The following is a 122,101-nucleotide window of genomic DNA, read 5'->3' on the forward strand; positions in this document are numbered from 1 at the left end:
AGGTAAAAAGTTTTCCGGAAGGGAGAGGGTGCTGGAGGGGGGGGGGGGAGTCAAGCAAGCGGAGAGCGTGTTGGAATATAAATAGAACCCCATTATGTTGTGTTTGTCAATGTTAGCAGCTGCGAGGTAAGAGTCAGGGAATCAGTTGGTAGGAGAGGGACTGCTCCTACGGGAAATAAAGCCATCTCCAAGTTGAACTCATTTGGCTGTAGCTGTGAACTGATAGATAATTATATTAGCAGCTTTAAGTGCTCTTCTACGATACAAGTATTACTACAATCTCTAGAGGCACAGGACAAAGTGGGGAGGAGAGGACTCTCCTGTGCTGTAACCAGGAGAGTCTTTGCTCTGTATTCCAACATGTGGATGTTTTAGTTTCCAACACAAGGGGACACATTTGGAGTCTTTATTGTGGTACAGCGCAACTAGTATTAGATAAAAGAAACCCAAAAATTGGATTTCATGATTTACAGTATTAGCCTACTCAGACAGTGGACGGCCCATAGATCTCCACATGCTGGCATGGCCTCTGCTATTGTCATGAAGTGTCTCTGTGTGTGTGCATGAATTGTGCAAAAATATGGAAGTACCGATTCACAATCATGCTGTATATGGGCCAGATTCAGGTGGTGGAACTGGGAGTACACTTGCCCAGAAGAGAACAGGCGTTGTGGCCCCTCTGTATGCCAGATTGTCTGCTATCTGGGAAGAAATCTTCAGATCCTTAAGTAAGTAAAAGAATTGCAAACATCACCAAAGAATAAGTAAGCAGAAAGTATTACCAGAATGTACCATAAGTATTCCATGCAGCAAAACGGCACATGTGAATGTTGAACTATTATATATTACAGTTTGATTTGCTGCTTGCTCAGATAAAATTCAAGGACCAGAAATTTGTATCTAAAAGTACATTTGAATAAATGTATTTTCTGCTTTACGTTAAGTTAATATACTGTATAAACAGGATATGCAAAACTTGCACATCCTGTTTTCCACATCCTTTTATGTTTGATGTTTTCTTGTTTTTGTTGGGTCTCTTTAACAATTACATAAAGAGTTTGGTCTAGACTCATTCTATATGTAAAATGCCTTGATGCAATTTTGTAACTACAATTTGCCACTATACAAATGAATTAGACTTTCCAGACAGAGATATTGATTTTCCGAAATACTCAAAATGAATAACATGATGAAAAAAGAAATTCGCTTCAGTGTCCAGTTAGAGGCTGTTCTGAAGATTTTATCACATTTTAACCTCAACAGCTGAATGAGTTGGCTCAGTTTGATTTGTTAAACTGTGTTTCTGTTATGTTGCTTGGTTCATTCTTGTCCCAGGAAACTGTGGTTGATGAAATATTCCCTGGCCAAGGTTCATTGAGTAGTTTCATGTTTGCAGCGTCATCAGCTTCTAAGCTCAATGCTTAAATCCTCCCTTAGGCTGCAAACACAATGAATAAAAATAAATTACTGAGCCAAAGACAATAATTAAATGTAAATGGAAATACTTTATTTCACTATTACACAATAACAAGCTTGGAAAGAAAAATTACAAAAGAGAGAAATGGAACAAATGCTACAAAGCACCACATAATATAGACGACTCATAAATGTGGCAACGAAACCTTATGCTAACTGCCTGAACTCTATCTAAGTTATCTTCATCATCATCATCATTGAGAATTTAGAAATCAGCAAAAATGTTTGGACATCAAGCACAGTCATGCCAGTAATAGCAATATCTTACAGATTCATGTAGCGATGACTCAGAGTGGGGAATGGTGATCCTTAAAGGTTCACAATTAGTGGTGAGAGAACAAAGAGAGTGGGTTTGAGGAAACTGTAGTCCATCTTCTGTTTGGTATGACGTAGGCTTGCATTTGGTATAAACAGGAGTCGAGGAGGCAGACGGAGGTCACAGAGTATTTGCAAAAAACACTTTTGATGAGGTACCAAATGGGTGGAGTTCACCAGGTAGAATACAGCATAAGGGCGAGGAATCAGTAGGAAGTACCTGAAGGTTGAATTTATACAATTGTCTTAATCTGACAATGTAAAATATCAGTAAGCCCCACCCATCTGGTTGAGCAGACAAAAGTCACATCGCCATAATGCAAACACTATTTGACCCACACCTGTGAGGAGGAAGGTGAATAGACATAGGTTAGGTTGGTGTTGCTTTTTTTTTTTTTTTTTTTTTTTTTTTTTTTTTTTTACATGGAGAATATTGTACAGGTGCCTTCAGATCTGCCAGGACTAAAGGCACATGGGGTCCACTGAGCAACAGATGTGTCCATTCTGGAAAAGAGAGGAAAGAGAAAGCAAAGACCAGATGTGAGTGCATTATTGCCACAGTTTAACCCCAGGTGAAACCTTTGTGAAGCTGGGGCAGATCATATTTTCAGGTGAAGGTGTTGCTGCAGAATACAGAGTTTGGAATTTAGGATTACTCTGGGAATTGACACCTACTGAGCTTTTTCTACTGAGAATACAAATGTGAATTTAAAGCTATTCTGCTTTAAATTTAGGTGTGTGATAAACTGTCTGGAACCCTAAAGATTTGCAGGAAAATCTCTGTGTAAACTAAATCACCACACAGACCTAATGAGAATGCTATGAAAACAGACCACAGTGGAAAAAGCAGTGTTCCAAAACACTAAGTCTGTATTTGTGCATTTAAGTTCAGTGTACATTTTTGACATTTTTGAATTTATCAGTTTGCTTCTTGAGAATGGCAACAGTCTAAGATGTGGACATCACTGCCAGGCAGGCAGGGGGGCAGGCTCCAGAATGTGTTATCCTAAAAACTCTGCAAAGCCACTCAGCCTTGGTTGGTGGATTAGTCCTAAAGCTGGAGCAAACAATTTACACTCACAGCTGGTAATGAAGGGGATATTCATCTGCATCGTTCCTCTCTCCATGACTGTGCCACAGCTCCACAACTCTGCAATGTGCAGGGGCTGTATTTCTCTCCTGATTTACCAGAACCAATTCTACCTGTTCACCTCAGTTGTCTGGCTCGATTATCTATATAACTCTATCCTTGTAAGTACTGTGTGTGCAAACATGTCTGCTTGTATAACACAGTGTAGAGGAAAGAGCAGACTGTGACTCCCTGCTGTACCTGAACCAGAAGCCAAGAGACGAGGGGCTGACAGATGTTTTCTCAGTGCAGGTTACTCTCAGTCCAAGGTTTCATTTCTTTTTTCATTTTAAGGAATAATTCAGCATTCTGTCGAAACTGCTTATTTAAGAATAAGGTGTGACGCTTATATATCATTTATATCCATCAAATAGGAAGTTACAGCCGGCAGCCAGCCAACACAGCCTAGTGTAGCACTTAGAAACACACAACAGTAAGTGTGTGGTTGCCTGGCAACAATGGGAGAACTCATACATCTGACATAGTTGTTACACTTAGGACTTTGTATGGATAAAATGAGAGACATAATGAGCTACACCATGAGATTTAGAGGTTCCATTGTTGCCTTTGAATGCAGTCAGGCTCGATGTCTCTGGTCTTTACACTGAGCTAATCGGTAGCGTTTGTCAAAATGAAGTGCCTTTAGTATGTAGTCGGCAATCCGACATGGCAGAACAGCTTCAGTCCTTCCTGATATAGATTCTACAAGTCTGCTGGTGGCAAGACCTCCATTTGTCCAGAAGATATTCCCTCATTTGGACAATGGTCCAAAATGTCCAATTGGTGCTCAGTTGGGCAAAGATCAGTTCAGTTCCCCTCGTGCTCTGTGGTTGGACACCCCTTCCTTTTGAAGAGAAATGGCTCATCTGATGAAATGAATGAAACAGGGAAACTCTCCACACATCTTCGTACTGATTGAGATAGACCCCATCCCCAACGGGGGATAGGTGGAGCCAAACCAAAAAGCCAGGCTTGAACTGGTTGGCGCACTTCAACTTGAAGTAAATCTATAATACTCACATCACAACATCACTTTTGTGTACATCTCTGTGGACCACTGCTGATGGCCTGAGCACCGCCGAACCACCATCTCTTTTTCAGGGCAATCACTATCATGTGGGGCTCTTTGTTTTACTTTGGTAAAGATATCCGGGGTTACTTTCTATCTCTGTTCCTTTAGATTTGATGGAACGTGTCATTACTGTGAGCATAAGGTTTGTGTGCAGAGCAGTAGCAGCAAACAAACAGCTGCATAGCCACCTCCAGACATATTCATCACCATGTGTAATAAATACAGCCATGAGGTGTTAAAAGATGCACAAATAGCCTCTACATTGCAAAGTCTGGACCACAATGTACAGGTTTTTTTTTTGGGGGGGGTTCTCAATAGGTTGAACTATAATTGGCTGGCTGAAGGCAGCTCACGGGGGCTGGCGCCTTACCTTGCACTGGCACAGGGTGCACTCGGTGCCATGTTTAATCCAGGAGGAGCCGCTGAAGCGTGAGATGCTGTGTTCGTCCATGCACGTCTTGGTGATATCATTGCGGATGGTGTCCGCCTGGCAGGGGTCAGTGACACAGCGGGGACAGCACTCGCCCTCAGGCACCATGGTAAACTCACAGTCCACGGGCGGGCATGGCAGGGGCCAACAGTCCACCTGCCCCTGCTGCAAAGGTTTGAAGGCGAAGAGGAAGACAGGGATGGTGATGGACAGAGGGAGAGACAGCGACAGAGAGCAGAAAGTTAAGAATGAGCTTGCATTTTCCATGCCACGACAAATTACACATGTAAATACACATATTTCTCCTGACACTTTGCATTTTCATGCTGGAGGGAGCATCCCCGCTTGATAAAAAAAAAAAAAAGAAAAAAAAAGAAAAAAGTTACCAAGAAAATATAGATGAGCTCGTGCAGTCTTCCGACACTGTCAGCATTTTTTTTTCACACTGTGGAGGTAAATGCTCCAGCTTTTTAATTGACTTGTTCTAGTCTCTCTCGCTCTTATTGTTGCTCCAATATTAATCTCAGCAAACTTTCAGCATAGAAAGCCTTATTGGATTTCTCCCGCTGCCGTCTTCTTGTGAGAAAACAGTCGTATATATTTTGGCCCACTTGATGCGTCCTGCCCATTGTATGTTGCAAATTTCTGGCCTGACCTGCTTCTCCTGACATCGTCATCCCTGAGCACTTCACGCTTTACTGGGAAATGAAATATGAGCTCAGATTTTATACGTTTAAACACACGCGGAAGTACACATGGCTCCGCACACACACACACACACACACACACACACAGGGGGCTTGTTGATATTTAATAATACTGAAAATTGTGTGCTTCAGCAGTTCAGAAATGTTGCAAAGTACACACAGGCACGACATGCAAACTCCATACAGAAAGGCCCCAGGCCCAGGAACTGCACCCGCAACCTTCTTATTGTGGGGCAACAGCACTAACACAATCAGCTTTTATTTGCCTTTCACCCTAACAGTGTGGCTCTTTCATTTCTTTGTGATATTTCAGAAGGTTACTATTTCAATCTGAATTCTCACTGGGTGTTCATGGTATCGCTTTGCCTTTTAATCTCTTTGCCTTTACACAGACAGATGTAAGGATTGGTTGTAACTAAATGCCTCCAGGATACTAAAAAGTGGTGACATTTATCTTTACCCAGGAATTAGTCAGGGCCAATCACGCTCCTTTTTTATGTGCCTCAACCTAGAGTGCAACCTAAGGAACTTATTGTGGGGATTTTTTTCTTCTGCTTCTTTTTGATCTTTGATTGAAAAACATAGAAAATCACATGCTGCCTGTGTGCGCGCAGGTCCACAAGGGCCATAGTCTTGATTTCAAATGACTGCACGGCCGGCAGAAAAAGATTCACATCTTGGTCTTGAGAGAATGTTTTGCCCATCTGCCTGCTGTCACTGTGTATTTTAAGGCACCCACTGAGCCTGGACAGCCAAGGCTCTGTTAAGTGCAGACACATTCAAGGTTCATTTCACGTCCCTGTCACGCCACTGGAGTCCCTGTGTGGTATTGCGCAGCAGCCCCCTCCCTTACCATTTCAAGTGCTCGTTCTTTACACGCTGGTGGCGCTTTGCTTGGCGTGTCTTCTCGTCTCTATGCATCTTTAATCAAAACTATTTCATGTCTGTTTGTGCGAATGCATAGATGTATGAAAGGATGTTGCCACAGTGACAGGTGTGCCAACATTTTTAAAACGTGAGGACATGCATGTGTACATATGTATGCTATGTCCATACCCATGTTTGTACACCGTGTATGTATGCATTTGCCTATTGCCTATTGCTTGTGTTTGTGTCTACTGTTTGTCAACATATGGAAGTGCCTATAGTAATGTGGAGTCTCAGGGAGAGTGAAACAGAGCAAACCCATTTTCACTTGACCGTTCGTCCCCACTGTCTCACGACCGAGCAGTGATTTTCAAGCTCTCCTATAATGGCTCGCTGAAAGCAATCCAAAAGACCAGACCTCAGGTCCAAGCATAGGGATGGCATTACAGTGGCAGGAGGGCAGGAAGGAAATGGCATTGCTGTTCCTGCTCAGACCGTAAATCTGCCAAACCAGAGTTAACTTATATTGGCTACAAGTATGAGTGATCTTTAAATGCAACAAAAAGCAAAAGGGGTAAAAAAAGAAAAGAAAAAAAAAAAAGAAAAAGAAACAGGAGTTGTAAAGTGCTTGTCTGAGATCCACAGTCAGGATGATTTGTGAGTCACTTGAACAGAAGGGGTGACACTGGCGTGGGTGTGTGTTGCAGCTGAGTTGCGAGCGAGAAAAGACGGTAGAATGTAAAGCATGATATTTGCATTTGATGTGCATATAGTAAGGAAAGATGGGATGCACTGTTTTCGTTGAGCTGATTGCGAAACACTTGTGAAAGGCTTGCAGAGCAGCACAGTGCAAACCTTGGAAAAAAAGATGTCAACACGAAAGAAATGGTACATATGTCTCACTGTGAAATATTCATGTGGGAAACGCAATGTTATTTTGTTTTAGCATGAGAAATAGGATTACATGAAGAAGACACTCCAAGCCGTGGAAACAGCAAATAACTCATCAATCAAGAAAAAGCACACAATTTGGACAAGCTTTTCAAAGCACACACAGATGGCACACACGCTGTCACACCCTCCCACTCGTCAGACAGGCAACCATCATTTTCTCCTGTTCTCCTAACCTTGGAAGTATCCTTCAAAAAGGAAAAGAAAAAAAAAAAAGAAGAAAGAAACACTTAATTCCATCATAGTGTACAGAGTCCTTTTGAATTTTTAAAAATATCATTAATCACTCATTCTACTTTTCTGCTTCTTGAAGAAAAATCAATCTTCATTTTCTCCTCTCTGCAGCCCCCCCCCCCTTCACCTCTTAATCACTCCATGTCTCTGGCCACGAAACTTCACTCCTTGACTTTCTTGACACAGCACATCTCTCACTGATGAGTATTTCCACAGAAAAGTTTGCTAATTTCCACTGTGTGGAAAAGAAGTGAACACTTGTGTTTTCGCTCTCACACTAAATGGCTCCGGATTAAAGTGCTAAATAAATTCCTGTCATGTAAATTTCACAAACCTGAGGATGTGGGAGACAGGGGGAGGTGGGAGATGGGACCGAGGGGGCTGCTTAATGTATGCATGTGTCCTTACTCACCAGGCACTGGCACTGCTGGCAGTTCTCTACCCAAGTGTCCCCACTGCCGTAGGTGAGCAGGCCGTTCTGGTGGAGACACTGGCTGCTCAAGCGGGGGTCGCACTCTGGGCAGCAGAACAGGTCGGCGTTGGGGTTGTCGCAGTCGCACACCATCCTGCGGCACATGACTTGGCCAGCCTGTAGCGCAGAGCACACAACGCACATGAGCACAGTTAAACATTGAACACGGGGCATGAGCAGACAGTTATGTACCAGCATGCTTAGACAAGGCCATTTGTTTAATGGGGCCATTAAACATGTATGTTGATCGTAAATATTGTACTAAAGGCTCTACAGCTCAGCCCTACCAACTGTCTGGAGGATGTGCTTCATGGCTGATCTCTCTTGGCTCTCGCTATAGACACAACAGCAAAACTGAGATGCATTTTGTGAATCTTGAACAACGGCGGTTCCTTGGGGGTTCCTGTTTATCAGCGTGGTGTTTGAAGAAGTGAAATTTTGCTGCCTTGTTGTCTCAATGATTTAAAGTGCTTTCCCCAAATGAGAGCTGCTCTGTGTCTGAATTCAGTTTTTGTCACATATATCTCTCCTGCTCACTGCAGTTTTCTACTTCTATGAGTAACTCTGTGAGCCATCAAGGAAATAACTGCAGAAAAGTTCATTTCAGGCACAATGCTGAGACACATAATAACAATAAGACCGTGCATTGATAGTTGATTGAAGTCATTCATTAAAAGAAACTATACCCAACATTTTTCACTTGTGAATAGTTACTTATATGATCATTTATATATATTTGTATCTTTGTATATCATTAAAGTCTTGTAACGTTTTGTGGGATAAGCATACTTTTCAATTATGTCAGAAGGCATGACACTCAAATAAACATTAATGGATTTTTGACCGAAATCTCTTTGGATTTTGGAGCCATCATCAGATATTTTCAATATGAATAAAGAATTAGTTAGTAATTAAGATAATCAGTTTCAAGCCCAAAGACTCTGGATCCTATATATATATATATATATATATGCATATAGCAGGCAGAAACGCTGAGCAAGTATATGTTTTATTCATAACAATTCACTTTTTTAATTATACTGGCAGTGAGAGGGATTGGAAAGTTGGGGAGTTTGCTATTTCTTTGCCATGCAGGTTGCAGTTAATGAAGCAACAAAAATGTCTCAGTAGTTTAAAGATCTTCTTTAGTTTTTACTTTAGGTTGTTTGGGATCCAATTATTTCAAGTAGAGGGATGTGAGATGGCAAGTTACAAATTCTTCCGCTGGAGACCAATTGGTATATGTTAGTTACAATGTGTTTGGTACCTTAAACCAGAAGCCAAGGTGTCCTCGAGGTTTTATGTTTTTTTAATGGTAATATTCATTTTGATGTTGCTCTCATCACTGTTCACCTCTGGCTTTCCGAGTGTCATCTCTTCTCTCACTGTTGTCAACATTTTTTACTGCCGATTTTAGCAAAGGCGCATTTGAAAAAGAGACTTTTAATCTGAATGAGGTTTTGAATAATTTCAAGGTTATCGAGCAGCACACATCAAAATAAGTGTTCAACAGCAAAAAATATTTACAGAATGTGAATCGATTTAAATCTGCAGGTTGCTCAATGTGCAGAGTTAATTTATTGCCTTGTCATTTGGGATTCTAGACCATTTTTCTCATGTACAGCAACAATACCTAAAGATCCTGCAAATAGATCTTTTTTTCTTTCATGCCAACTAATTAAAAGTATTTTAATTTTGGAAACGTTTTAGAAATTAGCGACCCCACTGGCAAAGGCACTGATGCGATCAACCCCACCGGTCTGCTGCTCTAAGGAGAATCAAACAATTAAGAATTTGCATATTGCGCGACCTCAGTCTGGACATCATGCAGTCTTTGTCTCTTCGGAGGCGTTTGACCTTGGTTTACCCCCTCCCACTCCCCTCTGTCTCCAAGTTTCGGCTCTCCATCTAATATCCAGCTGTGTCCGCCTATCTCCAAAACAATAACATGTTTACCCCTCTGCTCCTTCATCCGCTCAAATATGACTAATATTGACAGGCAGCTCTTCCATCACTCAAATCAATTAATATGATTCATTTAATTTGGGAGCCATTTCTGCCGTAGTCCTTTGTAATCAAATGAATAATTTGCTGCTTGATCATTCAACACCGACACTAATCCACTGTAATCACCTTCCACTACTGCCAGACGATTGGCATTAGGTTGAATGAAAAGCTGAAATGCAAAGTATGACCTGATGATCTTGCAGGAAAAATGTTTTTTGTATGATGGAATGAGCTCCCAGGTACCTTGTCACTTTGCTGTCAGAAATCAATCAGAGCAACAAGACGAAAAGCCAGAGTCACTGTTAGACCTTTAAGAATCACCATGTATAGCTCCTGCACTTTAATTAAATTGCTCATCACCGTGGCATCACTGTCATTGTCAACAGCACTATCACATTCAGCTTGAATTGAAAATCATAATTATCCTGCAGGTCTCATTTACTTAGGAATGATCAGGGGTGAAAACTGCCACAGGTTTTATTTTGAGTAGAAATGGACCACATATGTGGTAGCTACACCCCCCTTCTGTTTTCTTTTGTATATTCGCCGGTGACATTCTGCGTTACAGTAGATTCTCTCATTTCTCATCTCATTATCTATACTGCTTATCCATCAGGGTCACAGGGTCAGTGTTGATTTTTAGGGCCCAAATTAGATACATGACTGACATTATTGGATATATATGCAGCAGCAGGAGCTGGGTATATAGTTTGAAAAAAGCAATGAGAAAGCCAGTAATTAGAAATGCAGATGAGTCTAATAAATTGTAACACGACATAACATAATAGTGTTTAACTGAACATATTATGACCTACACAAGTTTATATGAAGAACCTGACAACACTTTACTATTTGCAGACACGGTTAATATGCAACAATGTTAGTTTTCATTTAGAGATGTTGAATAGCCACTTATTCATTCCTTATACCAATGCTCCAGTATGTTCTTTATATAGGGCATGCTTTGTCTATCTGCTGGGTGTAGGTTGCAGCTGTAAACTTGATAATAATAAAGAAAATTTAAATTGATAGAATTGATAGCACCCATTTCCTGGGTGCACTCCCACCCTTGCCCAGAGTCAGCTGGGATTGGCGCCCATAAACCTGCATGGATGAATGGTGGAGATAATAGGTGGATTTTCTTTAGGATTTTCACTGCCTGTCGCTCATTTCAGACCTCGGACCAGTGATTTGCGCAGTTTTAAAAACACCATTCAACTTAGTCATGTGTCATGTGTGTGAGTGCACGACGCAATTTTCACAGAGAAGTAGTGAATGAAACAACAATCACTGAAGGAAGTTTGGATTTTGGACTCCACATTTCTTAATGTCAAAATGGCCAAATTTGACCAACAATTGGTGGTTGTTACTTTACAGAATCACCTACTGCAGCACTATGCTTCAGTTTTCTCCAAAACGTCAGTGGTTGGTTGAAGTGTGGCATTGTGTTCACAGGACAAGGTGACATTTGTTGCTGATTGGCCCCGTGGGAGATCACTCATGGGGAAGAAAAGGTGTACGGTTTCTTTGTTCCATTTGTCTGTCACTGTCTCTTGGAATGAGCCCATGTACTTGCGCTTTGTTACCCTTTGTCAATATTAGCATTTTCCTCTCTCGCTCTTTGTCTCAATATTCTCCATGTCCATCCTCCTCTCTGTTCCTTACCTGACAGGAGCACACCGAGCACCTATCACTGTCCAGCACCCAGATCTGCCCGCTGTGCTTGACCTTGTTGTCATGGATACAGTCGCCGGTGCAGTTGTGCCCGTGGGGGCACCGGCAGTCATAGCCTCCCTCCAGGTTGAAGCACACCGTGTCGTTGGCACAGGTGTTCCTCCCCGTCTTGCATTCATTAATGTCTACGCAGAGCACAAGAAAGATGACATCACACATATGCTCTGATAACACAGTTTCCTGCATGACCTTTTTTCTATTTTATTACAAGCCTGGTTATGTTGTCTTTGGTAACATGAAGACAAGGTAAAAGAACCTGTCCTGCCACAATACGCCCGTCAGTGAACAGACATGCAGCTTTCCGTCTTGACAAAACCACTGACCTGCTCTTTGCATCTGTCAGCTGCCTAACACGACAGTTTCAGAGCCTCTAATGAAACTGTTAAATGCAGCAACAGACCGTTTTCTGGATAAATGTTTTATAACCCAGAAACACACGTATATGTTATAACAAACTCAAACCTTTCTTCGTTAGTCGCAGACAGGCTGTTTTTTTTTTTTTGTTTTTTTTTTAAGTGCCTTTAATGTGGTTTTTTTCCTTCCTGCTTCTTCCAACTCAAACTGACAGCCTCGATGGGGTCAACAAGTGGAGCAGCGCTAGCACTATTGTTGAGGTAAGTCTTTGGTGTTACAGTAGATTGAGGGTTTCCATTTTGACAGCTGACACTTCTCCTGACAGACTGCATCAGTGAGACTGTTCCGGAAAATGAGCAGGCTGCAAAAAATAAAACTGATGTTTTTGCAGAAAAACACACCGGTAATGACATACCTATCCCATCATACAATCCCTTACACATGAGAAACAAAACACCCCAGAAAACTGAGGTTTCGATTGTTTTTCGTGGTGCCTGACTCACGTATTCCAACAAACCTGTGATTAATTAAAAGCCAATTTTTTCTCTGTTTGTTTTTGTAACTTTCATTTCGCAACTCTGAAGCCAGAAATCAAAGGGCAGAGAACATGTGCAGTTAAAAGTCATTCAATAGAAAATTAGCTGGGCGTTTTTCATGAATGATTGAGCTATAAGATGCAATTAAAAATTTAAATGAAATAATAATAATAATAAAAAAATACCTTCAAAGGTATGAACCAGAGTTTCAGTTTCGAAATGTAATAAGTTGTTTCATGGGTAAAATATTTTTGAGGCGAGAACACGTCGCCTCAGAGGAAGATGGTTCCGGGTTTGAACCCCAGACGTGTTGCCTGTTCCTCCTGCGTCTGTGTTGATTACACAGGGATCATTTTTAGGAGGGACGCAACAGGGACTTCCTCCGTCAGTCCAAAGAACTGCACATTAGGAGAAATGGTGACTATAAACTACCCAAAGGTGTGAATGTGGTATCTTGACAATAGCAAAAATTACCTGCCTGTGTGTTTGTAGTCCTCCCTCACCCAGTGTCAGCCCTAACCCTTGACCCTAAGCAGTATGGATAATGGAGGGATGGATGCGTTCACTTCACATTCTGCATAACCTCCATTTTCGAAATGTGCTTTATCATTTTATATCTGTGTTTTGTTTTTTTCTTTTCAGGATTTTGTTAAATGTCAAAAAAAAAAAGCTTCTCCTCAAAGCTGCAATTTGTAAAACTGGAGGAAAATTCAGACTATTCTTCCTCATGTTTTATGTGTAGAGAGCAAAGGTGATCCACTCACCTACACACGATTCCCCATTGGCAGAAAACAAGCCGTTGTCATGGTAGCCATCGCGGCACTCACAGTGGTACCAGCCGGGCAAGTTGACACAACTGGATTTACTATCACACTCAACAAAGCCATCAGCGCACTCATCGATATCTGAAGGGAAAAAAAGAGAAGAGAAAGAAAAAGAAAAGTCATGCGCAGTAGTAAGCACCATGTTGATTTCCAAATATGCTCCTTACGGTGAATGGGCTATTGAACTCCATTCTTCGCCTTGTGGGCATGTTCAACACTGACTGATTCATAATTGATAAAACAACGTGTCCAGCATTTTAGTAAATCATGTCCATGGGATTTATTGATCGAGCACTGTTCCACAGCCAGAGAAGGACATCTGCATCAATAAAACACAGCAGGAATGGAGGAATCTAATATTAAAAGATAACTTATTCTGAGATGCCCGGGACATTGAAATGACAGAGGCGAGCTGACGCTTCTTTGAACTTTGCCTGGCCATAAAGAATTTCTATGAGGTGTCACGAAGAAGCTCAGCGAAAGGTTCTGACACGTCTTCACAGAGTGTGGGTGGTTTATCAATAGACTGCTAGCATAGCTGATGTTTGTTTTCACAGAGATCAAATTCGAAATATTCCTGCTTCTGCCCCCTTCTTAAGCTCTTGTGTTTAATAAAAGACATATTTTTTTTCTTTTGTTAAACCCGCCATTCTTCCCTATTTAACTTTTTTTGTGCGTTAGCTTTCAGTTCACAACAGGCCAACGTTCAACCTTGCAACTTTCCTGCAAAGTCCAACCAAAAGTAATTCAATATAAATTTCAACAATGAGCCTAATACACACAGAGAAACAGATCACTGTGATGTTTCAGATTATATTTAATTAAACTAAGGGCCAAGCCCACACCAGAGAGGAAATAAAGCCTGTTATTACACAGTAGGGCTAAATATGTTAGGTCCAGACATGCACCATGATTAAATGCGTCTGCATAGCTATTGATGGCTTTTTTTATGATTGCGCATGATGCGTGATGCTCCGCTCTCATTATGAAAATGGCAGTGTGCCGTGTCTGACCTTCTCTATGACTGCCTGCAACAGTATCCCCCACAGAGCAACAGACAGACGGGCTCATGCCTTCCCTCCTACCACCACCCAGGCAGTAATGGGATTAAGATCTATTGGCTAATGAGCCCTCAGCCTTTTAATAGAATTTCTGCAGCAGATTAACCGTTGATCAAATGTCCCGCAGATTAAGGCCTTATCTATTTAAAAATGATCGGCATTTATCTGAGTCAGCTGCAGGTTTGTTAAAAACAAACAAAAAAACAACAAATCTACAGAATATACTTTTTGTCTGTTTTCCACAATGATCCGTTTGAGCCAAGCGCATTTTCTTTTGCTGTAGCAGACTTTAAAGATCTCGTTTCACTAATTGCATTAGTTTGGTAAAAGCAGAGCACCTCATTTTACCCCCTCAGGACAGCAAAGCTGAGTCGACAGCAAACGCTGTAGCCAGCACATCTTTGAAAATTAATATACATTCTCCCCACTGCTGAAGAGAAATATCCAATGCTCTTTGTTGCCTGTGAATTTCAGGGTGATAAAAAGGAGGCTTTTAGGGGGGAAAGCTGCATGAGGTGCCTTTCTAATACATGGGAGAAAAAAATTGACTGAATTAGTTTGAATCATCAATTTCTCCCAATAAAGCTGTATGAAATTGTTCAAAGTACAACTGAGTGGTTAGATACTATTAATAACAGACACTGATGGAGAAGTGAGTCTAAAAATATGCAAATGGGTTATTTTCAGCCAGTTCCATTCAGGCTTTTTAAAAGCTCAACTGTCTCCCTATAATAACGGTGGGTTACACCCTCAACAAAAGATCTGTCATCCTCTTCTTTTATCTGAGCCAAAACTGTCAGCTGCGATTATGGCACGACGCTTCTCAGCCCACTGTCAAATTAACTATTAAAGTGCTGCTGTGTTTCGGGACGGTGAAAGTCACTGATGTCACAACTCGGACTGGACGAGATTGAATGTGTGAAGTACAGAAAAGCTACGACACGTTCACAAGTCCCACCTCTTCTTTTATCACTGTGCTTAAATGATAATGGAAGATCATTGTGATTAAATTATCAGACAATGGCTCTGCTTGAAAGCTCTGTCTCAACTGAATCATGCTTTTTTTTTTGTTGTTGTTGTTGTTGAATCAGAGATGTGGATAGTGCAGTATTTTCTCTTGGTTCTTCGTGTTTTTTCCTTCCTCTGCCCACAAAATAAACACGTCTTTGTGTGCTCATCTCTTGGAGAGGTCAAGGCCACAGGATAACAGTTATCTTGGAGTTACCTCTGTGAATGAAACAGAGAGAAGTGCCTACGCAAGGAGAAGAAGATGGGGATAGGCTCGAGGAGGACAGCTCGGGGTAAGAACAGCATTTGAAAAGAGGTGTAAAAAGAGGGAGCTGACATGGGGCAAGAAATGGGCAAAGGAGGAAAGAGAAAAGAAACGAGGAGAGAGAGACAGAGAGATGGACAATGTGCTCACACCCTGAGGGGCAGCCTGGAAACAAGACTTCTACTAAGGCGACAAAGTAAAGAGCAAGCAGACAGTCTTTCCTCCGCAACCTCTCTGGCTTATTACAGCACTCTGCCATGAACTCTCCCTCCCCTCTTTCCTTGATCCTCTGTCTTCACCTTTACGTGTATTCCTCATTCACTTCACCTGTCTATCTGTACCTCAAAGCTGAGGCAAAAAGAGAGTTGCCCTGCTCCTTGCTCTCCTTCTAGCTAAAAAAAAAAAAAAGGCTGAATTTAGAGTTTAGTCTCCTCTGATTTCAGCCCTCCTATTCATTGTTCTTGCTTTCTCCTTCCTCTTCACATTGCTGCAGCCTCTGACCCGTTCCTCCTCTCTTCCCTTCCCTCCTTCCTTCACATCCTTTCCCATTCCTATTCTCTCCTTTGACTGACAGATAGCCCCAGGGGCTGGGATACAGTTCTGCAGCGTTGCATCGGGCAGTGCAGAATTAACCGTTGCTGCCACATGTACATTCACACATTTATCTCCTTCAGACCAGTTTCCATTTCCACAGAGATCGACCTGGTAATCCCAGTAGGCTGTGGGAGAAATTATTCAGAAACATCTCTGGATCCCAACTGAACCATTCCTCCTCCCGCTCACAAGTCAGATGCTGAACTGTATAAGTGAATCTTAAAACGAACTGAATGTGCCATGTCAGATCACATTTACAATGACGTCTCAGAAATAACTACACAAACTTTGGGTTGATGTGTATACTGAGCTTCTATTGCTATGCACACTACACACGATAAGGCAAGAAATGAATTGTAGGATGCCTGATCTTTTATGGACAGTGAAATGTAATTGAGCGATTGTCAGAGGTCCTCAGTCTTCATTAAGAAAAAGAGCTAACTCCGAAAATCAATCAATCATCATGGAACCCGAGGCAAATCGAGTTACATCCTGGGTTCCTGACGGTGAATCAGACACTGAAACGCAAATCCATAACTGTGAGCACTTGAGTGAGAGAGTGGATGAGTAATCATGGAAAATTGGAAACAAGCCTTGTGAACAATCGGTTGCTGCGAATGCATACAAAATGCAATCACTTTGCATCATTTCCCTATATAAAATCCATCTTCCCCTCAGGGCACAAGTGAAACAGAGGTCTGTCTTCGCTACCTTATGATCAAAACACCTATAGAAGTGAATTTCAGTGAATGATTTTGTAGTAAGTGAAAAAGCCTGAGAATGTGGCTCTGGCTTCAGAGTGAGAGGACAGATGGCCACGAGGGACCAGAATGCAATACAATCAGTCTCGTGCTGGTATCTGCTACCCTGTAGCTTAAATGTTGCAAGAGTTGTGTTGTGCAGCAGGTGTCAGCTCACCGTGATGCCACCCATTGGTCTGTGAGCTGCCATTTTGAAGCCTTGAGTTTATAAACTAGCTGCTGGCATGTTGGTCTTTTCGAAACCATATTTTGAAGAAGGTGGAGCTGGGGAGGAGAGGGGTGTGACCTGCTCTGTCCCTAACCCTAACCTGCTCTGCGCTTTCTCCCATCAGGTCACCTTGTGTGGTACAATCCGTCAATCACACCGTTGTCGCGGCTTTTTGCTTATCCTTTGTTATGCTCAATGTTCCTCTAAATGGAACCGTAATTTAAAAAAATATACTGAAGAAGAGCTGAGCCAAATGACGATAATGTCATAAAGTCATTAGGAAGAGCTGAGCTGATAAATCAACCAAGAGGTAGGGTCATTTTCCCATAGATTTCATTATAAACTCATTTATTATTACAAGGATGCACTTTAAGGCACTTATCTTTGGCTCCAGTCCTGACACCAACATACATTTTTCTTCAAATGCCTTTGCATTTGAAGCTGTGCTGGTCACTATATATAGATTTTTTTAGCGATTATGACAGATGATGTGAGAGAAGTTGCTCAGTTGGACAAACCTACAGGAAATCACAGTTTTTTCACAGCTCCACAAAATAAGTCATCGTCCATCAGCAGCTTCTTGCTTTTCCAGCAGACAATTTTACTGATTTGATTAACTATCCCTCTTATCAACCTCTTTTCCAGCCAGAGCAGATGCAGCAAAGCTGAGATGTATTTCTGATGGGGTGCAAGAAACCAAAACAGTGTTAAAAACAGAGTAATATCTGAAATTGCAATCACCAGAAACACGGATGCTGGTACTGCCCAACGTTGGACTTCAATTGAAGATTGCTGTTAATTTTATATTGTCTTTAATGTGCTACCACTGAGAAGCTAATAAGCTATTTTTGATTGTTGGTAATGGCTGCTCATTCACCAAGCCGAGGTTGTGATTCAAGTTATGTATCCGAGACATTAGCCCGACAGTTCATGTCACTTTTTTTTTTTTTTTTGATGTTGTGTGTAATACAGTTAGAGTAGATGGTCCCATCGTGAAACCACCATTTCTCACCTGAAGTTTCCCCCACATACGGCAGAGGACATGTGCTGTGACTTGTGCTGCAGCAGAGGAGAAATACGCAGTTTAATTTCTGCTGGTGTCTAAAGCGATATAGCTGACCAGCAGAGAGCCATCCCTGGGAGATGTGTCATTTGAGTTGAAGCAGCAAGTTGAGCTCCAGCCATTAGCAGGGCCTAATTAAGACACACTAATTATGGGTGATGGAGTGAGTGCTTTGTAAGGCCGTCTCTAAATAAATAATGAATACATAATCATTGTGCTTAAACAAGCCGCTTGAGCTTAAACAGTCACAGCCCTCCAGGCCTTGTGGGTAACTCATGGAGCAAAGCAGGGAGAGTGGGAGCGCTGTACTGATGCATCATGGGAGCTGTCAAGAGGTGAAAAAATTAATATGGTTTTAAATATTCACTACCTGTGCCTGAGTGTCGGTGGGAGGCGCCCTGGGGAGATTTCAACTGTGCGGAGGTTGGGATGTTTTTTTTTTTTTTTTCTTTCCTTGCCAACTATTATAAAAGTCACAGTCTAAAATGACAGAAGTGCAAAGTAAGAAATACTAGTGGCCCCAGTTTAACCTGGACAAGCCTGTCTTTACGGCACCTTTTGGATCTGTTAACATTTCTCTAATTGCCATCCATCTTCTGGCCTGTGTGACTCTGTCTATCTGTTTATTGGTCTATCGGTGGTTTTGTCTGTTTTTCTGTCTTGTGAGTTTTTTTCTGACTAGTGTGTCATTCTGTCTAAAACTGCCAATTTTCCTGGAGCCTGACATCAATGTAAATAAGGTCTGACGGCAACAAATATTCTTCTGCTTTCTGTCCTAGTCAATATGCCAGCGTGACCTCAGGGCTTAAAACTCCTCCTCTCGTTGCCTTCAAAGTTTCCTTGTGAACTCCCAGGCCATCCACTTGTGTCCTCCAATCCTCCTCCTCTTCTTCATTTTCAGTTTTTCCCTGTTCATTTTTACACTGGTTTATAAATCATCACCTTTTAGTTTCCTACTTTCCATCCTTTTATTTCTTTTCATCTGCGTCTACCAAATATTTAAAAAACCCATAATTTCTTTATTTCTGAACTCGCTTTTCCATAAGCTGTATGTACTTTTCTTCCTTCCAGTAAAAAAACTAAGAAGAGTTGAAGGCATAACTTCACTCACATAAACATAAAATTCTCCTCTTTAGATCACATCTCTTTATGAGAGTATCAATTCAGAAGACGAAGTGTGCCGGTAAATGATTATCACTTGAAAAAACGAGACTTTTGCCTACTGATAAAACATCAATTTGCTGTGTAGGTGTAATGCACAAGGACTCCCTGATGGCGCTCTTGAACATAACCCTCCAGGAGTGTGTAGGAGTCACAAATCTGAATTGCATCATTAAAACCAAACATAAAAATCTTTTATCTCATTCTCCTTGTCCTTAAAGAACATCGTTGATACTAAACTATCCTCAGTTTGGTTCTTGGCCTGCTGATTAAAAGGGCTGGACAGGACTTAACCCTGCAGATGAAATAAAAGATGAAAGGGTGAGGTGTCCATCCACAACATATGATCAAATGCACCTCACCCTCCAGCAGCCCACGGCAGCCTTTGAGAAGCTAGCAAGAAGCCAGCCAAGGACAGCAGTGATGGCCATTAGTTACAGAACTGACAGCATAGTGACAGAAGATTGTAACTAGTGCCCAGGCATCCTAATAAGCTTATAGAGGCTTGAAAGGAGAAGATAATGAGCTGGAAATAAAGGCTAAAATACAAAGGCTACATCCCCATTCATCTCAAAAGATCAGTTTGGCCATTCAGTCAATAAACATTCATCTGAGACCCAACGTTGAAGAGTCTGTTCACAGAGGCTATGTCCAATTATTTTACGCTGGTAAAAAAATCTTTACTGTCCCAGGCTGCGTTTCCTCAAAGCTTCTCAGAGTTAAGAGAAGCATAATACCCTTGTTATGAATCTTCTTGGATATTTACAAAAGGAATCATCAGTAAGCTTTTGTCAGCGTTGTTAATTCAAATGTACGTATTTGTTTATTTTACTAAATGAGGCAGCATTTTATCAGGACTACTCTGATATTACACACAACAGTAGGAGAAGCATTTTAAGTAAGAACAATAAAATAGTATGCAGTCCTATAGGCTACGACAGTTTAAATGGTAAATACTGTGGGTAAGATGAATCCCTTGAACCTCCTCTTCAGGTCAATATGCATAAAAACATTGATTTGCATTAAATGGGTGTGAGGCGTGCGTGACCTCATCTGTTAATTTCCACTGCCCTTCTCTTACTCATCAGCTATGCAAAGTTGTCCAGAGAAATCAAATTTAACCTTAACAATTAGGACTGGACGTTGATGGATAGAGGCATATTGAAAGCTGCTGGATTGGGGCTTTAACTTCACATATTATAACTGCTATGATTCTCTCCTTATGTTTCAGCACAATCTTGAAATAAAGGGCTTTTTAGCTCACATATGCCTAAACAATTTTTTCAGTATGGTATTAATCCCATTTTACAGAAATAACCTAGTTTGTTTTTCTTTTTTAAAACGATTCCTTTCATCCCCTCATTTTTTAATTAACCATAACATTTGTAGTAAATAACATTTCTCATATAAAATGCTTGGAGCTGACTGCCAACATTAAACTTGCAATTTTTATATTATTTACTGAATGATTGTTGTCTCATGTATCTTTTATTGCTCCTTTTCTCCTTGTTTCTCCTTTTGGTTTGTGTTAAATGAATCTTTAGTGTCTGTTATTGTCGAAGTGAAGACGGGAACGTTTAGATACAAATACCAAGGCCATTATTACCACTGGAAAGTGTGTGAGTCTTGTTATCAATTTGATAACGTGTAAATAACGATAAAACTTTACACTTTCACATCTTAGAAATCTCTTTTTATTTGCTGATAGAGGAAGTTGCGTTGTGCAGCCACTGGCAACATCTGATTTAGAGCAACTTAGAAAAATTGATTTCTGGTAGGCAGTGCAACGTTAGCTGTTAGCAAAATGTCAGCAGATTTCTGTGGAAAGTCGTGAAAAGCATGCAAGGATCTAAGTGAAATGGTGGCAGTTAGGACAGTTTTATTTAGTCAGGCATTATTTATTTTTTGTGACTGGCATTCACATTCACATTAAATAATGAAAAAAAAAACAAAAACAAACAAATCTATGAGATAGAGCATGTGCAGTGTTTAAATGAAAGAGTGTAGTCAGAGCCAAGTCATATGTCAATAATAGCAATCATATCAGATCCAAACAGGATTACATGTATATGGCTGCTATAATGTTTCTTAATGTAATGAGATCAGATTGGTCAATGGTATTGGCTGATACACTAAGTCAGGTATTGGAATAGGCATCTCTGAAAGGTAGTCAAAGGTAAAGTGTGTTTGTCCTTAAGTCATGCTTTTACAGGCACTTGTAAAAATGTATCCGATGTCTATAGGAAACAGCCTTAAACGCAATTCAGATCAATTTGAATTGGAATCCAGGATTCACTTTGGTCTGAGGGTCAGGTTGTGTTTCTCTGCATTTCACAGATGTGATGAGAAATCAAATACTCTGCAACATAAAATGAACGAAGAGTAAAGCTAAATGGAGTCAGAGCCAAAAAGTGCTGTAGCTGAGTTATGTTTCATGGACCTCAACAGGACACGATGTACCATGTGTCAGTTTTACCACATCAGAAATCAGCTACAGTACGGTGATCAATCACATGATAGTGACCTCCCTGTTCTTTAAAGTGAGCTCAATTTCTGCATCAGACCTCCTCTGTCCGGTATTTAAGCGCTGCACGTCAAAACATCAGATGCTTCAACAGGACTTTAGTTTCAGTTGTGAAACATCCTCAAGGCTATGTATGCACATTTTTCCTCTCAGTTTCCGTGAGTGAGAAACTGGATAATAAACGTAATATTCCAACAGTTGCTCATCTTTCACCTGGGCCATTTACAGAATAGTGTGCGCCTGGGGCTACGACACTGACTGTGCTGCATGTTCAGGGCACACTTACACGGCTGGCCCTACGTACATTTATACCCATGACTGAAGTGTATGCGCCCTGCCGCAGCTGTATCCTGCATAATTCATGATGTGTCAGAGTTCTCTTCTAGCTGGTGTCTGTCTGTCAGCGCTGCATGTCCCCTGTCCCTCCCCATCCATTCCCCCTGAATGGTAATGACAAGTAAGCAAGCGCACACGCAGCCACAAAAAGATCATAAAACAAACAGTCACAGATGCACAAGAGTGCACATCACATTAACACACAGCCACATGCTTGTCCAATTACAGATGGTCAGAGGCAAATGTACACAAAATATAATATGCAGGTATGCCGCGACACCCTGCAAAACAACTACTTGAAACTTGGAGTCAGGCTGAAAATCCACATTTTCCCTTACGCCAATGTGTTTGTCAGTGTGTGTGTGTGTGTGTGTACTGTATTCACACTGCCTTGAAGAGCTCCTGTTTGGTGTCTTATGACAGGCCGTCAGTCTGCCGCTGCAGCAGCAGAAGTGGTGGAGTCCCCGGGGGGGCCTCTAAAAGCTCACAGGGTTCTGGGGGTGGAGAGCCCAGACTTAGTGAAAGCTTTTCCATGTTCATCCAGCCAGCTCTGTTTCTCCTCCCTCTGCAGCAGCGACTCCACCAACCTCATTCCGCATCCAAATGCAGAAAAAACTCGCCAACCCCAACCCTGTAACCACTCGTCACTCTCACCTTCCATTTCCCATTCCATCGCTGCATCTGTCAGTTGTTCCCAACATCTCTGTATCTTCCTTTCCACTTCACCTCCCCTCACCCCGTCCTTCCCAGTCTTTATCGCTCTTTCCTCTCTCTTTGAATCTTGGATCTGTCAGTCACCCAATACATCTCCATCTTTTCTCCACAAACCATTGTCCCCGAACTCCTCCATGCCAGAGCACCATATCCAACAGAACATTAACCTCCTTACATCTTTGTGAGCTTCTTCAGGAGATAGGAGCTCCTCTCCCACTAAGGAAACAGTAAGAAGGGACTGAATGGTTACTGAAGTCTCTAAACAGCCAGAGGCCTTAGCCCCGTAGCAAGGAACCCTGACAGTCGTTCTGGAAAAAAACCACAAGGACGCAAAAAAAAAAAAAAAAACAAGAGGATGCTTGCTGTCACAGAGCTGACTAGGATCAGATTGGGAGGGATTGTAGGAGGAAGGAGTTGCGGTGACAAGCATCGTGTCGCCTGAGGCATGAATAGCGTGCAAGGTTTGTTGTCGTGGATGCGAGCGCCTGCTCATGGTTTGCGTCCCTCGGATTCTAATCAGACTGAACAAAGAATGGAGAGGGCTTAAAAAAGCAGATGGATCCCAGACTATTGTGCTCTGTATATATGCTACTGGTTGTCAGTCACATCTTAAAGTTTCACTTGATCCAAAATATAACAAAACAGGTTTCCTACCCATGTAAATAGTTTCAGTTCATTTGCCTCCATCCCACTAAAATGGAGATAGATCACATTTCCTTTTTTGGTCCTCACAACAATGGTAACACTTGAATGAATACTGTGGTTAAATTCCTTTTTGAAGCCGCTCTCATATGTCTGTTAAAAATGCAATTACAGCTGGGAGACATTTTACAGACAAATGAATCGGGGGAAAATCGAGCAGATCTTTTAAAAATCCGTCTATTAGCACTGCTACACCTTATCAATAAATAACTGTATCCTCTGTGTTTGAGCCAGTTATGAAGAGACAACATATAAAAGCTTTCATACTTTTGAATAAGCTCCATTAAATTGTGCTGAAAGCAAAAACCTCAAACAAAGAAACGTCTGGACAAATAAAAGCAAGGAGAAACATTCTTGGGATACATTCACCGATTTATAGATTATATGCAGATTGAAGTAAATCTGTCTCTCTTTATCAGATGAAGTTGTTATTTGTGGTTATATGTTAGTTTTGAGATCAGGTGAATGAGAGTCTGCGTGCGGCTGTGAACATCCTTATGTGTGCAATTGAGGCTTGTACTAAATTCACTTTTCAAACTCTGTGTCACTCATACTCACGTTTTAATCCTGGCCCCAATATAACTAAAGCTTTTAAAAGCCTTTACAGGCAGCTGTTCACAGAAATCAAATTTTTTATTTATTATATTCTCATTAGTTTATAATTACATGAAAGTCAGAATAGTTGTTTCTTTTTGTTTTGAGTTTTTTACATCTTGATAAAAACCTATAAACTCTGGTGTTATCACTACTGTAGAAATTAAGAATTTTTTTTTAACAAATTTTATCACTCTCACACTCCCTTTCTGATTAAGAAATTCGTCTATGATGTGTTTTCACTCTTCCCAAAGCATAAGAGATCTGACTCTCTGAGCTTATCTATGTGTGCGTGCACGTATGAGTGTGTGTGTGTGTGTTGCACTGGGCTGTAGCCCTCACACAGTCTACACACACACACGTGCGCGCACATACTGACCCTGCTCTTTGAGGACAGATCTATACTGACCTCGGAAAACATGTAGTGAACGTCCATCACATACAGAAAGAGAGAGCTGCAGCTTTTGAGCAAGTTCATTCATTGTAGTGTGACTTGTGTATGTCACACTCTGGAGCAAACATGCACACGTAGACACAAGACTCGCATACACTTGCTACACACAGACACTCACACACATGCGCATATGTGGTCTTAACTGAACTACACTAAACATAGGCCACTGATGAAAAGTAAACATTTCCCAACTGGTTGTTATGGGTGTGTTCTCAAACTAAATCTGAACTGCAGCATCGTACGGGCATAAAGAAATGGAGTTTCAGTTTCGGGTCACTCGGGCTTGGTTTAGGGATATGGGGGCTGCTGGTAAACTACTGTGCAGTAAAAATACTGTCAAATAAAAAGCCTTGAAGTAAATCACATATCTTACATTAATATCGTTACTAAATCAGCCTATAACAATGTGCATGAAAGTGCATGAAACAATGTTCGTCCTGTTCTTCATTTTTTTTTTTTTTTTTTGCTTACATAATAATAAAAGACACCAATAAGAGAACCTTTTAAGAACAGAGCAGACTATAGAGTAGAATAAAAGTCATATCATTCAAAGTAGCAGCGATGTTAAAATCTGAGCAATGCCTGACTGTGTGCTGCACACTTGTAAACAGAGGGAGCGTTTTTGCAATCTGCTACCTCACCAATAGATGCCACTAGTTCCTACACACGTGCTTTTTTTTTATATGGATTTTTTTGAGTGAGCTTTGATATCAACCATCTCCCTCAAATGTAAGCATAATGTCTTGGGGGAAAAACCCCAATATGTGAACAAAACAAATGTATTTGTGTTTGATCTTTGCTTTTGAGGCACTGGGTGATGATAGTAATATCCTGGACTAAAACTGGTTTTTACGCGAGGGAACATCCACAAAAGAAAGTATTGTGAGATCGGGAGACAGCAAGAAGAAGGTAAGGATCTAAAACACTACAGAGGGTAATGAAATGTGTGATTGCCTCGAACGTGGCATCAATAAAGGACAAGGTCCTCAGAACCCTTTCTCCTGCAAAATGGGGAGGAGGAGATGTCATTACGGTTTAGGTGTGTTAACGCGTGTCTGTAGCTCTCTCTCTTGCTCTCTTCCTCACATACACACACAATCTTTCTCTTTTCCTTCAGCATCTCAGAGCAGTGCCATGAGGAAATTCATTTACTTTAAGACAGGCAGTAAAAAGGACGCCTTGTAAAAAAAAAAAAAAAAAAAAAAGACCCTTTATGTGCAATCAATACAGCAGCAGCAGAGAGGGCTCAGTTCGCTTCACTCAAACACAAGCACACATACTGAGAGAACTGTGATGACTTGACTTTCTATTAGCTTGGCCGCTCGTCTCCTGAAGGACACACTGCGGAGGGTTGAAAGGGGTTATAGGGAATGTGTTGTTGTAATAGATTAGATTAGCAATATAGGCTCTCTTGGATACCTTAAATCATCAGCACTGTAGGGGTAAACACACTGAGTCTTATCATAATGTTGTGTTTGATATATTTCCATGCATGAGTGTAAGCAGTAATACAGTCTTTGCTATAAACACAAGCCGGTTTAATCGTTGGATAAGCTCCCATGCCATATCGGATGTTGTGCATCAAGAGTTTGCACAGTCATAATTCGGATATGGCACGGAGCCTATGAGCAGCAATGGCACGCTGATTAATTTGGGCTGTGGTACGGTGTAATTCCCATTCTGCTGCAACTGCAGTTCAAGTCCTCCATCGGGCCATTGGAAGAGGTACAAACTCATTATTCACCACAAAGCTAAGGACTACGCAGTCTCACACACTCACGGACACACACCAAATATTGCAGTGTGAGCAACGAAAGCATCTCAGTGATCAGCTGTTTTGTTGAGGTCAGGGCAAATACCTCCCTGCAGAGTAAGAATAAGCACTGCCTTTTTAAAACACCAGTCAAGATAACTAAAGACAACTATGATCTCTCCCCCTCTTTCCCTTGCATCCTGTTGAATCTGACGAACATAAAACACCCCCTCGCTAGACCTCAACCCTTCTGCCTGCTTCTCGTCCCCTTCTTAAACATTCAGTCCAAAGTGCTCCTTGAGCTATTTCTGAGGAGAGAAACGTAGGAGGGGAACTAAAATTAACTCTTACCTGTCTCACATCTCTTCCCAGTAAATCCCTGCTGGCAAACACAGTTGTTAGGTGAGACGCAGGTCCCCCCATTCTGGCACAATCCGTCACACATAGCTAGAGGGAGACCAGAAGAGAAGAGCCATTTCTCACTAAGATTAATGAACATTAACTATGTAATTAGACCAGCAGCAGCATATGTATTTGCATACAGAATAAGAGCTAATTTTGTGATGTGATTCATTACAGGCTCACACAAAATTATTATGCGTGATTAATGTACCTCACCAAGGTTAATTCAAAAATGTTCATTATCCATAGGCAGACTGTTAGTTAATGTGTCCCCGAAACACACAGACGCCACTGACGTTGACAGAATGAAATGGAAATAAATGTAATTGAGCAGAGGCCAAGTATTGTGAAAAAACAAAATGACAGCCCACTAAATGGAGAATCGCACACTGGTATACATTTTGTTAAAGAAGCGTGTCCGCAATGATGGCGTCAGATTTAAAAGAGTAAAAATGTAAGTGAAAAAAAAAAAAAAAGATACCCGACTTTTACTGACTAATTTAAGTCGACTAATTTGACTTTACAGCTGGCTAGCCAGTTAACGAATATTTCTCATTTCAATTTATATATAAATTATATATGTATTTCCCTTTTTATTTTTTATTTCTTCTGTCTTCTCTTTGGCCAAGATAGAAACACCTGAGCCACATAGTTTACACATAGTTGGCAATAAAACTATTTATGATTCTGAAATCATTAATCAGCTGACAGGACAGTAATTAGCAGCAATTTTGGTGCTCAATAAATAATTTAAGGGCATATTTGTTTACAATTGAAATTTTTCTTTATCTTCGATTAAAAAGTGATTAATTTCAGGTTTTAGCCCAGTGATTAGGGAAAAAACGAAATTTGGTGACATCATGTTAAGCTTTATGAAATTATCATGGGGATTTTGAGCTATTTTAAGAATTAGAAGATGAATTGATAATGGAAATATTACTGAGCTCAACCCTAGTTGATTTAATTTTAGAAAGCTCCTCCAGAGCCACAGGAGACATTGTAAAACTGCTTCCAGGATTTGTTGTAGTCCCTGTAATAAGTAAACTTATCTTTATGCATACAACCAGTGCCATCCCCCTTCAAATAGATTTCTAATCAAGGGATTAATTACAAGTAGAAAGCCAACCCAAGAGAAGAATTGCTAAAGCCAAAAATTGCATTTAATTTAAACATTAAGCTATTAATTCATTAGTCACTGCCATGCACGTATGCTTCAACAAATGTATCAATTTGTACACCACCAAGAACAGGCAACAATAAACGAAACCACACCACATGATACATGCTTCAGGGCAAATCAAAAAGAAATTCAAGTCAAATACAGTCATTTGTTGAGAAATGATTTTGGATGACACCTGATGCCACGGGCCAACGGTAAAAATGTAAATATGAAAAAGAAAAGAAGACTATCTGTGAACTTGCCTGCGAGAAAAATTTTCATGCTTGCATTCATGATCTATTCTCTATTTGGGAGATATACATAAAATATATATATATGTGTTTAATTTTTCAAAACAGATTGCAAGCCGATGCTCAATGCAAACTTCTCCCCATCTATAAGAGAGGGTGGTTTGTTCATGTTTTGTACAAAAGGAACGTCTTTTGGGGAAAGGAACCTTAATTTTTGTCAGATTTTATTTGTAGAACTTGACACAGGAAACAAAGGTCTTTGTTTCTAACAGAATGTATTGTAGGTTTATGTCCGACAAGTGTTTCACCACTGCTCCGGTACATCTGGTGTCTTGAGTCCCTGTGCACTGAGCCCTTTGAATAAACAGCAGCGCTGTCACGTCGTCACTTACCTTTGCACACTGTTCCATTGCCAGTGTAGCCGGGCTTACAGGAGCAGCTATGTCCGCCAACCATGTTGAAGCACAGGGCATTTTCGTCGCAGTTGTGGAGCCCACTGAGACACTCATCATGCTCTGAGGATGAGATGGTACATTTATTTATAACGGGCATTTCGAGACAAGAGTGGCAAACTGCTCTACAATAACAACAGAGGAGAAAACTGGATTTAAAACGGGAATATTGCAGGGTAAAACAAGGCAAACATATTACAAAACATTATAAAAGTTCCTTCCATAGACTGGCTAAAGCAAAACGGTCCCAGAGAGTGGGACCGTTTTGGATTAGTGTGAGGGAAACATTTGCCCAGAAGCTCTGACTGACCTCATTGTTCTCATTGATCTCACCACCTGTGCACAGTGTTTACACGTCAAGCTGGAAAGAGTTATCTGGCATTGAGGCCTTGATAGCCGTTCATGTTTGAATTTAGCTGAGTATCATCTGCAAAAACCAGACAATACGAGAAATACACTTAATCTACCAACTCAGGAACCAAGCAGGAAGAAGGGGATCAGGACAGAGGACTAAACCCTGGGGCACACCACAACTGAATGGAGCTGAAGAGCTACTACTGTCAAAATCTGCACACGCAGCAACAAAACTGAAGTTGCTCAGACCAGCTCTTTGGTCCTATATTCATTTGAATTTAACGTCTTTCTGCGAGATTGTAAAAAAATAAATAAATAAAATAAGCGGCAGCAACATTTCACACAGCATCCTCACATTTGCAAATCACTACAGTTATCAAGAAACTGACACGACTGGAGACTGAATGCTTATTTTTCTTTTAATTATAAAACACGATGGCTGCCAGCCGGTAACCTGGTTTACTGTACACTGCTGAAATAAGATTCCACACTCAGATAGTTGGTAGTTAAGCTCCAGGGAATCAAGTCATATGACATAAGTGACATTTTGTAATCGCCTATCATGACACTGCTCTAATTTGGTTGGCATAAAATGAGGGCGAGGGCAGCTTCATATCAACTGGAAATGATTTTTCATTTGTATTTTTACAGTACTGAAGGAACATTGCAATTATGAAACACTGGCCTTTAGTTTGAATGTTGTAAAATGGCACATTTCACTAATTTCCGCTGCACGTTTTCATACAAACATGAACAAAATGTTTCTTTAGAACATGGACTCCCAAACTCTCATTGCTGGCACTTTGGAGTTAGTGATACGGTGTGTTATGAATCACGACAAGCCTGACTAATGGCTGCAGCCCCTGATGACGCACCGTGTCCAACTGGCAAACAAACCTCTTCCCCTCTGTGTGGAGACACCCCAGAATGGGAAACTTAGACTGAAGCGGCACAATGCAATGCCATGAAAGGCTGGAGGACACGGCACTACACAAATCAAGCAGTGCAAGTAACAAACGCTGAAAGAATGTTTACTTTTAAAATAAAGAAAGAAATCAGAAATACCACAGCGCCATTATATATAATTAGACGAAAAGTGAGATAGATTTTTCACACATACAGTAAAATCCACAATTAGGAACAGAGAAACTGTCACTATAAGGAAAATTGAAAATATTATGTTTGTGGCATACCTATAGAAATATAATTGATGTCACTGATAAGTTACTATATCAGCTCCTATGAACTACAAACCCCTCTAGGTATTATTATTGTCTTTATTTAATTACTGAAACGTTGCAGGACAAATAATGTATATTAGATTGCAGCTACTACAATTATAGCTAAATAAAAATCTATTTTAAACTGTTTATTTATCATACAATGAGCTAACTCCTGTAATAAACATAAAGATATAAAATATAAATATAATTTAACCTGATGAGAAATTTTATGCATCATTAGCCAATTTGGAGTTGCAGAGAAGTTTCCTCATCTTCATATTGAAATCACATCCTGTGTCGCTACTTCATATTTTATTCTCTGGATGCTATAAGCTCAGATCTGTCTGGGGGCCACTGCATCTCACTTTACTCACCGAAAATAGCATTATTTTTTAGCTCTCGTGAAGGTGTGTGTTACCTGTGTTTATAGTCTGAAACTCTTCCTCGGTTACTTTAGCGAACCACATAAATAGTATTGCTTTCTAATAAGCGCTTGCTTGCTGGGCACAACAAGAGCTGCAGAGTGAAAAACCTTTTGGACTAGTTTGAACTTTCTGAAATGTTAATCTCTCTGTGTGAAAGATCTGCATCCATAAATGTTGCAAGTTACTTATGGCCAGACTGATCTTCCTGCAACTGCAGTATTTTAAGAAAAATTTAGCCAGGCAACTTTTTTTGTTTCCTAATTACTTTATATTGTCATATATTTAAAGTGTAGGGAAAACTTTTTGGGACAGCTTAATCTAGGTTCAAAACAGTGATAAAGATTTTTGTGTGACTCTGAGGGCAACAGTTTGGACTTTCTATCACATTTTTTGTGAATTTCTGGGCCACACTGCTCCTGGTGGGGAATAGAAATACATTTATTTCTCTCCGCTGTTGAGATGCTAAGCAGCTCTCCGGAGTCTCCCTCAAAACCAGAGACAGAATATTTTTGCATATTACCTCATCTGTACTTTTCCCATGAGCTTTTTAAATGACTGCAGTTGAGAAAGACAGTGAGATGTGAGGACTGAATGGCAGCACCTGAAGACTCAGAGGATGAGAAATCTGAATGCTTGTTGCAAGAGACCTGAGTTGTATCATCCATTTCCCTACTATCATCCAATCCATTATATCTGCTGAACAGACCGTGGGCTCATCCAAATTGAAAGTGACATTGTGATGAGCTCCTCCATCGAGAGTACGATGTACTCAGGCACATGTGTGTGTGAGAGACAGGTTGAAGGGCATTTAGGAGTGCCTGCTGCTGTGTTCTTATTGCTGCATCACACACACACATGCCTGCTGTTGGGCAGTATTAAAGTCTTTTCATAGACATATAAAACCAGTAGAAGAAACACAGGAGAGAGGCGTAAAGAGTCCCCCCCCAAAGATCACATCTGACAGAGCAGGAAACAGTCAGCCGTCAGTCTGAACAGACAAGACAGCTAAGCCACCAGGTGCTGTGCCTGCGTGTGTGTGTGTGTGTATTATGATTAAGACCCCTGAGTTCAGCATTGGCTACTTGTCATTTTGGTTATTTAGGAATCAAGACAGATTACACTCCTGCACTGAGTGTAAGCAACTCGAAATTTAATAACCAAGTAAATAACCAAGTGTGTGCGAAAGAGGGAGAGAGAGAGAAAAAGAGAGGTGCTTCCTTGCTGACTGCTGCTACTCAGGCTGCAGACAGATAAGCAATCAATTATGTACAGCCTGTCACTGGGATCTCTCTCTCTCTCTATCTGTCTCTGGTTGTCTGTTTCTCCTCTTGCTCGACCCCCATCTTCAAAAACAGCAGCCTCATGCAGGTCTGACTTCTTTCCTTTAAGAGGACGTGATTTTTTTATAACATGAATGTCAGGGGGAAATAAATCACTCTTTTGCCTGTTGGTTTTTAGACTTGTTCAGGAAAGAATAATAATAAAAAAAAAAAAAACACTGAAAAGCAAGCTAAATAGGAGCGCATTATGTCACAACTAGTTTAATTATATTTTATAATCTGATTTGAACTTTAAATAGATTTAAACGCATGTGGTGAACTAATTTGGCTTTATTCAATTTATGTAACAAACAAGCTGTACTTGTACAGATTAATATCTTATCATATTTAAGAACAGTCTTTTTCTTAATCAACAGAAATAATATTAGATTTTCCAAATTTTTTTAAAATAATCTTTGAAAAGTGTTTCGTTGTTTTCCCCTCAGACTTTCCATCAGACTTACAATAATATGGCCGGAAAAACAGGAAAAAGTTGCCTTCACTCCTTCAAGTTATCAGACCCTTTGAGCTGTCACAGTGAAAGTCATCTTTTCTGATCTCAGTTGCTGACGAAGCCCCATGCTCCACCTCTGGTCCCTGTCCATCGCAGCTTTGCCTGCTCTGCCCAGCCCTCCTTCATTCCTCTGCCTCAGGGGTCCAAGTCTGGTTATCACAGGATTAGAACCAGGACACACACCCAGCACATGCACCTCAAGCACAGGCGCAGGCATGCACATGTACATCTGGCACACACACACACACACACACCTCAGGACAACCTTCTTTAATAACATTCAAAGGGAGAGCGCAACCAATCCGCTACCTTTCATGGATTAGCTGCTAATCTCAAAGAGCGAGGAGCACCTCAGGCACTTTGGGGAAAAGACGAACAGAGGAAGAGTAGAAGGGAATAAAAGAGCAGGAATCTTGACCGTCAAGATCATGGAAAAAAATCTGCGTCAAAGGAAGGGGCAAAAGAAAGTTGTGGATTTCTTTTGCCGAAGGCTCTGCTGGACAGGGAGACAGGGTTGAGTCGAGACATTTGGCCGCATATATTTCCTTTAAAAAAGTACACAAAGTCCACATGGTCCAGTCTACCACCAGCTGCGATCTGAACCTGCAGACCTCCATCTTTGTGGGTGGGCTCGATGTAAAATATGGACTTCTGTTTGAGCTTGCTGACCCTGAGACAAGCTGTGTAGACATACAACCAGAGCGTCATGCTGTTCTACCCTGACTTAAATCTGCAGATCAGTCCTTTAATCCACTATCCTTCACATAAACACTGAGCCATGAAATGAACTACAGTCAACTTAATCCTCTTTACCGGGCAGACCGATTCACATACAACACAGTAATACATGTGGAAATATGGCAGTCATCAATACCAGGACAGTGCTTCTGCTGAGTTTGCAATTTGCTAATTGGTGAAAGCCATTGAGGATGATAAAAACACTCGTATATCATGCAAATGTAGAACGTCAATGGGTACTGAAGGGGGGTGGGGAAGGGGAGGGGAAGGGGGTGGCTGTTTAATGTTTCCTTCCACTGGTGTAATATTTCTTCTGTGGGCAACCTAGAAGACTCAGCGCTCCCCATGGACTCTTTTTAAACACAAGCAGATGTTCAATTGCTATTAATAAGAAATAGATTCCTGCAGCTGGTAGGTTGGGGAGCATCCTCAATTACTGCCAATTCCAGGACTACAAAGGCGACAGCCAACTCATAATGTCAGCATGTATAAGGAGAAACACCCTGTTTGCACTCGGGTGCTTATTATATTTTTCACACTAAGACTTTGACTTTTATCATCAACATGTAATCTAGCAATAATTCCGCTTTCTCGGATCGCCTGCTGTAGGAGGTGCCACCTGCCTTTAGTTGTTGTTGTGTTCTGTGCCGAGTTCTTTGTGATGGTGACTGTCTCAGAGCTGATAGTCCAGTAACTCTGCAGGGAGATTATGGCAGTAATTTGACTGGAGCAGGGGGAAGAGCCATTACATTGAGCCTCTGCATAAGCCTTGGTTTAATCACACAAATTGACTTTTATAACAAGACACATAGCTGTGTATTTCACTACAGTGACTTGGAGGCATTTTAATGAGAAGCCACATAAAATATAGTGACACAATTTAATCCACTGGGTTTTTTCTGTGTATTAATCTTCATTGTGGATCTGGGGAATGAGCTCACAGTGAAAGAAAGACAAATGAGTAAAACAATGAAACTCGCCCCTCAGCTCAGAAGATTAGAGAAAACACACTGACTAAAATCACATAAGTTGCAGTGGCAGTCTAAAGACAATATAGAAAAGGACTGTGTAAGTAGTGAGATCTCTTTCTCTACATAAATCAGAGGAACCCAGAGAAACAGAGGAATCTGCATTTGTTACTCCTTGAAACACCAAACATCACTATTCTATCAAGTTATGCATTTCAGCAGCGTGTTTATGAGAAAGTCATAAAATCATGAAATCTCAACTTTGAGCCATTATTTCATGATTTCCTTTGACAAATGTAAAGAGAAACTCCACTGGGGGGCCCAGCTGGAGCAGGAAATGGGAGTTTTCAGCAGGTGCTCCATGTATTGTTGAGCCTGACAGCTTTAATTTGAGTTCCGATGGCACTGCAGGAAGGCTGCGAGCCTCAATCATCTGGCGTTCTGCGCAGCAAGCAGCCAGCTCCTTCACTCCGCTGCCACTGAGTTAGTTTGCATTGGTGCAAATTGCTTTTTTAATTACAGACATGGAGGAAATGCAGCACGTTGTTGCCTCTTCGGAGATGATGCACACAGGGAGCTACTCAACATCATGTTTCACAAACTGCAAACAACTTGTGAGGAACGATCTGTTCTTCATCACTGCTGAGTGACATTGTGTTATTTTTGACAAAGGGCAGAGTTTTTTTTATTATGGAGAAAGTCTGACTCAGCTTTTACTTATGTTTTACTGTACGTATAGTTCTGCTTTTGGCAGAGAGCGAGAATTTTAAATAGACACACAGTTGGGCTCACAACAGTCCATCTGTGTCTCTGCAATATCCTTACTCCTGACATTGATTTTAGTTTCTCCTTTTGACACATAAATCAGATTGTCAGAGAGATTTCTGCTTGAAATGAAATGCTTAAAATTTCTGTGCAAACGTTTATTTTTGTTCAGACAGATAGATTGAGCCTGGACGGTGTGAAAAAAAATCTGATCAGTTTGTATTTCTGTTGAGCTTCAAGGGTGGGCCCAGCTTTGGCTGAGTAAACCAAGAAATCCAACATACTGTAAACATTCAGATAAAGGTCTGAAGACTGATACATAAATAAAGTGAGCACAAATCAGTTTTAGATCACAGGTGCCTTTTAATAGGGCTCGTGGTGATCAATGGCTTTTTTTTTTTTCTTTTTCTGCACAGATGGGGGACAGTGCCCCGATTTCGCTGCACTGTTGTACATTGTATGACAAAGATTTATCATATCCTAACTTATCTTATCACGTAGAACCTGATTCCTTCAAGTAATAAAATTCCTAAGCACAACATTCAGATTGTGAAACATACATTTACTTTTGATTCTAAGAACTAAAACATTAGGGCTGCTCCAGTAAGTAAGTTTAACATGTTATTATCTGGTTGACTTTAAGCAGCCTCAGCTCCTCCGGGCTGGTGGATTGCAGACTTGTAAACTCCTCGTGTTATTCTCTATTGATGTTGATTGTAGCTGTTGGTTTCATCTTGGTGACAGCCTGCTGGGACATCACCCATTGTGTCATTGTGAAATGCTGTGTTAAAGTCTGCACTTTGGCTGTGAAGGGTGACTCTGACCTCCTCTGCACTGCACATTTCAAGATTTGTGGACTATTTTCCTCTTAATGAAACCATCAAGTTGTATTGAAACTTGAAGCAATGTTCAAGACCATAAACCCATTGGAAAATGTTCACTGAGGTAATAAATGAAGTGAAAAAGGACCAATTTCACATAGACTTCAATACAATCTGACTACTTTTTGCTACCAGCTACCCCCCGATGGCCATTCAATAGAAAGTGTGTTTTTCTTCACTTCGCAGTTCCAGTGTCTGCGTTCAGTTTCATGTTGAGTCTATGGCTTCATCATTTCCAGGTTAAGGTGGCTCTGAAGCAGCGTTCATCCATCCAGTTTTACATCAAACAACAACATTTTGTTGGATGGCTGTCTGTTTCTAAAAGTCTGCTATCTGATTAGTTAGAAACAGCTATGTTTGTCTTTTTACCATACAAGATAAATGGTGCTTTTACAACATGTGTGTTTGCATGTGGTCTGCTCAGTCCTGATGATATAGCAGAGCTCTATTTCTCTCCTGCATGTGAATGTTTGTCTTATCTACTGACAAACTATTGTGGAAGAATCCGTTAAGAACCTCTAAGGCTACAGCCACAATCACCTAAAAAACAGACAGAGAAGAAAGAGAGTGAATCACCCACGCAATCTCTTTCTCTCAGATTGATTTGGTTTGCTTTTGAAATTGACTTTGGTTTCAACTTTGATCAGGAACAAATGGATCTGCTGCCTCCACTCACATTCTCTCTGTTTCTCAAGTTCTCAGCCACTTTCTTCCTCCTTATCACACACACACATACACACTCACGCACAAAAAAAAAAAGCAGAGTCCACAGACATTCTGACACTTCCAAAGAGGCCGTAAGTTAATCTATGTTCCTCTTTTTGTTCAAAGTGACATTTTCAAAGGATAAAAGTCTTCACATGATCTATGGGAATCTCTTTAAAAAACAGCTCTGAGGTTTCACATGTGCCACGTAACAAACAACTGACTTGTCTTCTACCAATATAATAGAGTTCAGGGACGTTTATTCATTAAATGTGGGCAGTTAGGAGTTTGTGCTTTAACAAAACGCAGGCAGATATGCTTCGTCATCTACATAAGGCAACCCCAATCCAAAATTGATTGGACAGCTAACTGCTAGCTTAACTGATTCACAAGACAGATATTGATTTGTGTGTGTGTGTTATATTTTAATTTGTTGCTCCTAATCAGAGAAAAACCAATGACAGTGAATCAAACTCATTCCTCTCCATGCATATTAAATGAATAGACCAAGTAATTGTAGGGTGAAAAACTCAAAGGTAAGCATGTTTACTGTGTGCAAGTGCTGTCTGGAAAAAAACATGAAAAACAAACACAGGGGACTGTACCGAAGAGGACTAAGGCCGCTGTGGAAAAAAAAGTGAGTTCTGAATTTAGACTTTAGTAGACTTTGAGTTGAAAGTCAGATTTCTGAGAAAAAAGTCAGGACTCACTTTTTACAACAGGGGAAACGTTTTAGTGGTGTAAAGGTTTGAGGATCATGCTTCATCACACCCCTCTATATGTCTCCCTCTAATGCCACAGTTTTCTGCAACACTGCTTCCGTATTCTGTCTCACACTCAACTCTGACACTGATAACTCTCAATATTTATATCTGAATGTCTGGCTGCCTCTTGTCTCCATCTCTGGGAGTCTGAACGTCTCCTGGCAGTAGAATTTATCATCATGAAATCAAATATCATCCTCCAGCGTATGACTAAAGATACAAATTAAATCCTTTCTAACTGCCAATAACTTGTTGCTGTTATATAAGATGCTTCTCTTACAAAGCCCTGGCAGTTGATGCCTACAGTGAAGACATATCCCCCCATCCCATAGGGCTCTCCACTCAAACAACTGCAATAAATAATGTTGTCTAATTTGGACCACTTGGAGTCAGTTATCAAACTCGACCACAAAATGGCTGCTGTGGAAGACGAAGCTCACAGAGCCTTCTCTACTTGACTCCAGGCTTTCAAAAGGCAGAGCAGAGCCAGAGCTCACCTGTGCAGGAATAGTCATCGATCCTGATGTAACCAGTATGGCAGATGCACATGAAGGAGCCGGGGGTGTTAACGCACATGGTGTTCTCCCTGCAGTAGTGCTTCCCTTCAGCGCACTCATCAATATCTGAGGAGGAAGGAGGGAGAGGGGGAGAGAGAGGGGGCGGTGGGGGAGGCAAAGCATTGTTACTGTACATGTGAGTTGCTGTCACGCAGTTTTTTGTCAAGTGGCATCAACTTATCTGCAAATAAATCTGTAAATTAACAGTTTTGCTGATTTATTTAAGTCCCTCTCATTAAAAAGCTCAATTTGTCCCTGAGATTAATAGGGCTTCACAGAAAAATTACAAAAACATTTGTTGAGAGACTATTGACACCCTCTTGTGGCGCTGATCAAACATAATCGTGATTTTTTTACATCTATTTTCTGCATGGGTAGCTCAAGCATCAGACCTCAAGTTCGAGCCAAATGATCAATTTTGATTTACTATTTGATTTCCGTGGCCAATGTTGCCAATTGAAGTTCAATGGCTGCATCAGTTTCCTCCTTAAAATCTGTGTTATTTGTTTCTGAGGGTATTTTTTTGAATAACTCAACTTGAATAACTTTTGAATAGGAAAGTTTGTCCCATGAAATACTGTATGGTGCTTCCTAGTTCCATAGAGTGAGTGTGAGCAGAGACGCAGTGGCAGAAGAGTCTGGATTTCAGGAACAAAGAGAAAAGGTGCAACAGACAGGAAAATTGAAGTTAATTATATGTGCCAAAAGAGCTATAATTTGTTTATGCTTGTTGAGTGTATTCGCAAATATTAAAGTGATTTATCACATTTGTTCATGCACATAATCAGTGTTGCATCATCTCAGCTTTTTATTATACAAATAAATGTCCTGACTGCACCGTCTCGTCATCTGGTCTCGTTCTATAAAGTTGGTGCAGCACTTCAGAGATGTCAGAGCCGTAATTGACTTTGGCTTTCATTAATTTCTAATTATGGATAAGACAACATAAATACTGGATGCAGTAACTGCTCTGCTGATCTCTGCTGAAATAGAAAATTATCCAGTTTTGTTTGACAGATTTCAGCTGAGCCGAAAGATATTGTTTATGTTGTTTGCCTGTGGCGTCTAAAATGACACACAGGAGCTTTTTTTTGTTGTTGTTGTTGTTTTATCTAACGACTCAATTTTATGACCCAACGGACTGTATTTAAGGTTTAGATGCAAAAATAATTGGCATTGGGTGAACAGGTTCAACCTAAATTAAGGAGAATGCACTTTCCCAACACTGTTATAGTGACATATCTAATATTATACTGCGGCCTATTTGGGGTATCTGCCCTGTTAGAGGAAGCACCTCATACAGCTACAGAAGGTTCCTTGAGGTTCCAGCGCAGCCAGAGGGAGAGGACCATTTGTCTTCATCAGTGAAAGACAGAGGTTGAAATGCAGGAGGTCCATGAGAGGTGGGCACTGAAGCACTTAAGGCTACACCACTCGATTTTCAATCTATTTAGAGTAAAGCACTCCACATAGTGGAGCTTAGCTGCTTTTCTCCAGACTTCAACTGGCCATTCAGTTAATCTCTGTACTTACTTTGAATGTTGAATGCTAGGAACAGATAGCGAAGGTTGAGAATTATGTCAGGAGGAGAGTTTATTTAAAAGCCTTTGAGCACAACCAAGTGTGTTTTTAATCATTCTGCAACAGGGTAGTGAAGACACAGCCTGCACATATCCACACAGTCCGGACACAGGACGTGTGATCAGGAACCTGTGTGAGTATCCATCCAATATGATTTGTGTGTACTGACTTTGTGAAGGGCACATATACAGTATTTAGTGCACTAACAGCCTTTTCATGTATGGTTTCTGATACTTGATGGAAGCTTCTTTCTGTGTTAGGGTTAGGGTTAAAAAAAAATTGCAGCTTGAGCATGGGGACTTCTTTTATTCTCATGCTGCGTGCTTTGCTATAAACACACTTTCTTATCTCTGTGGAAAAGGCTGAAAGTTTGATGTTCGTCTCTGGGAAAAAAACAAGCATCCCTTCATTTCTATTCACAATCTCCTGCAAAGGCTGCCACAGTATATCACTTCTCGCCTCAAACTTAAAACCTCTGCTCACTGGACCAGATCTCAGTCCTGTTTAACTCTACCTTCCCTTCAAGGGGAGACTGAAGTCAGAAAGACCGGCTTCAAATGCACTTTTAAAAAGTGGAGAAAAGCAGAAGATTTCAATATATGGCTGTCTCATTCTAATGGATAACTTTTTCACTTTAAAGCTATCTTTAAAGCTATTTAAAATCTATTTCTCTTGTTTTTATATCACTCTCTCTGAAGTGCCACTGTTATACTGTCTAGCTGTGTTTTTCCCCTCTACTGTGCTCAGGTACCTGTGCTACAAAGCAGGATTTGGGCGTTTCACAGGTAACTTCAGGTTTAACCCTACGTGTTCAAGGTTACTACAATGGCGGTCCACTTCTTACAGGGCTATATCCCCATGGTAACTTGTGCTAACATCCTAACACCCTCCAAAGCAGGTTAACTTCAGCAGATCATATCAACACCTGTCAAAAGCCCAACTGATTGCTGACCAATCAGATTTCTGTCTTCTGTCAAGCAGTTTTTGCTGTTTGGAACTTTCACATATCGACTGTATCTCTTCTTTGATTTCACACAGGATTCCCGAAAGTGTTGATGCTTTTGCTCTTCTTCGATCACTGTAGCTCAGAATAACATGAGGAGATGTGTAACAGCTAGAAATAAACCAAACCCTCTGATGTCTTTTATTAGAAAAAATATACCTATGGATACACATAACATCTGATGATGTTTCTTGTAATTGATAACTCAGCAAGCCTTTTTCATGTAAACATGGCCATAACCTGACAGGAAAACCTTTGGTTGACTGATAACCTGGTTTGTAATACAGCGTATTAGAACTTTTGCCAATCAATACTTCAATGTCAGCTTGTCTGCTAATGATGCTTTTGTGTCATCTCCCAGCCCAGGCCCAGACTCTTCCGTCTCCTATTAATAACACAATAGTCCTGGATGCAGTAGAAATCTAGTAGATGGTTTTCTCCGCCTCCAGCAGTGACTTTGACCATTCCTGCCATTAAAATTTCAAATGGCAGCCATAGTACTCCCACTGCTTAGCAAAAGAGTATAATTAAATATTCATATGCAACACTTGATTCAAAAGTTAAAAGTCAAACTAGATTTGTAGAGAATTAAAGGTTGTCTTTCCAGCTGTAAAACTGTTGTAAGGGTGACTTTTATGTCTGTCCTTGGCAATGGAGATATTGAAAAGCCTCTGTATCATAGTGACCTTTCTTTCATCACACCACCATACATTCTCTTTGCTCTCTGTATCGCACTGTGTGCTGGACCTTCCTTTGCAGTCATCAGGAAATGGGTCTCTCATGTCATTCATTTATAAAGCTTCCTAAATGCCTCAGTCCCCTGCTGTCATTTAATTTTGGTATCTGCCTTACACAATCCAATAACTGCTTAAACCTCAATATCTCTGTTGTCCAACCTAATATTGACACAAATGGTTTCAGGTACTATGCATAATTTAAATGCAATGAGCAGGAAACACCCCTCAGACTATATCAGTATTACTTTGCTGGAAAATTTTAAAGTGTTATTATTCACTGTATTTCAATATTTCTATTCTTTGTTTCTCAGTTTTCAGGATTGTGCATTCATCTTGTCTTTATTGAATTCGTGTTGTTCTCAGATCTTTGGATGTCAGTGAGACTGCCTGATTAAATGGGGATAAAGAGGAATATTTTACAGTCACTCTGGCTGTGTGACATATATACAGTCCTTTACGGGTATAATAAAAGACTGATAATACCTGTGTAGGTTTGCAGAGCCACATTGCACATTGGTTGCCAAACGTATGCACAAGAGCCATTAGTGGCATCAGCTCTTCAGCTTTATGTCCACTTAGCCACTTTAAGCTTCCTGTTGTGCTTATTTTTCCAGCACGTACTGTAAAAGGATGAATCTTACCATTCCCATATAAAACTTCAGGCGGCCGTTTCCAGCAAACGAGCTTGGACAAGGAGAGTGAACCCTAACTGCCTAACATTAAACACCAGAGAGGTAAAAGGGTGATGAAACGCCGCAGTTCTCTGGGGCAAGCACATTATCGAATGCCTAAAACTTTGATTCTAGGGGGACATTTAGAAAGAACTGCTGTTTTGCTGGCCTCATTCAGACACTTTGTTCATACCAGGTGATAACCTGCTTTGCTCGAACTAATCAGTTGATAAAACTGGCATATTTATCCCACCCATGTCATCTCCCGTTGCCATGGAAGCTGCAGCAGCAGTTTCTAAGAAATAGAAATTTTTTACAATGGTCAAGGAAATATGTTGAGGTTGGAGTTGCTATTTCTATAAGCAGACTATGGCCAGCGTGACTGCTTTTCAGCTTTTATTTTTCATAATTGTAGCAAATTAGATGGCTGGCATGGTGGGAAGATGTTGTGAGGCAGCCGTCTGGAAGGGGGTTAACATCCATGTTGCCCTGCTCCACTGTAAGTACATGGGCTTTTTGCTAACATGTCAGCACAATAACTTGATAACCAAACAGTATGTCAGGCCTGTGTTCATATGACTCTGATTTGGAGCACTTCTGGTCCCTCGCAATTAAAACTGAGTTAGTGCAGCTTTAAGAATATCATTTATTAGATTGTCCTTTGTTTTTCCTTCTCACTCTCGTGATTCCATATTTGGATCCATATTAGCTGTTGCCTTAGCAACAGCTATTCCTGGGGTCTAACTGGATGCCAACCCATCAGACAGAAGATGCACAACACTGCCAGGGTAAACAAAATAATCTTGATAATGTGATGCAACCAAACGCAATTCGATGCAAATCCAAGTTGTCCCAAACAAACCCGGCTGTGTTATGTGCTTCAGGGCCTCGTTCCTGTTGATAGTACGGGTGAAATGTAGGCACTTTTTGAAAGACACGAAACGTAGTCCTTGACATTATCAGTTTATTATTCATTCACTGTATTCAGTGTCTGTGGGTGCACAACAAGACATTCACCCTGAATATGTTCTATGCCAGATGCCTTTGCGAAGAGCACTTGAAATTGAATTTCACTAGATTTGCATTGGCATTCACTCTGCTAGCATTTCCTTGGGTAGAGCACCGCCCACCACCGTGCAAACTAAGAGCACCTACCTACAACTGTGGCATTCGCATTTCCTTGGCCTTCTTCCTTTCACAGTTTCATCAATACCTACTGCCTCCAGCTATTCAAAAGCTGCACAGATAAGTGAAGCGGGCAGACAATCGCCCCACCATCTCTGAAAGTACATGTGTCCTTCACTAAATGAATAGAGGCTAATTAAACTGACTGGCTTTGAGACAAAGAGAAAATAAAGCCGACATTTAGAGCGGCTGGAAGGAAAATGGGAACTTAAGGAAAGGACAGATAGCCACACAGGTAAAGGGAAGAAGAACATTAGAGACAATGACAGAGTCAAGACAAAAAGTACTGTAGCTAGCCAGAAAGAAGTCATGTGACAGCTGCAGTGAATGACTGAGATAGTGAAGTAGTTTAAGCAGTAGTAAGTAGTAGTATCCAGTGTGTGTATATCAATACATATGTATATACATATACATATATACACACATATGCCTAGATGTGTGTATGAAATATACAAATCTATGTACATGCATGTGCATATGAATGTATGTATATATACGTGTATGTATGTGAGTACATGCATATGTGAACATTGCACATGCAACATGGCTGCTATCATATTCTGTGCTATTTTGCTGCTAAGCGGATATTCTGCTGCTCTGCAGATAATACTGTTTAAATTTTAAATTTAACTTAATGTTTGTTTTAAAGACATTTTATCTTTTCAGAGAGATTCCAGCCAAAAAAAGATTATTCTGATTTTGACAGGCCGCCTTTGTCCAATGCCAACTGGGACTGGCCACAGATCCCCCCTAACCACCTTAACAGATACGTTTTATAAATAATGAACGGATGGAGTTTAGAAAGAAAAACAGATTTTATATGGCAGAGGAATATAAGTGAGAAGAAAGCAAAAGGCATTAAATATCACGAAGACAAAGAAAGTACGAGAGAAAATTCAATCTCTGCTGCCATAATGGTAACCTTGAGCAGAGGTCTTAGGTGACTGCCTCCCTGCTCTGTGATTGGCTACTCGTGGGCTGCTTTGATTTAGAGCCCATTAACTGTAAGACACCATCCATCGCACCCTCAGTGACAGCAGTTACGTTCGCTAAAACAATATGTTAGGAAGTGAGATGATGAGGGGCTACACATGCACGTGTGGGGAGGGAGTGACCATCTCCATCTCCATTAACGCACTCCATTTTCTTGATTGGCCTGTCACATGAATACACGTGATGCAGCAAGTAAAGATGGCTGGCCTGAAGTAAGTGGTGGCTCTTATCGCTGAATGGAGTGACTGTGGGTCAAGCTGTTGCCACACCATGACGGATGGCTACAAAACGACTGCGTTCTTTTTTTTTTTGCCACCTTTATGCATTCCTGCATGGTAAATCCATCATAGTTGTACAGGAGGAGGGTGGGTATCCTTGAATATTAGTTCCACACCTTAACACCTTTTATCTTTAAATATGCTACTGTAGCATGCACAAAGTAAACCAAAAACTAGTTTAGATATTTAACTCTCTTCTGACGCTCTTCTAACTTTCTCTCTGAGTGACAGCTAAATGTAAGCCTAGCTGAAACCACAGGACACTGGACATTGAGATGACTTTCTCTTTAATTTATGTGTTTGATGACTTTTCCAGATCGCACAGCTGGTAGAAAACCAGGATTTAACCATATATGGTCCACCTATGTACCAGGCTTGGACCCATCTTGACCCATAGTCTTGTTTAGACAAGCTTGTAGAAGAAACCTCTAAAAAAAGTTACAGCAGCTTTTACTGAGGTTCCATCTGCTACTGCTGTTTACTGTGAAGCCAAAACTGTTTGTGTACCCTGATCTAGTAAGTAATGCGTAGTAGTGATATCTATACATGGAAACCTTTAACGTTACTACAGATGCAATGCATAAGTGTTCGTATAATTTTGGATGTGCATATTTGTTCTGGGATTTTTCATATTCCAAATATTGCTTTTACCACAACTATACACATGTGGACTGACAGTTTATTCCTCTGTGCCCATACAGCAGGCAGTTTCTAATAGGGAGCATTCCCGCTATCTGTGTTTCATACCGCAGTACACAAAGGTCTGTGAGTAGAGCGATAACACTGCCATTGCCTTTGGATATCCCACAAAGACGCGCAAATCTGTGCCATTCCACCAGCGGACTTGCTCTTTATCTCTCCTTCTTTCTGTCTGTTTCTCATCTGTCCATCCCTTTCCCCAACCAGTTCACTCACTCAAGCAGATGGTTTTCAATAAATGGCAGAGGGATGAGGCACGCCAAAATATTGTCTGATATTACTCAGTAGCAAGTTCCCCTGCGGCCAGATATATAGCAGCCTGAGCGAAGAGCAGAGAGGCAGAGCTGTCCCTGTCGGCCCAACAGTGTCTCACTCAGCAAATTATCTCCACAGCTGGCCTTGGTTCCTCATGGCTGGAGAAAGGTGTCAGAGAATGTTACATGATGCCTCTTTTGCTTTATGGCAGCTGTGATTAGGTCAAATATCGAATTTCCATCAGTGGGTTCAGCCTGTGTGAAAAATAATTCTTTGATTGTGAAAAATTTGAATCAGTTTAAAAGCTGTATGTGATACATTTTTATGCGATCATCAAGTTTTTGAAATTAAGTTTTCATTTTCTGAAAAATAAAACAATCTTGCAGTCCATGTGGTGGGAGCAGGATCATATTTTAATGCGACAGCTGCAGGGAACGAAAGCTGACGGTGCACATTGGGGCTTTAATGGCACCGGATCAATGAAAGCAAACCGGTACAGCAAGAAACAGTGGACAGCAAGAAACATCATGACGGAATCAACATCCTCACACCTCACAATAACTGTCCCTTTACTTGTCACTATGTCGTACTGCCGGATAGTAGGGCTTCAACAAACCAAATTACTACTTTAAAGGAAATAACAGTGAACAAAAAAAAAAAAAACAACAACAAAAAAAACCTCTGGAAAATGAATTTCCTTGAAGTGAAAGCAAGCAGCTATCGGTTTCTTTTTTGGGTCATTACCTGAACAGGAAGCACGGATACACTTTATTAAGAGAAAACTCTTTTCATCCATCCAAGATGAACAGTCCTAAATAAACTGGCTCTAAAAAACCCAAAACAAATATGCAAAACGTCACTGCCAATTTGGGCAAGAGCAGGAGCCAATTAAAATGAGTGAGTGGAAAGAAACCCATTAGGACACAACAAGAGTGAAAATCTGTATTCTGAGAGCACAGTCTTTGTATAAATACCAGACGCTCACACTGTGATCAATCACTGTAAAAACTACCTGACTTAGAACAATGAACGTCAAATGATAAAAAGATGGGGGAGGAGGTGTGCGTAGGTGTGTGTGACAAGTCGCTGTGTCTGATTCTCGCTGTTTGCACATGATCCCTGCATATTCAACAAATCACAGCCTTACTATTTCCACATGGGAATGAAATTCCATCCAATTTAACAACACTCAAGGATCCTTTCACACAAACATCCACCAGGCCTTCGATTGTGGCATCAAGCGTGTGTGTGTCTCTGTCTCACATTAGACACGCACTTAGCATGCTTCGATTTAGCAAGAATTTAATGAAGGGCAGCGCGTTTTTTCAACCAAACAGCCTTGTTTACGTGGCGTGAGCGCGATTGGGGTTCTGCTCTATGCTGTGGCCCTCATTAATCTGGGATACGATTTTCCACCACGTGTAAATCGATGGAGCATCATCATTCATCACTCTTCACTCTGTGACCAAGTGCAGCATGTAGGGCCAGAGGTCTGAACAATGAGTAACAAGGAGCAGGAACAGCAATCAGAGCTCAAAGAAAGGCTGACAACAAATCAAACACATGTTCTGTAATAATTTAATTTAATTCTTGTGTATGTTAGCTGTAAAGGACACACTTACTACAGTTTTTAATGGAAGGATGCATGCTAATGGAGCTTAGAGGTCCATTAAGGAGCTTGAAATCTATCTGTATTTTGGATGTAAATTAATGAGATGCTAATAATATTAAAAGCTGCACAGTAACCAAAACAACAAAGTTCTTGTGAGGGAATAATTTTGAACCCCTGAATGAAGTGAATCAAAGAAGTAAATGTGCATATTCCTGGGGGATTGAACTGAGATGAAATATCTTATAGCAATCAATATCCAAAATGATCTTTAATTGAGCATTATAAATCATATGCGATATCAATATTTAATTACACTGATTATTGCAACCAGTACATTACCAGTAGATACCATTTGAACCTGGAGCCAATAGTTGGGCAATTTTAAATTGGGACTGACACTTTTTGAGATCACATGTATGTAAAACAGTAATGCAGAATCACAAAATCTCTCTGAAACGTAACAATGTAACAAACGTAACAAGCCATAAATGGAAACACTTCACCTGAGCATAAAGCAGTGAATGATTTAGGAGAGATCTGATCTAAAAATGCAAAGAAAGGAAACGTTTCCCATGTGGCATTTGAAGGATAGTGGTTGAGCATTACTGAGATACTGTTATTTACACTGAAGAGAGAGTGTCTGGATGATGGCGGCACTGTCTGCTTTGGGTGACATTTCCGTGGGGTCACAGAGGTGAGATGTGTGTTAACAAACACAGCCGGTCATTATATGCATGTGTTTCCATGTGTGCATTTGATTCATCTGTGTGTGTACGTGAGAGGGGATGGGGGAGTGGAGGGGGGTCAGGACCCTAACAGGTGGGGAGCTCAGAGGCCCGGGTCTCATCCCGTCAGTGATTGTGTTTTGGAGCAGGCCATGCTCTTCAGTCAGTGCCAATTAGCCTGCTGCTACCTTATGACATTCAAAAAATAGCAGCGGGTATCAGTTCACGTTCACACGAGATTTTCTTATATGCAAACACACACATACTCTGTCGTGGCTTAAAGGTGATGAAATCCCTTTCTGCGCTCAAACGGCACTGACCTTTTTAATCATTTATACTACATACATTAAACCTGACTATTGCAGAAACTATCATCATGCCATCATGATATTTAGCCCACCCATTCAGTCATTTTCACTTACGTGCACAAACTGAGCTTTATAGACATCAACACTATTTCAAAACAAAATATTAATGCAACATTGAAAGCTTTATGCAATTTCCATCACTATTTGTGCTACATTGGCATTTCCCAATTTCTCTCTGGATAGATATTGCAAGTCCACAAGTTCCTTGTTTGGTTCAAGCCATGCTTCCTCCAAAAAGGAAGCACGGGAAACAGAAATCTGAATGCTGCGTGTTCTTTTGTATTATTTGGTTGGATGATGTGTCCCCAGTCTCTTCACTGCACATCCTTTTTCCTCCAAACACATCAAAGAAAATGGGAAACAAAGTAAATAATCCACTCGTTTCATGCTAACAGCGGCCATCACTGCACTCGCTCTCTCTCTATTCTCTTGCAGGAGCTAGAGACGCTTTGTACCATCCATCATTGGTCAAAAGTTGGTGCCCTGTGGGCTCCATGAGTTTAGCCAGAATGATTGGTAAATCCAGGGGACACTCAGACACTATGACAGCGAATTGAGTTTGATGTCACTCTGTTTGGGATGTAAAAAATAAACCTGATGAAATACACCCAGTGTTTTACTTGTTACTGTTTGATGCTGTTGCTGATCTAGTTTCAACCAAAATAGTACAAAAATATGTTTTTTTGAAATTAATTTTCTCATCTATTTGAAAAAGATAAGTTAAGATGGAGCCCTGTTCACCCTTGTACATCAGCCATCCCTGCTCTTAATGGTTCATAGAGTTTGATGACATCATTTCCAGCATAGGTTTGACTTTCTTCTTCCTGATAAAAGGTCTCCTCCGTTTGTATCATTGAAAACACCTCTGTGGGTCTGGAGAGCCCTTAACAATATTTCTGGTAAATCTGTGTGCTGGTTTGTCCAGTGAGTTTTCTCTTTAATCCCTTAATAAAGCCTTTTATTCATGCAACTTTATTTTCTTATTTTTTAATGCATTTAATATATTTAATATTTATAAGATAATACAGCCCAAAACCAGCATTGCAGCAACACAGTCGAGAAACAATTCCAGCAAAAGCACAATTTGCTCCACTTATTGTTTGTTAAAAGCTACAGTGTCCAGTTGTGCTGGGAGGTTAATATATTTCTGACCAATTTAAAAAAAAAAAAAAATTCAGACTGCCACCAATAGGTCAGGAATTCAGCGAGTAAAGGGAGACAGATTTTGGAAGTTGTTGTCTTTTTAGGGATCGGCTGTGGGGAGATCCCATGCTCACAGCTTTTTCTAACTACATGCCAACCAATGTAACTGCAATATAATATGTAAGAGTGTTGCACACAGTCGACAATATGCACTGCCCCTGATAAATAAAGCAAGTTTGTATTATAGCAATATCTTGGATTGGCCTGACATAAAAATAGAATCCTGTTTCACACTTTGTCTCTTTCTATTTTCTCTATTTTACAGAATATCATTTGGTATTTCACATCTCCTATATGGATGCCACAAAAAAAAAGAAAAAAACAACAAAAAACAAAAAACACCCAAGCTCTCTGAGCAATCCTGACAGAATTTCTGAAGTAGGGCATTTCAAAAACCAGACAACAATGGGAAATGTCTTTCTGCCTGCAGTCCCCCATATTGGTGAGATGAATAATGGTATTATCTCTACACGTTGAACTATACTGATTGTTCAATTTAGAGACAATCACACAGTCTGTCACTTCTCCACTGTTCGCCCCTCTGTCTAATTCTTTCCTAAACACATGCACACATGTAGCAAAATAGGCCTTTAGCCTGAGTGAGCTCTGAGGATGGAGAAAAAAAAAAAACTGGGCTCTTTTTCTGTTGGAGAACTCAGCGTTCAAACACCACACATACACAGATATGCACGTGCACACGCAGACACGCACACACACACACTGAGACTTACACAAAGACAGGGCTAGTATCCCCCTGAGTTTTCCCTACTGCTGCTTCTATGAAAAATTTACACAGGAGTGATCTCATCGGCTATTTTCAGCCCATCTCTGACCTAGGAATGTTTTAAAGAGCTGGTACCTGTCTCTGCTTTCTGTAATGGATGCCTTTACGTTTGACAACACCCAAAAAATGTTGTGCATGTGCAAGTGTCTACATAAAAACCAATGTGTGTGTGTGTGTGTGGGGTGGGGGGGGGGTTTGTTTGTCTGCGTGTTTTTGTGTCTTTCCGTTTCATGATCTCCCCGCTGTGTTCAATAAACAAAATTTCCTCCAACTTCGACTTCACATCTCATCTTGCAGGCATGCGTTGAAACTCATCTAGAAGTGAAAGCAGGCGACTTCACAGATTTTTCTGTACATCTCCTCCCAGCCACAAAAAGGCATATCCATTAAATGAACACAAGCAATCTCATCCATCCACAGGATCTCAAATGATTTGGCAAAACGGACCTATTTTCCACACAGGACACACACATTCATGTGTAGTAAATGAGTTACAGAGTCACACAGAAAATCAATTTCTTTTGAGAGAAGTCCATCACCAAATGGAGTCAATTTCAGGTTTCTCTGGTGTCTCTGATGCAAACACTCACCACAAACACTGCCATTCAATTTCATAGTGAGAGCAAGGCCACTTTTGAGTGGAATAGTCTGGGTCTGAAGTGTTAGTGTTGGAGGTTCAAGTCTGTCTGCTTGTGCTTACTTTCACACAGTAGTCATGGGGTGGGCTGCTCTATCCTGTTCTTCATAATATAATGCTGATAGTGTTTCAGCAGCTCTGGTGTTGCACATGTTGCACATAGTGATGACAAAAAAAAAACCATCAAACTGTAAAAAAAAAAAAAAAGTTTCTCTGTCAGGCATGAAAAAAAGGTTAATGTGTGTGGAACAAATTTAGGTTTGACTCCAGACCAATTAGGGGTCAAACATTCTCCATAATTTTTTACCCTCCTCTTTGGCAGTAGTATTAAATAGGTGTTTAAAAACTATTTTCAAAGAAGTACATTTAGCTTCCACCTTCATGAAACTGGGGCATAAAACCTCCCAAACCTCCTGTTTAGACCTCAGCCTGTAAAAGCAGATGTAGACTCTGCTGAAGTCTGTGCCTTTAACCTGCATTTTGTCTAACAACCATCAGGGGGGAACTCCAGTGGATGCTCTAACACATCTATATCTATATATATTAAAAAAAATGATTCAAAATCAAAAAGATGGTGACAACCAAATTACTATCCTGAGCCTTCAAAATGAAAGCTCACAAACCAATGGGTGACGTCACAGAGGGCTGCCAAGAGAGGCATTATTGATTTTTTTATTTGGACATTTAGGAGGTGCAACGTGATCTATACAAACACTGACTTGTTACTACTTAGAAAACACAGGCAGGAGACTCCTTTCATCTCTTTTTGTTTTCCTCCAATTCATGTTATCTATCTCTTTAGCTATGAGATTAAAGACATTTTTCAGAATTTTAATATATATCTACAAATCTGAAATGAAATCGACCAAATTATTTCTAATATACTGAAAACCTGAGAACATGCAAAGTCCACACAAAAAGATCCCACAACCTTTTTGCTGTGAGGCAACAGCTCGAACCAATATCCCGTCATGCTGCCCGACCTAAGAAAATTATTAATTAAAAAAGCATACATTAATGAAACTGTCCAAAACCAAAAGATATTCCATTTACTATTACAGACACGTAATTATTAATATAAGAGCAGGTTTGTGCTATCAACTGCATAGAATATAGTTTTATATTACACATTTTGCTTGAATGTGAGATTTCAAAATGCCAAGTTGAGTGAGGGTTGTGGTGTATGAAAAGAAAGCCGCATCAGACAAAAACACTTTAGTGCTGCTGAACTGTACTTCAGCACTGCTTGAGTAAATGTTAATCACTTTCCAGTAGAGCCTGAATTATGTTTTTAAAGAGACCACAGTTACACACTGTTATTTGTCCACTAGTCCACCTACAACCCATCTCATCCCAGCCCATTAATTTAAGACAGATTACATCTTTAATTATACAGATTCCCTCGGACTAATTACTTGGGCAACTGCTGACGTGTAAATTAATGTCAGATGTGAGAAGTTGTGAACTACTGTATCACTCTTTAGTTTAGCAAAGTGGTTACTGTGACAAAAAGCTTTGTGGCTGCACTGACCCTTTAGCTTCATCTCGATGAAGGTGAGAGGAATTTTATTACATGCAGTGTATGAACTGTGGATATATATATATATATATATATATATATCAGCCAAGGCATTTGCTCACAAATTGCAAGTGCACACACACAATGAAACGGGGAAGATCAAGAAGGCCGCATATTGACAGAGCAGCTGTCAAGGTCATATACAGAAGAATCTGAATAACTTTGATGCCATGTTTGCTTATTAATACCAGGTCTGCACGGGCGTGGCAGTTGCAACATGATGTTTACTACATATTTTACTACTGGGTAGCATTGGAGATGATAAAGTCATTACTTTTTAATGATGCATCTGGTAGAATTCAGTCAAGATGTGAGATGAAAAATGCAGCTGAAGAATCATCAGTTAAGTGAGTTTGAACTCTGAGATTGCTTTTCAGTGACCCACTCAGTGGGATACGGAGCTTCTTCTTTTTTTCTTCTTTTTGAGCATGCAATGTGAGCCATTCAGAGGGCAATCAAGTAAAGCATTGTCTGGTTTTATAGGACAGCAGTGTTGATGTTATAAACTGCAGGTTTGCTTGTGAGTGTATCATCGCTGGATGCATCTGAGCTTTTGAATGCAATCAGTAAGGAATGACCTCATCGATGGATAGATGGCATGGATTTAATCACTGCTGTAGCAAAGTGACACTGAATACATGCAACCATAAAGACCCTAAGCATGTTTTTATGTCACAAAGAGATCATCTGACTAAGAGAAACATTATTCTCTGAAAATACATTCATAAATTCAGTTATATATCGTGGGCCAAAATCATGAGAGGATTACAGTCTACCATCACAAAAGGATTATGTGATAAAAGGAGGAATCCAACAAAGTGTTGTCAAGGTTATTCAGAAAAATGTCGACATTATTTTGCGTGGTCCATTTATTTAAAAAATTCAGTCAAACGGACAAAATCACTCCAAATATGTATTTTTTAAAAACAACACCACTGTGACAAACAAGCCAAAATTTTGAAGGAAATTCCTCATGTCAGGTGAGCGGAGAGCAACATGGTGCCTTCATCAAACATTAAAAGGAAATGTAGGAACAAAGACATACAGCTTGAATTTTGAAACGCTTATCTAATGTTTTGTGTTTCATGCAGCCAATATTTAGTGGTTATTTCTATGTTGTTCTGGAACAAAAATAAGTAAATGGTGTATTTTGAAAAGTGGAAAAGAATCAACAATGTTTCCAATTATGCTGACAGCAAGATAGGCAATAAAGAGAAAAAACATAAGAAGAGCTCAAGAAATCACCTATAATACTCATTTAATGCCCAAAGCAAGATCATTGTAGGAGGGCATTCGCTTCCCTCACCTCCACATTGTCATGTCAAGCCTTTTTAGTCAATTTTTCTAAACAAAATTGAATCACATTGACAATCAGAGCAATCCCTCCTCTCAGTAGAGAAAAAAGCCCAACAAGTTCCTTCCCCTCACCCGGTCGATGCATCCCAGGCACATTCACAAGAAACAACACATCCACTCTTGGAGGGCAAATAAACTTTAGGTTAAAGTCAGGGTTTGTTATTCAGAGCCATGCCTCACCTTCACAGTAGGCATTATCATCTCGAAGTGGGCGGAAGCCATCCTTACAAACACAGCAGTCTCCTGCCTCCAGGTTCACACAGTCTGAGTGCTCCACGCAGCCGTGGCCCTCCGAGCAAAAGTCATGACCTGCAGGAGGCACAGGGAGGGAAAGGTTGAGTCCCGAAGGAGCGAAGAGCAGGGAGTGGAGGAAAGGTTGTGTCATAGCACCTCGACCTTCGCTGACACCGTCCTTTCACAGCAGCTTTTCTATTGTTTATTGGGGAACTACAAAACTTATTTACTCTGATTTCTCACTGTCAGATCTGTCGATAAACAAGCACCTGCTGACACAATTGTAAATCAGTACGCAAAATTAATAAGAAATAATAAATAAGTTCAAAACATTTCTTGCAAATTCTACGATATTGTATTATTTTGGATTGATTCTCTACTTCACAGGAGGCACAATAACAAAAACCAGTAGAATTAACTTGCAGAGTGAAACATTTCAGTGCGATGTTAATCAATCAAAGTGAACACCACGCTGCTTTGTCTTGCTGCTTGAAATGCTTTTGTGCCACTGAAGCATAAAATCTTGAGAGCAAACAATGTAGCAATTAAACTATATATCTCATGTATAGTTTAAACTCTATACATCTCATGGATATGATCGTATAAATTTTGTTAGTTTCTCACTGGAGAAGGATTCCTGGATCCACTCTTTCGGAAACTCCAATGAAAGATGGAAGTTGGAAAGCAATCGCTGCATCACAACTCATGAGATATTTTTCGTCGTGGCAGCCTGGAGGGTATGAAGTCACTATGAGAGCTGATGATTGTGAAAAACTATTATCACTAATGAGCTCTCTCATTACTTTTACCAATGGCTACTTCTTCCTTTTTATTTTGCCTTACAAATATTACTCCTCCAACTGTTAGTCTGTCTACATGTATGTTCAAATGAATTTTGAAATAACGGGTTCCACCATTACAAACATCACAACATGAGCGTGGGGATATAAAAAAAGGGGCAGTGTTTCCTTTATACCTCTGCAGATTTTGCAGCATCTGTCACTCAAGGTGATCTGCTCCGATTCTGGACAGTTGAGCTCAGGACAAGGCTCACTGGGGACCACTCGATGCATCGTCCTATCCTGTCATGAGTACAGACAAAATGCTCATGAGCAAGTCCACCAGTCCCCTGCTTCCTCACACCTGCTTAAGGTTTGGATGTAATTATGAAGGAAATTATTCATCTATTGTGTTTCCTCTCTCACTTCCACACTTTCCCTCCACCCGGTGTGTTCATTACAAACCAATTACTCATTTGGTCAATAGCCCTTTTTTTTTTTCTTTTTTTTTTTTTGCTGAACTGTTTGTATCTTCTTTTCTCCTTTTCTCTGCAGTCATTTGTATTGTGATTCATGACGCTTTATTATACAAACAGTGAATCTATCATCTGGATTATCCCTGCATGTGTGTTTAGTCAGAGTATAAAACCTGATTAGGGGATTCCTTCCCCAGCATGTTTTGACAGGTCTCTCTAATGATCTCATTGGAGTCCTTCTGATGGATGCTAATTTAGAGTCATTAACACCAGAAACAGTTGGCCAAAAAACAACACAACAGACCTTCTTCCCCTATATGTCGTGTGCAGATAATTTATTTGTCTTTTACCTTTTTCTCCTGAGCATGTGATCTCTGCTTTTAATCTGCTGGGTGTGTTTGTGTGAAATGATGACACTAACTTCCTAAAACTCTCCGAACAACTTTCCAAACAGGCCTCACCATCGACTTCTTACCACCTACCCGCAAATCCAAAGTATGCCCCTCCCCTCCGCCCCCCCCCCCCATCTCTGCAACCAGCAGGCCGCCAGAAGATCAGAGGTGTGACAAGCAGCTGTCTGGGGAAGCCTGCATGAGCGTACAGCAGTGGGCTAACTGACAGAACTCGACGTCCCCATTTCTTTGATCTGCCTGAGACTGCCAGTCAGTAAACTGGGACTACAGATGGGCCAGGTGTGGGCAAGCAAGCCAGACAGCTGTCTGAAACTGCAGATTCTAATAGAGCTTTGCAGAATTCATGGACGAGCCGGTTGATATGATAGAGTCGGGAGATTAAAACTTCAAATCACTTTTCTGTGATTGATTGGACCTGCCTGGCATAATGTCATCAAGTGAATTGCTCCAAAAAGTGTGCAACCCACCCATCTGCTGCACCAGGCGGACAAAAGCAAATACTCTGAATAATAAGGAAATTAATCTGATTTGGAGCCAGTGTGCTTTCTGATGATTGGTTCTGAAAAATGGCTGGGGCATCCTGTGATTGACTGGTGTGCTGCTCTGGCCTCCAAATGTAAACTTAATTAGGAGGATTTAGCCTATTCATTTAGATTACAAACAACACAATGACAGATCAATGAAATTCAACTGAAGTGGACAATCTCACATTCTGCATCAATGGGGCTTGATTTATCCTTTTAGGGTGGGTGAGGTAGCAGTGGAAGGAGTATTCAGTGAGCCGTCGTGCAACAACATGGATATTAATGGTGCTGAAGTGTTTGGATACATTAATTATAGTGGTGTCTCTTTCTGGACTCTCTGTGTGTGCTAAAATAATAATAAAAAAGTGTGTTTGAAATCTGTTTCTGTGTGCGCGCGTGTATAGCCTTGACTTACCCTGCATTCAAACAGCAGGCACCTGCCAGAGGAGTCCCGCACAGCCTTCTGATCCCCCTCCACCAGCTCTCTTCCACCAAACAGACAGACAGCTGGTAGTAAACACAGGAACATTATACACAAGGACACACACACACACACACACATATATATATATACACACGAAAGCACACAAATTAGCTGATTGATTATGATCATGTCTATAAATATGTGTTGGCTTTCAGACTTTTCAGGTTTGTAAGATGTTCAATCCAACAAATCTTTCAGATTTGCAAAATGCTCAATCTATTGCTAAACAATATCCCGATGTATTAAACTTCTATTTAATGGGAATGTGTTTCACTATATTGCGTTATGGAAAATATTATTTCATGAGTATTTTCGAGGCCCTGTGATGGACTGGTGACCTATCCAGGGTGTACCCTGCTCTCGCCCATTGTGAGCTGAGATTGGCGAGAGCATCCCAGAAACATATAAGGGGTTGAAGATGAAGATGGAGATAGCATTTTCAATAAATGATCAACTCAACTGTTAAATCCAAATCACGTCAAAAAGTAACAGCTAATTTTTACTTGTGATGTCTTGAATCCCAAAGTATCCAATTAGCAAACAAACAAACATGAGAAATGAAGCGAGGGAAGTAAATAATTTAATTTCTGAGTCATTCCATCACTACATTACTGAAATATCTCTAAGTCAACGTCATCATAATGGAATAGTTAGATACTGTTTTACTCATACAATACAATCTGTCATTATTATCGGCTTATTTCAAAACTCCTCAGGTAAATTGAGTCAAACCAAATCAACTATATAAACTCCAATTAAGCAATGCTTCTGAGTAAGTGATGAAATAATTAACATGTAAAGGGAGCAGGCAGAGACACCGTTTAATGTATCTGTAGGAGGAGGGGTGGGAGCAAAAATAATCACGAGCACAAAGTATGTGTGCTTGATGAGCAGTCCGGGTCAGGTTCAGATTGATGCGAGAAGGAGAGATGATTGACACCGTGGCTCGAGCCCTATCACAAAGCAACGCATCATGAAGGCGAAAGCCTTCTGACACGGACATTGGTTGTTTTACTTGACAGACCATCAAAAAATAAAGAAATAAAGGAATAAAAATAAGAGACTCAAAACTCCTCCCTGCAAGGCCCTGTGCTGTAAGATAAGGTTTTAATTTGGAGAGCGAATCATGTCTTTGTAGCGTGGAAACTTGCGGCACTCTTCTCTCCAGTGCGGGAGCATACATAATTAGCTGTGTGTTTGTCTACTTTGTTGAGATAAGTGAGTGAGGGCGGGGTGTTGAGTTTAAGGGGATTACCTGCTATGTATTTATATTTGTGTAAGACGGCAGCACATGCCAAAGCCCCTGTACTGCATCCCTGACCCTTGGGTCAGTGGAAATGATGCTGACACATTAGATTACAATCCAGTACTAATGGTTTCTTAACGATAAAGCGTTAAATCTCGTCTATTATTTGCTTCACACAGGAGGCAGCAACAGCAACGGCAGTAGTGTGGGAGTGTGTGGTGAGAAACTTCTCAGTAGAGTCAGCTTGCACAAGATGTGGAGTTAAATCTGCAAAGAAATACTACACAAACGTAAAGTCTGTTACTTTTTTTTTTTTTATCATTCATACAGTGTGTAAGCCTCTGTGAGACTGAGAACACCAGCTATCAAAAACGCAGAACTAAGATAATAAATCATTCTGCTTAATGCACATCCTACATTCTGTTCAAAGCATTTAAACGCAACTTTCTGCATTTTAAAAGCATGCATCACATCTCATCAGGGTTAATATCAGAGGAATGTTGGGGTGAGAAAAGTTAATGTCCTCTAAAATCCATTTTTATTGAGAGGGAAATTGAGAGAATATGAGATGCAGAGTGCCGGAGTAAAGGGGCTAATAAGAACTTATTGCTGAACTCAGATCTTTTTGAAAACAAAAGGAAAAAAATAATGGACCCTCTATGTCAATCTATGATGAAACAGCATTGTTTATCCAGCCAGAACATGTTAGTAGTCAAAGGTCTTAAATAGTTATTTAAGAAGACACTATTCAGTGAGTGTGTGCACTGGCTCGGCTCTTTAACATCTTTTTTCTTCTCCTTTAATTTGCCCACAGCCATGTTCGTCATAAACAGGGGCCACTTTACATCACAGGCAGCCCTCGCATATTAACCGGCTCCTGTCTATGTGATTGGTGGCCATCTGTGTTTTGAAGCCGGCTAGTGAATAATTGATTAGTCCATGTATATGCAAAAGGACAGACCCATCTCGAGAGGCATGTTAGGTGGTAGCTTAGCAACACAGCAGAGCCTTGGTCAATTGTTAGACAGCCCTTATGGAGGCGTGATGTGTGCTTTGAATCTGGGGGTGGCGGTGGAGGTTGTTTTCTGCTGCCTGTACATGTTTGTGTACAATTGTGTAAGGGATTGTATGAGTGTGGGAGCGTAATGAGGTTAAGGGCTATCCACTCACGCTGGCACTCCTTGCAGCAGGCACCCTTTACGTAGGCAGGCACCGTGCCCACCGGGCACTGGAGGGGAGTGCAGGAGATGGCCTCACATTGCACCGTGCCGTTCTTGTGGAGAGAGAGAAACACAAGTTGTTTCAAAAGAAAGCACCGCAGGCCAACCGATACTGGATTTCTCAGGCTAGCTCTGATAAATAGCAATACCTTACAATATTTCTGTAGATGAATGTCACAACGGTACATAATTATACCACATTGTGATAATAATGTGCAATATGACATTTCATGGTTAAAAATTAACTGCATTTCATTGCTATTTCTGCACTTTAATGTCTTCTTATTTATATATAATTTACAGCCACGACATCAGCCAGCAAATTAATTTAGCCGTAAAACCCTTATTTGTTATTTACTCTTCCAAATGGGATTAAACACTTTCAATGCATTTCATGTCGACTGTCAGAATGTAAACAATCCAAAGGAAGACCACAAGATGCTGTTAAAAGACCCAGAAAATGGCACTGCACTCTTCTGGACAGAGATCTTGCATGGTGTTCCTGGACTCTGGATTCTGCTGAAACCACTCCCAGTTTGGGGGTCACAGACGTGACTGTTCCCATCACCACTGGGACAAATGTTATCTTCAATTTACGCATCTTCTTACGTGTTCCTTCTTCCCGATGTCACTATTGCTTGGGATTTCTACATCCATCACTACCGCCTTCTTCTGCTGTTTGTGCCTTAACAGTTTGTCAGTCTGTAAGTCCCTCAGGATCTTATCCTTGTCATTTTTAATTACCACTTTCAGACTTTCAGTCCAGGACAGATGTTTCTGCACAATATGTAAGGCCACTTTGTCATAAAGTCGTGTGAAAACGTTGCCAGTAACATCTTACTTACACGCACACACACACACACACACACACACACACACCACCCATAATAAATGTGGGAAAAATATATACATAATGGCCCAATGTAGCTTGAATGTAGACTCCAAAGCTGAAAATACAAGTGAGACTCCGGGTGAAAAAGCTGAGTCGTAAAGACCTGGCCAGTGATTTGGGAAGAATGTGTTTGAGTGTGTGTGTTTTAGCAACTTGTGGCATTTAGCCACAATTTTGTGGCTTTTTGTCCTTGCTGCTATGTTTTGTTGTCCTTAGTAAATACTTAACGTGCGTAGGTGGCAGTGCACTGACCTTTAAGTGATCACCTCTCAGTTACTAAATTACAGTCAAGCAATTTACCCATTCATATTTTTCAACGCTTCTGTCTTAGATTGCAAATTATGCTACATCTCATCCAGGGAGCAGGTATTCTCAGAAAGAGAGTTACTCCACCCAAAATTAAAGTGGAATTAAAAAGAGATGAGTCATGAAAATTTGCACGATAAATGGCAAGGCTTCCCTGATGCAAATGAATACTCCCCTTCCCATCCACCCTGTTGTGTTTTTGTTTTTGTTATATGTATATAGTGGGAAAGAAGATTCAGGCAGAAATAAATGAAATCTTTTTTTTTTTTTTTTTAAATGACAGGAGCCAATCTAGTCATCACCTGCAGCAGCAATTGCTGCATGTAATATATTTAAAATGCTATCTCTGTCTCTCTGGCTGTGTCTGTAATTAACGTAGGTTCTACGGATGAAAGCTCTGTTACAGCAACATCTTTTGAACCTGATTCACATAATTGATAACATCTTAATGCATGACCTTTAAATTTAAAAGGTCAAAGATAATTGCCACACATACGGTAAGAAACATGTCCCATCTAATTTCTTAATTGCATCCCAGGAATGGCAACACACTGTTCCTGGGGAATGGAGCGTTGTCATGGGATGAGTGGGCAGAACAAATCCCTGATGATAATTATCATCTGTCAAGAGCAATTAGGTGCGGTGTATTGAAAGATGTGATTTCCACTTTTTGTTTTTGTTTTTTTTTTTTGGCGATGGCATCTGATTGGATGTTTGCAGAGCTTTGGTGGCAGCCAATGGAGTTTTATGTTCCAAATCTGAGTAGACTGACAGCGGGTGAAATCTGTTTACTGATGTGGTACAAGCCCCGGATCACCAATTGCTTCTAATTCTCTTTTGGCAATTATTCAGAGATTATGCACCACAAAGTAGATCCTTGGGAGAATTGAGCATCACTAAGCACTGTTGCTGATGTCTTTAATCCCGAGCATTGTGGAGGTTTTCAATACAGTATCTGTTCGCTGGTAACTGGGGCAACCCTCCTCTAATGCAGGGAAATAATGAGAATACAAGCTTTCAACAATGGAGCCCCTCCACTCTGCACCTTCACCCCACCCAAACACATGAACCCATCCACCCCCACCCCTTCACACACTTGATGAACACAAAAGCCAAGACTTACAATGGGACCAATGAACGTGGGTGTAAATGCAGACAGTCAGATACACGCTGAAATGCACGCACGCGGGGCATGCAGACACATGCAAATAAACTGATGGAAACATGATGAAAAATGGGTAATGTCCCTTCCCTCTCTCTAACATAAACACCCACACACACTATCTACACTGCGTGCACAATTATCAGGCAAATTGTATTTTTGAGGATTAATTTTGTTATTGTACAACTACAGTGCTCTTGGTCAATCCAAAATGTTAAACCCTCAAACCTGAACATTTTAAGTAGTAAAAGTGAAGTGCACAGTCACAAAGTCAGTTTCTTGATCTGGTCAGAATCAACTTTTTGTGCAGCCACAGCCTCCCAGACACTGTTAAGAGAGGTGTACTGTTCACCTTCACTGTAAATTTCCTGCTTAAGAAGGCCGCAGAAGTTCTCAACCGGGTTTGAATCAGGTGAAGAAGGGGGCAATGTCATTAGCTTTTCATCTTTAAGGCCTTTACTGGCCAGCCACGCAGCGGAGTACTTTGATGCATGTGATGGAGCGTTGTCTTGCATAAAAATCATAGTCCTCTTGAAAAATGCTGACTTTTTCCTGGACCACTGCTTGAAGAAAGTGCCTTCTAAAATTGGCAGTAGGTCTGAGAGTTGATTTTGAGTCCATTTTCGACCTTTGAAAAATCCTTCTTCAGATAGTTCTTGGCCCATGCTTGACGTTTCAACTTATGTGTCTTGTTCAGAGGTGGTCGGGTTTCAGCCTTTCTTACCTTGGCCATGTCTCTAAGAACTGAGCACCTCGTACTTCTTGACACTCCAGGTAGGTTGCAGTTGTGGAATATGGCATCACTGGAGGATAATGGGTTCCTGGTAGCTTCATGTTTGATTCTTCTCAAATCTTTGGTTAATTTGCGTCTTTTCTTCTCAACATGTTTCTTGCGACCCTGTTGACTCTTTGCAACAAAACGTTTGATGGTTCTGTGATCACGCCCCAATATCTTAGATATTTCAAGAGTGCTGCATCCCTCTGAAAGATTTTTTACAATTCTTGACATTTCAGAGTCAGTTAAATCTCTTTTTTGGCCCATTTTTCCTGAGGAGAAGAACCTGCCTAATAAGTACGCACACCTTGATATAGGGGGTTGATCTCCTTAGGCCACACTCTTCCTCGTTACATAAATAGATATCACCTGAGATGCATTAAATCCAATAAGCATTCAAGTTTCTACAGCTTGGATTTGGAAATTATGGATAAAATGATGATATGGTCAAAATAATCACTTGCCTAATAATTGTGCACACAGTGTATATCTATTTATTTTACAACAGATTCACCTGCTTGGAGTAAAACAAACACGTAAACAAACACTTACATTATGACAAGAATGTGGTTCCAGATTAAGAAGACACACACATGAACACACACAGACAAATTCAATTAAAACTCAGAAGCCCTCCCTTGGTCGTTATTACTCTAACATGCGCACACACACACACACACACACAATGTTGCACGCTCATGTGTGGAGCCTCACCGTGCATGTGCAGTTCCTGCAGCCATCTGTCCAGCCTTCGTCCTCCCTGTAGACGACCCCCTTGACGCTGCAGGTTCTCTCACAATAGCAGCCATCCAACCCATTCATCTTCTCCTCTGCCCTGGACAGCTGCTCACAACCCCCCCACCAAAAAAAAAGAAACACAAAAGGCAAGAAGGGGAGAAGATTAAGAGTGAGCCTTGTTGCGCTCCTGCATTGACATGTTAGTAAACCAGTGGTATCAGAAAAGTTAAGACACCATTAACACCTTTCACATCAATATCTGATGTATAATAACACTCCTCTGATCGCTTGTTGCTGTTAAGCCCATTGACAAGTACGCTACATAATTGTATTTTCAGCACCAAATTCAGATGGTAATCTTCTTGTTTTCTTTTCTACAACATAACAAAATTGTGGAACCAAAATTTGCACAGATTGGGTGACACTACATTACCTTGCTGGATGTTTTAGCGAGTATGTCCTGCAGCTCCATGATTTTTTGCACAAGTCCGTGGAAATCATTGCAAGTCGGGCATGCTGAGGTACAGGACACAACAAACTGTACTTTAATATGTAATATATACACGCATATGGCGGTCCGGACAGCTCAATGCACTGCAGCTTACGGCAACACATGCAAACAGACAACACACCACCAAATTAATTAAACATCTTGATCTGTTTGACAACATGTGCACTGCAAATACTCACAACACAATGGAAGTGTTCCCAGAGGAAACTAGAAAGTGATGATCTTGGCTGATTTACACTTGATGTAAGTAACAACAGTTATACATTATGTTGCATGCTTACAAGTGTGTTCTTAGGTCATTTATTTCAAAGGAAATAGGAAACTCATCGCACCAGTGCAGCAACCATTATCACTTTACTTTGTCAGCCAGAAAGAATTCCATTGTGAAGCAAATCTTTGCATTCCATTTTGTGCATTTGTGTTGTGAGTATGTGCACTAAACATAGCGCAACTTTTTTTAAACATAATTTAAAGAACATATAAAATAGAATCACCACAATTACTTATTACTTATGATCAAAGTTAAATACAAATCACAGTCGTGGAAACTGAATTGCAAAAATAGTTCCAGCAGCTAAGCTGCGGGGAGGTTGTTTTTCTCCACCACAAATAGAGCATTTGAAGAATTTGAATAAAAAACTAAATAAGTCCAATGAAATGCCACAACACATTTGTATTTCTCGAAACACTCAGTGAAAGGCTTCTACAGTGTGTGTGTGTATGCAGTGTTAATTGAGCCTGCACTCACTTCTGTTCAGGTCCGGACATTGCGATATGTAACCTTGCGGCATCACCACAATCTCCACATCCTGCATCACTCCCTGAAAACACAGACACACAGCAAACTTTTAGATGGGGCAGAATCACACCTTACACAGCACAGACAGGCAAAAAGAACGAGGTGAAGCTGAAAGTGAGTGAGGGCCCTGAGGGACGCCGCTGTCTCCTAGTACATTTTCCACATGAGATGGCATGGAACCCGAGCATACGTGGGGCATGCGAACAAAAAACCAACAAACCTGTTCATGAGAGGTTCCATAACTGCTGCAATCATAAGAGAGAAACAGCTGTTCGCCTGGGAGTGCGTGCAAATGTACTTTTTAAAATAGGGAGCAGTAGACGGAGAAGTTTGTTTAGAGTTAATACATCTCAGCGGATGTTGCTCACATCAATCATCTCATAACAGGGCACCAGCAAGAAGTTAAGTGAACTAGTGATGTGGGGATTTAGTCGGTAGATGGATTTTTTTTCCCCTCCTCCAATCTCCTCTGATGAACATAAACAGGAGATACAGATTCAATTTGATTCATAAGACCCAGTTGGTCACCTTTCATCCAAACCCCAAACACACAGACACATGCACATATACACATATGCACGGATGCTCGGTAGCCATGGTAACCTAATCCATTTCATTCCTTGGGTGCATTATTGGCCGAACAGAAATGGAGCAGTGCAACTTAGGAGAAATTGTTTTTTAAATTGTCCTGCCACTTCAATTTACTGGCCTTAAATTTAAAATCCTGCAGTAATGATGCGCTGATTTTTCATGGCAAGATGCTGAAATGGAAGCAGATAGAGTTTTGTCGATCAAACCTGCAACCAAACTATAAAACCAAACGCGCACTCTCTTCCCACCTTGCATCTGCAGTAAACTTCATCTGCACGGTAACTATCACTCTGTAGCCTTCCTTTACACAAAAGTTTTTAAAGTCAGTGAAACTTAAAGTCCCATATTTCAGATGGAAAATATGGGTGATGTTCTGCAACATGAGGGACTGAAATGAAACCTTCTAGGTGGGAATGGATCACTTAGACTGTGTTTATCTTTGTGAGTTTCTGTGTATTAAATCAGACACTCCCTCAAACTTGTTGACAGTTCATTTTCACTCAACTCGCAGTTAGTTAAATATTTCCTTTTCACTTATTTCTAAATCACTCAGGCAAATCCTTAGCCCTGCTAACTTAACTTAGCAATTAGCAATGGCCTCTCACTCGCCATCTCTGTCTTTTTTCTCCTTCTCTCACTCTGTCCTGCTCTGTGTGTTTATATTTAGTCATTCCTCTGCCTCCTTTAATGAAAACAGTACATGTCATTTGTAGTTTGTTTATAGATATGGAGGAGAGACTTAATGAGCAGCAAGTCCAACTTAGTGTAGCAAGCCGGTCCGCTGTAGTCGGTGCGGGCCGACCAATAGCGGCTCAGAGATCTTCTTTCCCTTGCAATGGCTGGCCTTGTGAAAAGCACTATGGCCTCACTATGGCCTGGAAAGAAAGCTTAAAAACATTTAAAAAAGCTCTTTGTGATGCCAGAAGTTCCTACGATTCAGTGTTGATGGAAGAAAACAACAACAATCCCAGGTTTTAAATACTCTTAAATACTGTAGCCGGGCTGACAGAGAGTCAGATCTCAGCGGAACCACTGATTCCTTTGGCTCTTAGCAGCAATGATTTTATGGGCTTCTTTACTAATAAAATCCTAAAAATCAGGGCCAAAATTCAACAGCTCTTACATACAACAGGCAGTAGTGCACTATCAAAGGCAGCAGCTTCTCAATAAACGGCAACACTTGCTTTGTATTTGGAATCTCTCCAAGCTAGTTTTGCATAGCCCCATCATCTAAACCATCAACTCGTCTTTTAGACCCGATAGCTACCAGACTATTTAAAGATGTTTTTTCACTAATAATGTATATTCTTGATCTGATCGATGTGAGTATATCTCTTGGTTTACGTACCACAGCCTTCCAAGATTGCTGTTATTAAACCTCTCCTCAAAAGACCTAATCTTGATCCAGATGCTAATTATTGACCCATATCTAACCTCCCTTTTATTTCCAAAATTCTTCAAATTGCAAGATAATTATGCGAACATTTTCATAGGAATGGCTTGTTTGACGGGTTTCAGTCAGGTTTTAGAGTAAATCATAGCACAGAAACAGCACCGGTAAAAGTTGCACTGGGTTCTGTCCTCGGACCAGTCCTTTCCACCCTACATATGCTTCCGTTAGGCAATATTATCCAGAAGCACAGCATCAATCAGAGATGTTCACACGTCTTTCTGGAAGTCCACGTCAAGTCCCAAGTCTCTAAAAAATAAAAGTCTCTTGTACTAACCTGATAAACCTGTAACATTAATGTCACATGCTCAATAACAACAGCAGCGGAACATAACGCTACCCGTCCATTTTTTACGTCATGTCAAAGCCACTCAATGCAAACAAAGTGTGACAAGCAAACTAACACTCACCTAATCAAATATTCAGTTACAAAGGTGGTAGCAAACTAAGTTAATGTTACATAGCTGATGCTAAGCTTAACATGTTTACACAATGTCCATATGAGCTAATGTGACTTAACAGTAAGTTACTGATCCGGGTGAGTTTTCAGTTGCCTGATAAAATTTTAAGTAGTTGTCCTTAATTTTGGTGCCACAGCCTTTCTTTCATCTACGCAATATTACAATGATCAGTAACATCCTGCCTCAAGAAGATGCAGAAAAACTAGTCCATGCATCTCTACACCTCTAGACTAGTGTAATTCATTACTATCAAGATGTCCCAACAATTCTCTGAAAAGCCTTCAGCTGATTCAGAATGCTGCTGCACGAATAATAGCAGGAACTAGAGAAAGAGATCACATTTCTCCTGTGATAGCTTCTCTTGATGGGCTCCCAGTAAAATTAATAGAATTTAAAATCCTTCTTCTAACATACAAATCTCTTAATGACCAAGTTCCATCATACCTCAGAGAGCTCCCTATTGTCCCAGGAGACCACTCTCTGGATGGAGGTTTACTTGTTATTCCTATATTTTCCAAGAGTAAACCATGAGACAGAGCCCACAGTTAAAAATGTGAGGTTTAATTATTCTTTTTCTTTTGGCTGTGCTGTTATAGGCCGAGACTGCTGGGGGTTGTCTTAAGCACCTCTCTCGCTCCCTCTCTCCCTCCCCCATGCATGTATATTACAACCTTGCATGTCTCTAACTTTGTTTCTTCCTGTTGTCTGTGTTTTGTCCCTCCTGTCCTCTCTCTTCCTGTCCCCATCCTACAGGTGCTGAATCATCTCTGCTCCATGTTCCTGCTCAGTATCTACTGCTGCCAATTGCGTCTCTCTCACTGCCTCTGCTTCTCTCTTTCTCTCTCTGCCCCCCCTCCCCCAACCCAGAGGTAGCTTCTCTTCAACAACTCTGTAAAGAGTTTGGTCTTGACCTGCTCTATGTGTAAAGCGCCTTCATATAACTTTGTTAAGATTTGGCGGTTTCTAAATAGATTTGATTTGATTTACAATTGGCCATGGCCTAAGGGCCATGGAAGTAAAAGAAATAGAGTTGTCCGTTATCTCATTTGAAAATTAGACTCCAGCCCAGTGATGTACGCACCAACTGACATCCAAACCCACCTCCTATGAAATCCTCCAATCCATTAGCTAATGGTGTAGGTGTATTTGATAGGTAGGATTTTTTTGTTGACTCAAATCACATTTTATTGGACATGTGTACAAAGATACGCCTCTGAGTTTAAGAGGAGTAATCGAAAAAAACTGTGACAGGAAGAATTTTAAGTAATTGAACTGATCAATCAACAACATTACAGGATTAAAAAGAGGAAAATGTATTTTTCATTTCTTTGCCTTTAAGCAGAGCTGGTGATCCAATGCAGCACTATCTAAACAACCAGTTGCCAGACTTTGCTTTGCACCTTCTGGTACAGAAAAAGAAAAATCTAAACACACACACACACAAACACACAATTTTCTGGGGACTCTGTTTACTGCACCTTGCAAACGTGGGACGGCGACGTTTGCCACATCCGTACAGAAAACATGAATTTGTGAAAAAAACAGCGAGTGGTAGAGTTGGGTCTGGATCGCTTCAGATGGAGCTATATTTTCATTCGTTACAAGATGCAAACAGCCATGAGAAGAAACATCCTGCTGGGTTTTGGAAAAAAAAACAAAAAACTAAGATGAGAATCCGGACTAACTGTGAAACTAAATTTGATTTGCATGTTTCAACAGCTGCTGTTTCTTCTTGTTGTATTTGGGATTGCCTGCAGTAACAGTTAATTGTTGCCAGCCTTTTAAGTTATGATGCACGACAATTGCTACATTACCATACAAACCAACTGCAAATAACATATCCGCAATGAAATCATGTATGCAGACTACAGAAATTATTGAGAATTGAAGATCAGGTGCAGATATTTTACTCTGATTAAAGTTTTTACTATTTCTGCGGATGCCAAGATGTTTAGCTGAGATCCATGTTCGCACTTACAGTGGCTGTTTCGGTGTATGTCTGTGTGACGTCAAGTACACGAATGAAGAAATGGGTTTGAAGAGATGTCCTTTCCTAACCACTTATCAAGGTTTCACAGAGTGATGGGGAGAGATGCTGCTACGTGATAAGATTAGTTAGTGACCTCCAAGTCTTCTTTCAGCTACCAATTAACACAGAGGTAATTCTACAGCGAGGACACAATGTGTAAAGCATTAACAGCCTCCCCCGCACATATATTCACCCACACACATATGTCAGTACATACATACAGAAACTTCCCCACACCATAAAGCACAGATCCAGATTTGTTAAAATAGTTATAGCTGCTAGTAGGTTGACATTTTGCCCCAATGTGTCAGCCTAGGTAAGACTTTTTTGGGATTCGGGTTCGGTCTGGGAGAGACAATAAACATCTTCCTGTCTGATAGACAAAGCTATAGACTATGCTTAATGAGCATAGTCCGGAGGCTATTTAATGATTTCTCCCAAATCAGTGTTGTGGGGTTTTCTGAGATAATTGCACTAGGCTTAGCTGCAGACGAAGGGAAAGGAAGCAACAATGACCAAAAAAAAAAAACAAAACAAGTAAATTCCTAGGAAAGGAGGAGCGACCCTCAAATTAAAATGGTAAGCCTTGAGAAATGCACACAATTAAATCAAGCAGCTGTAATAAATAAAACCAAACATGACAAACAAAGAGGGTGAGGATACAGTTTAGACCAAGATAGAGTGTAGAACAAAAAGCTGGCACAACAGCAGAGATGAATTAATTGCTCTTGCCATTGTGAATCATTTGCTGTTTGCTAATAATGCAGATCTCAGATAGCGCGGCAGCACTAACCTTGAAGAAGCCATGAGCAGCATTTCTCTGTCCCAGCCAGAAGGAAGCATCCTCAGGTATGTCCATGTAAGGGGCTTCCACTACCCGCTCATAGATCCTGCAAAACACAAACAGCAGTTAAAGGTCTTTGCCCTGTTAAATCCTCCTGTTAACTCTTTCTCTGTGGAGGATATAGGTGACCACATGCTCTCTGCCATACACATGGTGTCACCGTCTGCTTCTCTGATTGTGCCAAGGAGGATCCCAACACATAAGCAGTAACACCCCTGTCACACAGCAGATGCGTGTAGAACGTGGGTGTGCTGACCTGCTGTGCCTTCAGCATAGACCGCAGCCTGCAGTGTCATTCCTAAACAACAGCAATACACTAAATTACAGCGAGTAATTACCAAGTTAGGTTTTGCTTTTCAAGCCACACTAATGCTTTCTCGCCTGCTGTTTTTTGCTTGACGTCAATTTGGGGAGATGGGCAATGTCGGAGCTATGATACCTTGCAATTATTTTCACCATTGCTGCAGGCCACACTCAATAGACCTTGACAGAGAGAGAGGGGGCGGCGAAGGAGGGTCGGCTGACATGTGTTGTTGACCTACGCTGAAGTGGGAACAGGGTGGAAAAAGACAAGGATGAAAACAACTCCCAACCAGAACACACTGGCAAAAAAAATTAAAAATACTTCACCCCTCTATTGGTTGTTTTTAACTGCTGTGTGGATATGCCTGGGGTTTAGGAATAAACTCTTAAATTCAGTTGTCTATTAACAAGGAGCAAAAAAAAAAAAAAAAAAAAAAGGCCCTAAAAATTATTTATTGCAATCATGCTTTAAAGGCCTTGAAAATAACATGACATCGTTTATCCCAAACAGAAACACATTCAGGTTAATCCGTGTCATTCAAGCAGCAGATCTACTTGGCATATGCACACTATGTCAAGTCACCTGCAGCTGTAGGAGTGGAGGGGTCAGGATCTCAGACTTGCACCCCTTAAGAGTGTGGAGGTTCTAGAGTTCTTTTTTGGTCATTGTTAGCGCTTTTTGTGGAGCCTGGTTGTCTTGCTCTCTCTGTCTCTCTCAGGTGCAGGTGTGGCTCGGCAGCTGTTGGTGGCAGCAGGCAGCACAGCTGAATATCATTTCTGTAAACACGCACACTACTTATATTCGTCGGGTTCCTTCCGTGGTAGCCAGATCGTTGTTCTACCTCGCATGGACTCTGCGCTCTGTGTGTGCCCCTAAGTTATGTGCGTGCTATCCTGAACACCTCGGCGTAAGAGTCAAAGTATCGAAAGGGAATCAAAACCTGAACAAATAGGTACCAGCTGAAGTAAAAAATGTGTGTGTGTGACGCCACTGGTCTATTTTGCTTCCTGTGATATCAGTGTGGAAAATGAACTGAGCGGAGGCACTGATATCACTCGGCCTCTGATAAATACTTTACTATAATTCATTTTTCTCCCCTTATTATCCTACAGGAGAAAATACATCTACTCATCCAGTGTTACGTCTAATGCCTTGAATTCTGATTCTGAAATAAACTACACATAAAGACTAAAAGTCCATGCTATGTTCCTTTATCGTTTTATAAACCTAATAATGACTTACAGGGAGGTGTCAGAGACTATTTTGTGTGTGAGCACAATAAGCAATTAAAAATAACAATAATATCTTAATTTGTACATCATATCATATTAATGAATATAGCTGGAACACTTTATATAGGAGGACATAAAGGATAATGATTGTGATTAATCACAGCTACCTCCCTCCCTCGCACACAGGGCTATGCCCCCAGTGTCTCACAATTCAAAAAAACACCTCTCATTTACTTGTATAAGGACTGATTTGTCTACCACAGTGATAGAACAGCACTGGTGCATTCAAGTGCCCATCTACAGCTGTCGTTTTTCTTTCCCAGCCGTTCAAGTCTGTTGACAGCTTTGTGAGAAGAGAGGCTACTTTGATAAATTTAACAGGGCGCACACAAATCCAACTTCTAAGAATGATTTCAATACCTAAACTTAGTGAATGCGCCCATAAAGAGCCCAGATCTGATAAGTGTGGGCTGTCCTAAATTCATCTGTCTGCATGACTCAGTGCTACCAGCTCATTTCTATGTATTTCAACTGGATGATTGGTATATTTGTGGCACAGAAAAGGAGTTAGTGGGAAGCCACAGTTAAATTAATGTAACAGACAGTGGAAACTGTGGATTTTATAAGAACATGGACAAAGAAACTCGATTTAATGTGGACCACTCATGTCATGATGGGGCCATGATTATAGTTTGCAAACGCAGGAGCAAATTATGTCTCTTTTTCAGTGAATCAGATGTGCAAGTGGAGTGTCTCCAGTATTCATCACCCATCTTGTATAACACTGACTGCCATAGACAGCATACAAACAAAGAAGTAAAAAAACAAACAATCAGAAAAAATCGATACAACAGAACTATATGTACTTTCTTTTATTCCACACTTCTGTATCAAAATGTGGCCCTCACATTTCCCACAAGGCTTGTTGGGTGCCAAGAGTTTGGTTTCAGATTCAGGTGTTATGCTAGTAGTAACTAATGTAGCCTCAAGCAGTTACCCTCAAGCTGAGATAAAGAGCAGCTGCAGAAGTCTGGGAGCCTCATTCCTCCCGTTCGCCACGCTCCCACTTGTGTTTCTCTGTCCAACTTTCAGTCTTCAGCCACAGACTCAAGTTGCTGACTCAAGTGACATCACTTGAGGCAAATTATCAGAACTCACACAGCTCCCCTCAGAGCCAGAGGAGGTTTTATTCAACTCTATTCACATACACAGCATTTCTCCCCAAGACATCTAAAAACAGGCTTTGATGTGTAAAAGTGGCGAGTTCCTGTCTAATTTCCTTTTTGCTCCTGCGACATACAAACTCCCAGCGTCTTACCTGTTGCAGTCGACGTGCAGTATGACATGGGAAGCACTGATGGCCACAGAGACCTTATGCCACTGGTCATCGGCCAGGCTGTAGGGGAACACCTCAGTGTGGGCCTGTTGGCCTTTGGTACGGTAGTGAAGGCGCACCTCGCTGCGCTGGCCGCTGCTCTCCAGCTCCAGGAACCTGCAGATTAGAAGTAGCAGCAAAACTTGCTTGAACCAACAGCCACACGGTGAGAGCCTCGCTGGAAATTTGCAATACCTGCATTGTACGGTGCATCTTGCAGCATTAAAGTCTCATTACTGGGAGCAAATCTTTATTCCCGTTCACACAAAAACATGCATGCATCACGAAAGCGTATGAACTCAGAGCTCCGCTTGGCACAGCACGGAGAGGTAAAAGCATCAATCATTCCCAAGCAGTGCACTCATATCTCCCTAGGTTTGTAACACCATTTAGAATTTAATCACATCAGTAGTCAAACATAATGGTACCAAAGGGCTGGGAAGTGCAACATCAGCACCACACAGCCAAGGCCCACATGTAGAGGTTCAGTTCTTTACATTGGAGTATTAGTATTCTAGGAAAATCCTCTTCTCCACACCACTGAGACTCACCCAGCATAGTGACACTAATGGAAAGAGCCGATGATACACACTCATCACCTCTGCCTTTAAAGACACACTTATTTAAACTGGAGTCAATTGCTGGGAAAAAAAAAAAAAATTCAAAAGAAAAAATACACACTCGTGCAAATGAAGCAATGGAGTTGATTTATCGGCAAACCACATCTAATAGATTTACTTTCCCTCAGCCATGCATGCACATTCATCCCGGCCCCGTAAATGCAGCTCCGAACGCATCTGATGCTGAATTAGTCCTCTCTATGTCTCCAAATAAAACCATGCAACACTGCTTAGTTGCATATGAATGGCTGGGAAAGCTAATCAGCAGCGGGGGGAAAGTCATTAACAACCTTGCAAGCTCTCTTCTCAGGACTGACTTTAATGTACAAACTGTCTAATCAATGTATTATGTGGAATTCAGATTGCTGATCTGATCATCCAACGGCTCAGCTACCACAAACTAATGGGGTACATTAGCATGCTAACAGCAGGGAGTGTGTCGTTAGTTTTCGATCCACGATTACAGACTCAATGTTTGCATCGTTGATGGACTGTGAATAATACATCGGCATAGAGGGTGATTTGCTTTGTTTGCTCGCGTGTGAAGCATCTAAATGCTCATCAAATACAAATATTCAGGTCTCAATCAACATATTACAGACTGCTGATATGACAAAAGAGGCAGCAGGGCTAAATTGAAAATAAAATGACTTTAATTACAGTTTAACGTGACACTTTAGCCCCATCTCACTCAGCTACAACATGCATCTCGCTGCAAATCGCTTATTAAAATATAAAATTGCATTTTATGATACATAACATATATGTTATTTGTTTTATAAAAAACATGATTTAGCATAAACTAATCATACCTATGCTCTGAATGATGGATGGAGAGGATGACTCCGGAGTTCAGGCGATCCTGTTTGAGTGTCACCAGCACAGTGAATTCATTCTTGCCCCTCAGCTTCTGCACCATTTGCTCACAAACCTCAGCGGGAGCCTTCACTTCCCTGGAGGACCCTGAATGAAGACGTAAATATCAGATCAGCATGTGACTTGGAAAAACTGTGACAACATGATTGAAAAAAAGTTCAATTTTTTTCATTTGTCCCTCAGTGGGGTAATTATCTAAAAAAGACATCAGTGGAAAGGAATCACCAGACTGTCCCTTTTTTTCAGGGGCAGCTCTGTGTGGGAACACAATCAACTGGCAGTGGATCAGCAAAAGACAAGACCAAAGATGTGTGTTTAATATTTACATGTTCTTGATCATTTGCTGAATATACTGATTATGGAACGATGCAGCTGAAAAGCAAGAGTTTTAGTTCATCTGTGAGCAATTCATTCATTCATTCATCTTCAACCACTCATTCGTGGGGAGAGCTGGAGCCAATCTCAGCTCACACTGGGTGAGGGCGGGGTCACCCTGGACAGATCACCAGTCCATCACAGGGCCAACACACAGAGACAGACAGAGACCAACAACCACTCACACTCACACTCAGACCTACGGACAATTTAGAGTCACAGTTAACCCAAACATGATATCTTTGGATGGTGGGAGGAAACCCATGCAGACATGGGGAGAACATGGAAACTCCACACATAAAGGACTCAGGCCGGTAGACGAACTTGTGACCTTCTTATTGTAGGGCGACATCACCAACCACTATGACACTATTTAAGCAAATCAACCGTTTTATCAAATGTAATAGTTTCCTTGTTTTGATGAATGTTGTTTTCTATCAGAAACATCAATGAGAAATAAAAACACTGATGAGACCAAGGCTCAAATATGTACAACAACTAAACTGAGTGGTGTTAAAATATGCTGTAGCTGAAGTGAAATGCACAGCCGACATTTTGGGGATACGAATCATTAAACAGGAGAATTTGATGGACAAAATTGCATGTCCAATATTATGTATGCACATAATATTTGATGTGCGTTTACTATCTGGACAAATTTGAATTCATGAATGAAGAATCAACGCTAAACCCACTAAATACCCTTTTGCCTATGAAAAAAAAAAAAACATGTTTCCCGTGAAATCCTTCATGCCTCATTTAAGTCGAAAATTAATTTTATTCGAATCGATTTCAGAAATCAGTTGATAATTTGGATGTGAAATGTGTTTTGACAACATTTCTCAAAGTCATGATGATGATGTCAGATTAAGGCATCAGGAAACTACCCAGCAGCAATTCAGATTTAGAGTCTTCAGATAGAAGATTTATTGCTTTCAAAGTGAGTTCAGGTCATCCATCCAAAAACAAGACTTCTTTCAAGACTATGAATTTCTTGGCTCAGTGTGGAACTGGAGCTGTGAACCTGAAGAAGAAGTGAAAGTCTGATTGTGCTTGTTTTGGATGAGAGGAAGATTTTCTGTGTCATTAGCTGATACACTCCTGCTTCCACAAGTCTGCCCCCTTCCTCCTGTCCAACTCTACACAGACGTCTATGCTACTTTAATGGAAGCATCAATAAATGATGACGTTTCTCAGAAGCAATCACATCAAAGAGTTCACTTCCAGCTATGGGACGCATGCAAGATGTCCTGGCACATTTAAGCACTCCAGGAAGCTGGCGTGGTGGCTTTTCCTCAGTGTATTAACATTACTTCCAGCTGGTGGGAGCAGCCAATTAACACGATGAAACATGAAACAGCAAGCAGCATCATGACGCAGACTCGTGGACTCGCCATTTATATGCGATACAGCGAGAGCATGCTGATAAAACAGAAACTTTTTTTTCTTCCCCTTAAAGTTTCAGTGAGCACTTACTGGCTAGCATTAGCCTCCGTCCGATGTAGGCTTTTAAGCCCATCAGAGTCATATTTTCAGTAATTTCTGTCCAAACAAAATTGCTTGCTGGATTTGTTGCACACCAGGAGCGATGCACAGTGCAAAGCCTCATGCATTTTATATTGCCATTGCAGTATCAAGTCAGTGTCATTGGAGGTGGGACAGATGGCCCAATGACTGCAACAGGAGTTCTGCCTTGCAGTAATCTGCTGTCATCAACAGATTCCACTTAATAACCAAATCCAAATGACCACTGCTGACAATAAACCGAGAAGCTAATGGAAATTAATTGTGTTCTGATCCAAATTACTCAGTTAGCAATAAAGCCATGACTGTGTATTTTATTGGACTAAGATTGAGATGTCTTTATACATATTTTTAAGTGCATGAATGAGCTCAAGCCTAAATAGGATTTCTGATTTCGATATCACAATGTGGTGGTCACGCTATTGCTGTGCTATGTTGAACAGAGAGTACACAGACATTTCAATCATGGGCAAAATGAGCGCAGTGGGAGCAGGTGTCAGGGCGGGGTCCACGCCGAGAGAAAGTTGATGAGGCGGAGATGAGGGTGTGTTTGGTGTTTGTGTGTGTGTGTGTGTGTGTGTGTGTGTGTGTGGGGGGGGGGGGGGGGTGAGGACAGAGAGCCTTTACCAGTGGGCTGCTCCACAGCTTGGTAGCCATGAGCCTTTGATCTATGAGTGGATGACTCTCATTGCCAGTCTTTATGCTCTGAGGGGAAGGGGCTCCTTCAAATGGGACTGTGGGGGATTGGAGGGAGGAGGCATCTTGTCGTTTGGATGGAGGAGTGAGATTGCTCTGTGGCACGGCCTGTATGAGAAGGGCAATGATCTCAACACTTTTGACAGCCACTCAAGCCAAGATTAAGACAGCAATAGCCGTAACATCACTGCCTTCCTGAAACATACATGAAAAAGCAGCAGATTAGTTTGCGCTGTGAGGAGAGGGCCAGCTTTTCTCCCTGCCAAATCGATGTGGCCATGTTGAGGGGGCCTTTGGTCGATTATGTATTGGCAGCCACCTGGATGGGGCAGCCACCTGCTCCTAATGACCACTCTGATGTGAGATACTGACACAAAATAGCGTGAAAATGATGACCCAGCATAAAATTCTAATCAGCATGCTGGCTCTTTCAGCGAGATGACACAGCTCTTCGTAGTTTCTCGAAGTTGTTTACAGGACATGAGGACCGAGTGATTGTGAGAAAAGTGTATTTTTTGAGACATATAAAGTTTTACCAGCTGACTAAAGCCCTTCAAAAGCCTCGGGCTCGACAGCATCCCTTAGAAGCGCGGCTTTGGGCTTCAGCCTAATCTTGTCTTCTGGATGCATTGTGCTTTAATGGTTCCGCTCAGGCCACGATTTCCATCCCTTAGCTTCACCCCTAATCTTTAAGCGTCTAATATGGTCTTATTTTGTTTGACAATTAGTAGAAACACAACTGTAACACCACCACCACCACCCTTACATTCTCAGGGAAGTACATTGGCAGAGGCACTTGCTCACACATTCAGCATTTAGAGCAGGTGCCCTGCAGCAAAGCTTGGGAGTCCAGAGACACCCAGCTTTGACACAATCCTTTTCTCACACACTGCGTTCACTTCTCCCAGTAGTTACAGAATAGGCCTTTTTGTACTGGAAAGAGATAATTCCCACCTTTTTTTCTTTGGACCAAAAGGAACATAGTGAGGTATATTTTTCTGTTCATTACATATTTGGCTTCTAATCTAATTAATTCCCAGAGGAAACTGTGACTAAAAACAGTATTACTGGTATTAGAGAGGAGGATCACAGCTACTTCTGGATATGAATAATCAGGACTTTCATTCTTTGGTCTCTAGTGCATTGCCAGAACAAAATGACACCTCCTACATCTTTGCAACAACTCTTCGACAACGTTTTGCAAATGAGCAAAGATATCTGTCCACCAGTGAAGCGTGAGCGTGCCATGAGAGCAAAGAGCCAAGAGGGGTCAGGATAAACGCTGCGATGCAATCAGCAGAGAAAGGGACACAATAATATAGTATTTTCTTATGGCAACATAGTGGTTAGTGCTGTTGCCCCACAATAAGATGTGGGTTCAGTTCCTGGCCTGGGGCCTTTCTGTGGGGAGTTTGCATGTTCTTCCCATGGCTGTTTGCACTTTCACCAGGTATTCCGGTGTCTTCCCACCATCCAAAGGCATCATGTTGTGGTTAACTGGTGACTCTAAATTGTCCGTAGGTCTGAGTGTGAGTGTGAGTGGTTGTTCGTCTCTGTCTCTGTGTGTTGGCCCTGCGATGGACTGGTGACCTGCCCAGGGTGTACCCCAGCCCCGTAAACGGATAAGCTGCAGAAGATGAATGAATGCATGAAGCATTTTCTTATTGTACAATATTTTCTGTTTAAAATGACAGAGCATATTTCAAACAACACATTTTGTCTGCTGGCCCAAGCTGAGAGGAACAGGTGTGGGAGGGATAGGCAAAAGAATATCTATCCACGGGGATTAGAGTGAAGATAAACTCTCCTCTTACAGCAAAATCAGAACCTTTCATTACTGCCAATCCTCACACATGTGAGTTTGTGAAAGCATGAACAAAGAGTTGTACATGACATAGACACAGAGCCGCTTGGCAAGTCTACAACTCCATACAAACACTGGGTCAATACAAAAGAGAGAGCCAGCCACAGAGATATGCATGGATGTGGGAACTGATAAAATACTCTCACACTGACACACACAAAAACCCCTAAAAGCTGGTCTTTACAGCTCCTGAATATTCCACTGCAGTCAGTCAATCTGCATTCGGCGCCCCATCTCCCCCCACTGTGTCTCCACTCTCCTGGAACAAATACTAAACTGAGCCAAGGGCACCTCCAGGATTGCTTTGGCCAGCAAATTCTCCCCAATTCTCAGATCTACTCCTCAGTGACCAACTGTCTGACATTCACACATACATGGAGCTAATGACAGCCTTCCAGCCGCCCAACTGTATAACTGCCCTGGGGGGATAGAAATATCTCCCTTTCTCCATGGTCACCAGTGCTCCTGTGTGGAAGGTAGGATCAGCTTCGCCTCAGAAAGCAGCAAGCAAAACATACCTTAACCACACGGGGCTAGAGATAATGTCAGTCAACAGTTTGGAAAAATGTAGGGAGACTTTTTGGGTAATGCATCAGAGCACAGCAAAGACTATAGTAAATATCGAAGGGAGTGGGATAATCTCACTTAGGCTCTACTTTTGATATGACATTTAATCTTTGTTTAGGTTGCTGAAACACATAGAGGTGATGCCATTCAAAGATCCATCACAGACCACGCAGAAAATTGAGGTGAGAATTTGATTTATTTATTTTATTTATTCAGAACATTTTGATGTCAAAATGAACTTGACCTTTGACCACTTGGATAGAAAATGTCATCACTTTGTCATTTAATCCTGTTTGTGTTTGTGAGTTATAGCCAAATCTGATTGATGCATCTTGGAGTCCAAGGGAATATTTGTTCTGCCTGTAATGAAACTACCTCTGGGCATTTCTAATATATCCCCTTCCCGAGAGAGTGAAGTCACTTTGACCTGGAGCCACCAAAATCTAATCAACTTTGAATCCAGGTGAACGCATGTAACAAATGTAACAAACTGCGGCCAAGGCTATAAGATCTATTTTTTTTAGTTCAGAGTGACGTTAAGCCTTGACCATTGACCACCAAAATCGAATTAGTTCACCCTTAAATTTAAAATTTTTTTTGTGGCCCATGTGAAGTAATTCCCTCAAGGCGTTACTGAGATATTTGGATGGCACAGACAAGCTGAAAACATAATGCCTCGGGCCCCTGCTGTCTCTGGCACAGAAATCTAACAACGGAAAATATCTGACACATTGTATGATTATTTTCCAAGATAGGTGTCAGGTTTTTAGGAACAAGACAAAATGAGATGGAGCGTCCAAATATCTTGTCAAGAAAAATTTCCTTTTGTAGAAATTACACACACTACAACTTCACGCCTTTAGGTTTTAAAGCACTTATTGGTCAGTGTAATAAAGCAAATTTAATGTGAGTGTTGGAGAATAAAATCACTCCTTTTTCTGTGCAACAATACTACTGTTCAGTTTGGACTAATGTGAGACTTCTGGAGTCTTTGGACAAATTGGTTGGGTATTCTCAATGGTGCAAAACTACTCTGTGACGAAATTCTATGTAGACACACAAAATACAAAAAGTCTCAATTTGGAAGAAAGCCCAAATGATTTGACTTCAAAAGCGTCATATTAGTTTCAACTAAACATCTGAGTGCATTTTTACGCACACTAAGGCCTGTGGATTTTATTTCCTGTCTGTTACTTCGGATCCCTTTAGGAATGATGGGCTGCGTAGTCAGTATGAAAAGAGCTGACCAATAAAGCTTTCAACATACATTCCAGTATGCCAGTATTCATTCATTCATTCATCTTCTACCACTTATCCGTGTCTGGGTTGCTGGGGAGCTGGAGCCAATCCCAGCTCACATTGGGCAACAGTGGGGTACATCCTGGACAGGTCGCCAGTCCATTGCAGGGCCAACACACAGAGAACAACAACCACTCACACTCAGACTCACGGTAACCCAAACATGATATCTTTGGATGGTGGGAGGAAACCGGAGTACCCGGACGAAACCCATGCAGGCACGGGGAGAACATGCAAACTCCACACACTGTTCCCACACTCTGCGGGAACAGGGCGCCACTATGCCGCCATGCTGCCCTCAGTATGTCAGTACTGTTCTCAAATTCTAGACTGTAAGCCTTTTCTTAGAGCGCTTCACTATCTGGGTGAATTCATTATTAAAGTGATCGTTACCATTATATTTTTGATAGTTAATGACTGAGGCTAAATTTGTCTGGTGATGTAGCTCAGTAGTAGAGCGCATGCTTTCCATGCAGAGGCCCCGGGCTCGGACCCCAGCCACAAGGCAAACCAGTGGCAAGCTGGTGCTGAGCGACGGGATGAGGGCATCCAATGTAAAAACTGTGGCCAAATCAATCACAACAGAGATGACTTTCTTTGGTGACCCAGCTGTACAAGCAGCTGTACACGAAAAAAATCTACCGTACATGGTAGCTAAGCTTATTTGCATAACGCTAGCACCTCTCTACTTCTGTAAAAAAAAAATACTTTTTTCTGTTATTGGAGATCTGCAGTGCATCATGTAAGAGGAACTGGAATGAAACGAAATGCAAAATAATATTTTTCTTCGTGGTTATTATACCGAAAAGAGATGGGCATGAGTGTTAAAGTAACCTTTTTTGCCAGTGTTAATTACTTTCTTGACCCCTGATAAATTCCCATTGTGCTTCCTTGTCCTTCCTTTAAGTGTGGAGTTGGCTACAGAATGGCACCTTCTGAACCTGCTCAATATAATTCAGCAGAGAGCACAGAAGCTGTCCGTCGATAGAGCAACTTGAATCTTGGCTCTACTGTTGAAAGACTAAGCTGTCCTGACACCAATTGCATTACATCCTTGTACAGTATAGCGCAGTACTCCTGTGTATTATAGTTACAAGGAGATGGAAACACGCGACTGCCATTCCTATTCAAACACACACGTTAATGCAGGATACAGAATATAACTCACATCCTCTGCCTTCCTGTCTCCCTCGCACACATGCACGAGAAAACACACACAAAGCTTTGCTGTATTATAAATGAATCTCTTCCATCCTGTTACACTTCAGTGTTGCTGCAGTCTGGGACGTAATCACCACAACATACAGAGAAACACCTCACTGGCAGTGTTCAAACAGTCTGAGCAAGAACATGCCTCTGAGACAGGCAGGATTCACACACACACACTCACACAGAGAGATACAATTACAGGGGAGCCTTTTGCGCTGCAGTTGAAAGGATGCTTCTATCAATTGTGTTGTTTGCACTTCAAATGAGTTTGGTCCTTACGCTTGTAGGCAGAGAGGGAGAAGAGTGTGGGTGCATGTGCGTTGGGGGAAGGGAGTGATTCTGGGTGTGGCCCCTGTGCTTGTTCATACAGCAGAGACAGATATCTAAATGTCTTGATATTAAAAAGTGTGGGGGAAGTGCTAATGATGTGATGATTTTGCAGAGTGGCTGTGCATCACCTGCCATAAGAGGAGCATAGCCTCGGGGCTTTTCTCTCTCTCTATTATGCCTGTCCCTGAGGTCCACCTCTCTTAATGCCATGCAATGTAGCATTGACAGCTACCCTCAAAAGCATCAGCAGGAGTGTGCTAAACAGCCATCCCTCCCCTTCCTCTGTGCTCTCCTCTTTTTTAGGCACAAAAACAACATGTTTTGGCAGATACAGAGAATAGCAATGTGCACGCCACAATTGCTTATCCACGCACATACACATGTACACATTCCTATAATGTGAATTACACTCTCCTCCTGCTCCTTCTCTTTGAGCTCTCAGCTGCAACCCCTCCTCCTGCCTCCACCCAGCACCCAGTGATAACAACCATCCCTTGGGGTGGGCAGGCAGGCAGACAGGCAGTGGAGGGGACAGCCATGGATATGTTCTGCCTGCTATCTAATGAGCGACGCAATGTCACCGTGGGCCTTTCTGCCGGTCCCAGCCAGCCTCGCGTCCACACATGTGGAATCAGCGCAGTCTATCAAACAGCTGGCAGACAGCTCTGCTCCTTATTTCTCTGTCCCTTTACCTTTCTCATTTTCTTCCCATCGCCGCTTTTTTCCTTCGCTCTCGGTGCATCTCCACAGTATTGTATGTGCCTATTTCTGATCACAAACAAGCAGAGGCCCAGGTCTGCTTTGCCAGTACACCTCTCCCTGCCTCCCCCTCACCCAACATCATTGACTTAACATAGACATCCTAGATGAAGGATGGAGGCAAACACTGCCATAAATAACATGCCGCCATCTCCGCCTGGGTAACTGAATGTACTTAGCAAAGGTAATGCAGAGAAATAACAGAGAGTAATGACGGAGAGGTGCCAGTCGCAGAACCATCATGTTTTTCATTTCACAACAAAAGCTGTGGGAGCTTCTTTCTATAACTGTCTTCCTCCAACTCTTTCTTGTGGTCTCTCTAGCTTCCCTCCCACTACCTGCCTAGATAAAGCACTTCTGAGTGTCGTCTGCACAGAGGACATCAAATGGCCTGCATCCACAGAGATGCTGTAGTTGCTGCTCCATGCAGAAGTGCTGCTGTCTCAGCGGCTGTGCAGGGAGATTAGAAGATATGGGCAAGGAGGAGGGAAAACCAAGAAATGTTGACAAATTATTGCGGCCTCCGTCTGTTCCAAAACAATATTGTCACTTTGGTACATTAAGTGATCCTTGTTGAGATCCGCCTTCTGAAGATCTGAGTGATGCTGTGTCTTTAACGTTGCCACTGAACGTCAAACGAAAAGCAATTTCCTCTGTTGCTACTTTTGGCTGGGTTATGATAAACATCTCCATCCCTGTGATGGAACTGTTAACTCATGTGGACTGTAATAAGTGCCTGACATCAAATGACAAAGATGTTACACTGGCAAAACAGAGCCTACAGAAGTCAAGCACAGCTGCTTGAACGACTCTTTTTTGCACAGCGCCATTTGCTAAATGCCATAGATAACATATTTAGCCTAAACCTTGCCTTAGAACTGGCAACAAGCATATCTGACTCACTTTTCCACCCATTCATATTTTGGGTAAAAAAAAAAAAAAGAAAAAGGTCCAACACACTATACTCGAGTGAGGGTGGGGGGGGCATTCAACACCCCACCCCCAGACCCCATATCATACATCTTCTGGAACGTAGGGTTCTGACCCTGCCTAATCCGATTATGCTCAGTATTTCTGATTCTTTTCGAGATTCGGCTGTCTCTCCCCCTCTGCTCGCCCTGCTCACCCCACTTTTTCAAGAGGACCTGACACTGCCTATTGTTCAGGCAGGTGGCAGTCTGAGGGCCCCCAAGCTTGGGTTGCCCCAAAAAGTCTGTCACACAGATATGCTGTGGACAGTAAGAACTACAAACAGGCATACCACATCATTATCAGATTATCTGACATTTTTAGCATAATTTCTGTGTCGGACCTCTTCAACAGAAAAAAAAAAAAAAAAGACTACAAGACTGCATTCTGTTGGTCTTGCAAGTTGTCAAACAAAATGCAGTCAGTTTTCAGTTGTGCGGAACACCAAATCTGCACACATTTTACGTTCCCTTCATAAGCAAATTATATTAAGACTGTGTGTTACTGTACCTTGGAAGTGGAAAGCTCTAGATTCGCTGTGGAAGCCCTGGACCTGAGTAACTCCATCAAAGCCCTCTCCAAGTGTTAGTTCATCAAACACGCTGACGCGAAGGGCAGGGTCAACCCCAAAACCTACAACTAATTTGCAAAACACAAAAACATTACTGTCAATGTTAGGAGCAGCAGGCAAGGTTACCTGTGATGCTTTAAACAAATGAACACTGGTGTCAGGGGAAGAGATAGGAGGTTACTCCACTGAGTACAATGTGCAAGCAATCACGTAGGTGTGATTGTCTTTGAGGACCATTCAAGGCAAATGATCCCAAGCAAAACATCACTATGCTGTTTATGTCATCTCTCAAGCTGGATATTGCAGAAGATGGTTAGTGTTATAATCGGTGACAGCCCTGTGTCCTACCTGAGGAGGCGCAAAATATGCCGAGAACCAGAAATAGCTGTAATAATCGCATGGTGAATGTATAAAAAAATAAATACAATTAGTCCATCTTTTGTCCACTTCCGAGGTACAGTATTGTTCAATCACATGCGAATGATGTTATCAGCCTGGCGCAGATGGATATTACCAATCCCAAATGTTGAGCGGAGGCATCATCACAACTTTAGATGCCCAATGATGCTAAAAAAAAAAAAAAAAAAAGAAGAAGAAAAAAGGAAAAGAAAAAAGAAAAGAAAAAAAAGGGCAAATCCGGATAGAGGTCGTGGAAAAAAAAAACGTGACAGTGGACAAATTATTCCATGTAACGCAAAGTCTGCTCCATCAGCACCATCCGCCGCACAGGTGGGTACCGGAGGATGCACAAAGCGAGCTGGCAGCTCCACAGACGCTCCGACAGCAGCGTGAATGAGAGCTGAGAGGAGGGGACAGCAGGAAAATCTGTCCAGGAGCGAGACGGGAAACAGGCGGAAAGAGGGACGAGGAAGCCCCCTTGTGGCCCGAGTAAAAAAAAAAAAAGAAGCCTACATGGATTGGAACCAAGCTGCTGGTATTGATTTGCAACCACGCCTATTGCCAAGAAAAGCAACTGTACAGTGCGCGTGAATCCATGATGGGACATTTTTCATTTTCAAATGGATCCTCCAGACTTACCCCGAAGACTATTGTTTTATTTGGGGGTAAGAAAAATTTCACCCAAGCACAGCAGACTGTAATGAAGAGGGGCAGTCTGCTCTAAGGTCCAGAATGAAATAAATAAATAAATAAATAAATACAATTAGACAGAATACAGGTTCCAATAATTTATTCACGGTTAATGAATATTTACTTGCATTCAAATTCAAAGTCAGATGGTCACATCTTAAAGGGTGAAGGTTTGGATAAAAAAAAAAAAAACAAAACAAAACAAGTGAATGTTACTGATCAAGCCAAATCCAACACAGTACGTCCTCTAAAGCCAACCCTCACTAATACTGATTTATATAGTACAAAGTGGAATGGTATCAGTAAGACATTTGGACGAGTGGCGTAAGGACAGAATGGAGGGGGTGATTGGAGATGAGAAGACGAACCCATGTTATCTCTGCTGGCCTGGAATGTGCTAAAATCAACCCCCGCAGTGGTGAGAGAAGAAAGTTGCATGGAGAATCTGGTGCCCTGTTGGGAATGAAGCCTGCTTTTCCTAATAAGTTGAAGCCCAGCTAGCAGAGCCACTTCTTGCTGATCAGTATGCAAAAAGTAAATAAAAATAAAAATGAAGAAAATGCATGGTCACTCGTGGTTTTAATTACTTCTAAAGAGGAGCCATCCCGGCAACATTTGCAATGCTGATGAAATGCCTGTCTAAAAGATTTCAGGCTGAGGCTGACCTACCCTCCTTTAAAAATGAGAGGGGAGGAAGAACAACACTGCTACCATGTTTCAATGTAGCAGGAAAGTATATTTAAAAGGAAAAGGCTCTGGGCTGAGACCAAACCAAACCAACACTCCTCTGTACTGGGGAAAGCAGCTAAGAGTTCACCTGCTCAAAGAAGGCCCGCAACCACGTGTGCTTGGTGGACACAACTAGCAAGTCCTAAATGCTGAGTCTCTGACCCTCATGAGAGGCAAGCTGACAGGGTGTTCCTCAAAATCTTAAAGCATTACTGGAGCCTGGAGCATTGGCTCTACACATGATAGACCTAAGCATCTGAGATTTCTCTTCCTGGCCCTGTTTGTGAACTTGAAACCTGCAGCACCACAGAATACAAAACTAGGGTTCAGTGGTAGTGAGATTCATCCTTTAGGTATTAGTGAAAAGACAAACAAACCAATGGGGGAGGACCCAAAAAGGCAGAGGACAGGGTGTCATGTGTAATCTGTCGGGAGCGATTTCATAAGATAGCCGGTTCATTTTACCTTGAATGATGTGTTCCTCAAGATTTATGGCAATGGGAGGCAGTTTTTAATAAACTTTTTACCCGCAGCGTTTTAATCTCAATTAAATGTATTAAATTAATTTCTGACCTGAAGCATTTTTGTTTTCCCACAATTAAATTCATTGAAATTTGCAGGCAGAGAATTAGGGTAAAAAAAAAGTAGGGTGGCAAAGAGGAAAGGTAGCTTTATTAAGTGAGGGAAGATTTTTTTTTAAAGGAATTGAAATATATATATATATCGCTGAACATGAAAGGCAAAATGCCCATGTGATCTTAAGTCAAAATAAGAAGTAAACAGTGCAACAAATGTGCTCACTCATTCATATATCAACATTAAGAAGTGCTGGTCCAATCATCCAAATGTCAGTTAAATGGGGAGAAAAAGTTTTACATCTTACTGTTGTTTTGCTACCTAAGACTTTTTATGTTTATAAAGTTACACATTTTTGCTATAAGTTACAATTTGACGTTTTGTGGGTTTGGGTTTGGGTACAATAGTTTCCATTATTTATTTATTTTTTCATCACATTTATTCGTGTGATACTATGTGGTTGGCTGCTGTAAAGAGTCAGCAGACATAAAGTGGTCTAGAAGCACTAAGACAAATGCATCTGGATTTGTTGTAGTCCTGAGGAGGTTCCAACACTCATCTGAGAGGCCCCATCTGCTCTAATGACAGGTGGAGAGTCCCTAAGCATTTAAATCTCTGTGGCAGGTCTAAGCTGATTTTACATCAGGTCACAGAAGTTGTAGAAGTCATACGGCAGAGTTGGAAGTAGAGTCTCATTAATTAAAAGGGTAAATTTGGGTGAGACTACCTGGGGAGGGGGTGTCTGGATGGTGTTATGATCAGCGATAAGTAATCCCCTCTCCTCTGTTCAGGAATGGTTGTTCCGGTTTGGAATAGATAACTCCGCTTTCACACCATCTGTCTACTCTGTCCTCTTGTGAATAGAGGTCGATAGAGAAAACACCAACTGTCTCAAAGGATTATGTTTGCCAGAGTGTCATAAATGCCTTGATTGTTCTTAGATCAGAGTTATGACCTCCAGTAAATATCCAGTTTTATTCTTTCAGTTAGTTAAGTCATTCAGTAAAGTTGAAGTTTTGCTTTTCAGCAGGTGGCATGAAAATGAATTGAAATGACGTGCTTGGCTGCATGTGTGACTCAGCCTTGTTAATTCCTTATTATTGAGCGCAGATGCTTTGTGCTTTGAATATTTGTTTATTCCTCTTGCATCATCTTCACCTGTGTAAGCAATTACAGATTTTGAAAGACAACTGTTTTATTAGCCGCCATGTCGTGCCGGTGACGATTTATATATGGATGACATACAGTTACATTTTCCCTGAGTCCTGATAAATGTCCTAGCAGATGCACACGTATGGAAGCCTTTTCATAGAGGCTTGTTCAGAGAGGCGATTCAGAATCCTCGGGGGGAAAGTCTTTTGTTGGCTGTGCTTGTGTGGTGAAGTAGGCTGACAAGTCAGGGACAGCAGATATGGTTTTAAGGACTGTTCCAGACAACCAGCCTAACACCAACAAATTTGTCATATCAACATGAATCCCCTTCAATACAGTTTTTCCAAATGCAAGAACATGTTTTGATTTAATCATGATTCATACAAAGCAGACACACTTTGGCAAATAGGTTTTTATCCATGTCCAATTCAAATAGCTTGCTCATAGGTCCACAGTGTGCAACTGATAGGTAGCTATTGTTAGTAAAACAAAGGGAGGCAATGGCTCTCCATGCAGTCACAGCTGCTGTGTGAGAGGACCTCCAACCCTCCATTCATTAATAATAATGCTAGATTTTTCTTTTTTTTTTGGGCGGGGGTTCAGGCACAGGAAATGTAATTACTTTGTATTGCCCACAAGTTGTCATTTCCTAAAGTGCCATCAGGAAAATAAGAGTCATTAAAACATGCGCCCAGCCAAGAATGAAAAGCAATAAACGCTGACAGTTCCAAGGAACACTTTCCATGAATATGCATGCACACACACACACACACACACACTCAGGGCAAGGACAGAGGGACAGTGGAAGTCCTTTGGTTCAGTCTCAAAAAAAGATCCAAATGGTTGATGCCTTACAGATCACTAAGGACCTTATTCACTCAGGGCCATAACTGCACCATCAGCCATACTAATACCACATACAAAATGGAAACAGCTTCCAACAGCTCTGCCAACATCTGAATGAAATGCAGAAAAAAAAAAAAAGAAAACCTATTGTTCCCACGAGGGTAGGCATTCATTTGTTGCATTTTCCATGTTAGATTGACCTTGTCTGTCTTTTCAGTCTGGCATTCATTCGTCATAATAAAAACTGCATTCTTTAATGATCTGTGAGATTATATAGAGTTTTATATTTATTAACACCACTTCAGCATGATATGATTAATTTGACTCATACAACTGACTCCATTTTGACACATTTTTAATTGTGAATGAACCTCAATCCAACGGCACAAAATCTATATTATTTACAATTTCAGGCATTTAATGGCCCTACTCTGACAATGGGGCCAACCACGCAAAAAAGCTTAAATTCTTATTTGGACCAGTCAAAAGTTTGGACACGCTTTCTCATTCAAATGAATAGGAAAGTGTGTCCAAACCTTTTGACTGGTAGCATATATTATTGATAGCAAATGTAATAGCGTTTTTAAACGTTCCCAACAAAGCCTACATTTAAAAAGAAAAAAAGTTCTCTTCTAACTCATTAGCAGCTGATATTCAAACAGTTCCCATTCTCTCGGTGCCATCTTGTGTTCACAGGAGTGAATTACAGTTACTGTATTGGAACGTAGCACTACTGAGGTCAGACAGACAGTGTCACCCTTCAACCACCCCAGGACTGAATACTGAGATAACGCAAAATTCCTGCAAGGACGTGGTAAAGTAAAAAAAAAAAAAAAAGTCCAGAAAAAAGTGCATTCCAGGAACTTCAAAGGTCAAAAGCTGTTAAGACCTGATAATATTATGGGCTTTGTCTCCGAATGAAACCTGTTTTTGATATGTTCAATAATGCAGTCACATTGTCTGTTTGGTTTGCAAGAACACTGCAGCTGAGAAAAGCTGCTTGTCAATAACTCTTTTGAGATATACGTATCTGCCACATATTGCCAGAGACCATGAAGGGAGAGAATCAATAACGATAATACTTCAAATTTGTGGTAGGGAATCAGAGAAAAGAGTGAAACATGGGTGACATAAAATTGCTGGGTTTTATTGGCTTTCGTGAGGTTATGTGTCCCTGGTTATTTCCAAACAGCTGCGCAGTAATAGGAAGCGCAAGGTGTGTTGTTTTTACTCAAATTAAGATCATGTCCCACCCATGACTTATAAAATAGAAACATTTTATCAAATTATCTCTGCACACTCTTTGATATTGTTTCTTGTGAAAATTATTACCAAGGTGATTTATTTTCAAATTTTTTAGATTGAGAGCACTAACACCTCAGAAGCAAAACCTTGAATCTCTTTCTTAATTTCCTGGTATTCCTATAATGTACTGAAGAATTTTAGCTCGGCGCACTCTGAGGTGCCTTTTTCTCTCTCAGCGACTGAACAACCCCCCAACTAGAACTGGGCAGGCTTACGTCATTGATTTGCAAAAGCTCCATTTTCCTAGCACATAGTTAAAAGAACAAGCAGGCATTTAACATTTAGCCACTTTAAAGAAGATTATAGGAAAACCTTGGGTGAGAAAAACACACCAGCGGAGGGCTTAACCAAAGCTTTTTAAAATGTATTTTTTAAATGTGAACATCTTAATGTGGAAGTTCTCTTAAACACGGTTGTACGTATGCTGCACTTTTATAGACTGTCCATGCTGTGCAGCAGCTCCACAGAGCCACTCCCACTCCCCCTGGATCTTATTGTGAATGTGTGCAGTGAGCTGGCTCATTGGGCCCTCATGGTGAATGGCCTGCAACCATTCACTCAGCATACAGAAGCTCATTAGAACTCTATAGACACACAATTGTGAGGCTCACATTAGAAACTTCCTCCTCTGGGGCAGAGACACTGCACACAAAGTGCCAGTTTGCTGCTAAGCTAAGCTCATTGTCTTCCTGATTCATAGTGCCTGGCCCTCCATTCACGATATTAAGTTCGAGTGGTGGAATATCAATTGCGTGTGCAATGGGCCGGTATCTTTTTAAGGGCTTTAGTGGGGTTAAAAAAGAGAGAAAAGGGATCTCAGCCAGTCTGCAGAGTACTAGCTTTCAACAGGGGCATTGTGAGGATCCTGAATGAAGGGACCCCTGTTTTTTCCCTCCATTTCTAAAAAGAGATGGACATCAAATAAATTCACATGAACTTGCTTCAGGGTGTTTCCAAGACCCACCGTTTAAGAATAGCTTAATTATACCTCCCTCTCCTGGAGAGCTCTATTGGAATCCGGCTAATTACGAAGTGGTGAATCTTAATGATGATACGCTCTTAGCAATGCCTTTTAAAATGTGAAAAGTTGTGTGAGATTGGTTCTCCATGAAATGTCAATGAAATATGATTTTAACAGGAACACAAAATGTACTGGGAAGGGTCATTAGCTGGGATGTGCATGGAACTACTTTTTAAACCACAGATAGCTGCAGACTCTCATTTGTTGCTCAGAGGCTAATTGAAGGGGAGAGAGACAGTGACTGCATGAATTAACTGTGCAAATATCCTCTGTGTTATCACAGACTTTCAGCACAAACAGGATTCTCTCAAAGTATAAACAAATACAGTTAATAGTAGCTCTGGAGGGCTATCAGGGGCTCCCTCCTGTCTTCTATGTGTGTCATATAAACAAATGACTCCACCATACAAAAAGCCTTGGGGGACAACCAACAGCCACTGGTCTATGAGGAGCATGTTAACACACACTCACCACACAAAAGTAGATAGTGCACACAGACTTGCTGACACTCATCATGTGACAGAGCGCTATGCCTTCTCCACCAGTCTGAGGAATAAAACCTCAAATTTGATTACAAGCAACCTTTGGCTCCCTGGCCATCACACAATAGGCTGAGCTGTCTGGGCCAATTTCCATGCTCAGCATGAGGTATCTACACGCGCAGACTGCAACTCCCTGCCACCATCACCCTCGACCCCCCCTCGGTGTGGATATGCCTGTTTACTGTGCCTAAACTCCGGGTCTGTCGCCCCTCTTGTTGGATTTCCTTTTATAATGTTGAGGATCATTAGTTGCAGTGTGAAAGGTTACACAAGCCTCTTATTGGATTTGTTTGTACCAAAACATCACTACATGCATATGTGTGTGTGTTTGTGTGTGTGACCCCTTTCACTTTACAGTTACAAGCTTCAAATATGCAGCATATGCACCGAAGACTGGCACTAAATAAATAATTAGTCTGCTACCTGGTGAGCCAGCTGGATCCAAGAACCGAGAACTGAAAACAACCAGGTCTCAAATACCGCTGTGAAGGTCACATAAAACTATTGCAAAAGGTGGCAAAACTGAGCAATTGTTAAGAAGGTTATTCATAGTACAGTTTTGTTTATAACATGAACGATTTACAACATATGATAAAGCTATTTAGTAATTGCTTCTTTTTTTAAAGACACAGCTGTCTGATTATTGTGTAGAGAATTTTTATCTGAAAAAACTTAATTTTTTTTTAAGTTTGATTACATTTTAATGTTCTCATTTTTATTTACATATTAGTAGTTTCACAGTCAAAAATAGAGTGTTATTTAGCTTACTGTGCAATTACATAAATAAATGTAAGGCAACATTAGAGTGGTGTTTTTTTTCCCATATGTTTCCTTTTTATTAACTCAGATTTTTGAGAATATGTCAGAATAATTTTATTATGCCATTTGGTAAAACCATGTTTAATAGCGCTCATGCGGTCTGGTTCATAACACCCCTTCTAGAGCAATGTTTCTGAGAAAAAAAGCCACGTTGCAAATAAACTGCTGTGGGGTTTGTATGAGGCACAATGGGACTGAGAGGGAGTCTGGAGAAAAGAGAAAACTATTTACTACGAGAGAAGACTGTTTGGTGCATGTTAAACGTTGGCCAGCAGTTCATTGTCTCTGATGTCTATCATTTAATAGGCTAGTTGACATAATGAATGAGCCAGACCCACCTTCTGCCACTCCAGAAAGGACCCCAGCCTTATCTGAATTGAGAAGCACATTACAGCCTCTCAGCCAATCACGGCACAGCCCTATAGCAAAGTGCAGGCCCGAAAGAGGAAGAGCAGAGAACTTTTGTTTTCTTCAGGGTTTAATGAAGTTGGCCTGGTCACTCAAGAAGGGATTAAAGGAGATTTTAGTGTCATTGAGCTGTGACTGCTGAAGAGGGAATTCAAGTGTTCAGGTCACTGTGTGAACAGGATGGTCTTAGTTCAGAGCTGCAGCAGGAGGAATATGGCCGGTTCTCCTCCAGCTTTACCAGGCTTCGGCAGCTCTGGAAAAAGTTTCCTCATTGACAATCTGCTGCAGACATCTTCACCCGACTCAGAGGGAACGACAGGTGGACACCTGAGACAAGCAGCTTATGAGCACCCGACGAGAAGCTGGGGCCTCGAGAACAGACTCTCTCAAAATCAAGCCCAGAGTCCTCAACAGGTGAAAGACTTGGGAGGACCGCTCCTGCCCCACTCAGGTAACTAGATTTTCGTTATGTGGTTGCAAAATCCAAAATGTCTGGATTATATCAAGGATTTTGAAGTGTGAGGCTACAACCTTCACACAATGACTATTAGTTTTGTTCCAAAATATTTTATTTCTTGCTTTAAACTGTAACATTCAAGCCAGTAAAATAATAAATGGTGTTTAAGTTAAGTTAACTTTTTCCATTTCAGAATGGAAATGATTCAGAAATCAAAATTTCTGTTAAAAGGATTATATGAGCTGACAATGCCACTGATGAAGTTGGTAATGTAGGTTATTACATTATATATATATAAAGTTATTTAAGAGCTTGGCATTTTAGAGCACAGAATTTTCAGTCACATATTACTTAAGACCAAATTAAAGTAAATAATTTCGTCAACATAACCTTTGAACTAAATATTTACTATTCATAAAAATAAAATTGTGATTTCTCCTTCACTATTTGGTGAAGTGAAATAAAACTAAAAAATACCCATAACATTTCATTAGAAATATAATTAAACAATAAAAAATGAAACTGCAAATGTTTTGTATCTTGAGCAACAGTAAAGTCAATATTTCAACAAAACATCTACATTCAAACTTAAGAAATATGTCAGCCTGTTCAGTATTAAGACTTCAGCACTAGTCTAACAATTAATCCCTTTTCCCATCTCTAGAATTAAAATGTTGCTATTGAAAGCTAATTAATAAAAGCATCATATAAGCAACATATAAACTAAAGCTTAGCATTGATTTAAATTGTAGGGAAGAAGAAAACAGCTGGTATGAGGTAGGAATCTAACATTTTTTTAAGGAATGCAGCACTGCAGGTAGAATCTACTGAAGATTATTCATGGCACATAGCTGACTGTCCCTATCTAACTTTGCAGGTGTGCTGAGCAGCATTTTCTTGCGGAGCCCGCAGTATCTGCTGGCATGCTGCGGTGGGTCCAGCCCCCCTCATGTCTTCTCCAGTGAGTGTTTTATGCCTCATCAGCAATGCCTCAGCTACTCTCTAAGCATTAGCAGCAGGGTCTCTCATGCTCTCCACAGCTAATTACTGATGCAATGCCAAAGAGCTAATTCTCCGCTCAACTCTGCAGAGCTCTATTCATAACCATTCACGGCTGTTCGGGATGGGGAAGAGGGGTGGGTTGCAAGGCTTTTAAGAGTCCCAGGGGCCCCCTATTTTGTACTTGCAAATACAGACTTTTACCAGCGCAAATATGCAGAGCTAATAAACATCTTGTCTTCTGTCATATTACGATTACAATTACCAGGTGCGAATTGTTACTGCTGACTTAGGCAGGCTGTTTTGACATCAAGTATTTTTTTCAACACATTAATATGCTCGGTAGTGAATCCCAGCAGTTTCATGTTTAATTTTCAGACTGAAATTGTTGCAATTGCACCTGAGTTTTATTTCACTGAATTGTGCTTAAACTGTTTTGCTGCCTGTTATTTAGGACTTCTGTTCAGCAGACTAATTGTACTATAAATATGATTAAGCCTAGCAGCTGTCATGTTTATTATTTTGCACTGGAAGTTATTAATTTCAGCATCCTATGACGCTTGTCAAGAATTGTGGAAGAGAGCACAAATCAGAGCGCCTTCATCCCACAGGTCCCTGGAGTCCTCTTAGTAGGTTGACACTTTCCCACAGTGCCCAGCAACACAACAATGCCAAGTCTGGCCGTGACCAATTGGCACATTCACTCCACCATCCACACGCGACCTCACTGCAATTTTTCACTGCAGCAATGAACCCTGCCAAGCACAAAAAACTTGCCCATTTCTCTGCAGAAGAGGGTTGGACCAGGAACATCCCCCGACCATTGTGTGGCTAAAGAGCTTGGTTCGCTGACCCCCCTCCTTTCTCCTGTCCTTCAACGCTCATTCCTGCCCATTGGAGACCTCTTGACTAGGACATAAAGCATTCAATGAAAGTGACTTTTATAGACTTATTCGAGCTCATCTTCACATACAAACTGGCTTCATACCTGCAAGTGAAAAGATTTAGTGTTGGGCCACTGAGCCATCGAGTAATGGTATTTCCATTGAACAGCTCTATTGTTGGTGTCCCACAGGGCTCTATAGCTGGCCCACTAGGGTAGACACACACGTTGCCCAGGAATGACCTGGTAATCAGCTATTTAAGTGAAAGCCATTGAGTCCCAATAGAGAAGTGAGAAGCATGTCCAAACCCCTTATATGCTCCCTCGAGGTGGTCTATGTGCAGATTTGTCGTACAGATTAAAAAGGCAACTTTGAATGGATTGGATAAATTGTTTCACTTGACTTTTGTTGTGTGTGCACCTGTGAGTGAAGCAGCGTGGGATTGCTCCTCACAGGTCACCAAATCCCTTTTTTCTCAGCTAAAATGGATTTCTATTCTCTTTAGTCACCCTCAGTTTGTTAAATTTGGCAAATAGAAAGACGGCTGTATGATAAAGCGAGTGTGACAAAAAACAACCATCAGTTTGGTTTGAAAAGGTAGGCAATGTGGTAATAGCTGGTAAAATATACAACATGATTTGGATAGAATCAGATTTAGTAACTGAAAACTATTAAAATCATGAATAATTTACCTATAAATTATGTGACAGCTTAATCTTTAATTTAGCTCTTTCCATTCACCAGACTGCTACTTGCACCCTTTCTAAACATTTGCATATGAAGCTACACTTTACTTTAGGATAGTGACAACCTGCACATGGCCCAGAGCCACACAATTCACCACTGACAGTAAAAATCAATGACCCATACAAAAGTCAAGATGTTAGCATAACAGTATGGGTCAACACGTCTTTGTTTTCTCTTTCTATCTATCTTTCAGAGGGAGCAAATATTCGAATGTGGGCTGCTGATATAAGCCCTAAATCTCGCAGAGGGATCCTTAGGAGGGCTGTGTTCTCTGAAGAACAACGGAAGGAGCTGGAGAGAACCTTCCGGAGACAGAAGTACATCAGCAAGACAGATCGCAACAAGCTGGCGGCGGATCTCAGTCTGAAGGAGTCACAGGTAATCCAGTGTGAATTACCTAAACCTCTCCCCAATTCAACAGATTTTAATGTTTACTTTAATGTTCGACTTATGATGGCACCTTATAACCTTCATGTACTTCAGATATTTAACCCAGAAACACAAATGGGATTTTCACATTAGCTCTGGAAAAAGTCAGGGGGTGATTCAAGTCTGTAGGATTCTGTGTCTAGCAACCATGAATGTATGTGCCAAATCTTTGGCAATTCAATCAAAATTAGAAGATATTTAAGTGCAAAAATAACAGCCCTTCCTAGAGCTAGCTAGTAATTCATGTAGACCAGAAAATGCCTAATATGTCTCCTCCACTCTCCATATGCTTTAGGTGAAGATTTGGTTCCAGAACCGTCGAATGAAGTGGAGAAACTGTAAAGAGAAGGAGGTCCATAATACTCGCTCGCCAATGGATGAGCTCATGGCCAGAGGCCTTGCTCAGGAAGAGGAAGAACCATCACAGAATTATACCGAAGCAAAAACAGAGAGATCACCATCACATAGGAGTGTCAGGGACACATGAGGGACTGTAATGAGTAGAAAGTAATCCAGAGACTTTCTCACTTCCACAGAAGTGTCATAAAAAGCTACAGTACGGGGCTGTGTTCAAAAATGTCTAAATGGAATATGCCGTCTGTGAAAACTAACACTGATAATATTAACTCATCTCTCAGTGTATGTCACTGTGCAGTTGCATCATAAATGTAATTAGTTTCAACTGCTTGGTCAGTCATCTTATTGCATTTCACTGGCGCCAGTAAGCAATTTCATGGTTATTTCACTGAAACATCTTTCCAGGAAAGATTCCCCCTCTCCAATTGGAATTGCAATTAGTTAAAGGCAAGTCTTAGTCATTTCATTTACTGCATTTACAAATTACACTTTTTATCCCACATTTCGTGTTTTGGCAAGCTTTATATTAATACTGTTCTTCTCAGACTCCAAATCCCCTTTGAGGTCAAATTGTAAATACCTTTTTTCACAATCTTGAATGCATAGATCAACTGTAAATAAAGTGTTTAAATGAACCCAGATTTCCACTTTACTTATTCCTGCTGTGATACTGACATACACTTAAGGTAAACATTGAGTTTTTCCTTGCTGTAAGAAGTTAAAAACAAAAACAATAATGAAGATTAACTTTTATTAGTATTATTTTATTTTATTTTTTTTGTACATTTTAATATTCACACATGAAATTAAATCCATTGCAATGAATGAAAGCACAGAAACTTAGAGAAGGGTGAATAGTTCTAGCAATGGATTGTTATTTAGTCATAATGATTGATAATACTACACTCTGCTTTTCTGCTATCACTATTAACAATCCAACCCAGGAAGGGTGGTGCATTTCAGGATACGGAGATAATTTCTGACTTTGTTGGAGTCTCTGCGGAAGCAGTAGAGCAGGTCATGATGGTCCACTGAGTTGAGATATCCTCGTTTGTAGTAGGAAAAAGCAGAAGACGGGACCAAAGTCTCCGGAGAGATGTAACCCACTGTGTTCCCGAGCACTCCCAATAGCTTCATCTGAGGGAGACAAACAAAACTAAAGCTGTGTAATTTATTATTTAAAGGAATCTATGAAAAAACATATATATTATGTCACAGAAGCAAACACAGAATTGGTTCAAATTGTATTTCACATCTCTATTTTAAATGTCCTCCTTACTTTGTCAGCCATTTTTTCCACTCCATCCCTCAGCTCATGCACCATATCGCTGATCTCAAGTGCCTTTTCAGAGCTGTAGTAGTTGAAGTCTTGATTCTGACCCTGGGACATGCTCTGGTAGAATTGTGACAGGGGGTCGCCCCAGGCCTCCAGAAGCTTCAGGATCACCCCTGTCAGTTGTTCCCGCTGCAAATGAGAGAACTGTTAAAATAACTTGATTGGTACCAGGCACGGTGCAAAAATTGCATTGATAACACCTCTGATGAGTTGTATATTAACAATGTTAACACTCACTCCCACTCTTTGGGCATTTTCTTTGTCGCCTGGCGTTAGTATGGCATATGTGTGGCATTTCCGTTCCGTCCCTATCAGGTTCTTGCTGGGAAAGAAATATTGCTCCTGCAAAGAGAGAAACAGGTATCACACACAGTAATATCAGATATAAAACTGAAGCAAAAATGATTGATGGGGATTGAAGGAATCACAATGTCTTGTCAATATCTGTGATTTAAAAAAAAAAAAAAAAAAAAAAAGACTCACAAACTCAGAGTGCAGATCGCTGGAGATTCCATGCATTCTTGAAGACTGTTGAATGACCCTGTCAAAGATTTCTGCCAGGGTGGGAACCTGGCATCCAGCCTGTCCATATGCACAGAGTGGGGCAGCGCCAACCCTCATTGAAACCTCCAGGTACACCAGTGTATAGGCAGCTAACCAAACTGTGGAAAAAAGAATATGTTAGGTGAGCAAGTATAACATTGCCTTAAATTAAAAGTTGATTATTTGATGTTACCTTTTGCCTTCCTACCTGTTTTCATGTTTTTTTTTTCTTGGGCAGTGGTACTCCAGATGATGAGAAGAGCTCTTCTGCCGCCAGAGTTACTCTTGCGGAGGCTAACTCATACAGTGATGACGCTACTGATGTAACAAATTGCTTTAAAGAGGACCAAAAAAAAAGAAAAGAAAAACACCATTTTCCTCATGTGATACGCTTCGCCTGCTCATCTGCTCAGCCGATAGTAGATAAAACTAATCCAGGCGGATAAGGTCCTGCATGCTGTAGAATGTCAATTAAAATAAACATGACAGTAAAAACTTTGTGTTTCTGTCAACTGTGAGAAAGAATGAGAACACAACAAATTGAGACTGTCTGCAGAAAAACATAGATCAAAACTATGAAACCTTTTTTAAATCAGAGTAAATCTTTTTTTTTTTTTCTTATTGCTTTAGCAGTGCAATCAGAAGTATAACATGTAGAAAATGTGAATGATGAGTCATCTGTCCCCAGAGGGAAGGCCTGTCCCATGAAAGAAAATCAATCAGAGATAATTAACACCCAAGAGGGAAAACTAAAAGCATTTAACATTTATTTTAAACTACAAGACAGCTCATTATCTATGTCTGGTACAACATTAAAATGAGCAGTACTGTGATAGCAGTATTGAATAGGTCTATGGTTGAAAAAGCCTAACTGGAACTATTAAGCCTGGCAGTGAAAGCAAGGCTATTCAAATGTAAAGTGAGTGATCTTCTCATTAGTGCTACATAGTCTGATCAATGCCAGTCATTCTATAGAGCCTGGCCGTGTATGAGGCGCCACTTTCCACTAATGGAAAGACCAGTTAGTAAATGCAATGCAAACAGAATAGCACACTAGTTCTCTTTTAGTGCCATCTCGTAGTGAAATGAGTCATCAGCAAAGAAGGCAATGGATATAAAGGATCTGCTCACGACTCTTGCTCTTTGCCATTTCAATAATTTGCCAAAAAACTGGAAAGAAATGAAAAAAAAATATTTCACAGAGCAAATGTTTTATTGTCATCTTTTTCCACATAAGAGTCACATAAAAAGATGTCATAAATACAGCAATATGCTTATAGAAAATAGAATCTATTTACATTTATTAATACTATTTACAGGTTTGAGTGCATTCTATTACTGTGCTGTAAGAGTAAAGATGAGATGGTGAGCTACAGTAGGAAGCAAAGAGTGTAGATGTGCAGCTGAGTTCAGCTTTTGTTCCTATATCCATTTATCTTACTTTTAAAACTCCCAACGCAACAACAACAAACTTTCCATCTCAAAAATGCTCCTTAATTTTGTGTAAAATCATGTATGTTAGGTGTGGAATCATACAAGCTTTAAAGTTACTCTACACTTTGATTCAGAGCTCTCAATTATTAGTCCATTCAACATCTGTGGTGCTTCCATTTGCGAGTAGCCACCGCAATGTTTGTATCTTTTTTGTGCCAAGGAAAGAGACGAATGAGAGCAAGAGTGCCGTCAGGCTGCACAGAACCGGTCAGCACGTAAAGTTGTGACCTTCCAGGGCGCACAAGAACATTTGCACATCTAAGGTTGATGAGGAGCCACTGTTGGATTAGGTGCTGAGTATCGTAGGGCAGCAGGGGTCCCTGACGGATAAACTCAACCCGGCCATCCACCTCAAATTCTGGCTCTCCGATTGGGAGGCGACGACGATGAAATTTGGCAGTTACAGCTGCAAAGAAGAATAGAAAAAAAGATATGATGATCCTCTGGGTTGGAAAATTCAACACAATCAAGTGAATTAACAAACAAAGCATTCTGAAGATATTCTGAGCTTACCAAAATCATGCTGGCAAAAAGCATCCAAGACAGTTTTCATTGCAGGAGCATCTTCCACAGACGGACAGTTTTGGCAAGCAGGTTTAGGTAAGTCTGTGATAAAAATATAATTCCACATTACAATGTATTCCATTGAATTGAGGACTTCCAAATTGGAGTTGAGTGAACTGAGGACAGAGGGACACAGTAATATAGCATTTAATGGTCCGCTTGTGTTCCTTACCTTTTGCAAAGTGACTAAATTTTGCATGGGGAGGAAGGCACATGTCTTCCTCAGCAGGGAAGCGGTCACAGTCAAGAGCCTCAGGCCATGGGTGACCCTGGCAGGCGAGAACCGGGGCACAGCTGTCCCTAACTGCCACACAGAGGCTACGGCAGGGCTGGATAAAACTGAGGGAACCAGAGACAAGATGTCAAACAATGAATACATCATTCATACAAGAACAATGGACATGTCATTTAAAAGATTCCCCCTAACACATATTTGTAAGGGGGTACATTTTTCAGAAAATAAAATGAGCATCACAACAGGATTTGGAAAATGTCCTTACGTGTCAAGACAGACAGGGGCAATGAGGGAGCAGAGGAAGGCCTGAGCTTGAGGGTGGCAGCCCGTCTGCAGCAATGGCCTCCAGTCCTCTGAGCGTGGCACCACCTCGCCTTCCAGGTTGCTGTGGCCCAGGAAATTGGGCAGTCGCATCTCAGAGTATCCCACATCTTTGCAGACTTTCATCTGGTTGGGGATGGCCACACAACGAGTGGACTGACCCATGTCAAATGCCATTACAGAGGAGGCCACAGCCAGGAGAGCCACAGTGAAGAAAATGACCATGCTGACAAGTTCACAGAGAAAATCCAGAGAAATCCACAGGGACAATGCCAAAGCTTTTGCTGAGGCTGCTTGTTGTCAGTAGACCACGCAGTCATCGAATGGCTTTATAACTGCTGCGGCTGGCTTTATATACAGCAAGGTAAGCCAGCCCCATCAGTCTGTAAGTCTGTTATCAACTACCTATCAAAGACTCAGAGACGATGTGTTTGGAGACAACGGCTTGTTTTGTGATGACTCCAGACAGTGAGGGGGCAGCAAGCAGTTGGAGGGTGGGTGTGGGTGTGGAGGGGGGAGGGAGGTGGGGGGGTACAATGGCGATCACAGACCAGCTTTCCTTTATGAAGCCCAGGCATAGAGGATTGAATCTTTATCATTGGCTATTACAGTCCATACAGTAAGAAGAATAATATGAAAGCCTCACGGAAAGCAAGTTTAAAATTTAAACTTTTAGTAAAGTATACGTGACCACAAACACTGCAGGATATCCGCCATTTGCGCAATCTGCAACAGTGACCTTCACTTAACCTCAAAGGTCAATGACCAATTTTGTTCAAAACATCACTTGTACGCCATTTAAAAACAACCAAATGAATTTCTGAAAATTAGCTGAGGTGCTTGTAGACAGATAACCTCCTTCATATTGTTAGTCTCTTTCATGTATTCCTGGGTGCTAACTTAAGGGTTTCATCCCCAAAGCCTGAGAGTTCCCATTAGCAAAGCAGTGTCTCTTCTACTCTTTGATCTCACAATAGCACAAACGCAGACCCAGATGCAAAATACAATAGCCACATCACTTTCTGTTCATCTATTTAATGCAGCAAATAAAGACATTTCAGCATCAGCTACTTCCTGGACATTGTACTCATATGACATGTAAAAACGCTGCTGACATTTCCCTACAAATGTTGAGGTTCCGTATTCATCAAATCTTTACTTCTTTACTAGACAATCAAAATTGTTAATTACAGTATATCTGTACATCTGCTTTCTCAATACCAACATGCCAACACACCGTTCAACAGACCAGAGATCCCATCCAGATTTGCAAACCAGGGGCACAGACATAAGTGCTGATTTGTCTCATTTCTCTCAGTCTGTGTTTTGGCCTCTCACTCAAACAACAGGACTACATTACAGCATCATCGGATTTGTTTGGATGTCGTCTGTCTCCAGATTTAGATGTGTATCTGGGATTGATGCCTGTGGGCCTTTTGAGAGCTTACCCCCATGAATCAGAGGTCTCTTTTCCACTCAGCCTGTCACAGCCATTGTGGCTTCAGACATGCCACAGTAAAGTCTATTCTGATTGGCCCCCACTTCCATTTCTGGGAGTTTATACCACCCCTGTCTGGAGCAAGGACTACAGTCGTAGCCAGCCAGAGGCCACCATCAGCCGCTGCTAAGCCAATTTTTACAGCCAGATCTGTTGAGTGGTGGCTGGTTCCAGTCAGACGAGTAGAGTCCATAAGAGGGGACTAACTGGGCAATTAGAGTCACAGACCAATTTGGGAGAACAATGAGGCCACACATTTAACAAGCTCCCCCTGCCAGGAGCCCAGCAGGGGTTTGTTGTTGGGCCTAATGGCTGCCCTGTAGACACTGTGTCTGTCTTGGTAATGTGTGGCCTACCCCTGGCTCACTTAACAAGATGGTGATAGTGTTTTGAGTTGAGTGGATGGGCACCTGTCTGTCAAACAGACATACAGTGGAAAATCCAGCCAAAATTCTACTAGGTTATATACTTTTAAGAAGCATGGAAATATATAAAACAAAAAACAGAGTACAGTTGTAATTACTGGATCTTACTTCATTATTGCTTTCTTTACTGGTGCATAGTATCCTACTCTAATTTAGTAGCTGTGGACATATGTCCAAGTATCACCATCACAGAACTGTGTCTTTGCACTTTGAAAACACATCAACAGACAGAATTCTTACACAATGGAAGACAGAAAATTGTTCAAGGAAATTTGTAGGGGATCCGTGAGATTAAAACGAGAGGTCTCCCAGCTGGGTTCTAAGAGCTGCACTCATAGCCAAGTAACAAATCAAATCCCATCAAAACTAAAAACAGAATAAATAGTAAACACAAATCTATTAAGGTCTGAGCTGCAACTCACAGATTTTCCAGTCAACAAGTGACTTCACTTTTATGAAACTGAAATCTAAGACCTCATTGGCCATACCTTCATCAATTCAAAGAATTGAGCTTTTGTTTCGACTGATAACCTGCCTTGGTAATGCCATTCTTGTACAAACTAAAAAAAGTCCTTCTGCTTGCTTCAGTCACTGGTTCTAGGACTGAGGCAGATTTTGAGATGACAGCAGGGGGGAAGGAGGGGGAGAAAAAAAAAAAGTATAATATTGTACTATTCAACTTTTGTTATTGCAGCAAAAGGGAAATAATTAAATTATATAAAATAAAATCTACACCCATTTCTATGAGCTTGCAGAGCTCAGTTTTAAAAAGTAAATTTAGGAGAGACAAGGGACAAGATTTTTATATTTCTATAATTTAATCATAAAACAATAAAAAAAAAAAAAAAAGTGATGAAACAACTTCACAATAGCACACCATGGCAGGGATCTGGAAGTGATTTCTGTTTCGCACATATGAATTTTGAGGTGAATATCAAGTATTCTGAGCAGAGTCAGCAGTACTGCTCATACACCAACATTAAAAGACATCACTGGAGGACTTTCTCATCTCAAGTATTCATGCATCACCTTCCGCTTAAAAAAAAAAAAACACAACAACAACAACAAAAGAGACTGTTTTTAGGTACTCTTGTTGTCTATTATACAAGTGGCATGTTCTCATGCATATTGTATATATATTTTCAACAGCACACTCTTGTTGGCAGAGACCAGAACAAACACCTGAGACATACATCAAAGACAGAGGAGGGATTGGGAAGGAAAGGAGGGGGCTGGGTGTCTGAGTCAGGCTCCCTTACAGCACAGCAAACTCAGATAAAAGCTGTCTCCTCCCTGCACATAAGAGACTCATTAACTTGAGAGATTGAACCCCCATTTGCTTTTTCCTCTCTCCCTCTTTCTGCCTAACCCCCCCGCCCCCCCCCCACACCCTACCTCCACTTACTCCATCCTGCTGGGCTCCAGCAGGACTGACAGTCCCTGTGCAGACTATCAGTAGCACTCAATTGTCACATCCAGTCTCCGGGCCTTGTGGGCAGACACTGCCACGCCGAGGTGTGCAGACAACTTGCCCCCGGAAACTGCAGACATCTGTGGATCGACTCAGTATGCGAAACCGGGGAATGCACTTCACATGCAAGTGTTGTGTTGTATCCAGTTTCTTTTTCTGCAAGAAAGAGCTGATATTAAACCACAGGAAATTTGCTTTTAAAAATAGGGCCAATTCCAATCAAACCATTTTAAAAGCATGAGTGTACAGTCTTGGCAGATGCACTGTATAACTGCTATAAAGCAATTCAAAATAATTTACCAATATTCTGTGACAGTTAAATTGAAAAAATCTTATGCACAGTGAAGCACGTCATCTTAATAATCACAGAACAGAGAACTAATTGTGCCATATACATACGTCATCTTTATTTCTACCCCCGAGTGGAACTGAGGTTGGATTTCACAGAAACAAGAAATTTCTCACGTCACCATGAAAATTGTCAATAAAGCGACAAGCCAAGGAAATGCAAAGAGAAAAAAAAAATAAGTGTCAGGAGCTGAGGTACACCATCCACGACCATGTCATTCATGTACTTCTTTTGTCCTCTGCCACTCTGTTGGAAAAAAGGGAAAATTATTTGATTAATGCAGAGGAGAAAAAAAGAACAGAAAAAATTCAGTTTTTCTGCTTATTTGTATAAAAGCAACACAAATTAAAACAAGTTAATTAAATTTCTCAAATCTTGAAACATATATTAAGACTACTTTAGAAAGACCTTAACATTGTTCATATTAAATGGTAATTTTATCTTCACCAATGTCCACATAGGAGGAAAGAATTTTACAAGCATGCAATGCTATCATTTTGACTACTATGATAATAAATAAATGATGGTCACAAAATCATTGCCACAATTATTAGAGCATTACTATTACTCCCCAACTTAAAAACGAATTATGTCCTGAACAGCCATTTGTATCCTGAATTGCTCCTAAGTTGTTTGTTCGTAACAGAGCATGTCAAAGTGATAACTCAAGTACAAAGAACTGTGATGCTGGGGTGGTGTAGGCTACAGTGTTGTGCGGTGAGAGTAGCAGCGAAACCTGTTGAGACGTGCAGAACAAAAATGAGCTCATGGTCTGCAAGGGATGTGATCTGAACACAATTTTTACTTTTTAATACTAAATTTCCTAAGTAGTGTAGTTATTGTATAGTTGTACCTAACAATGTGACCTCTGAGTGTAAATTTCCATTACATTAATGAGTTTTCTTACATTTGAGACTCTCTTAGGTAGGGAGGGGGGTCACAGCCCACATATGCCCCATTGATGAAACAGTACTGCAGCAGAGCCCTGAAGCATGAATCCTGGAGAGAATTAAATCACTTTAAATATGTAAATAATCAACAAAAAGACACTTTATAGTAGTTTACAATGATCAAATAGAGGGACTTGTAACTTACCCTGATGAGAATGTGGGGGTTTCCAACAATTAAGAGCAGGGCTTTGGGACGAGTGACGGCTACGTTGAAGCGCTTGGGGTTGGCCAGAAAGCCAAGTGCACCCTGCAAATCACTGCTCTGTACTGATTCATTTGAGCGCACCTATATTATCAAAGAGTGAATAAAGGCAGAATATGGCAAAGTAATGATCAATAACAATAAAAAAATTTTAGGTTGTTTTTGGTGGTTTTATTTCTTTATTGCAGCCCCTAATGCATATTCTTTCACCCATAAAAACATTTGAGTTGTAACAGAATAATAAAACTTACAATTTTTATCACTGAAGACAAAATTAGAAGAATAAAATCACGAGGACATATTGCATTACTGTTTCCCAGTGTTACAGACAATGTAAAAGATGAGCAGGACAATGCAGCCTAATCATGATGATATCAATGAGCTCTACTAAAAATCAAGTGGCAAGCACAAATTGTTGAAAGAGTTGTCAAGTTTGCACCTTTGCGCCATCATTTTAAAGTAGTAAATCAATTTACAAGCTAGTTGTGCATTTCTGCACTCCAAGAATTTCTCTCTTTGAGCATCTCAGAAACAATGAACAACTCAGCAGCCAAAGATTTACAATTGCAACCAACAAATACAGTTGGCCAAATGGGGGCATTAAAGTAATTAGAATTTTTTTCTTTTTTTTTTGGTCTATAGATGCCTTTGCACACAACATTGTTTATTTTTTAAGATAGTATTTAAATGCATGACATCATCCACAAATGTGCTGCGTACCTGTACAGACTCTAAACATCATTATAGTAGTTGAAAAAAAAAAAGGCCTCTCATTCAGAGGAAAGCACATTCTTTATCCAAATTTAATTTCTTCCTACCGTAGACATGATGATGACCAGAAACTCTTGTCCTTGGAACTCCTCCACTGAGCCCACTTTGATGTCCGAGAGGCCAACTTTACCGAGTAGCACTCGAATCTTCTCACACTGAGGGGTGATATTGAAAACAGGGATTAGATTATAATATACAATGTGGATCACTTAAAAAACTAATCTTAGCATTATTAAGTTTTTTGTTTTGTTTATTTAATCTTCTGAGATATAAATATAATACTATTGTCACGCCTCTATACTGCTCAGTCATACTTGTTTCTTGTAGGGGGCAATGATCCCAATGTCAGACACATGGACAGGGTTGTAGAGCTTCTTGGCCAGCTGGCAACAGTAGATCATGACCTGTACAGCCTCCCCTGGGTTGAACCATGATGGGTTGTTACCTTCCCTCATTTCTGTTCCCTAAAGCACAGCAAAAATCACTGCAATACAGAGTATTGAGTTGCATCTTCTAATTTGAAGGAAACAATCAAATATTAGCAGCAATTAGAGTGAACCTATAATAATTATACTGGAAATTCATTGTGGATGTAAATATTAAAATTCATGCTAAAGTAGACAAGACCAGCAAAAGTGGCAAATGATTTCTGAAAATTTTTCAGTACCCTGACACCATGAAAGAGGAGAGGAAAGCCTTTTTTGGGCAGGTTTTTCCACTGACAGAGGGAGTCTACTATGGCCCTGTGTGCTTTGAAACACAGCTCCTCCTGGTAAAATAGCTTGGAAGGCAGCGTGAGCAAGGCCTCATGGGAACGATAGTTGTAGATCAGCTTTGTCACCTGTAGCAAATAAAAACCAGGTTTGTTATGCACGCAAAAGTCACCCACCCATTCAAATAAATTAAATCAGGTGTTCCAATCATTTCCATGGCCACAGGTGTATGAAATCAAGTCCTTAGGCATGCAAATTGTTTCTACAAACACTGAAAAAACTGGGTCGCTCTCAGGAGCTCAATGAATTCCACTGTGGTACTGTGATAGGAAGCAACCTGTGCAACAAGTCTAGTTGTGAAATTTCCTTGCTCCTAATTAATCCACAGTCAACTGTCAGTGGTATAACAACATGGATGCGACTGGGAATGACAGCAACTCAGCCACAAAATGGTAGGCCACGTAAAATGATGGCACGGGGTCAGCAGATGCTGAGGCACATAGTGTGCCAAGGCCTTCAGATTAGCTCAAGAACATTGCATAGAGAGCTTCATGGGTGAGCAGCTGCATCCAAGCAATAAATCACCAAGTGCAATGCAAAGCGTTGGATACAGTGGCATAAAGCACGCTGCAGCTAGAGCAGTGGAGACATGTTCTCTGGAGTGATGAATCACGCTTCTCCATCTGGCAATCTGATGGACGAGTCTGGGTTTGCGGTTGCCAGGAGAATGTTACTTGGATGACTGCATTGTGCCAAGTATAAAGTTTGGTGGAGGGGGGAGGGGGGATTATGGTGTGGGTTTATTTTTCAGGAGCTGGGCTTGGCCCCTTAGTTCCAGTGAAAGGAACTCTGAATGTTTCAGCATAGCAAGAGATTTTGGACAATTCCATGCTCCCAATTTTGTGGGAACAATTTGGGTTCCAGTGTGACTGTGCACCAGTGCACAAAGCAAGGTCCATACAGACATGGATGGGAGAGTTTGGTGTGGATGAACCTGACTGGCCTGCACAGAGCCCTGACCTCAACCCGACAGAAGACCTTTGGGATGAATTGGAGAGGAGACTGAGAACCAGGCCTTCTCATCCAACATCTGTGTGTGACCTCAGAAATACACTTCTGAAAGAATATTCCCATAAACACACTCCTCCCCCATATGAGGCACTCCGAGTTCCTGAAGTCGAGCTGTGACTGCACGTTCTTACCTCAGAGACATCATAGAACCCATCGTCATCCCCCAATTCCGCCAGCACACCCCCAAAATTCTGTTCATGGATGATAATGCTCCACCACATCGTGCCAGAATTGTCACAGCTCAACTTCAAGAAGTCAGAGTGCCTCATATGGTATGGCCAGCAATGTCCCCTGACCTGAACCCCATAGAGCACATCTGGGACCAGCTGAAGCAGAGACTGGATGATCGTACCCCACCCCCACGTGACCTGGCAGAACTGCGTGTGGCACTTGTGGAAGAGTGGAACGCATTGCCTCAGAACAGCATCATGAGGCTAGTGAGGAGCATGAGACGTCGCTGTCAAGCTGTCACCGCGGCAAATGGTGGAAACACCCGCTACTAACATTGTCAATTTTTGTTATTTGGGGCTATCCTTGTTATTGTCTACATTTTTGGGGTAATAAATATTAAACTAATGAAAATGGTGTTTCCTCTCATTCATTATTAGTAATATCAAAAGGAACTTTTACTTATTTCATTAAAATTCAGACCAAATAGGAAAAGCAATCATGTAAATAACAATATCCCTCATTTATTGTGAGTAGTGAAAGTTCATATGCAAGTCCAGGCAGGTGAGCAAATACCTTTGGCAATGTAGTGTATATGCTTCACCATGGGAAACACAGCACAAAAATCGTCACAGCATGTGGACATTTGTCAAGATAACACTTCTTCCAAAAGAACACCTTAAAATATAGATTTTTGAATTCAGTGCACCAACCAGTTTAGGATTGTATCCCCAGTCATGTCTGCAGTACAATGGGCTGGCCATCAACCTCTCCAGCAAAGACACTCCCAGGCCAAAGTTAGCAGCCAGCTTGGACTTCACTATTGGACCCAACTGGCAGGGGTCTCCAGCTAGCACTATCTAAACGGGGGGCGGGAGAAAGAAAGAAAACATGGATAAATATCTGTTACATTTAAAACCAAAGGCATGAAGTAAAGAACAGAAAAGTTAAATCTGATATCGCTTTAACCTAGGTGAAGTTAGTTAAAAAAAAAAAAAAAAAAAGAAGGAGGAAAAAAAAAACAAAACAAAAAAAGGACAACGGTAGCGCACACTAGTTTTCAGGATTTAATATTTTTGGCATGTGTAAAATTGATGCTGACCTGCCCATCTCTTTCTGATAAAAGGCTCATGGGAATCAGGGACTCTGGCTCAGTGGCCTGGCCAGCTTCGTCCAAGAACACATGGGTAAAATGTCCCACTCTAAGGAGAAACAATTTCACAGATAATAAACTGAATCTATAGTGTGATATAAATTATGAACCTCAACCTAATACAGCCTGGCCCTTACTGTAGTCCTATATTGTGGAACATCCCAGCGCTGGAGCAGGTGCTGACAACGATCCTGTGAAAAGAGGCATGACGGATATCCTCTCCTGCCCTTGAGTAGGATCTCAGGACTTCTGGGACAGACTAGGGAGAAGTATAGTCATGTCAACATGGCACTTGAATTTTATTGGATAAACACAAGATGCCAAAAGTGGATGCAGACAGCATGTAACATAAACATAACAGTCATTTAAAAAGGAAGAAAATGGGGGATTACTAAAAATTGTACCACTACACATGGTGGTAATGGCATCTCTACAGACCTGGAACTTGAACAATTTCTCTTGATCATAGATAAAACAGCAGTGAACTTTAGACCTAACATTCAGTACCTCTTCCTGCCTACTAGATGCATTGACACGGGCCAAAATTGCATCATCCAGGAAACCACTGTCATGCAGGCGGATGCAGATGAGGTCAGCAGCGCTGTTGGAAGGAGTACAAACAAGTACCCGACTACTGGGAACAAAGTGATAAACCTAATGTTGGAAATAAACATAAGAGAAATTACAGGCGACCAAATGTGCCATTCTCCTGAAGATGAGACTGACAAACAGTGTAATTTGTTGTCAAGTTTCCCATCAATATCATTATTTTCAGACTATTTAACTTAACTAATTTCATCACAGAATGATAATAGATAAATAAAATTAGGTACCAGATAAATAAATTGAACAAATAGGTTTAAAAGGATCACCCTCCATTCCTTGGCATTTCATCATTATTATAATGCACATTAGCACAATTACAGGATGACGAGATTATAAATTTTTTTTTATAATTCTATATTCAAGCTTGCATGTATGTACCTGCAATATGGCCTCTATGAGGGTGATTGTCTTTCCAGTGCCTGGAGGTCCAAACAGCACATAGGGAATGGGCCGACATTCTCCTTCCAGGATCCTCTTCACTGCCTCTCTTTGAGGGGGGTTTAGGTCGGGGTTAAAAAAATGTCCTTTGTTGGGGAGGGGTTTGGACAGCACTCTACCATCTGGGAGTAATTACACAATTGTCATTCAGAGTAAACAATTCTATTTGACGTTATATAAAGCAAAGCTGCAAATGGAAATATATACCTGTATTTTTAGTCTGTGTGGCCTTTGACTTCATGTCGATGGAAATGCTTGAATCCTTTCCATTTTCCACAGTGGAAGCCTGGTTTTCAGATAGAGTTGCAATTACTCAAAAACGGGACTAACGAGACATTCATGTCTATTATTCTGGCTTTCACCTCATTATCCTCTATTGTTGTGGTTTGGTCTGGCTCCTCCATCCATTTTCCTGTCCACTGTGGGGTCTTTGGAGTCACTCTAGAGGGGAAGAGAACTGCACAATAACATGAAAATGAATTGTCATAAAACATTGGTAAAGGTCTCAATATAAATTAAAACCAGACATATGCTTTCTCAATGAAAAGTAAGCCCACTCTAGGTAACTTAATATTTAATTGATAATGTCTATTCAACAACTGTAAAGCTACTATGTCAAAATGATTGATAAGAATTTGTGAAAGGGAATACAACTGGGAAAGTAAAACGTGTGGAAGCATAACTAGCTCACTACAGGAGGAGGTACAAGATAAACAGCTCCCTCTGCAGCCAATTTTGTGTCAATGTCAATGAATGTCTTTCTTAAACTTCCATGAAACACATGCTATAGACATTTTAACAATTTAAATAAAGCCTTTGCTTACTCTCCCCAAACTCTTTCGTCTGGTCAAGTGCATTATGGCACCGTCTCATGGTTATTCTAGAAATGCAAGCAGTAAATATTTCCATATTACCAGCAAAATTGGTCAGATAAAACATGGCATCTTATTTCATATTGAAAAATAAAAGCAACACTGAGCAAATATAAAATTATTTTAATACTGACCGGTTGAAAGAGAACTCGACATCAAGTGGCTCTCCAAAGTAGTTGCGCTGAAACTCTGAGTTCACTCTTAAACTCACATTCTCATCATGGATCTGTGTCAAAGACACAGAGTAGCAGGAATTAATCTATACTTCAGGAGCATTTATGTTTGACTATGCAGAGTATAAAATATGCTTCAGTATTGAATAGCTCTGTACCTCTGTCACATAACTAATGCACTCTATTACCAAACCATCACTTAGTGGTTTCTTCAGCACTACTTTGTCACCTGTAGAGAAAGCTTGTTCAGGCTTGTGTTCCATGTACACACAAAAAAAAAAATGAGATGAATGTCTGCAGTATTCCAGCATTAATGAAGAAAAAGACTTGAGGCCTGCTCACCTATATTGAGACTGGGTCTGCCTTCAGCCAACCCAAGGACTTCCAAGTGCAGGTAGACAGCTCCTTTCCTCAGAAGGGCTCCAGTGATTGTGAATTCTCTCAGTTCCTTCTCCGCATGCAGCTCTTCCAGCCAGAGAAGGGTCGAAAAGCGTGAACACATGTTGGACGGTGATAGCACCTGAGAATACAGACACATCAGATGGAGGACAAGGTAATATGTCCATCTATCCCTGAAGTAAACCCCCCCCCCCCCCCCCAGGGAAAATTAAGAACAGAACTCTTGCATCAACTGTTATTCTCTAAACTGGCCAAGCATTTCACTCCTTTGATAAGATGCAATTTAATTTTAAAGACTAAAAAGTAAATATTGATAGCCCCCTTGATACGCCAATAATCAATACATCTGATTTAGAGGCAGCTTCACTTCAATTTAAGCATGCTCACCTCTCCTAGACTTGGCTGAACCACCAGCACGTCACCTTGTCCATCGACACAGTGCTTTAAAGCCATAGGCACCGGGTAATTTGGTAGAAAGTTTGGCAGTCGTCGCCTCATGACCCTAGAAGCGGAAAAGGTAATGTCAAACAAGAGCTGACTAGTTAATAAATCTTGTATAAATTATAGCTCATATTCCAAAGGCACATAGATAGCAATGCCACCAAAAAATACAAAAGGGATAAGTGCAGTTAATTGTACTGATATTTAATGAAAGATTTGGTTTGTGCATGTTCTATAACAATGATATATTTTAGAGAAACATGAAAACAGGATCTCCTTACAGGCAAAAAAATAATACTTAACTGTCCATTTATAGAAAATTAAGTGCCAATACGGAACATCAGCATCATCATATACCTTGGTTTGTCTTTTGGAGCGGCAACAGTGATCACATGACTCAGACCTGTTGGGACCGGACGGGCATCACTTTGAGTGTAGGGCACAGAGGGCTGCAGCAGGTTCTCCTCTTCGCTTACCACAGTGACCTCTAGGCGCCTCCCAATGGTGAAGGCGGTGAAGTGCAGCAACAGCAGTTCAGCGCAGCTTCCCAGGCTCCTGAATTATTTCCCCACACATGGACTTCAGCTGTTCAGAATACATACTAACAAGAGCTTGACAGATACACTTAACACCTTTACAAGTAGAGCTTATTGCAAATGGCAAGAAAGCAGGTCCCAAAATAGATGACACAAAAAAGCTTATAATTCTACATTGATCTTTTTGATGCATTACTCTTGCAAACACTTCTCTTATTGATACTCCTGCCACAACAAGGATTTTAAAAAGCACCTTACTTTGCTTGGCAGGCTACAACAACAGAAAGCCTCTCTCCAGGTGGAATATCCATCGCTCTTTCTTTCCTCCTTACACCAGAGGAATGGCTATTTTCCTTCAGCTGTTCAACATTTTTTCCTGCTTCAGCATCAGAGATCAGTTTTTCACCAGACTCAATAATACATGCAGATTCTGCGCCATTTTTTTGCAACGGTTGTTTCTGTCTCAGTGTGGAGCCCTTGACAGTAACCAGGGTGAATTGCTCTTGTGAGTCCCATCCAGCAAAGTCACAGTATTTCAGTTTTTGGGTGTCTGGGCCTTTGTTTCTGTTATAACAGAGATGCAGATTTTTATTTTATTTTATTTTTTTTTTAAACCAAACATATGCAAATATTTCCTTTCTCTTTTGATCACTCACTGTATCCAGAGCACAAGCTCTCGTCTTTCTCCAATCATCAGTTGCCCAAACTGCCCATAGTTTGTTACATCCAGCTCTCCTTTGTTTTCCAAGATGCTCTGGAGTTCAGTCTCTGGGAGATATGTTGGAGTGGGACTCCCACCGCAGCAAAAAAAAAAAAAAAAGTACATCAAATTACAAATATTTATACACTATATAAATATTATATATACAATATATAATATACACTTACTTTATTCACTTTCAGTCAATCTGTTCACCAATTTTTCAATTTGAACAAACAGATATTTTAATTGCAAAAATAACTGGCAGTCCTACAAAATACAAGAACCAAGACCTCAAAACTGATCATCTGTCTTTTATTAATTTTCATGAGTTTTTAAATCAATGATCTGGGTCATTACTGTCATGTGATGCATATAATGTGGGACAGAGAATTGTGGAGCCTGTGATACAACCATGGATGTGCGGTCAGTCATCATGAGAAGTAAAAAAGAAATAATAAAATATTAATGTTTCTCCACTGGTCTGTGCTTTTAATGCAATTTCAGTGTGGTTCCTATAAGTTTTGATAATTTTTATAGTCAAAAATCGCTGCAATTCTGTATTTCCTGTTCAAATACAACGGAGAGACGAGAGATGAGGCAGTGACGAGCCGTGCCTCACCCCAGATTGTGTAATCCCTCACAAACTGAATTGAGCATGTGCATGTTGCCATTTCTCTGCATGTTTCTAATATATCAAATAATCATGTTTGGAGACACTTTTATTATACGTCTTAATTTCCATAACATTCGGCAATGTATTTCTCGTATGTTTGTAATATTTAAGTCTCATTGATCTGACATGAAGCCACAAGAAAAAGGCCAGTACTGCTGCCTCAACGTGGGGGGGGGCAATAGTGAGCCAGCAGTTCAAGTTTATGACTCGGTTTACTCTTGCAAAAAATTCAAACATCAAAGTAACAACTGCACTGGATTTTCACCCTGTACATGGAGGATTTGGTTTCCACTTTAGGGAATTGCACAATAATGTATGGTAAGCTTGTGATTACTGACAAAAATAACTACCCTCAGGCATTATCTGAAAGCTTTTAAAAACAACAGGAATAGTTCCATTTAGGACAAAAATGGGTTTGAATTCAAACTGGTTGTGTTGTCCTGTCAAATTTTTTGTCAGAATTGGAAATCTGTTTTTTTGCACACCACTCTTTACTTTTGTTTGTATTTAATGTTTATGTACTGTGGAACTGCAAGAGCAAATATGCTCTCTCTGATTCGTGATAATTTTAACTGCTAAATGTTGCCCTTGTTGTTGCCCTAAGATTTCTGATATGAAACATAACGAGCAGTCAGTGTAAAATCTGCCAACTGGATACAACACAAATTTCTGTGTAAACAGAATGAAATTTGATGTTATCTTAATACCTCTTAAGACAGGGTGCCATGCACAGAGCCCTCCAATTGTAGATTGAGTGACTGCTTTCCACCATTACCAGGTTGACCAGGTGCCCTGGGGAAGGCTTGTAGTTAGCAGGTAGCAGTAGGGAGTCAAGGCTGAAGTACACACTGTCCTCCACGACTCCGTTGTTACCATACACACTGGTCACACAAATCTGGGGGGCATGGAATTATTTAGTCAGACAAAAGAAATTAAGAGGTCAATAGAATTAGGATTAAACAATTGTTTTGTTAGGATTAGAGAAACATGAAGTAGCTTTATAGCTACCTCATGTCCTCAGAGTCAATACATGTTACAAGTGAAGCATTAAAAAGCATTTAACAGTTACAAGTGGGTATAGGGCCCTGCGATGGACTGGCGACCCGTCCAGGGTGTAACTCACCCCTTGCCCGATGTGAGCTGGGATTGGCTCCAGCAGCCCCGTGACCCGGATACGGATGAAGATGAGTGAGTGAGTGAGTGAAGTGGGAACAGGAGAAAACTTTCATTGATGCAATTACCTGGTCTCTGCGGCAATAGCGTAAAGGGGCCACAGAATGAGCCTGGGTGGTCCACTGGTTTGGATTGATAAAATATTTTGCTTGGACCCAGTCTCCTTTCATTGGCTCATAACCTAAAACAAAGCAGAGAAAGATATACAAAATGTGACAGCAGGCAGAGAAAGCCATCAAAGAAGTGATGGTAAATTTTGGTGCGCCTGTGCCTTTTTCTAACCCACTCTCAGTCTTGAGGTTACCACAAAAATATAAAGAAATATCAGTTGATGTTAAATCAGATAAGACATGCTTTGTTAGGCTTTATGGCCACTGCTGGTGTATGCAAGAGATTAAGTTTATGAAGAGCACTGTGTGGTCAAGAAGGTCACATTCACAATTTTAGTGTGTCAAGTGAAGCGATTAGCAATACCTTCCCAAAGAGTGCAGCGTGGGAAGTATGTTGTCTGGTTTATGTAGCCGCCATCTCCATCAAATGATGTGACTGTGCCAATTAGAGGCCGCAGCCGCATACTGTCCGCTTCCATGGAGGTTCTCCCCCCATCCTCCCAAACATCTGCACTCTTCTCCACCTAAATGACAAGATTAAATGGCCCTGGTCTGAAGAAGCTTATTATCATGAAGTACATTTTCTAAGCAAGCACACTGAAAGTGGTGTAAACAGTAAACAAATAATAGGGTTAATTCACACTGGGCTGAAGAGTCAATCCTGGCAGGATGCACATATAAGAAAAACTGTATGCCTCAAAAAAAGTTTTACTTACTTACCCTTAAAGCTCTCCACCCCCCTTGAGCACCATCTCTCACTGCCATGCAGTTTACCAGATCGCCTTGTTTCAAACGGATCCCGCCCAAAACCTCTGCGCTGTTGAAGTAGACGGCTCCGTCTATGAGGCCGTGATCCTGAGACAGCTGGGTCACCACACCGTACCGCAGGTGGCGGATGTCCTCCATGCCTGAGACATATGGACAAAAGCCAACCCGTCATTTCATATGTCGGCGTGTAGCTGCTGCGGTGAGTTAAGAGTCAGCTAATAAGACATTAACATTTACCCGGAGTGGCGCAAAAAGTGTCCTGTCCGTCCCCCTCCACTGTCCTCCACAGCGGCGACACCAGCTTGGACAGCACGCACCGCACGGCAGTCAGCATTGCAGCCAAATAACAACTGAGATCTGCCCTCACTGAAAACAGCACAAAATTCTGTGTAAATGTTGGCTAATTGTTAAAAAAAACGGAAGCGAATTAGCTAGAAAAAAATATGCTATTTAGCATGCTCAAAGCTAAAGTTAGCTAAAAGTTACCTTCGCTGCAGTTCACAGGTGGCGAGGAAACTAATTAAAATGGCGTTTACCAAACACAAGGTGCGTGAAGCTGTTTTAAAAATTACCGTCCTCAACACAAAATATGGAACTACCGAGCTCTGCCGGCAGTTTCAGGGCCGACACGAAGCGCCTCTGGGGGTCAGGTGGACGGGTCACGGTTATGAGATGGGGGCGGTGTCCCATGTGGTAGGTATAACAGTTGAAATGTGCTTCGGTGGGCCGCTGCGTTTTACGTCAGCGCCGCCGCCATGTTGGATCGGCCAAGACTGACCTGTAAACAAAACGCAGCCTTATCTGGACCAGTGACGGGATTCATGGATGTTTTAATGAAGCTGGCTCAGATGGCTCCGCTCAGAGAGCAGTTCAAAAATAATAGCTCGTTTTTGTAATCGGGCTTGGATTACAAGGTTCGTTTTATAATAATTATTTTGATCCGTTTCAAGAACGCTTGTTGCCCCAGCTTCACATAGTATTTCTGATTTATAACCATTGCAGTATGCTTTATCAATGTTGTAGCTGAAATGTGTCCAAATGCTGCCCAGTCTTTGACTTTCAACCATTTTCCCCTGCATATGTGCCAGTCTGATTGGCTCTCTAATTTCTGTCAGCAGTCAAGGTAACTTGACTGAAACTCAAAATATATGATGATTTCTTCACAAATTTTAAGTTATGTATAATTATATAGCATTTTTTTTTTTTATGGAAATCTACGGTGGCCTGGAACTGCAAATCGCTCTTCTCTTTTGCTGTTGGGATTTGCACTTCCAGGTCACTGTAGGAAATCTGACTATTTTACAACAATTTAAATGTATAAAACCATGGAGAAGCACTTATCTGTTAGACATAATAAAAAGAACATAATGACCTGAGAACCTGCATCTTACCTGCTCTTACTTGCTGCAATAACCTGAATTTTAATCAATACACATTTTATTGACCCTAACTTCATCACACTCCCCCAGTGAGCAATTATTCTGAAGTTATTCCTATTCTCACCAATATTTCTCTGTGTTTTGGACAGAAAAAAAAAAAAAAAATAGCTCCATCTGCTACTAAGTTTTGACCATATAATGGCACTGTCACCGCCAGAGCTTTGTTATAAGACAATTTACCATCTTATGACAATAATTAAATGTGAAAAATGATTTCTGAAAAAATAGCTGAAATACCAAACTTTCACACTTTCAGGTTGTTGTCTACATTAAAAAAAATGTCCGTCAGATCATAATGCCCATGTTGGGCTTTCACAAAATAAATGTGAAAAAATGCAGAACATTGAAAAAAAAAAAAAGCAGTTATTTCCACATTACTCATTCCCTCAGTTATTGGGCTAGTGGAATTTGTCATAAAATCATGTAAGATAAAATAAACCATGTGTATGCATAAGTGAACAAACAGAATTCTGTTATAAACAAAAAAAGACTCGATATGCTGTGAATCCATTAGTCATGTAACACATGAAATTAGACTGAAACTTGAGATTGCAATTTATACCCCTTTGGGCATTAAGCGCCATCTGTTTTCTTGCAAACTGTCTCATTCAACTCTCTTTATGCAAATCAGCCTTTTTTTGCACTTCAAAGCAGGTGATTTTTTTTCTCTAATAATTTATGCCTACTGTGCTCTTCTACCAGTAGCAGCATCCTGAGTTTTCTCATAGTATCATCCCATTCACATGGGCTGAAAACCGTTCTGTTGCTTCACTAAATGAATGAGTCCCCAGTCTGCTGATGTGATCCGATGACAAAGTGCGAAATGCTCCCCCTCCCTTTTATCAAAACTGTGAACATCAACAACATAATACTCTTAATGTCACTCAGTATTGTTTCAGTGTAAGATCAAGCAAGACAGACCTAACAGAAATGAAAGTGTTGCCCCCCAAGTTTGATCCTTTCTCCAGCCATCACTCTTTTATGTTGGCTACTAAAACCATATGTCACTTTAGATTCTCACTGTGAGCAAACGATGGTTGTCAAAATATGCAGGTTTTTTCTGGGTGACTAAAACTAACACCAGTGCAACAAGAGATTCTGAGTATCTGCTGGTAAATCATTTCAGTGATCCCACTTTTGACATTTATGTCAGGCAGTGCTGCCAAGGGTGCAACAAATATCACAGACTATAAACGTTGAGTATTTTTTTCTTCTGGCAGTTTTACTGAATGATTTACCATTACTGATATTAAACGCTTTTATAGCCCAGTTTCAAAAATATCGGATGACCAATGACAATGATATATGAGTAGACTGACCTATCTCTGTCATTCAGGCTTTCATGTTGTTACTTTTATCGACAGTTACACTTGTTAGAGTCAGTCAAAAAACACTGTGTATAACATATTTAATATTGCTACCAAGCAATCAGGTTTTGCTGTCAAGGCAGCCTGAATTTAAATTAGGCATATTAGAAATACATAAATGCTGAGTGGAAATTTAGAGTATTAAAATAGATCAATTTAACCTTTCAGTTATATCTTCTGTAAATCTCTGTATCTATAGTCTTACTGTTTCACTATACTGACAAACTCTCCATAAACACTAAATCACATTGACTGAAGTTCGTTTAAATTTTTACTTAAGAGATTTCAACTTGAAGATAATTAGACCAGTTTCTATCAGAATCAGAGATTTAGGCATAGAGATCAAAAACTACATCTTCTGTTGTTTTTCTTCTTGCATTGTTCTTGTGTTGTTTTTTTTTTTTTTATCACTTAACCATCGTCTTCATAAGATGGTGTTTGTCAAGAGGTCATGAAATTGCTGACATTAAACTGAAATGTCTGAAATAATGACATTAAATGTTCTTTAACTGGACAGAACAAACGTCAACTAAGTTCACTTTTGTAGCTTTTAATGAGCTTTCTTGTGTACAATATAGTCAAGTTATTAAACTAGTGATGTTATTTTGGAATAAGCTAGTTTGGCATTGCCATATTTCTTCCCCAAAGAAAATACCAAAATATCATGAGAAAACAATTTTTATTTATTTTTTTTTCTGTTTCTTAAGAAATTGCTCCACGGTTAAGGGAGGAATTTAGAATTATAGTTAGTTGATGGTCAAACAAAATACAGTAGAACATAAAAAAACAGTGATATGGTCTGTGTGGCAGGGCTGTTATGCTGATTTACAACTGTTGCCAAAGGCATTTTTATGTAGTGGGTTTCAAATTGTGTGTCTTTAAGAGACTGTGGCAAGAGATATGACATAAACATCAGTGGTTTATAATAGGACGATTTCAACAGTTTCTACAGTGCTGCCCAGAGTTGTGAGCACATGTAGTAGTTAAAGCCATTCAAGAGCCGCATAAGAGCAGTTTACAGCAGCTTGATGATCCAAACCATGTTTGATCTCATTATATGAAAGTATGTTGATAATTTTGGTTGTGTACATTCTGGATTCCTTGACATGACCATATTTCCACCACAAGAGGGCAGTGGTTGCACTTTTTCGAAAATAGACAGCCACAGTCTTTGCCAGAGTGCAAATGAGGCCAAGGAGGGAATCAGATCAGATGCTTATCTCACAGTCTGTGTTGCTATAGCTGGACAGTCTACTAACCCTGTTTGATGGCAACAAATGCAACAAATGCTCAAAAATGAAGCCAGCTATTGTGAGGACTATTAGGAAAAGCTGATTCTCAGCTTAATCAGATAGTGTTTGACAAGGGCCTAAACTTCCCCTCTGTAATTAGCAGCAAAAATACACAAGCAGAGCAAGCACCAGTACACTTCAGAATCTGACTGTTAGACAGGAGTTTGGCTGCAACAGGTTATCTCTTCTGGGTGCCTTAAGGTTTAAAAGAAGGGTTAGTTGCTTTCTGCCCATTTAATGGCCATATCAACTTCAACAAACAAGACCAATGAAATAAACACAGATTTGAGTTGATGGTATATATTCAGAATTTTTTGAGCTGCCAAAACATGTTATCTTTTAAACAAACAACCTGACAATGTAAAACATGTGTATCAGTTTGTTTTTGTACGCTTTAAATGCTAACATGTCAATGTATGCCTGTACGTACACGTGTGTGTGTGTGTGTGCAGCCCACATGAAAAAATAAGATTCATTAGATAATCCCTTCAGAGATTCTCCGTCATTCCTTTTCAATATGGAAACCAGATGCAAATATGAGTTCATTTTGCATGATGAATGTATATAAAACACAGGGGAAGTGTAGGAACATTGCAATAGCAAGAAGAGCCAATGTCTTTTGCGTGTCTGTTATTCATCATAGAAATGCTTAACATTGCACTGTGTAACAATGCATAACTAAAATGCCTTTAACTGTATATTTGGACTTATATCATACTTTTCCTCCACATTATTTAGATTTTTACTCAGTTAAGACTGACTCCAGAGCAGACAAATTTCCCAGAGTATAGTAATAATACAGCAGCTGTGGTTTTTTTGAAGATCAGTGGACTATAATAGCCCCTGTAAAAATCTAGTTATCTAATTTGCCAAATTGTATATTCTCAGACCAGTCTGACAGAAAGCATTGTATCTCCACTAGAGATGAACCATCATTCTACTTGATAATAGAAAATGGCACCTTTATTTACTTTTGAATTGCAATCGAGATTTGAACTGAAAAAACAAACACAGAAACAGATGATAATGTGTTATGTTTTAGATTCTGCAATAGTGTGTGTTTTGTTATTCTTGAAAAATATACATCCTGATTTATTTTGTGTTTGCAAGCTTTGTACCAAATTTCATTGGTGTAATTAGTTTTTGTGACATCTTACTATAACACTGTATTTAAAAAAGACTTGGTGAGCAGTCAGTCGCTCTATTATTCAATTCGGACAAGATGTTGTGATGCTTCATTGCTAATTGTCTGTGATGTTTACAATTGGGCTTACACTGTAACCTTTTTACCTATAGGAGACCTGATCAAACCATATCAGATTTTCAATTGATCATATCAGGGTAGGATTTGAATAATATAATGCTATCAGTCATATTCAGCATAATATGTCAGCAAAATCATACAAAAAGAATACACTTCATGGGAGCAGATAAACTGATAGATGAACGGTCCGCCAGGTGTAATTGCTGTCATGATATTTTAATATATATATATATATTATTTGACAACGCAATATCATAACTTTAATTTTTA

The 122,101-nt window shown here is 40.8% G+C and overlaps 5 protein-coding genes across 5 annotated transcripts; 1 reads left to right on the plus strand and 4 right to left on the minus strand.

Annotated features, from left to right (window-relative positions):
* Positions 1-2,253: 2,253 nt before the first annotated feature.
* Positions 2,254-84,429, minus strand: nell2a (neural EGFL like 2a). The gene is given in 21 exon segments (XM_029523235.1): positions 2,254-2,295; positions 4,363-4,587; positions 7,594-7,770; positions 11,326-11,519; positions 13,049-13,189; positions 26,658-26,753; positions 28,511-28,633; positions 37,724-37,849; positions 53,630-53,758; positions 54,660-54,765; positions 56,291-56,382; positions 58,776-58,878; positions 62,675-62,803; positions 63,132-63,214; positions 63,958-64,030; positions 69,333-69,429; positions 72,238-72,411; positions 73,727-73,877; positions 83,893-84,021; positions 84,302-84,371; positions 84,373-84,429. Coding segments are annotated over 21 exon segments (2,517 nt in total).
* An 8,224-nt stretch (positions 84,430-92,653) lies between these two features.
* Positions 92,654-96,443, plus strand: dbx2 (developing brain homeobox 2). Its single transcript, XM_029522540.1, has 4 exons — positions 92,654-92,891; positions 93,775-93,858; positions 95,721-95,905; positions 96,252-96,443. The coding sequence occupies exons 1-4, from the start codon at positions 92,654-92,656 to the stop codon at positions 96,441-96,443; spliced, it is 699 nt and encodes a 232-aa protein (XP_029378400.1).
* Positions 96,444-97,240: 797 nt separating this feature from the next.
* On the minus strand, positions 97,241-98,410 carry LOC115056249 (prolactin-like). Its single transcript, XM_029522541.1, has 5 exons — positions 98,401-98,410; positions 98,133-98,311; positions 97,887-97,991; positions 97,593-97,778; positions 97,241-97,450 (listed from the first exon to the last, which is right to left on the minus strand). Exons 1-5 carry the CDS (start codon positions 98,408-98,410, stop codon positions 97,241-97,243), a joined length of 690 nt encoding a protein of 229 aa, XP_029378401.1.
* Positions 98,411-99,528: 1,118 nt separating this feature from the next.
* szl (sizzled) lies at positions 99,529-101,742 on the minus strand. Its single transcript, XM_029523484.1, has 4 exons — positions 100,751-101,742; positions 100,423-100,589; positions 100,200-100,292; positions 99,529-100,092 (listed from the first exon to the last, which is right to left on the minus strand). Exons 1-4 carry the CDS (start codon positions 101,029-101,031, stop codon positions 99,782-99,784), a joined length of 852 nt encoding a protein of 283 aa, XP_029379344.1. The 5' UTR covers positions 101,032-101,742; the 3' UTR covers positions 99,529-99,781.
* A 2,475-nt stretch (positions 101,743-104,217) lies between these two features.
* On the minus strand, positions 104,218-117,029 carry mov10l1 (Mov10 like RNA helicase 1). Its single transcript, XM_029523505.1, has 28 exons — positions 116,956-117,029; positions 116,707-116,835; positions 116,422-116,609; positions 116,066-116,225; positions 115,660-115,772; positions 115,126-115,313; positions 113,699-113,833; positions 113,493-113,606; positions 113,301-113,387; positions 112,864-113,061; positions 112,453-112,567; positions 112,009-112,186; positions 111,825-111,895; positions 111,628-111,719; positions 111,446-111,501; positions 110,984-111,078; positions 110,829-110,907; positions 110,562-110,743; positions 110,085-110,231; positions 109,715-109,836; positions 109,527-109,626; positions 109,138-109,284; positions 107,140-107,313; positions 106,787-106,936; positions 106,520-106,627; positions 105,645-105,785; positions 105,457-105,548; positions 104,218-104,795 (listed from the first exon to the last, which is right to left on the minus strand). Exons 2-28 carry the CDS (start codon positions 116,801-116,803, stop codon positions 104,768-104,770), a joined length of 3,357 nt encoding a protein of 1,118 aa, XP_029379365.1. The 5' UTR covers positions 116,804-116,835; positions 116,956-117,029; the 3' UTR covers positions 104,218-104,767.
* Positions 117,030-122,101: the final 5,072 nt, after the last annotated feature.

The sequence above is a fragment of the Echeneis naucrates genome, chromosome 16 (assembly GCF_900963305.1).
Source record: "Echeneis naucrates chromosome 16, fEcheNa1.1, whole genome shotgun sequence".
Lineage (NCBI taxonomy): Eukaryota > Metazoa > Chordata > Actinopteri > Carangiformes > Echeneidae > Echeneis > Echeneis naucrates.

Coding starts and splice junctions, on each gene's coding strand:
- dbx2 (XM_029522540.1), top strand. CDS start 92,654: ATGGCCGGTTCTCCTCCAGCTTTACCAGGCTTCGGCAGCTCTGGAAAA. Junction 92,892..93,774: donor ACCGCTCCTGCCCCACTCAG/GTAACTAGATTT, acceptor CTAACTTTGCAG/GTGTGCTGAGCAGCATTTTC. Junction 95,906..96,251: donor TCAGTCTGAAGGAGTCACAG/GTAATCCAGTGT, acceptor CATATGCTTTAG/GTGAAGATTTGGTTCCAGAA.
- LOC115056249 (XM_029522541.1), bottom strand. Junction 97,779..97,886: donor AAAATGCCCAAAGAGTGGGA/GTGAGTGTTAAC, acceptor TCTCATTTGCAG/CGGGAACAACTGACAGGGGT. Junction 97,451..97,592: donor TGGAAAAAATGGCTGACAAA/GTAAGGAGGACA, acceptor TGTCTCCCTCAG/ATGAAGCTATTGGGAGTGCT.
- szl (XM_029523484.1), bottom strand. CDS start 101,031: ATGGTCATTTTCTTCACTGTGGCTCTCCTGGCTGTGGCCTCCTCTGTA. Junction 100,293..100,422: donor ATTTAGTCACTTTGCAAAAG/GTAAGGAACACA, acceptor TTTTTATCACAG/ACTTACCTAAACCTGCTTGC. Junction 100,093..100,199: donor TTTTTGCCAGCATGATTTTG/GTAAGCTCAGAA, acceptor TCTTCTTTGCAG/CTGTAACTGCCAAATTTCAT.
- mov10l1 (XM_029523505.1), bottom strand. CDS start 116,803: ATGCTGACTGCCGTGCGGTGCGTGCTGTCCAAGCTGGTGTCGCCGCTG. Junction 113,607..113,698: donor GAGCTTGTGCTCTGGATACA/GTGAGTGATCAA, acceptor CTGTTATAACAG/AAACAAAGGCCCAGACACCC. Junction 111,896..112,008: donor CAGACCCAGTCTCAATATAG/GTGAGCAGGCCT, acceptor CTTTCTCTACAG/GTGACAAAGTAGTGCTGAAG.